The 144,179-nt window shown below is 45.2% G+C and overlaps 1 protein-coding gene across 1 annotated transcript; it reads left to right on the forward strand.

Moving 5' to 3' along the window:
• Nucleotides 1-54,712: 54,712 nt before the first annotated feature.
• MB (myoglobin) lies at nucleotides 54,713-103,582 on the forward strand. Its single transcript, XM_029590382.1, has 3 exons — nucleotides 54,713-54,884; nucleotides 97,189-97,408; nucleotides 102,421-103,582. The coding sequence occupies exons 1-3, from the start codon at nucleotides 54,790-54,792 to the stop codon at nucleotides 102,565-102,567; spliced, it is 462 nt and encodes a 153-aa protein (XP_029446242.1). The 5' UTR covers nucleotides 54,713-54,789; the 3' UTR covers nucleotides 102,568-103,582.
• Nucleotides 103,583-144,179: the final 40,597 nt, after the last annotated feature.

Raw genomic sequence — 144,179 nt, forward strand, 5'->3', positions numbered from 1 at the left:
AACCTCTCTTCACTAAATCTCTCTGTACCTCCCCTGCTAGATATTCTGGTAAGGAAACCAAGGGTTCCTTACACACATCTGCTCCATGTAATAATTATAATCGGTCTGTTGTTTCTTGGAATCAAAGCTCTCAGAATGATAAAATATATTACAACTCAAGGTAGGAGCTCAGGAACTGCAGGCTCTTTACACAGTAAGAACAGTGTAACTGGTACATAGACAGTGGTGGTATGTACCCTCTCTGATTACACAGGCAATGGTAAATATGGCCTTCCACATGGTGGCAAGATACCACAAGGGTTTGCCATTGTCTTCTGCAATGCACAGCACCTGGGCCTTCCTCAATGGTCTCCCATTCAAATACTAGCCAGGTCCAGCCCTGCTTAGCTAAACCTGACTCTGGTTGGTGGGGTTAGGGGCACAGATACTACAGAGACACAATAAATGATTGCTACAACTCATGCATGTACAATGGGAAAGAAGATTGCTCTCCAAAGGCAGAACGACCACTCGTCTCCACATCATGTTATCAGTCTTGTTTCTCAGTTCCTCTGTTTCACTTGTATTATGGGTGTAATAATTGTTTGTTCAATATGGCTGTGTGTAGATTAGTGCTCTGTGTAATGCAGAGTGCAGAACAAGGGCTGCAGTATAGACAGCAGCAAGTCGTAGTGTAGGGCCCCATTGGGGTCCCTAGGAAGTTGTGCCCTTGAAGAAAGCCTATGCATTTAGAGAAGGAGAGAGGAACAAGCCACCTGTGCCACTGCGCCCCCAAGTAAGGCTGTTGCAATGGTTGTGTCTTGTGTCTATGTAAGAGAGAGACCCCTAGAGGAGTTGTAGATTTTTGTGTTGAAAGTCTGAAGGAGTGTTTTTCAGTTTACCTTTTCCAGGAGAAATCCTAGGCCCAATTCAGAGGGACATGGATTTGTGGAGATTTAAGCGACTTTCTGGTTGATTTTATCTTTTGAGGTGAGAGAAGAATCTTTATTTTGGATCTTCAGTTGAAAGGACGTTTTTCCACCCTTCCTTTTTGTTTTGCAGCCTGTTTTATTTCCCATCTGATTCCCTTGCACAAGAGTCAGTGCTCACATGGCAAAAAAGCTTGGAGAGTGTAAGGATACTCATCCAGGAGCAAGCAGAAGCAGAGGAAACAGGAGAGAGGAGAAGTAGTGGCATCCACAAGGTGTTTACTCACAGCCTTTACCCATCCAGTAAATACCAGCGAGTCAAGGAGGTACCTAATCAGTGCAAAGGAAAGGATCCAACAAGAGCTACAGCATTCAGATATCATTTCCTGGGAACTCTAAATTGGAGGGAGTGTCTATTGTTCAGAGTCTGGATAGTCCCTAAATTCCAGTGGGAATAGCTAACGGAGCCTTAATTTTCAGAAAGGAATAGGAAGGTGTGAGGGAGTCTATAAGAAAATCCCTTAAAGGACCAGCCACAGGTATCTGGACCAACACTGCAAGAGGTTCTGGTCCAGGGTAGTTCCCTTTTAGCCTGGGTTAAACTGGCAGGGCTCAGAGAGGTGAGGGAATCTCCGGGGAGCAGAGAGAGAGCCACAGTATGTAAAGACTGCTATGTCTAAAAGACTGTGCCATCCCTGAAGTAAAGTGAGCTGTATTATTTATTTTGACTCAAGTGAAGATGTGCTGCCATATATGTTTTTGAGTTTATTTTTACTGTAAATAGAGTGCACTTAAGGAACAGCCAGAGTCTGCCTCCGGTTTCCTCTGGCTGTTATCAAACTGCCTACTGCTCAAGCTAACATAGAAGGACTCCAGTAAGAGAAAGGAGGGATCACACACTTGCTGATTCAAGTATTTATTTCTGGATTGTGAATTTATCAAAGGAAAAGTGTCTTCTGTGACAGATTTCTATCATTTCACAAGTGCTTCAGTAAAGACTTTGTTGAAACAAACTCTATGTTGTCCGTCTGGTTCTTTGAAATCCAGTTGGTGCTTGACACATTAATGTCTTGGACCCTGGAGCATATGCTCCTCCCAATGAAGAGTCCACTGTATGAGGCTTGAAGAGAGTGGATTGTGACTTAAGCTCCAATATCTTTCATGACCAATCCTGTGAATATTAAAGTATTCCCCAAGTTCAGGTTACAGTAGGTTCCTGAGCTGTCTTATTGGCCTGACTCAGATTGAGCACGGATGTTCCTTCAATAACTGTTTTTTAAATATAAGAATATCAAGAGCAACCTAATATAACTTAGTAACGACTGCAGTCTGACACAGTGAAGACCCCTCGTGGCATTCATCCTTCTACTTGCATGCTCCGTTCTCTGGAGATCTTTACAAGGCAGTGCGATTTCGAGAGGCCTGAGAATCCCATGAAACTAGTCTTATAAGACTGTGCTGCCTTATTAGCAGTACAGCTGCACTAGTGTGCCTGAATCAGTCAGCTGTATTTATCACAATGGGAGTTCCTGGCTACAGATGAAACACCTTGGAACTGGAATTCAGTGACATGGTGTGACCCAGTCCCTGGAGAGAGCTCTAGGCCAGTCTTGGCTTCTTGGCATCCCTCTCCTGATACATTTGGATACAGAACAGATTGCAGATGGAAGAAAAGGGGGCTGCAAATGTCACCATTTTAAAGTTCAAATCCAAGGACAGACCGAAAGTCTTCCTCCAGAACCTGGATCATACTCGCACCCCAGGGAATTTTATAACTAGGTCTGACTCACTTATTCCTTAAGGGCCTAGAGTCAGAGAAACTGGAGAGCCGACTAAGGGCAAAAAAGGCTAAACATAAGAGAATCACAAATGCAGCTGCTGGGAAAGAGAAATAAAATGAAAAGCAGGCAGAAAAAAAATTGACAGAACTGAGATCAAAACAGGGACATCTACTACAAAGGGTGTTGCTGCCCTCAAGTGCACAGTAGAGGTATTGCACCTTTTATCTGCTAGGCTTATTATCTCCTTTGTCCTCAGGGCTTTTGGGACCAGAGCTTTCATGGCTCCAAAGATCCATGACATTTATTTTTTAAATTTATTTATTTAGATGTATATTCTACTTTTTGCAGTGCTTCAAAGTGGATTACATTCAGGTACTGGAGGTATTCCCCTATCCCCAGAGGGCTTACAATCTAGGGGGTAGATTTTCAAAAAGCGCGCCTTAGCGTACTTTTGTTGGCGCATCAGGCGCAAACAAAAGTACGCTGGATTTTAGTAGATACGTGCGTAGCCGCTAAAATCCTGGATCGGAGCGCGCAAGGCTGCCGATTTCGTGTAGCCAGCGCGCGCCGAGCCGCGCAGCCTGCCGCCATTCCCTCCGAGGCCGCTCCGAAATCGAAGCGGCCTCGGAGGGAACTTGCTTTCGCCCTCCCCTCACCTTCCCCTCCCTGCCTCTATCTAACCCACCCCCCCGGCCCTACCTAGACCCCCCCCTACCTTGGGCGGGGGATTTACGCCTCCCGGAGGGAGAAGTAAATCCCCGCGCGCCAGCGGGCCTCTAGCGCGCCAAGACGGGACCTGTGGGCGGTTCCGGAGGGCGCGGCCACGCCCCCGGACCGCCCCGTGCCAAAACCACGCCCCCGGGCCCGCCCCCGAAACGCCACGTCCCGCCCCGAAAACGCTGTGCCGATCGGCCCCGCCCACGACACGCCCCCCTCGAAAAACCCCGGGACTTACGCGAGTCCCGGGGCTCTGCGCGCGCCAGTGCGCCTATGAAACATAGGCCTACCGGCGCACAAGGCCCTGCTCGCATAAAGTGACTTGCCCAAGGTCACAAGGAGCGACAGAAGGACTCAAACCCTGGTCTCCTGGTTCGTAGCCCACTGCTCTAACCACTAGGCTACAAAATACCATTTGTTTAACCCTCCCTAGGATTTATCATCCTTCTTGTGTTTCTCCACAATTACCAAATGACAAGTCATCTTTTCCAGTTCTGCATTTCTGGATGATTTTTATGTATCTATTTATTTTCAGGCTGATGAAATATTGGCGCACGTTAAACAGGCGCTCTTGATTGAACCCCCATTCTCTTAACGTGCACCAATCCACCTCTCCCAGGGGCCAAATTATATATTTCTATGGGCTGTCACTGTAAAAAGGAGGTGCTAGGGAAAGTTTTGGGTTTTACTAATGCCTCCTTGGCATCGGGCGCCCAGGAGAGGAGGCTGTCAGCGGGTTAGGAAAACGGACGCTCAATATATCCGAAAGGACGGGCTCCACCTTAACCAGGGTGGAACGAGGCTGCTGGCACTAACTTTCAAAAAGGAGATAGAGCAGCTTTTAAACTAAAACAAGGGGGAAAGCCGACAGTCACTCAGCAGTGCATGGTTCGGAAGGGTTGAAGGATACTAATGAAACAGGAGAGTTAGGGTATCCCAACAGAGAGGTTCCATATGTAAAAAATCACCTGAGCTAATGATTACCGAATTATCCCAAACAACTGAAAAGCAGGTTGTTAAAACAAGCAAAAACCACACTTTGAAATGTCTGTATGCCAATGTTAGAAGTCTTAAGAAGTAAGATGGGAGAGTTAGAGTGTATAGCAGCAAATGATGAGATTGACATAATTGCCATCACAGAGACTTGGTGAAAGGAAAATAACCAATGGGACAGTGCTATATCAGGTACAAATTATATCGCAATGATAGGGAGGATCAACTTGGTGGGGGTGTGGCACTTTATGTCCGGGAGGGTATAGAGTCCAACAGGATAAAGTTCATACAAGAGACTAAATGCTCAGCAGAATCTAATATTGGTAGAAATCCCATGTGTGTTCGGTAAGAGTATAGTGATAGGAGTATACTACCGTCCACCTGGCCAAAATGGTCAGACAGATGATGAAATGCTAAGAGAAATCAGGGAAGCAAACCAATTTGGCAGTGCAATAATAATGGGAGATTTCAATTACCAAATGAAGAAGAAGCAAGACCTTGTACATAAGCAAGTACCACAATACACTGGTGCAGGATAAATGTTTTAACCACCACAAACTTTTATGGTGTGTTTTAATGGTGAAGACGGCTACAAAGTGAACTCCATAATGGAGTTCACTTTGTAGCCGTCTTCACCATTCTGTATTTTGATTTATATTTGTTTTATACCCTAGATTTAAGTATACCTTTGGTCCCTCCCGATGCAGCCTAGCGAAAAACGGGACCGTGTCAGGGGACCAGCTTAAAGTGTCATATCTGAATACATGGAGTTGCCAGTGTAAACATCGATATTCTTTGATATTTGGAACCATTAAAACACACGATAAAAGTTTGTGGTGGTTAAAACATTTATCCTGCACCAGATTTCAATTACCCCAATATTGACTGGGTAAATGTAACATCAGGACTTGCTAGAGACATAAAGTTCCTGGATGTAATAAATGATTGCTTCATGGAGCAATTGGTTCAGGAACCAACAAGAGAGGGAGCTATTTAATTCTTAGTGAAAGAAGTAACTGTGGTGGGGCCACTTGGCAACAGTGATCATAACATGATCAAATTTAAACTAATAACTGGAAGGGGGACAATAAGTAAATCTGCAGCTCTAACACTAAATTTTAAAAAGGGAAACTTTGATAAAATGAGAAAAATAGTTAGAAAAAAACTGAAAGGTGCAGCTGCAAAGGTTAAAAGTGTTCAACAGGCATGGACATTGTTTAAAAATACAATCCTAGAGGCGCAGTCCATATGTATTCCGCGCATTAAGAAAGGTGGAAGGAAGGCAAAACGATTACCGTCATGGTTAAAAGGTGAGGTGAAAGAGGCTATTTTAGCCAAAAAAAATCCTTCAAAAATTGGAAGAAGGATCCATCTGAAGAAAATAGGATAAAACATAAGCATTGTCAAGCTAAGTGTAAAACATTGTTAAGACAGGCGAAGAGAGAATTTGAAATGAAACTGGCCATAGAGGCAAAAACTCATAATAAAAACTTTTTTAAATATATCCAAAGCAAGAAACCTGTGAGGGAGTCGGTTGGAACATTAGATGACAGAAGGGTTAAAGGGGCTCTTAGGGAAGATAAGGCCATTGCAGAAAGACTAAATGAATTCTTTGCCTCTGTGTTTACTAATGAGGATGTTGGGGAGATACCAGTTCCGGAGATGGTTTTCAGGGGTGATGAGTCAGACGAACTGAACGAAATCACTGTGAACCTGGAAGATGTAGTAGGCCAGATTGACAAACTAAAGAGTAGCAAATCACCTGGACCAGATGGTATGCATCCTAGGGTTCTGAAGGAACTCAAAAATGAAATTTCTGATCTATTAGTTAAAATTTGTAACCTATCATTAAAATCATCCATTGTACCTGAAGACTGGAGGGTGGCCTATGTAACCCCAATATTTAAAAAAGGCTCCAGGGGCGATCCGGGTAACTATAGACCAGTGAGCCTGACTTCAGTGCCGGGAAAAATAGTGGAAACTATTCTCAAGAACAAAATTGTAAAGCATATAGAAAGACATGATTTAATGGAACACAGTCAACATGGATTTACCCAAGGGAAGTCTTGCCTAACAAATCTGCTTCATTTTTTTGAGGGGTTAATAAACAAGGGATAAAGGTGAACCAGTAGATGTAGTGTATTTGGATTTTCAGAAGGCGTTTGACAAAGTCCCTCATGAGAGGCTTCTACGAAAACTAAAAAGTCATGGGATAGGAGGCAATGTCCTTTCGTGGATTACAAGCTGGTTAAAAGACAGGAAACAGAGAGTAGGATTAAATGGTCAATTTTCTCAGTGGAAAAGGGTAAACAGTAGAGTGCCTCAGGGATCTGTACTTGGACCGGTGCTTTTCAAGATATATATATAAATGATCTGGAAAGGAATACGACGAGTGAGGTTATCAAATTTGCAGATGATACAAAATTATTCAGAATAGTTAAATCACAAGCAGACTGTGATACATTGCAGGAGGACCTTGCAAGACTTGAAGATTGGGCATCCAAATGGCAGATGAAATTTAATGTGGACAAGTGCAAGGTGTTGCATATAGGGAAAAATAACCGTTGCTGTAGTTACACGATGTTAGGTTCCATATTAGGAGCTACCACCCAGGAAAAAGATCTAGGCATTATAGTGGAAAATACTTTAAAATCGTCAGCTCAGTCTGCTGCAGCAGTCAAAACAGCAAATAGAATGTTAGGAATTATTAGGAAGGGAATGGTTAATAGAACGGAAAATGTCATAATGCCTCTATATCGCTCCATGGTGAGACCACACCTTGAATACTGTGTACAATTCTGGTCGCCGCATCTCAAAAAAGATATAGTTGCGATGGAGAAGGTACAGAGAAGGGCAACCAAAATGATAAAGGGGATGGAACAGCTTCCCTATGAGGAAAGGCTGAAGAGGTTAGGGCTGTTCAGCTTGGAGAAGAGACGGCTGAGGGGTGATATGATAGAGGTCTTTAAGATCATGAGAGGTCTTGAACGAGTAGATGTGACTCGGTTATTTTCACTTACTAATAATAGAAGGACTAGGGGGCATTCCATGAAGTTAGCAAGTAGCACATTTAAGACTAATCGGAGAAAATTCTTTTTCACTCAACGCACAATAAAGCTCTGGAATTTGTTGCCAGAGGATGTGGTTAGTGCAGTTAGTGTAGCTGGGTTCAAAAAAGGTTTGGATAAGTTCTTGGAGGAGAAGTCCATTAATGGCTATTAATCAATTTTACTTAGGGAATAGCCACTGCTATTAATTGCATCAGTAGCATGGGATCTTCTTAGTGTTTGGGTAATTGCCAGGTTCTTGTGGCCTGGTTTTGGCCTCTGTTGGAAACAGGATGCTGGGCTTGATGGGCCCTTGGTCTGACCCAGCATGGCAATTTCTTATGTTCTTATTATTTTTCTCTTCATATCCTGAAGAAAATAATTGAAGGAGCTCTCCTTTTAGGAAGAGTTATGTTTGTTTGAACAGAGGACTACTGTAAGGTGTTTGAAGGTATAAATGTAACAGATGGAGTGAGTGGTGCATGGTAATGCATAAAAAAGACTAAAATTAGAGTTGTTTAATTAAACAGTTTATATAAAAGAAAATGCTTACATATAATAGCAGAGCTAGATGACAGTCATTTCATCTAGTTATAGTAAATTTTATTATAGTTTGGTAATAAGATTCTACTGATTTTTACCTACTAGCATTTCAGCAAAAATGTATAAATACTACAACATTTATCAGTATACAAATTTATATTATACTGTATGGTATTTATGATTGACATTTTGGAATGATTCATCTCTTATGATTTTTAATAATAGCCACTTTAATAACAATGACTCTTTCCAAGATTGAAATACATTTGAAATTACTAATTTATTGATACAAATAATTATTGATATGTGCTTCCATTTAAAAGTGATACAAATTCAAATTGGCTTTAATATTTTTCAAATGGTTATAGAATTTTGGAAAGTGACCAAACACTGAATTTTATTATGATTTCGGTAAACTATGGAAAACTGGATTATCCCAATATATCATTCTTATAATATATGGCCAATCTATGGACTGTATGAATATAGTAAAGTTTCAGCCCTGGTTATATTGTTTTACAATAGACAGAAACCTATATTAAGGGGACCCAATGCAATATCAAAACAAAAACTTTACTGAGTAACTGGAAGTTAAACTAAATTGGCATAGACTGATTAAAAGATATTGAAACAAAATTGTTATGGAAGTCTCAGTTTAGTGGACCCTTGGACCAACCTGCAGGAGACTGGGAAAGGTGGTCAATGTCTCTAGTATGTGGCAGGCTGGGAGACAGATGTTCAGGCAGGACGTAGATGTTCTTCACCCTGGAAGCTGGTACTCCCCCGGGAGGAGCCCGTAGGGGCCCGACCACTGGGACTTAGGCGAGTTGTTGATCAGGACTGGGAACTGGAACCAGACTAGGACAGTAGATCAGTACTGTAACAAGGCTCGGGTTCTGGAACCAGGCAGGAAGTGTAGCAGGGCTCGGGTACTGGAACCAGGCAAGGACTGTAGCAGGACTCGGGTAGTGGAATCAGGCAGGAACTGTAGCAGGACTCAGGTACTGGAACCAGGCAGGAACTGTAGCAAGACTCGGGTAATGGAACCAGGCAGGAACTGTAGCAGGCAAGCAGGAATGGAGCGAATAGCAGGGCAGGTCACTCCGGGCACAACGCAACAGGGAACCGGGAGGTAAACCCGTTGCAAGGTAAAGACTGAATGTCCGCAGCGGCTTATCAAGGCCGCGGCGTCTGACTTCAGGAACTGGGCGGAGTCACCGCTGGCGGGAAACGGCCCTAAGAGTCCAAGTGGCACGAGCGTGTGTCTAGAAGCAGGGCGTCCATGGGAAGCTTCCCGGCGGCGCAGCCCCCGCGGGGACACCGCCAAACAGGGCCCAAACCAGGCCTCCAGAAGCAGGAGTAGGTCCAGGAGTACGGAGGTAAGGGTCTGGTCGCGGCGCGAACCGCAACACAAAATTACACTGCTCTGCTAGCAATATTAATAAATATTGGACACCCATGCTAATACCTAACACCCAAGCTTTAAACTTGAACTTGATTGAATATGCTTTGTTTTAATCAACAGACTTAATGTTTTTATATTACAAAAGTATTTTTCAGTAGATAGGTGTTGCTTTGCCTAAAACCAAACGCTGACATTAAGAATGATTCGCCACATCTGATGCTGCCAAAGAAATCAAGTAAAAAAGCCAAGATCAGCATCTTACTCATTATCTCAATGTAGGCCAAGAAGCAAATGGCTGTTAACTTCAGAAGTCTGTTCAATTGTTCCTGCAATAATACTATAATTTACATCCTTGCATTTAGCTTTACAGATATAGAGACTTCACCATTGGATTCACGCCAGCCAAAGACATTTGCTCTGCTAACAGAAGAGGCCTGTGAATAGGCTGTGGACTGTTTCTTCTGCTTGCAACCTTGGAGCAAGCAAATCTGCAGTCTTCTTTGACCTTGCAATAGATGAAGCATGCCTAAACCCTAGCCCACAGTGTTTATCCCATGCCCTTTTGAATTTGTTTACTGTTTTCTTCCTCACCACCTCTTCCGGGAGGGCATTCCAGGCATCCACCACCTTCTCCATGAAGAAATATTTCCTGATGTTGGTTCTGATTTGTCCCCCCTGGAGTTTCATTTTGTAACCCCCTAGTCTACAGTTTCCTTTCTAACAGAAAAGGTTAAAAGTTTGTGCATCATTAAAATCTTTCAAGTATCTGAAAGTCTGTATCATATCTCCCCTGCACCTCCCCTGCCTTAGTGGATCTATTGGAAGCCTACCATCTGGGACATTAAACTGTATGTCATCTGCGCAAATGTAGTAGAAAACACCTAATGTGGCAAGAATCTTTCCTAGTGGTTGAAGATGGATGTTAAATAAAATATAGTGTGCAAATCCATGAGGGAAGCTCAACTTCAAAGTCCTCCAGGAAGAGCACTGATCTCCCACTCAAACTTGCTGCTTCAAATTGGATAAAAATGATGTAAACCATGCCAATATGTAGGGACTTTCACTTTCACTTTCAGTTTTTATTTTACTTTTCCCAGAATTTATCAGTGTTTATTGCAACAAGAACCAAAGGAGAAATTACTACTTACCTGATAATTTCCTTTCCTCTACTAAGAACCAGGTCAATCCCAATGAGTGGGTTATGCACCTCTGCCAGCAGATGGCGACATCATGACCATATAGTCCAGCCCCAACATCAGCCCATCAGTATTCTCTGGAAAAGCCAAACTGTGGACAAAACTAATTATACTTGAACATTATTATCAACAATCAACCACTCATGCTTCCAAACCAACAGGAACACTGAACTCAGCCAAATGAAGGAACATATCTAGTAAACTAAGGTTTAGAGAAGCCACTTACCAGTATTCCACGAAGCTCAGGAATCACATTCTTCATAGCTCGCCCGAAGAAGGCTAACCACAAATTTAAACATCTGCAACCAAGGGTGCATCTGTGATTGACCTGCCCTTAACTAGAGGAAAGGAAATTATCAGGTAAGTAGTAATTTCTCCTTCCTCAGCATTTGGACAGGTCTACCTCAATGAGTGGGATGTACCAAAGCTAATCTTGAAAAGGGTGGGAGGCTGCCAGCAGTCCAATCAAACCAGTCGTGCAAATGTGGCACCCTCCCTAGCCTTAACATCCAAGCAGTAATGCTTGGAGAAAGTATGCAAAGACAACCACGTCACCACTCAGCAAATTTCAGCAGGTGACAATAAATGAAGTTCTACCCTCAATACCACCCAAGTCCTCATGGAGTGTGGACTCACCTGCTTCGGCAAGGCTACCTCAGCAGTCACATAGGCTGCCAAAATGATTTCCTTAACCCAGCGGGCTATCATTGCCCTTGTTGCTGGAACTCCCTGTTTACCACCACCATGGAGCACAAACAAGCGATCAAACTTCTGAACTGCTTTAGTCATCTCCAGGTACTTCAGTAAATGATGCTTGACATCCAAGGAGTGCAAAAGAAGGTACTCTGCTTTATCTCTGTCACTGTCCAGGGAAATGTACTGATTCAAATGAAACTCCGAAACCGCTTTTGGCAAAAAGGAGGGCACAGTCTGAAGTTGAACCACACCTGGAGTCATACAGAGAAAAGGCTCATGGCAGGATATAGCCTGAAGCTCAGAGACCTGATGTGCTAAACAGATTGCTACCAGAAAAACTGTCTTCAAGGTAAGCAGTTGCACAGTGGCCAAAAATTCAAACCTGCTAAGAACTCGAGGACCAAATTAAGGTCCCACAGAGGTACGGGAAGCTGCAACAGGGAACGAAGATGCTTAACTCCCTGCAAGAAATGGGACACGTCCGGATGGGAAGACAAAGGCCCTTCATTGACTCTCCCCCTATAACAAGCCAGGGCTGCACTTGAACCTTCAATGTGTTAAGTGCCATACCCTTAAAGAAGCCGACCTGTAAAAATTCTGAAATCAAAAGATTATCCACCTTGTGCAGTTGAAAACCTCACTCAGAACACCAGGCCTCAAAGACTCTCCAAATTCTAATGTAGGCTAGAAAAGTAGAAAACTTCCAGGCCCAAAGTAGAGTGGAAATTACAACAGGCGAATAATCCTGCTTCCACAACCGATCTCTTTCAATGGCCAAACTGCAAAACAAAATCAACCTGGATCCTCATGCAGAATGGGCCCCTGACACAACAAATCCATCTGTGACAGCAGCCTGAGGGGACTGTCCACCAGAAGTCTCTGGAGATTGGCATACTACAGCCTTCAAGCCCTGCAATCTAATAGTAATGCACCAGATAAAGGTATAATAACTTCTGATATAGAAGAGAGTTGAGAAGGGATTTAGGAACATGGGCCCTCGTGGAGCGAGTACCGGTTCCTATCTGCAATTTATAATAATGACTCACGATCTCCGTACCTGCGATAACGTTTTAGACAGAAGGGAGTCTTCGGAGATTAGGAGCATAGGCCATCATGGAGCGAGTACCAGTTCCTATCTGTAATAGAATTCACTGTGTTCACGTCTGCGATCACTTCCAGGTAGTAAGGAGTCTTCTGAGCATTCAGGGACGTAGGCCCTCATGGAGCGAGTATCGGAATCCGTCCTAACAATCTGAAATCAAGAAGAGAGAGAGCGAGGCGCCAAGGAGCGGATATCCCTGGATAAGTTGGTGGAGGCAGAGCAGCGGAGAAAGATTCCCCTTGCTAACTCGATTCGAAGTAGCAAGCAAAGACCTTTTAAAGTGGAAGCGGATGACGTCACTACGGGGGACGACCCCCGAGGTTCATGCCCATGTCAGTACAAACTCTGGAGCACGCGCACGTGCCTTTACGTCTTCAGGAACATGGCGGATAAAAGCAGCTTCAGGCCAGCCCGGGGATTCCAGGAAGTACGGCGAGAAGAAGCCGCGTCAGCAACTGTCCGTCAGACCAGAAGGGAGTCACCACAAAGGTAGAGAGGGTGGAGCGAGGGCGAGAACAGGCACGAACGTAACAACTGGAAGCAATGGATTCTTCTGTTCTGGCCTCACTGTTGCCTGTTTTAACTTCTTGGGGACAAATGGTGGGTTCTTTTGGGGTTGGTATTTACCCTGTAGTCTGAATCACATAAGACAGACTAGAAAATAATAACACTGACTATGTCTTTTATGATGTAATGAAAAGCTATATTTTTCTGCAGAATATATGTACAAAACAGGTGCTTAAGAAAACACCTGAAACAAATAAAATATATATCAGAATAATAAGCAAAAGTAATTTCCCCAACTAATATGGTATAATTATATACAAAAGCCTAGCAGAAGTTGTCATATTTCCTGAAAAGGGTGTCTGCTTGCCCCCTAGATGACTGAATCAGCCAAGTGAGTTCTCGTTTGGAGACAGATCAGTGCTGGAAATCCCTATCATCAGTTCTCTGCAGGGAATCTGGCTATAGTTTGAGATGTTGGGGGCTTTATGACCTTAAGATAGAATATGTACTGTCTGGACTTCTTTGTGTAGCCTTTCTTGATAAAGTGACAAACTACTGATAAGAAAAACTTTCTGCGTATGTATTCTAAAATGGTGGACTTCTTGTCCTTTGTCCACCGCTTATAGTCACCATATTGTCTTTAAACCTAACCCATTTTGCCCTGGACAGTTGTCAAATGTTTCAGTGCTCAGCACTAGTTTGTGACCTTGAATTTAACAGGCTAGAGAAAGGGAGGGCTTCCGGAGGAATCTGTGTGTGAAGGAGGGCCATGATGGAATCTATAAGGGAGAGAAGGTGGGAGAATTGTGTGAAAGGGAGCTACGGGCTGCTTCTAGCAGAAGCAGGGGGAGAAGGGAAGGTGGCTGCCTATGTGCATGCTGACTTTATAAGCATGAAGCAAAACTCTTACTTAATGATACAAAACTATATATGAGAGTATGTTTTTCTCATAAAAGATATAATTATACACACTAATACAGGACACAGCCCGACTCCAGTGATTTATTTATGATTCTTGCTATGTGATGTCTTTCACCCCTTGTATAATCCTAAAGGTGCTTGTTTGATGTTTAGGTATGATTTCCATGCTGGTGTTTCATCTGCATCCCTGCAGGCCTTCTGCCTCCATTGCTACAAGTCTTCTGTGTCTTCTACCTGCAACTGCCAGGTCTTATGTGCTGTGAGTCAGTATTATATGTTCAAGCTCAAGGTTAAATAAGCAAGCTTTCTTGGCACATCCAGATACTTGACATTTTGTCTTTCATTGTTGCCCCAGGTTTAGTTTTTGAGGTTCACATGGGTTGCAATGGATTCCATTGTAACCATTCTGATAATGCAAATGATTGTATAGTCCTGGTCCAAATATGGAGGCCTCAAGTGTCCTTTAATTTTACTTAGCCTCTACTGCTCAATTTCTATCACTATTCTTTGTGGGTAGGAGGCTCAGAATGATGTGTTTTCTGTTCTTTCAAGTGAATGTGTTGGGAGAGGTAACCTCTGGAGGCAGTATAGCCCTGTATATATAAGTCTGAGTTCCTGAGTAGAATTGCATAGGGCAGCACACCCGGGGTGAATGGCAATAGCGGGCAGATTTTAGGCCTCCCAAGCCTCTTGAGTTGGTGTAGTGCCAAGTGGAGCAAAAGCTGTAAACTTGGAAAATGCACATTTGCAACTTTCTCCCTCCACTTATTCCTCTGCGGCTTTTCCTGATCACTCCCTGCTGCAATTAATGGTGGAGTGGAACCCCCCAAGCAGGTTTTTTTTTTCACCTGTAACCAGTTCCTATTCTGCACCAGTGTGGGCCCACCCCACAGCTGAATGATGAGAGTGGGCTATATTACATGGGGACTCAGGGAGGCAGAATTGCTTTCAGGCCAGAGACTCTCTAGAAGCGTTTGAGCTGTGTGGGGATGGCCTGAAGGGGAAACAAAAGAAGCAAGAGCAATAGCAGAAGTTCTGTGCAATGCAGGGAGCCCGGAAAGAAGAGTAGAAGCAGTGCTGTGCCAGTGTCCTAAATTATCCTGTGCAGGGTGTGTGTGTGTGTGTGTGTGTATTTGAATGGCAGCCAGGTGTGTGTGTGTGTGTGTGAGTATGCCAGCCTGCCAGCCTAGTGTGTCTGTGTCTGTGTGTCTGTGAGAATGGAAGCCTGCCAGCCTGGTGTGTGTGTGTGTGTGTGTGTGTCTGTGTGTGTGTCTGTGTGTGTGTGTGTGTGTAATGGCAGTCTGCTAGCTTAGGGGGGGGGGGTGTGTGAGAGAATGGTAGATTGTCAGCCTGGGGTGTGTGTGTGTGTGTGTGTATGTGTAAATGACACCCTGCCAGCCTGGGGGATGTGTATGAAGAAAGTTTATTAACAAAAACCAGAGTGAGAATAATAGCTATTTTTTGCTTGACTGTATCGGCAACTTATATAATATTTGAATTAGCCAACACACTTCCAACTTGCTCCAAAATTATAGACGCGTCTATAATTTTGGAGCAGGCTGAAGAAAGTTTATGCCATTTCCACTAATCTATAACAAGCTCAGGATGACTAGAAATTTAAAGTTATCAGGAATGGGGAGAGGGTGATTTTTCCTTCCTTATTAGTTTTAATTACTGGGTATTTGTGTCTGCTATTTGAAAATATTTTATTGCTGATGGAAAATTTTTTATATGTGTCCTTAGTTATTGAATGTTATTCTATTCATCAGCTCTTTGACAATATTATTTTTATTAATATGGTTTATTGCGATTGATTATATTTCTTGATTTTATTGTTTGATTTATGAGGACTGGTAATGTTTCTGCTTTTCCATTGCTGCATTGCATACAGAGTCTGGCTTGTTGTAGTTTCTAGTTCGGTTTCTATCTATACGTGTCTGTTATTCTTTATTCTATATTTGGTTAGGTCTGTCTGTGTTCTGCATGTGTTACCAAAGTGGGGTATTCTGCTAGTATGTAGTTTCTATGTAGAGATTTATAGCAGACTGATTTGTTCTTCTTTCCTAATAGGAGGAGTAGTATTGGTGTTTTAGGGCTTGATGTAATATTTGTAGTGTTGCCTTTTCAAATATAGGGTTGTTCCACTTTGAGTGTTGACAGTTAGTACTGTTTTGGTATGGAATGTTTACTATATCATTATTAATATCATTATTGTCATTTACTTTACTCAAGGCTTTCTGAGGGCCAAACTCACATCTAACATACATTACAATAGGCTTAATATTTTATGGGTTCCAAGTGTCTTTTTTTTGTAGGGTTTTCTGGATGGCACCATAGCGGTGCATGTTTTTCTGTATAAATGGTGCTTGCTACAGAGCCCAACCTGTGCCATTTTTAAGTACTGGTAGATGGGGCAAGAGCACCTGGGGATCACTCCTACACAATTTAGGAATTTTGGACCTGTGAATATGGTAAGATATGTTCAGGGTGTGTGTCAGTTTTGAAAATCTGGACTGCTGGAGGGAGGACTTTTTAAGGCTTGGAAAGGAGGTCTGGGACAGAGCGTGAGACTGACAGTTTCTATTGTGTGTTGGTTATTTGGAAAACAAAACCTCTGTGTAATAAAGATGGAGGGGGGGGGGATGCAGCACAGTAACTGTTCACACAGGGCAGCTAAAGTGCTAGCATGGGCCCTGAGTAGATTGGAACCACAAAGCCATTGTGTGAGAGTTCCTTTGTGAATCCCAGGTGGGTTCAATGAGTCAAAGGTGATCAAAGGAAGGTCTGAAGAGGAAGGCAAGAGTTCCAGTATAAAGGGGCAGCTAGACAGTAACAGAGGGAAAAGGAGACCTTTTCCCTGTCCAGAGGGTATCCCTACTCCTAATATGGATTGCAAAATGGTTAAAAGATGGGAAACAGAGAGAAGAAATAAATGGGCAGTTTTCTCAGTGGAAAAAGGTAAACAGTGGAGTGCCTCAGGGGTCTGTACTTGGACCGCTGTTTTTTTTTACTTATTTATGAATGATCTGATAAGGGGAACAATGAGTGAAGTGATCAAACTTTCACATGACATAAAATTATTCAGTGCAGTGAAATCACAAGCAGATTGTGCGAAATTGCAGGAAGAACTTTCAGGACTGGGAGACTGGGCATCCAAATGGCAGATAAAAATTAATTTGGGCAAGTACAAAGGGATGCACATAGGGAAAAGTAACCCACGCTGTAGTTACACCCAGGAAAAAGAGCTGAGTGTCATAGTGGACAATACTTTGAAATCGTTGGCGCAGTGTGCAGAGGCAGTCAAAGAAACAAACAGAATGTTAGGAATTATAAGGAAGGGAATGGTGAATAAAACGGAGAATTTCATAATGCCTCTGTATCGCTCCATGATGAGACCACACCTTGAGTACTGTGTGCAATTCTGGTCGCCGCATCTCAAAAATGATATAGTTGACCTGGAAAAGGTACAGAGAAGGGTGACCCAAATGATAAAGAGGATGGAACGGCTCCCCTATGAGGAAAGGCTAAAGAGTTAGGATTGTTAAGCTTGGAGCAGATATGGCTGAGGAGGATATAATAGAGGTTTATAAAATCATGAATGGGATAGAATGGGTAAATGTGAATCGGTTATTCACTTTAAAAAAAAATACAAAAACTAGGGACCGCTCCATGAAATTAGTAAGTAGCACTTGTAAAACAAATTGGAGAAAATTCTTTTTCACTCATTGCACAATTAAGTCCTGGAATTTATTGCTGGAGGATGTAGGCTAAGTTGGTTCAAAAAAGGTTTGGACAAGTTCTTGGAGATGTCCATAAACTGTTATTAACTATGTAGACTTGGGAAAAGTCACTACTTATCTCTGGGCATTAGCAGCATAGGATGTCTCTACTGTTTCAGGTCCTGCAGGTACTTGCAATCTGGATTGGCCACTGTTGGAAACAGAATGCTGGGCTTGGTCTGACCCAATATGGCTACTTTTATGTTCTTAACTTCAGAGCCTGATACAATCCGACATTGTACCCAGCCATTTCCTTGAACCCACTCACCAGTGCCGAAGAAGAAAAGAAACTCCTCTGGACATGGTTTTATTATATATTCCCCTAGGAGAGGTTACGGTTGTAGATGTTGTGAGTTTACTTGCTTGTCATTTAAAGCAAGTGCATAACCGGATGCAGACAGAAATACTCAAAGGAGGATGTGAGAGTGAGAATGAAAGTTGGGATAAATGGAAAACCAAACTAGGTATCCAGTATACCTGAAGAAACCCCAATAGTCTAATTTCTGTTTGATCTGAAGGGCTAAAGAAGATGGCAAGCTGATGAGAAGGAGTAAGGTAAAGCCTTGCAGGAAACACGAAAAAGTGAAATTCTGTTTGTAACATTCAATAAGTTTGCAATGCACTGGGGTTCATTACATTGTAAAATTTCACAGCAGTAAATTTAGATCTGAACTTTACTGCTGGCAGATTATCATTTGTGCCCAACAACTGTGTGTGGCTCCAATAACTGTCAGAACCTGACATCCATGTGTGTGCTGGAAACAAAGGTCTGCATAATTACACTCACAGTCTGATAAAATCTGTGCAAGAGCTCATCCTAACATTATCCTTGCATATTATTTTAAGGTTCATTTTCTTGAAATGCTTTAAGGCAGACAGGCTGACCTTGCTGTAGCTGTTGCTTTTGGCACAGTTAGCTCTGGTAGGACATGTATAAGGCAGCTGGGGGAATTGTGCTATTCTACATTTTAAGCTATGAGCTCAGTGTCATGCCACTGGCACTCAAGTTAAGAATGCCCTTTGCATCTGATAGGAGGGCACCAAGGCCAATCAAATTAATAAAAAAACACATTACTCATCATATAAATGTGATGCAATGAGACCAGACACAAAAATAGCTCTTCTGAGAAAGAAAGAAAAGGAGCACATAAGAGAGGAAGTGAGACAATGTAATAACCTTAATGTGAAAAAGTAGCTCTCCAGCCATCTTACAGGGCACTTTTGGGCCCATGGTCTGGCTGCATCCATTCTCTTTCCCCTTCAGGTCAGTCTCTAAAGCATAGGCCATCTCTTTTTCTTTGCCTTGGGTTCTTTGTTCCTCTGGGTCACTTCCTTCTGCCTTCTGTCACCAGTCCTTCCCTCTTTTTCTATCGTAAGTTCTTCACGTGACACGGGGAGTGTGGCCCAAGGCAGACAAAAGGGGCGGGGCTCCCATCCCTCCCCCTCTCTAAAGTTCTGCCCAGGGTTCTCCCTTCAGTGTTCATTTCCTTTTCTTCCTGCCAGACTTTATTGACATGGACTCGTTTGCATCTCTGCTCTGTCTTGCTACTCCTCTCATATGATTTGTTGACATTGTCACATACTTCTCCATTTAATTTTGAGCTCCTCGGCACTCTCAGCAAGAATCATACTTCCCCACTTCCTCAGACAGGAAGTCAGCATTCGAGTTCTCTTTTCTTGATTGATGCTGGATTTCAAACTTGTACTGCTGGAATGCCAGGTACCAGCACATGATTCAGAGATTCAATTACTTCATCTGCTGTAGCCACTTAAGTGTGTGGGATGTATCAATAACTTGAAGGTTCTCCCTTAGAGGTGGGTTCTGGCGGAGCAGGTTGGTGACCGAAAACAATTTGAAATGGAGAGGCCCCAGTCGAGGTACAGGAATGAAAATTATGGGAAAATTCTGCCCAGGGCAGCAAAGTCGCCCAATCATCCTGTCAGGCATTGACGTAGGAGCGCAAGAATTGTTTCAGAGCCCGATTAGTTCTCTCTGCCTGCCCGTTGGCCTGAGGGTGAAAGGCAGTGGTGAAGTCTAGCGCAATGTGAAACTTGGTACAGAGGTTTCGCCAATATCGAGCCGTGAATTGTGACCCACGATCAGACGTGATGTGCTGGGGTATTCCGTGGAGACGAAAGACATGAGACATAAATAATTGCGCCAATCGGGGAGCGGAGGGAAGGGCGGGTAGTGGTGTAAAGAGAGCCATCTTAGAGAATCGATCAACCACTACCCATATTACCGTATGTCCTTCGGAGGCTGGAAGATCGACAATAAAGTCGGTGGAGATTTGTGTCTATGGTCTTGTTGGCGCTGGAAGTGGTTGTAACTGACCCCAAGGCTTCCCTGTAGGGTTCTTGTGCTGCGCACAAACAGGGCAAGAGTCAACATACGCACGAATGTCCTTGCGCATCCCAGGCCACCAGTAGTGTTGTTGAAGCAGATCCTACGTTCGTCTACGTCCAGGGTGACCGGCCAACTGAGAATCATGCCCCCATTTCAATACTTTATTGCGGAGTCTCTTGGGTACCACTGTCTTGCCGATTGGAACTGTGAAAGTCGCAGAAAGAATGATGCGGGCAGGGTCAATAATGTTCTGTAAAGGTTCTTCCCCGTCTTCAGTGATAAATGATCGCAATAATGCATCAGCTTTGATATTCTTGCTTGCTGGTCGATACCTTAGCTCAAAGTCGAAACGCGTAAAAAATAACGCCCAACGGGCTTGACGTGGGTTCAGGCGGGTGAGCTTGTTGTAAATATATCAAGTTTTTATGGTCCGTAAAAACTGTGATCCAATGTTGGGCCCCCTCTAACCACTGGCGCCTCTCTTCAAATGCAAGTTTGATGGCTAACAGTTCTTTATCGCCAATGGAATAGTTACGTTCCGCAGGTGAAAATTTCTTTGAAAAATAGGAGCAAGGATGGGATTTTCCTGCTGCATCGTTCTGACTCAGAACTGCTCCAACCCCTCTGTAAGAAGCGTCAACCTCCACCGTGAACGGACGTCTAGGATCCGGGTGGCGGAGACAGGGTTGCCGTAGGAAAGCGTCCTTGAGAGCTTGGAATGCTTCCAATGCTTCTACTGGCCAGATTTTGATATTAACTTCCCTTTCGTGTAAGTGCGGATAGCGGTGCGGCCCAGTTTGGAAAAATTCTTGATAAATGACCGGTAATAGCAAATCCTAGAAAACGTTGCAGTGCTCATAGACCTTTGGGTTGAGGCCATTCTTGTATACATTTCACTTTGATCAGATCCATTTGGAAACCTTGTTTGGAGATAATAATCCTAAAAAAAGGTAAGGACTCAGCTTCGAAGATGCATTTTCTCCAGCTTGGCATATAATTGATGTTCCCTTAAGCGCTGCAAAACTTGCGTAACATGTTGGCGATGCATCTGTAGATCCTTGGAAAAGATCAAAATATTCATCGAGATAAACAATCCCACAGATATATAATAAGTCTCTAAAAATCTTGTTTAATAAAGTGTTGAAAGACAGCAGGAGCATTAGTTAATCCAAAGGGCATAACTTGATATTCATAGTGTCCATCTCTGGTGTTGAATGCCATCTTCCACTCGTCTCCCTCCCGAATCCGAACTAGGTTATCAGGCCCCTCGCAGGTCCAATTTGGAGAATATTCGGGCTCCTTGCAGACGATCAAACAGCTCCGCAATAAGAGGTAGGGGATAACGATCCTTGATGGTGATAGCGTTGAGTCCACGAAAATCAATGCAAGGGCGTAAAGTCCCATCTTTCTTTTCAACAAAGAAAAATCCGGCCCCCTGCAGGAGAGGTGGATTGTTGGATAAACCCCTTCTGTAGATTGTCCTGGATGTATTCCAGACATCGCCCGCATCTCTGCGGCAGATAGATAAGGATACACTCTCCCTCGAGGTGGTGTTGGATCCTGGAACCAATCAAAAAGCGCAGTCAAAGTCTCGATGTGGGGGGTATGTATCCGCGGCCTCCTTGGAGAAAACGTCCGCGAATTGTCGTATTGAGAGGGTAAATTCGCAGAACAGAGGTGCAGACGAAACCGGAAGTGGGAGTAGGTCTCCTCCGTAAGCAAGTCCCAATGGCATCCTGGTCCCCATTGAGTAAGTCTTAAAGATGTCCAGTCAAATTGTGGATTGTGGCGTTGCAACCAGGGAATACCGAGAAACTACTGAGTGAATGGCTTTGCTGAGGACGTAGAAGGTGATTTGTTTCTGTATGATCCGGCGCAATATGGCAGTTTCAGTTAGTGGTTCCGTGTGATGCGTTATTTTTCCTGGTAACTGTTCACCATGGATAGAAGAGATGATCAAAGGTGTGGAACAGAGACGAGTTGGAATCTGGAGTTGAATCCACTAGTTTCTTGTAATATGAACTCTCCACCCGCACCAGAATCTATTAAGGCCAAAGTGTTTAAACTCATATCCTTTAATGTCGAGAGTGACTTGTACGGTGAGTGGGGGAGATGGGGATACGAGACCTAGGGTGACTCCCCCCGAGAACCCTAGGCTTTGGAGTTTCCCGGCCGAATTGGGCAGGTGGCTATACGATGGCTGGATCCTCCGCAATAGAGACAAAGGCCTGCCTTGCGGCATCTCAGATGTTCTTTGGGAGATAGAGGTCCTCGGCCTAATTGCATAGGTTCTGTTACGGGTCCCTCGGAAAACGGAAGACTCTCGTGAGTTAGTGGAGGTGGGAGGCGGGACATAAGGAATAGCCAGGCGCCTCTGTGATCCTAGCGCCTCCCGGGGCCCTTTCTTGTAGCCGTCTGTCAATTCTGGTTGCCAATTCTATTATAGAATTTAAGGAGGATGGAAGTTCATGAGCAGCTAGCTCATCTTTATTTCTGGCAGATAGTCCTTCCAGGTAAATTGTTCGCAGGACATGTTCCTCCCAATGGAGTTCCATGGCCAGAGTCCGAAACTCAATGTTATAATCCGTAAGGGATCGCCCTCCTTGACAGAGAGAAGAAGGTCAGAACCGGCAGCTGCTTGCTTTCCATGGTTCCTCAAAACGCTGTTCGAAATAATTCGAGAAATTGTGGTAGATCTTGCAATATTGGATCCGAGCGCTGCCAAAGCGGAGAAGTCCAGGCCAGAGCTTTACCTTCAAGTAAAGATAGAATATAGGTGGTCTTGGTTATATCGTCCAGAAACAGGGTTCTTTGCAGACGGAAATGCATGCTGCACTGATCCAGAAATCCTAAGCACAGGCGAGGATCCCCGGCATATCGAGGGTGGAGCAGGGTAGTGGAAGAACTGGCGGTGTGTAGCCTTGTGTAACAGGCAGAACTGATACCGGCGGAGGAGTGGGAGCCGGAGGGCTGGAATGTGTTAACAACTACAGCGGTCTAGCCGAGCATTGAGTCGTTCTATGGAGGCTGCCATGGATTCTAACATACTCTGTTGCTCCATGAGCTTCTGAGCCAAACCAGGAATTGCTCTTAGTACGGAGGCCTCTGCCAGGTCCATGGCCTTGGCTTACTGTTCTGACTTGGAAGGTGGACCCTTGGTCCGGCGATGAACGTAAGTCCTACCGTCAGAAGGCGAGGCCAATCTCGAGGGTCACTGGGAGTGATCAATGAAGATCTGGATGCAGGCGCCTCCTGCAGATCGTGTAATCCAGACAGCTGGCGCCTCCAGCAGGTTGTGAAAGCAGAAGCTGGCGCCTCCAGCAGGTCGTGAGAACAGGAGCTGGCGCCTCCAGCAGGTCGGGAGAAACAGAAGGTACCACAGCCAGTCCAGGGAACAAGAGCCGGAATACTTCGCAGCCAGTCCAGGGAACAAGAGCCAGAAAACTCCGCAGCCAGTCCAGGGGTCGAGAGCCAGAGGATACTGCAGCCAGTCCAGGGATCAAGAGCCAGAATACTCCACAGCCAGTCCAGGGGTCGAGAGCCAGAAGGTACCACAGCCAGTCCAGGGATCAAGAGCCAGAATATTCCGCAACCAGTCCAGGAGTCGAGAGCCAGGGCAGGAACGGCAGCCAATCCAGGAATCACACACGGAGGAACAAATCAGGAACCACGAACAGGAACAACCACTAGAGCCACGAAGCCAAGGCAAGGTCTGAAGGCTCAGACCTTGCCTTAAATAGTTCCCCGAAGATGGAGCCTGCAGGAAGGAACCCCCCCTATTTCCTGTAGGGGTTCCTTTAAATCTTGGTTACTGCTGCCCGCGCGGCCCTAGGGAACTTCAGGGGGCGGGGCTTAGCCGCACTGAGAGGACGCCGCGGCCATCTTGGAGACAGCAGCACTGCCGCGGAGAAGGCCTGCCGACGCCGGCCTCAGTGTCGGCGATTGGCCCCGCTGCTTCGGTGAGTGACCGGCCCCGGTCGCGGTCTGCTGTGGCCGGCGGCCATAACAACAGGCTCTTCAGGATATTCTAGAATTCTCTAGGATTCCCCTTCAGGTAAGTTTAAACAGTTTTCTCTTCTTTTTTTTTTTTTAACTCCTCAATGACTAACATCTCGGTATTTATGTTGCACTAACTTACTAATGCAATTAACCAAATTTGTCACAGTTCATTGGTGTGCACTTATCTTAATTTTATTCCTGGGAAATACATTTTGAGAGCAAGCTTGTGAACACTGGATAGAGAATGCTGATCCAGGAATAAAGTGAAGATTGGTAGCTTGTTATCGGAAATAGAGTGCACTGTTTGATAGCACCAACTGGACCTGAACTGCTACTCTTGATTGCAAAGTTTCAGGATACAATGCTTTACCTACTACATTAACTCAAATCAAATCAATAACAAATACTGACTTCCTCATACCGCCAATCTTCTACAGTCTATAATGTTGCAGATGTTATGTACAGGCAATTTCTTTGTGAAAACTTATAGAGTTTTAATGATAATAATAATGATAATATAATGATAATGATAATAATAATAATAGAGTAATAATGATAAATGATGATTATAGAAGATAGCTTCTTTCTTCCAATATATTTATGTTGTTTTTAAACATCTAATGATGGATTCAGTTGGTTAATGAATATGAATTATGGTACAGAGTACTGATAGATGTCTTTATTACCATTCTTCTGTTGAAGTGTAATGGTATGTTTATTATTTGTAATGTATTTTATCATATGTTTGTTTGTGTATGTTTGTTTCTGTAAATCGCCTAGACCTATTTGTGACAGGCGATCAACAAATTTTAATAAAATGAAAATGAAGTGAAAAAAAAATTCCATACTTATAAATTTTGCCAGAAATTCTACATGGGATTTCTACATTCCAAACTATTCCAAATGTTTTGCCTCTAAGAAACAACACATAAGTACCTTTAACTACAGCTATTGTATATTCAAAACTGCAGTACCTTTACGTACAAGTATAGTGACTACAATTTGAATTCTATGGGACCCTGTGAAATAGTTTTTTCTGAGGTAGAATGTACTTCAGTTAAATACATTCAGAATCAGATCACCAATCACCCACATTTTCTCACATTCACTTAGCTCTCACAGCTAATAAACACTGTGAATCAGTTATGAAATTAAATTTACTTTAACTAACTTCTTACCTCTGTCAGCATTAAATTTACAAACTCACTTTCACACAATAACCCAGTGTTTCTAAGTGTTCTGGATGCTCTTCCATATAAACTAAGCCCCTGTGACAGGAATCTGTGACCCAGTCTCACTCTCTGTCTCCAGTTTAGCTCTGCCTGCAGTTTCAGAACGTGCTCAGTGAAAATCCTCAGCAGAGATCCGTACTCTTCTGAAGTCATTTTAGGAAACAGTACTCATCTACTTCAGGAAACCTATTTACTTATTCTCTAAGGAATCACTTAAAATAGAAACATAGAAATGATGGCAGAAAAGGACCAGATAGTCCATCCAATCCGCCAGCAAGCTTAGGGTAGTATCTGCTTCGCCATGCAGGTTACCCCCCATGCTTCTCAGTTTCCCAGACCATAAACATCAAGGCTCTCATTGGTTGCTGTTTGAATCCAATTCTCCATTACTCCTTGCTGTTGAAGCAGAGAGCCATGATGGAGTTGCATCAACAGTGTGAAGGCTTATTGGTTAAGGGTAGTAACCACCCGCACCAGCAAGTTACCCCCCATGCATTCTTCATTTCTATTCTCTAGCCTTTATGGATCCACACTGTTTATCCACACTCCTTTTAATTCTTTCACTGTTTTCATCTTCACTACCTCCTTCCAGAAGGGCAATCCAGGCATCTACCCACCCTCTCTGTGAAAAAATATTTACTGACGTTGGTTCTGAGTCGTCCCTCCCTGGAATTTTTCGTGACCCCTAGTTCTACTGATTTCTTTCCAATGGAAATGGTTTGTCGAATGTATATCATTAAAACCTTTCAGGTATCTGAAGGTCAGTATCATATCTCCCCTGCACCTCCTCTCTTCCAGGCTGTACATATTCAGATCCTTCAGCCTTTTTCTCATAGGTCTTCTCATACAGTCTCCACACCATTTTTGATCGCTCTTCTCTGGACCCGCCTCCACCCTGCCTTTGTCCCTTTTGAGATACAGACTCCAGAACTGAAAACAGTACTTCAAGTGATGCCTCACCAAGGACCTGTTCAAGGGCAATTATCACCTCCTTTTTCTTACTGGTTATTCCTCTCTCTATGCAGCCCAGCATTCTTCTGGCTTCAGCTATTGCCTTGTCACATTGCTTTGCCATCTTCAGATCTCCAGACACTATTACCCCAAGATCCCTCTCTAGGTCCGTGCATATCAGTCTTTCAATCCCCATCACATACAGCTCTTTTGGATTACCATATCTTGGATGTATAACTCTGTACTTCTTGGCACTGAATTCCAGCTGCCAAATCTTCAACCACTCTTCCAGCTTTCTTAAATCTCTTTTCATTCTCTCTACTCCTTCTGGTGTGCCCACTCTAATGCAGATCTCAGTGTCATCTGCAACTAGACAAATTATACCTTCTATCCCTTCTGCAATGTTGCTCACAAAGATATTGAACAGAACCGGTCCCAAAACTAAACCCTGTAGCACGCCACTTAATATGGGGTTTTTTCAGAGTAGATTCCATTTACCATTACACTCTGTCTCCTATCAGTCAACCAGTTTGTAGTCTACACTACCCCTTGGCTAAGGAAAACATCCTAAAAAATAATTTGTAATAAGCTCAAAATATTCTGTTTAGGTAATTTATTTCTGTTGCGCTGCCTGCTCGTGGGTCCCGACTGCGAGAAGCCTCATTCACCCTCTGGCCCGACACCGCCGGTCCCCTGCTCCTGATGCAGCTCAGACGCCAACGCCACTACTGCTGCTGCTTTTGGCTGCTCCAGTGCAGTCCGGATGCTGCCGATGCCCCGGGGTCCTCTTCTGCGGCCCGGCGCCACTGCTGCCTGCCGGCCCTAGTTTCCTGTGCAGCAGGAATGCCACTGCTGATGCCGTGCTTCACAGCAGGGAGGGCCTCTGCCGACTCAGTCTTTCTGTGCAGCAGGGGAGCTCTGCCGCCACTGTTGTCTTCTCCTCCATGGTGGGGAGGGCCACCACAGGTTCCACTTCTTTGCGGCAGGAACACCGCCGATGCTGCTGCTCCTCTCCAGTTCTGGATCGGGCTCCTTAGGCTCATGCCTCTTGCCTCTTTGTACTTTATTTAAGGGCCAGCGGTGGGAAAAGCCCCGCAGCCCCAATAGATGATGTCATCAGCCTGTGCCATGTTCGGTCCTATAAAAGAGCTCTTCTTCCATTCCTCGGGGGCCTTCACATGGATCCTCACGGTCGTCTGTGATTTCATCTCCTTGCAAGGTTTTCAATTGTCTTTGCCTGTCTTGATGGTCTTCTTGTTCCATGTTAGATGTTCCTAAATGTTCCTGGTCTCTTGTGGATGTTCCTGGTCTTGTTCCTTGTCAGAGATCCTTCGTCGCCTGCTCCACCTTCCTGATGTTCCACGTTCCTGATGTTCTAGCCTCCGGCTCTCCATCCTGTTTCCAAGTTTCCTTCTTGTCCATATTTCTTGGAGTGCCACCATCTTGGTCCGTGACCAGTCCATGGGGGGCTGTGTAGGATACTTCGTGGCACAAGGCCTTTCTTCATGTCTGCAGTGCAAGTCTCTGGAAAGCCCTTGTTTTAACGCCAAGGTCTGTTCCTGAATCCCACTTCTGATTCCTGATTCTTGAATCCTTGAATCCTGTTCCTGGTCTTTGGAGTTCCTTGTTGGTCCAAACACAGGATCTCCGTCCATGCCCAAGACTCAGGCCAGAGCCTGCTCCACTTCAGTGTGGTCCACAACCAGTCATTGGCGGCTGTGGAGGATGCGCCATGGTGCAGGCCTCTTCTGAATCTTCATCATGTTTCCAGCTTCAAGTCTTCATCTTCTTGCCTGGAGTCTGCTTCACTTTTGGCGTGGTCTGCAATCAGCCACAGGCGGCTGTGTAGGGCACACTGTGGTGCAGTACTCACCCCATACTAGTTCCTGAATCTGAACCTGAGTTTTCCAAGTTCCTTGAGTCCCCATCTGAGTCTTCCAAGTTTGAGTCTTGTTCAGTTCCATGTCTTGTCATGTTCCAGCCCTCAGCTTTCATCTGGCCTCATGCACTCGTCATTCCCAAGCGGCGGTTCCGGAAGGGCTACCGAGTGGCTGGAGGGCTACTCTTGAGACCAGCATTGCGTTGCTGGGTCTCACTTGTGCGTGTTGGTCCAGTGGAGGTCTGAGCCTGCCTTATACCAGCTCCTGTTATGTTCCACATCCAGCCTTGTTCCAGCTCACGCCTGTGCTTGGAGACTCTCACCTCCCATGGTGTGTGCCTTGGGCTCCTCCCTGGGCCGCACTGTGGTCCAAGGGCTCACATTTCTCCAGAGCAAGCAACCATACCCCCGCATTCACAACAGGATGCGAAGGCCATGAACTCGGTGTGTTCCTGTGGCGGGTTCAAGTTTTCCTGGAATTTTTGATATCTTGTCCCATGTCAACAATGTTTTTCAAGTTTTTCTGGATTTTTCATTTCTGATTTTTGCCAAGAATTTTTTCCCAAGTTTTGGTGTCTGAACCCTTTATTTTATATGACCCGCAAGAGGCACCTGCATCTGTTTAGAATAACAAACTACTCCTTTTCAGAGCACCTGTATTGTGCCTGGGTTTATTTTTTCCCACGACCTGAAGGAGGCTCCTGCACCCAGGTCTTTTATGTCCTTCAGTCTGTTTCTGGAGCCTCCTTCAATCCATCGAAGGTGTTTTCATTAAGGACTCATTTTTGATCTTAGCCAGTTTTCAGATTTTTTCCCTGGGTTTATTTTTTCTCGACCTGCAAGTGGCGCCTGCACCCAGAGCTCAACTTTTTGTTTCTAGTTTGCTGGCTTTTCTTCAGCAGTCCTCGACCCACAGGGGGCGCGCCTGCATCCAATTCCCAATATCTCAGCTGTTCCAGGCTCATTGGGTTTTTTCACACCGGCAGGAGGCGCCTGCACCCAAGGCCTGGGGTCGCTCCATCAGCTTCTACTCCGTCTCAGCCTCACACTTCTGCTGCAGTCCTCAGTACACCTACAATGGTAAATCTTGTGGTGCCCTCCACTGGGTCACCTTTGACAGATGTTGCCTTGACCCAGTCTTCTCTTCCTAGTTTGAGGATTTTTTCCAGTGGTGTCTCTGGATTTCAACTTTGAACAGTGATTCCGTTTCTGGGATTACAGCAAGTATCCTCTACCCGCTCATGTTTGTATGGAGAGGCTCATTCTAAAATCCTCAAGAACTTCCACCTCCACTCTAGAAGCTATTGCTGACATCAGTCTGTACCTTTCTCAATGCAGTGACACTAAAGAGATTTGGTTAACTGACTTCAGTTTGTTCTCCACTTATTCCACCGATAGGTTAATGGATGGAAAGAAGCATTTTTCCGTCCCGAAATTGCTTTGGACATTCTCTTGCATAATGCATAAATGGAGTTGCTTGCGGTGAAGCCATGCCTTCCATCTACTCTAACTCTTTACCAGTAGAGGCTGTACAATCAGCCATGTAGCCATGCTAATCAACATATGAGACTCTATTCTTGCCAGTCCTTTTTGTGGAGATGACTTCTAAATTCAAGATCAATGCTGTTACATTACAATAACCAAGAGTACAACTAGCCTTTATCTGGTGAACATTAAAAACCAAGGCAGATCCAATTTCAGCCCATGTGTTGATGCCTCAATGAGATCAAGATCTGCTCCCTGTCATCATGGACTGCAGTTTACACCTTTCTAAAACTCTCTCTTCATTGGAGCCTCTCTTGTTTCTAAAGACCAACATCATGCCTTGTTCATCTTTTAAGTAAAGTCCAATTCCGGGATTTCATCTTTGATAAATGTTCTGTTCAGAAGAGTGTTGATTACAACACTCTTACTTCTGGTTTAACTTCACACTCCATCTGTCGCCAAAGGATGTAATGCTACTCCTTCAAAATCAAGCAAAGATGCTCGATCTAATTAGGATAAACTTTAATATGCCATACTACACTTACGATCAAGTAAGAGCTTAAGAATTGAAATGATTCTCCAAGCTGCTACTCTTCCTTCAGTGCCTTCTGTAAAGTTGGGTCCTGTTTTTGTCAAATCTAATTATAATTGTCTTCGTCATGTCTTCAGGATCTTTCAATGCCTCATTGCTTCAGCTCCTTCCAAGCATCTTGACATCCTGTGTTTGGACCTTCAAGTTCCCAGCTGGTATAGAAGATATGCTTTCTTGTCTTCAGCCGAAGAGAAGAGGGTTGAAGAGGGGGGCTTTGAGGAGGGGGGTGCAGTTGCGTTCACCGCCAACTCCGTCTTCCTGTGCAGCAGGGGAGCTCTGCCGCCGCTGTCTCCTCCTCTGTGGTGGGGAGGGGCAACCACAGGTTCCACTTCTTTGCGGCAGGAATGCCGCCAACATTGCTACTTCTCTCCTGTCCTGCATTGGGCTCCTTAGGTGTGCGCCCCTTCACCTCTGTACTTAATTTAAAGGGCCAGCGGCAGGAAAAACCCCATGGCCCCAATGGATGATTTCATCAGCCTGTGCCATGTTCGGCCCTATAAAAGGGTTCTGCTTCCACTCCTCAGGGACTTCACATGGATCCTCATGGTTGTCTGTAGTATCATCTCCTTGTAAGGTTTTCCATAGTCTTCACCTCTCTTGATGGTTTTCTTGTTCCATGTCAGATGTTCCTAGTCTCCTGTGGATGTTCTTGGTCTTGCTCCTCATCGTAGCTCCTTCGTCGCCTGTTCCACGTTCCTGATGTTCCAGCCTCCGGCTCTTCGTCCTGGTTCCAGGTTTCCTTTTTGTCCACCTTTCCTGGCATGCCACCGTCGTGGTCCATGATCAGCCTATGGGGGGCTGTGTAGGGCGCTTCGAGGCACTAAGCCTGTCTGTATGTCTACATTGCAAGTCTACGAAAGGCTTTTGTTTAACGCCGAGGTCTGTTCCTGAATCCTAGTTCTGAATCCTGAGTCTTGAATCCTGAGCCTAGAATCCTTGAATCCTGATCCTTGTCTTTGGAGTTCCTTGTTCCTGCTTCCATCCATGCCCAAGACTCAAGCTAGAGTCTGCTCCACTTCAGCATGGTCCGTGACCAGTCACGGGCGGCTGTGTAGGGCGTGCCATGGTGCAGGCCTCTTCTGAATCTTAGTCATGTTTCCAGCTTCAAGTCTTCATCTTCTCACCTGGAGTCTGCTTCGCTTTCCAGCTTGGTCCGCGACTAGTCATGGGTGGCTGTGTAGGGCACACTGTTGTGCAGTATTCATCCTGTACTAGTGCCTGAATCCTGAATCCAAACCTGAGTCTTCTAAGTTCCTCGAGCCTTCATCTGAGTCTTCCAAGTTCTTTGAGTCTTCATTCAGTTTCACGTCTTGTCATGTTCCTGTCCTTAGCCATCGTCTAACCTCACGCACTCATCGTTCCCAAGCGACGGGTCTGGAACGGCTACCGAGTGGCAGGAGGGCTACTCGAGACTGACATTGTGTTGCTGGGTCTCACTTGTACATGTAGGTCCAGTGGAGGTCTGAGCCTGCCTTGTACCAGTTCCTGTGATGTTCCACATCCAGCTTTGTTCCAACTCCAGCCTGTGCTTGGACAATCTCACCTCACATGGTGTGTGCCTTGGGGGCTCCTCCATGGGCCATGCCGTGGTCCAAGGGCACACATTTCTCCAGAAGCAAGCGACTGCACTCCCACGTTTGCAACAATTTCTTAAATCTTCCTCTGTTTTGGCTTAATTTAGTATTGTTAAACAAACCTGATCAGTTAACTACTTTGCATAAACATAAGAGGTGGTCTAGCATTGCCTAAGACAGTGATTCTCAACCAGTGTGTTGTGACACACCAGTGTGTCACCAAGCACCGGCATGTGTGTCGCGGCTCCCGGTGTCCCACTGCCCCACTTGTACTTCCCTTCTCCCCAGGGGTGGACTGGCCAATGTAGTTGATAGGGGAGTGCCACCACCGGAGGCCGGGCCGGTGAGGCCGAAGAGTGGAGAGACGCTGAGCGCTGCTGTTGGAGGCCAGGCCAGTGGTGGCAGAAGAGCAGAGGGCAGGCTTATTGGGCCAAGCAATAAGAAGAGGCTCCACATGAGCGTATGTGTGTGTGTGTGTGAGTGGCAGCTTTGTGTGCCTGAGGTAGAATGATTGCCTGGGTGCATGAGTGGCAGCTTTGTGTGTGTGTGTGTGGTAGAATGGGTGCATGAGTGGCAGCTTTGTGTGTGTGTGTGGTAGAATGGGTGCGTGAGTGGCAGCTTTGTGTGTGTATGTGTGGTAGAATGGGTGCGTGAGTGGCAGCTTTGTATGTGTGTGTGTGGTAGAATGGGTGCGTAAGTGGCAGCTTTGTGTGTGTGTGTGGTAGAATGGGTGCGTGAATGAGAGCTTTGTGTGTGTGTGTGTGGTAGAATGGGGTGCGTGAGTGGCAGCTTTGGTGTGTTGTGTGTGTGGTAGAATGGGTGCGTGAGTGAGAGCTTTTGTGTGTGTGTGTGGTAGAAATGGGTGCGGGAGTGAGAGCTTGTGTGTATGTGGTAGAATGGGTGGGGGAGTGAGAGCTTGTGTGTGTGTAGTAGAATGAATGCCTGAATGCATGAGTGGCAGCTTTGTGTGTGTGTGGTAGAATAAGTGCCTGAATACGTGAGTAATAGCAGCTTTATGGTGTGTGTGGTAGATTGGGTGCAAGAGCATGTGGTGTGTGATTAGGAGCTTGTATGTAAGTGAGAGAGCAGTGTGTTGTTGATGAGAGAGACCCATGGTCAGAGGGGATGTGTTTCTGTGAGACAGAGACAGACTGGTCAGGAAGGTGACTGGTGTGTGTGTGTGTGTATGTGAGACAGAGACTGGTCAAGGAGGTGACTGGTGTGTGTGTGTGTGTGTGTGTGAGACAGAGACTGGTCAGGGAGGTGACTGGTGGGTGTGTGTATGTGAGACAGAGACTGGTCAGGGAGGTGACTGGTGTGTGTGTACGTGTGAGAAGAGGACTGGTCAGGGAGGTGACTTGTGTGTGTGTGTGTGTGACAGAGACTGGTCAGGGAGGTGACTGGTGTGTGTGTATGTGAGACAGAGACTGGTCAGGGAGGTGACTGGTGTGTATGTATGTGAGACAGAGACTGGTCAAGGAGGTAACTGGTGTGTGTGTGTTTGTGTGTGTGTGACACAAACACTGGTCAGGGAGGGGACTGGTGTGTGTGTGTATGTGTTTGTGTGTGTGAGATAGAGACTGGTCAGGGAGGTGACTGGTGTGTGTGTGTGTGTGTGTGTAGTGTGTAGATAGAGACTGGTCAGGGAGGTGATTGGTTTGTGTGTGTGACAGAGACTGGTCAGGGAGGTGACTGGTGTGTGTATGTGAGACAGAGACTGGTCAGGGAGGTGACTGGTGTGTGTATGTGAGACAGAGATTGGTCAGGGAGGTGACTGGTGTGTGTGTGTGTGTGTGTGTGTGTGTGTGTGTGTGTGTGAGAGAGACAGAGACTGGTCAGGGAGGTGACAGGTGGGTGTGTGTATGTGAGACAGAGACTTGTCAGGGAGGTGACTGGTGTGTGTGTGTATGTGAGACAGACTGGTCAGGGAGGTGACTGTTGTGTGTGTGTATGTGAGACAGAGACTGGTCAGGGAGGTGACTGGTGTGTGTGTGTGTGTGTGTGTGTGTGTATGTGAGACAGAGACTGGTCAGGGAGGTGACTGGTATGTGTGTATGTGAGACAGAGACTGGTCAGGGAGGTGACTGGTGTGTGTGTGTGTGTGTGTGTGTGTATGTGAGACAGACTGGTCAGGGAGGTGACTGTTGTGTGTGTGTATGTGAGACAGAGACTGGTCAGGGAGTGTGACTGTGTGTATGTGAGACAGAGACTGGTCAGGGGGAGGTGACTGGTGTGTGTGTGTGTGTTGTGTGAGACAGAGACTGCTATCAGGGAGGTGACTGGTGTGTGTGTGTGTGTGTGTGTATGTGTGAGATAGAGACTGGTCAGGGAGGTGATTGGTTTGTGGTGTGTGTGTGTGTGTGACAGAGACTGGTCAGGGAGGTGACTGATGTGTGGTGGGGTGTGTGTGGGGTGTATGTGTGAGATAGAGACTGGTCAGGGATGTGTTTGGTTTGTGTGTGTGACAGAGACGGGTCAGGGAGGTGACTGGTGTGTGTGTGTGTGTGTGTGTGTGGTAGTGGTGAGATAGAGACTGGTCAGGGAGGTGTTTGGTTTGTGTATGTGACAGAGACTGGTCAGGGAGGTGACTGGGTTTGTGTGTGAGAGAGAGAGGAGATTGGTCAGGGAGGTGACTGGTGTGTGCGCATGTGTGTGAGGCAGAGACTGGTCAGTGAGGTGACTGGTGTGTGCGCATGTGTGTGAGGCAGAGACTGGTCAGTGAGGTGACTGGTGTGTGCGTGAAGAATAGAGACTGGTTAGGGAGGTTACTGGTCTGTGTGAGACAGAGACTGTCTATGAGTGACTGGTTGTGGGCCCTAAGGAAGAGGACCTTGAGGACAGAGCTTCAGCAGCCACTGCTGCTTCTGGTGCGTGCTATTGGCTTGCAAGGGAAAGGAGTAGGAGAGTTGCTGGAGAGTTGCTGGAGAGGGTAAGTAAAGGTGGCTTTTTTAAGTTTATTTTTCTTGATTGACTGCCATTTTAATTATTGGATATTGTGTGATGTGTCTGCTGTTTTGAAATATTTTATTGATATTTGCACAATTTTAATACTTTTTATGAGTTTCTAATTGGTGGATGTTATTCTGTTCATCAGCTGTTTTGTAACATTTATTAGTATAGTTTACAATTATTTCTGTGTGGTGATCCATAGCAGCTTGGCTTGTTCTATTTTCCTAATAGGAGGTGTATTAGTGTTTAGGGCCTGGCTTAATAATTTGTCGTGTTGCCTTTTCATAGGTAGGGTTATTACTATTGAGTGTGTGGTGCCCATAATACAGGTTTAACTCTGTGCAGATTAGTTTGGTGTGCATTACTGCAGATCCTGGGACTGTGTTAGGTGCTATATTTCTCTTTCCATTTCTCCAGGTTTGCACTGCATGCAGAGTGGCTGTTTGTTGGTTTTTCCATTCCAGTTTATCTCCATATTTATATTGTGTGGTGAAGGTCAGTTCTGGGTGTGTGACTAAGGTGAGGTATTTTACTAAGATGAGGGGGGGGGGGCACAAGGCCCTTTTGTATCAATCTTATTTGTTTGTGTTTTTCTCAAAAGGAACATGCATTAGTGGTAAATTACTGTCTTTTCATAAGGAGGGGTATTTGTGCCTGCCAGTAAAGGAATTTGTTTTGCTTTTACTGAAATGTCCTCAGAAACCAGAATATCTTTTTTTTGTATGGCGAGTTGTACAGGGTAATGCCCCTAGTTCTGCTCTGCACTCATTGCTGGGAGTTGAGGGGGATTTCCGTGGATGCAGAGTGCATGTTTACATTTAGCCCCGTGACGGTCACATGTTCAGTGTGTCACGCATGTGAGAACCATCTGTCAGGTGTGTCCTGGCCAAAAAAAGGTTGAGAACCACTGGCCTAGGGCATGGCTTAAGGAGCTTTGTTTTTCCTTCTCTGAGAGTTGAACGGATCTTATTCTTAACCACCCTTAACATTGCCCATTAAAATGAACAGGGAAAACCAGTTAAATAAGACCAATAAAAACCCCATTCACACAATTTCAAACCACATCAAATTCTCAGTTTAGCTTCCAAATAAATTCTACAGGTGAAATGTATCTTTTCATCACCATAGTAGTTATTTTAAGCAGTCTTAAATCTAATTATATTTATATTTGGTAAATTAAACATTTTCCCCAAACCAAAGGTGACCACCCTTCACCAAATCCCTCTTTCTGAGGTGTTTTTATCATTTGTTAATCTCAGGGGACCCCCTGGGTAAAAACAGATTCAATAACTCTCAAAATTCACTTCTGACCTCTAATTCTAATGTGGTCAGGTTACTGTAACCCTTAAACAAGACCAACACTGGCAAAAAAATGAACTTTATTAAATTTAAGAAGTTTATTAAACTTATTAGCACCAGGTTCACCAGGGTGCTGAATTAAAGTGGGAGCCTCCCTCCCCTGCTCCCAACAAAAACACTTTGGGGTAGATTTTAAAAAGCCCTGCGCACCTAAATCCCGGGGTTTGATGCGCGTGGAGGTCCTTATGCGCATCGGGCCAATTTTTCAACGGGCCTGGCTTACTTGCATAAACCCCAGGATGCTTGTAAGTGCTGGGGCTTTAAAAGGGGGCGGTCCAGGGGGCGGGGCTAGATGCGCCTGGTACAGCGTCCATTTTGCATTCGGCAGGAGCAAAAGATAAAATAAAACAATTTGGGATAGCTAGGATAGGGAAGGGGAAAGGAGGTTAGGGTAGGGGGTTGGGAAGTTGGAGCGGGACTGGGAGGGAACTGAGGAAGGCCCTGATGCGTTGGTGGTGTGTATGTGCAAAATTATACCCCCCCTTGTGCGCGCCGACCTGAAATTTTATAACATGCACGCACCAGTGCACATGTTTATAAACTCACGCGTCCATTTTGAAGCCTTTAAAATTGTTAATTTTATTTTAATTTACTCTTTAAAAATGTCAAATTGATTCTCTGGCACTTCTTGAAGCAGCCTCTCGTAGATGTCATCGTTGAACATCAGCGAGGACCCATGGCCTGTACTCACAATGCGCCAGGGATTTGTTTACAGCTCCAACAACTGTCTGACTCATCAATATCGAGCGGTTAGCATCCCCCACAACTGCCGCTGCTCTGGACCCCAGCCGCACTCAGCGGCACTGATTTATAAATTTTAAAAATGATGCCACAGCCATTTCCCAGCTGAGCAGGAGACTAGGAGCAGTGAGCTACAGCTCCTCTCCTGCTCAGTTTCTGCCTCTCCTTAATGCCCCCGGGAGCGCCCCAGCTCCCGCGGTCCCTCCTGCTTCTGTCACGGGGAACCGCCAGATCGGGGGAATCCCTGAAGTGACGCTGACAGCACTATCAACTGCTCGCTCCGGGATTCCCCAGCGCACGGCCGGTTCCTCCTTGATCGCACCTCCGTGCTGTTTTCATTTTCAATTGTGGCTCTCAACTGTAAGCAGCAGGAGGCTGCCTCTCCTCCTGGGCCCCTATAAAATATTTTTAAAACCATCGGGGCACTCCTCCCACAGGCTCTTAAGCTTTTTGCCTGCCATCAGGGACCCCCTCAGTTTTCAAGCCACTTCCACCAGCCTACCAGACCACCAGACAACGGGACCCCAGTTAAAACAGTTCAGGGCAGGCAATAACTGAGAGATGCAAGACTCACTTGAGCTTGTTCAGTCCAATTCCCCCCCCCATTCCTTTTTTCTTCCCTTCCCCAAAAATTAACAGACATCTTTTGTTTGGTAAAATAAAGGCCGCAGTTTATTATCAAGACCCGAGCCCTCAAAATTTTAATACAATACTAAAATCCCCCCCCCCCTTTTGTAACATTTCAAACTGTGCCCCCCACCTCTTCCAGTGGTAGAGCTCCACCTGAACATCGCCTCTGAGCATCGGCCCCCCTCCTGCATTGGCAATCTCGTGCAGCAGCCCCCCCCCCCGTGTGCTACACAAGATTCCCCCCCCCTTTTGCAACTTTTAACAATACAATAAAATCAACAACATTAGGGCTCGGGTTTACTGCCCCACTGCGACAAATTCACATAACACATCCATCTGAACATACAATATCAAAATGCTGGGCGGGAGGGCGGGAAAGCTTCTGCCGGCTGCCTCAGCCGTTCCTCACCAACTGAGGCGCGAAACCGCTTCCCCTTCAGCACTTCCCTCAGTTAACCAACCCTGTTCACCTCCTCCACCCTACCCCCCTCTTTCTCCCCCTACTTTAACTAATCTGCTAACTATACATCTTGCTCGCTTGTCTCCAGTTATCTACGCAGAGTGAGACAAGCTCGCTCTGCTTCAACTTATAATTTATATTTTTACCATTTTCTTTACCTTATTTACACATGCTAAACACTTGCTTTGTGGTAATTACCCACATTTTTGTTCCAGGCACTGCTGAAGTAAGTAGCCCTTTTTGCTTATTGTGCTTTGTAAATAAAAAGTTTTGTGCAAGAAGAACAGCAGAAGTCCAGATTCCTCTGTCCTTCAGTACTTGTCCCAAGCCATGGCCGCTTCCCCAAGCATTAAAGGTATATCTAAGGAAATATTCTTTCTCTTTACAGAAAGTATGGTGGGAGCGTGGACACAGCCTTATTGCTGAGGTGGTTAGAGACCAAGGACCAGTATTAGAATCTGAGGGCATGGGATAGGCACAGAGGATCTCTGAGGGAAGAGGAAGGGACTATAAAAGTCTGAGCAGAAGATGTGGATGGGCAGATTGGTCTTTATCTGCCATCATAAATAATAAAAAAAAAGTTCTACAGATCGTTAAAACAAAAAAAAAGACACCTGAAGTTACAACAGCCGCAGAAACAAGAGCAACAGAGTCAGTTCCAAGCTGAAATCAAAACCAAGGATTCAGCCTGAGATATGGCAGAGCAGGCCAGAGAACCTGGGCAAGCACACGGAAGAGGAGAAGGTCCAAGCAAGCAAGCAACAAGAAACAGAAGAAAAATCTGAGCAGGCAGGAACAAGTAATGGGAGCAGGAGAAGAAGAGAGCAGGCAGGGGAGCAGGAAGAAACAGCAGAAACAGATTAGAACTGAGATTAAGGAAGCATCCCAGAAGTCTGTTGTACCACCAGGAGCCTATGCAGCAAAGGGGGTTTAAATATTTCAGCCAATCAGGACTGGCCCCTGCTAGGCCAATGAGGCAACTGCTGCGCAGGAGCCATCAGAAACAGAGGGGAGGTGAACACCATGGGAGGAGGATCTTGGAGACCCTTGAGGCTCCCTGCTGCTTGATCCAAAGGCTTGCCGATACAGAGGTCCATCTATCTGCTGATATCAAAATATCTTCTTCAGTGCTGCATTCCCTCCTGACAGCATTAAAGGCAAGCTTGTTGTCATAACAACCAAAAGTATGTACATACACTAGCCCGGTCCTCTCTAGCTCATTGATGGTTAGAGTGGGTACTTTTATTTTGCTACAAAAATATTTGTTAAGGGAACTTCAGGATGTCTCCTATGGCTGTTCTCGCTGTGATCACCAGGTGCAATCCACATCAATAAAAAGCAGCGTGTCTGGAATGACGTCCAAAACTCTTTTATTGTTTTAATTTAAAGAACACTTTTGAACTTCGCAGCCAGCTGCAGGGAGAATGAATCTTAACTAAATTCTTATGAACGTTAAGACATTACTCTGCAAGGGTGCTTAATTCCTTCAGTGTTCACTTATACTCACAAAAAAAAAACAAATTATACAGTTGCTTTCTTTCATAACCAATACACATCAGATACAGGCCACGGTACTCCACACATCAGTAATGGAGCTGCCATGAACCTCCCTCAGGAGCTTTGCAGCGCTCACCTAAGGAGCCGTGTTGTAGGTGACATAATCAGCAGCACTTTGATTGTAATTGAGCAAAATCTCTTCAGGAGCTGTTGAGGTCTGACCAAAGCCTCTCAATCAGCCAGGTCCCAAAATCATTTTGTCTGTTTTCACTTCCTCGGCCAGCTGCTCACACACCCTCACACACACACACCCCACACACACCCCTCAAACACACCATTACCTAGCGACGTGGCTCAAAGCAAGCTCGGATCATTCAGAACCTACCAAATAAAAAACTGTGGGCAGGATGACCAGAACATACCCAACTTAGTAACTTCTGGTTATGTACAGATGGCATAAAGATATCCAAATATTTATCTAACAAACATATCTAAACCATTTGTTTCATATAAAACCAGAGGGCAATTTTCAAAGGTATTTGTAGGGGAAAAAACAATGGTTTACGTGCAACAAAAGGGGTCTCTGAACATTGCCTGCCCTCCCTGGCACCTACAAGAAAACCTTCAGATCTAATGGTTTCAATCAAACTTCTCCTAAATTCTTTGAAATCTAATAATCAATTTCGACAAACTGAAATTATTCTTATGGACCAAAAAACAGAATCCAGGCACCACCACCCCTGACAATTCCAGACAAACATATTATCTCTATAACCCCCTACCACCCACACCAGGAACCTTGGAGTCATCATTGATAATAAAGATCTCTCTTTTAAGAACCACATATCAAATAAAACCAAAGAAGGATACCACAGACTCTTACCTAAGACATCTGAAACCATTTCTCAACCCTGACAATTTTAGAACAGTCCTGCAACTACTCATTTTCTCCACATTCGACTATTGCAACTCCCTACTAATAGGATTACCCTTTTCAACCCTTAGACCTCTGCAAATACTGCAGAACTCAGCTGCCAGAGTCCTGACAGGAACAAAAGAAATGACCACATAACTCCCATATTAAACCTCCCTCACTGGCTTCCTATTACTGCACGTATTGCCTACAAATCAATGACCATCATTCACAAATCTCCTAAACTATGATAATCAAGGTCTAAACACGCTTAACATAACTCCTCAAAACCCCTCAAGAAACCTACGCTCCAATAACCTCAAGCTACTTAAAACATCCCCACCATCAAAGATGCCTCACCTGGCAACAACAAGAGAAAGAGCCTTCTCCATCGCTCCCCCCAAACTCTGGAACTCACTCCCTGAAGACCTGAGAACCCAGCAACAACATAAAGACATTCAAAAAAGACCCTAAAAACTTTTTTTTCTCCGCAAATTCTTCCACTGACCCTCTGTCTTCTGGCCATACCAGCCATCAAATAAACTCTCAACTATAATCTCCAACCAATCTTACTTACCCTCCTCATCCAATCAAAGAATTAATTATTGGATTTGACTTGTTTATTTCTGTTATGCTATTCTGCTATAATGTTTCATTACTGTTAAAAAATGTTCACTTTGTAAACCGTTATGATGGCTCTACCGAATAACAGTATATAAAACTCATCAAATAAATAATAAATAAATGTGCGCACCCAGTGCACGCAGAAAGAGGGGCATTCCTGGGGGGCCGGAGCCAGGGAAGGGTTAAAAAGGTCCTGCACAAACAGCAGGCGCATGCTTGAGAGCAACTCGTTTCACAACCCAGGTTTCAAGGGGAATCTTTTCCTTTTGAAAACTACATACAAATCAATCTCTGGGTATTCTTATTCAAAATCAAATGCTAACTATTTTTTAATGAAAGAGGAAAGGACCTCGGCTCTGAGTAGAAAAGCCTATCGACTGGATCTTATCTTAGCCATTCCAGTCATGGATCCTGAAAACCTCTATTTTTTTTTTCATTTTTAATTTCTTCTGATTTATATATTGAAGTAATTAACAGTTGTACTTGCCTGCTGTTCCAGTATATTCCAAATTATTTTATGTGCAAAATCTCTTGTCAATTCATTTTCTTATTGTCTAATATTTCTAATAGCAAGAGAAACACTTATCTTAGGCTGTAATGCTTAAGTCAACACCTGATGGTTTTAATTCCGATGTCATTCAAAACGCCAACGTTGCCAATGTTTTACCTTAACTGTTGCATCAGGGCTTAATGTTTTATGCAAAAGCAATAGTAATGATCATCTTAAGATATCTTGTCTTTAACTTTTTTTTACAAATCTAACACTTTTTGTCATCCAGATGAGAAACAAGTTTGCATGCATATTCCTTATGGCTATACCAGCATTTAAAATGGTGGCTCTTCTTAGCATATTTTAAACTCTTGTGCGATTTTTGAATTCGCCAGTCAAATTAATTCCCCAATTTTACATCAATGATGATTGGTTGACAAATAATCTACAATTTCAAATCAATGTACTCCATTCTATATTGATGTGAAGTCCTAGTGGTTCTTCTATCTGCAAACTGAAAATCCATTTTTGCTCTAATATATACATTTTTGTTTCTGATGCCTCCTCTTGAATGTTGGGAGACGTGATCAATCACAAACCATCTAAGATCTCGAAAGGAATTATTTTGAATACATTGTTGCACAATCGGTGCATTCTCTTTCCGTTTGCGTACACAGCTCCTGTACTCATTTAATCATGTTCTTAAAGCATGTGTGTGGGGGTGTGTGTATGTGTGTATGTCAGTGGATGCGAGGGAACAAGTGTGTGTGAGGGAAGAAAGTTTATGCCCTCCCTCACCCCCACAAATCCAAAACAATCTCAGGGTTACTGGAAAGTATAGAAAGTGGGGATTTATTTAATTCTTACTGTTTTTAATTATTGGGTGTTATCTGATGTGTTGCGCCCGGCGGTCGCAGACGGTTGCGCCCTCTCTGTCTCACCTCTTTTCTTTCTCTTTCCTCCCTCTGGGCAAGATGGCTGCCTCCGCCTCTCCTCGCCAACCTCTCCAGCGTCCCCGGACCGGCATGGGCGATTGCGTTCACCATTCTTACACTGAGGTCACTTAGGGCGCGCGCACGCCGCCCTCTCTTTTGAATACGTCATGGTGGGAACCTCGGGGGCGTCCCCACCGCATGATGTCACTACCTCCGGGTTCTTAGCCTCCAATCTCCAATCCAGCTACGAGTTAGCAAGGATTCCGCTCCAGTTAATATAGACTTCCTTCAGTGGCGTTCCGCTCTGAGTTCTCGCTTCCACAAATCCTCCGGGGTTACGCTGGCTACACCAGGGCATTCTAGGTAACCACTCCTCGGGGCTTATTCGCTTCTACTTACCCTCCGTGGTTACGCTGTTCCAGCAAGGACCCTCAAGGCACCCGCTCCTTGGGGGTCTTGCTTCGCTCCTGTCTTCTCTCCAGGTTTCCCAGCTCCATCAGGACCATAATTACCCGCTCCCCGGGGGCCTTGCTCTCGCCTGTCTTCTTCCTGGGTTAAACCTGCTTCTACAGAGGACATCTTAGCTACGGCGCTCCAGGCCTTGCATCATCTCTACCTCCGCACTGCGGAGGTCACCTCTCCTACAGCTACCAGCCTTCGTGAGTACCTTCTCTCTTCAGTCTCTCTGCCTTGTCTCACCACAGAATAGATTCTCGGTGTACTCTGCTCCGCGGACCACTACTGGATCTACCATCGCTGACCTCATCAACTGTGACTGGGTTCTCGGCCTAATCCGCTTCACAGACCACTACCGGACCCTTCACTTCCAGCTTCTGGTGAGACCTTCTCTGCACTTGATACAACACAGTGCCTGGGCTGAACTTTATTCATCTAAGACCTACTCCACTGGCTGAGGAACGCAGCCTGCTCCTCGGGCATTGCCTACTGCCGTATAATAAAGCTTCCATTCTCTCTGTGATCATTTACTGTAGAGGCAGCCTATAGTAGTATTTTCCCCATGGGAGGAGTCATCAATACCAAGGGTCCACAAACATGTCAAACCCACAACAGATTGCTAACTCCATGTACCCGGCTCAGCTCTCAGCCTTACAGGTCATTCCTGGTCTGGCCCAACGGATCAACGAGCAACAAAAGACTCTTGAGTCATTAACCATTGCCTTCAACCAGTTGAACGCCCGAGTGAATACCACGAAGGTTCCAGCTGAAGGATCCTCATCTCAGGTAGTTACTGTCAAGACTACCGTACCTCTATCAGCTTCTACACGTTTTTCTGGAGGTACACGGATGTGTAGGGGCTTCATTGACCAATGCAGTATGCATTTCTCTTTGCAACCCAACTACTTCCCTACTGCTATAGCCAAGACCACCTACATCCTTTTGTTACTTGAAGGAAGAGCCCTGGCCTGGGCTTCACTACTCTAGGAACGAGGTGATCCTATTTTGAATGATTTGACCGGCTTTCTAACCCTTTTCAAGTCAGTATTTGATGATCCCTCTCATCAGTCCATTGCAGGATCTAATCTGCTGCATCTTCAGCAAGGGAACAAGCCTCTACCGGACAATGTGACTGAATTTAAGACTTTAGCGTCCAAACTCTATTGGGACCTGGGATGCTTGCATGCCATTTTCTTAGAGGGTCTCAACTCTCGACTGAAGGACGAATTAGTGATTCGTGAATTGCCTGATACCCTGGAATCTCTCATCGATTTAGCCAGAAGGATTGATCGCCGCATTTGAGATCGTACTCAGGAAGCTAAGGGTCCCAAGAAGCACGTCTCGGGAGGTATCCATCCTAAGCCTTTGCACACAGCTCCTATCCCACAATTGTCTCCTAGTGAGGAGGATGAGCCTATGCAGTTAGGCCGCAGCCATTTAACTTCTAAGGAGAGACGCTTCCGTAAACGCATGGGCCACTGCATGTACTGCAGTCACTCTGGACATGCTGTCCACTCTTGCCCTATCTGTCCGGGAAACATGCAGACCTAGGATCCACTGGAGGACTCTTCCTAGGTCTAACTACACCTACTCCTCCATTATTACTTCCTGTCTCGCTTATCTGTGGAAGTCTGGAGTTTCAGACACTTGCTCTCATAGACTCTGGGGCTGGAGGGAATTTTATTTTAAAACAGCTGGTGGAACATCTGCGAATTCCTACGACGCCCACGGCTCCGCCTTTGCTGCTATCTTCTATACACGGAGAACCACTTCCAGGAGAAGTCTCTCTTACCACTCAGCCCATTTGCCTTTGCACCGGGGCCTTACACTCAGAGACCATCTCCTTTCTTGTTCTTGAGAAAGCCATCCACGCAGTGGTGCTCGGCCTACCCTGGCTACAGGATTACATGCCTCAGTTTAACTGGGCTACTCTGGAATTGTCACAATGGGGCCCTGACTGCTATGATTGATGCCTGTCTAAAGTGACCCCTGTGCCATGTATGCCCACCATACCATCATTACCCGGTCTACCACCACAATACTCATCTTTCCAGAATGTTTTCTCCAAACAAGCGGCAGACGAATTACCTCCTCATCAGATTTTTGATTGTGCTATCAATCTGAAGTCCAATACAGAGCCTCCCAAGGGAAAGGTGTACCCCCTTTCAGCAGCAGAGATTAAAGCTATGTCAGCCTACATCCAAGAGAACCAGCAAAAAAGGTTCATCAGGCCCTCTAAATCCCCGGCTGGTATGGGGTTTTTCTTCATGGGAAAAAATGATGGCTCCATTCGTCCTTGTATTGATTACAGAGGTCTCAACGAGATCACCATCAAGGATCATTATCCTCTGCCACTAATAACGGAACTATTTGATAGACTTCAGGGGGCTAAAATCTTCTCCAAATTGGACCTCAAAGGGGCCTACAACTTGGTCCGAATCCGTCATGGGGACAAGTGGAAAACAGCCTTTAACACCCATGATGGACACTTCGAATATCTAGTCATGCCTTTCGGCTTGTGCAATGCACCAGCGGTGTTTCAAAATATGATGAATGACATTCTGCGAGACCTCCTGTACCAGTGTGTAGTGGTGTATTTAGATGACATCTTGATCTTCTCACAGGATCTACAGACACACCAAGAGGACATGAAGAAAGTACTGCAGAGGTTGCGAGAGAACCAGCTGTACGCAAATCTTGAGAAGTGCGCTTTTCATCGAGTCCGTACCCTTCATAGGCTACATCATCTCCAAGAAGGGTTTTCAAATGGATCCCCAAAAGATGAGAAGCATCCAAGAGTGTCCTCAACCCACAGGGTTGAAGGCATTATGCCGCTTCCTTGGCTTCATGAACTACTACCGTTCATTTATCAAGAATTACTCCACCTTGACGGTTCCACTCACGCCCATGACTAAAAAGGGGGATAATCCTTCCAAATGGTCTCCTAAGGCTGTGGCGGCTTTTCAAACTCTCAAAGAAGCCTTCCAAAAAAACCTTGCCTTTGCCACCTCAATCCCCATCGCCCATTCGTCATTGAGGTAGATGCCTCGGACGTTGGCTTATTAAGCCAATACAGCGACTCCAATGTTCTCCATCCTTGCTCATTCTTCTCAAGATGCTTTTCGCCTGCTGAAAAAAATTATGGAATTGGAGACAAAGAATTACTTGCTATTAAATTGGCCTTTGAAAAATGGCGCCTATGGCTAAAGGGCGCTCAACACCAAATCCTAGTATACACTGATCATAAAAACGTGGAGTATCTTCGACATGCACAACTACTTAACCACCGACAGGCCCGGTGGTCACTCTTCTTCAATAGATTTGATTTCCTACTCAAATATCGTCCAGCAGAAAAAAATGTCCGGGCAGATGCCCTTTCACGCTCATTTTCTCCAGATGATGTACCCAATGAACCTCGCCACATTATCAGCCCAGAGAAAGTGGCTCTGGCAATCACGCATGCAGTTACTGCCGGTAAAACAGTTGTGGCTCAGAGTATGAGGAAATTATGGAATTGGAGACAAAGAATTACTTGCTATTAAATTGGCCTTTGAAAATGGCGCCCATGGCTAAAGGGCGCTCAACACCAAATCCTAGTATACACTGATCATAAAAACGTGGAGTATCTTCGACATGCACAACTACTTAACCACCGACAGGCCCGATGGTCACTCTTCTTCAATAGATTTGATTTCCTACTCAAATATCGTCCAGCAGAAAAAAATGTCCGGGCAGATGCCCTTTCACGCTCATTTTCTCCAGATGATGTACCCAATGAACCTCGCCACATTATCAGCCCAGAGAAAGTGGCTCTGGCAATCACGCACGCAGTTACTGCCGGTAAACAGTTGTGGCTCAGAGTATGAGGAAAAAGCTATTAAAATGGGCACATGATTCCCGTCTGGCCGGCCATCCTGGGCAAAGCCGTACACTAGCCGTGCTCCAACGTTTTTATTGGTGGCCTACAATGAAGGAGGACGTACAAGCTTACGTATCTTCCTGTGCAACCTGTGCAGGACAGAAACCCCTGCCGGATGCCTCTGGGGTCTCCTACAACCTCTGCTGGTTCCTGAGGAGCCCTGGACACATATTGCAACCAACTTCGTAGTGGATCTACCATCCTCCGGCGGAAACAATACAATATGGATAACTGTCGATCGCTTTTCAAAAATGGCACATTTTGTGACACTAGCAGGTTTACCATCTGCTGCTGAACTTGCAAAGCTATTTGTCAAACACATTTTTCACCTCCATGGGATGCCCAAGCACATCTTATCTGACAGGGGTGTACAATTTACCGCTAAATTCTGGAGAGTGTTTGTCAAAAGTTTGACATTTCACTGGACCTAACGTCTGCCTATCACCCACAATCCAATGGGCAAACTGAAAGAATAAACAGGACACTAAAACAGTTTCTATGAGCTTATGTGAACACAAGACAAAGCGACTGGGCAGAATTACTATCTTGGGCAGAGTTTGCCTTAAACTCACATCCTGCCACTGCTACAGGGTCCTCCTCTTTCAAGTCGTATATGGTCATCAACCACTACCTCCTCTACCATTACCACTGACTGTGGCCTCACCTGCAGCTCAATCCACGGCAGCAGAATTACAACAGCTCTGGAGACAAACTAAGGAATGCTACTCAAGGCAGGCCAAAGAGCCAAGAACCTACGATGCCCATCATAGAAAGGCACCTCAGTTTCAACCCAGAGACAAGGTCTGGCTGAGTACAAAATGTCTTTGCCTAAAGCTACCTTCGGCACGCTTTGCCATCCTCCGACGACTGGGAAATTTGAAGTACAGCCTAAAACTACCTCCATCCATGAAGATACACAATGCCTTTCATGTGGCTGTGCTAAAACCGCTTGTTCTTGCTGAGTTCTCTAACAAGACTCCCGAACCTGCGACTCCGGAACTGAGGAGGACATTGAATACAAGATTGATGACATCTTAGATGTTCGTAAGAAGGCAAGACTTGGGAGTATCTTATCTCCTGGGAGGGATAGTCCTGAGGAGAATTCATGGGAACCATTTGTCAACATCATCGACAAAGACATGATCCGTCAGTTCCATCAGACGCATCCTCGGAAACCCAAACCCCCTGGAAGGGGTCCTGGAAGGGACCCTGTGAAGGGGGGTACTGTTGCGCCTGTCGGTCACAGATGGCTGTGCCCTCTCGTCTCACCTCTTTTCTTTCTCTTTCCTCTCCTCTGGGCAAGATGGCTGCCTCCACCTCTTCTCGCCAACCTCTCCAGCGTCCCCCGACTGGCATGGGCGATTGCGTTCACCATTCTTACACTGAGGTCACTTAGGGCACGCGTGCGCCGCCCTCTCTTTTGAATACGTCATGGCGGGAACATCAGGGACGTCACTACCTCTGGGTACTTAGCCTCCGATCTCCAATCCAGCTATGAGTTAGCAAGGATTTCCCTCCAGCTAATTTCGACTTCCTTCAGAGGTGTTCCGCTCTGAGTTCTCGCTCCTACTAACCCTCCGGGGTTACGCTGGCTACAACAAGGTGTTCTAGGTACCCGCTCCTTAGGGGCCTTATTCACTCCTACTTACCCTCCGTGGTTACACTGTTCCAGCAAGGACGCTCAAGGCACCCACTCCTCGGGGGTCTTGCTTCGCTCCTGTTTACTCTCCAGGTTTCCCAGCTCCATCAGGACCATAGGTACCCGCTTCCCGGGGGCCTTGCTCTCACCTGTCTTCTTCCTGGGTTAAACCTGCTTCTACAGAGGACATCTTGGCTCCGGGACTCTGGGCCTTGCATCATCTCTCCCTCCGTGCTGCGGAGATCACCTCTCCTACAGCTACCAGCCTTCATGAGTACCTTCTCTCTTCAGTCTCTCTGCCTTGTCTCACCACAGAATAGATTCTCGGCATACTCCACTCCGCGGACTACTACCGGATCTACCATCGCTGACTACATCAACTGTGACTGGGTTCTCGGCCTGCCCCGCTCACCACTACCGGACCCTTCACTTCCAGCTTCTGGTGGAGACCTTCTCTGTACTTAATACAACACAGTGCCTGGACTGAACTTTATAATCTAAGACCTACTCCACTGGCTGAGGAACGCAGCCCGCTCCTCGGGCATTGCCTACTGCCATATAAGAAAGCTTCCATTCTCTCTGTGGTCATTTACTGTAGAGGCAGCCTATTGTTCTATTTTCCCCATGGGAGGAGTCATCAATACAGCAATCAAGGGTCACAAACATGTCAAACCCACAATATGATGTCTGTTGTTTTAAAATATTTATTTAGTTTGGGAAATTTTACAAGTTTTATATGACTTTAATTATTGGATGTTCAGCTGTTTTGTAATATCTTTTTTATTTATATGGCTTTACTATTTCTGATTTATATTTCTTGATTTAATTGTTTGATTTTTTATGAGGAATGGTAATATTTCTCTTTTTACATTGTTGCCACTGCATATGGGATCTAGTTATTGAGGTTTCCAATTCAGTTTTTGTCCGCACTTTCTATTTAAACTTTATGTTCCTCTTTATTCTGCATTTGGTGAGGGTCGATCTGTGTTCTGCATGTGTGACCAGGTAAGGGTATTCTGATAGCAAGTAGTTCCTGTGGGCTGGTTTGAAAAAAATCCCCCGGGCTGATATTTTCCTGCAATCCACCCCTTGATCTCATGCATATTCATTAGGGATATCCTAAAAACCCAACTGGCTGGGGAGGCCCATAGGACCAGTTTGAGCACCCATGCACTAAACGGCCTACCTGAATATTGGCCTCAGAGTGAGTAGCATCACCTCCAACAAAAAACAGAAAATTTAACAGAAAGCAACTAAATCAATCCCCTAAACAAAACAGTGCCATCTAGTGGTCGTACATATTCATTTCATATACTTACTGACCCCTTCCCTACAGCCCACATCACCCCAAGCAGTGTACATGACTGAACCGGAGACATTTAAAAAAAAGAACAAAACCTCATATAAAAACATTGCATCTTCAATATTGTAGGCTTTACTATATGGATGCGTATATCAGGGAACTGCTCAGGGGTCTGACAAACATAGCAGTAAATTGCAGCTCCACTCCTCTTTCCTTTTCCTAAAAGCTACTTTGAACATTTAATTCAAGCAGAGCGATTTAACCCTCAGACGTAAATGTGTTTGGCAGAACCTGGCACACATTTACCTCTTTTCTACCCATCTTATTCACTGGAGACTGAAGAATCTCCTCCTCTCTCGGGCTCTGCAGCTCTGCATTTAGTCACCACGCCCCCCCAGCAGGACTCCCAGAGTGCTCACAGGCAGGACTGTCGCCAGCCTGAATGGTGCCCTGGGTGGTTTTCCTTCCATTGTCGATGCCAAGGGTCCTCCTGCCCCAGCATGGCCGCAGCTATGGCCAGAAATGTATTTCCAGCGGTGCTGCTAATCCAGCGGTTCCTATTGCTCTTTCCCTATACCCTTCTTTTGCAGCCCCTGCCTCCCCTGAGGCCCTGCTTTCAGATGCAGGATTTGTTTTTACTTGTCATTTGAACAAGAAGCCACCACCAACCTCGGTGATGAAAGCACAAAATACATACAAAGTCAAGGCTAACAGCGTTAGATGCGGCAAACAAGACAGATGTGCCGCTCACACGCAGGTAGCCCATAAGCTGAGCATAAACGTTCAAGACAAATAGGTCATCCACAGTTCCCCCAGTATTGCCAGATGGTATCGTATTTCTCTATCTTCCTCCGAAGAAAATGTTAGCCTTTCCAGTATGGCAATTTCCATCAGCAGTCTTTTCCAATACAAAAGGCAAGGAGTAGTTTTCCAGAGTACAGTTATGTTATGTCTGGCAGCCGACAGACATTCCATAATCAGGATCGTTGCAGGGCCTTTAACCTGTGATGGCTCATCCCTCCATAATCCCAGGAGACCTGCCATGGAGGGACAGTAAAATCGCATTGGCAAATGGTTTTAATCTCATTCTCCACCTCCACACCCAGAATGAAGAAACCCAGGGACAAGTCCACCAAACATAGAAATAGGTGCCTGCATGCACACAACCCCTCCAACAAAAAGGGGAAGCCAACCTTGAAATGCCTGCAGTATACAGAATAGGGGGCGTCGATGAGTACAATGGAGAAGTTTCACCATAAACTCAACAATCCCAGCACACATCGACACTGAGTGAGCTAACTGCCATATTCCATTCCAGACAGTCTCCCAGAGAGAAATATGCAGAGCCTCATTCCAACACCTGATCAAAGAGAGCATTCTATCGGGGAGATTATCAGAGGGAGGAATACTGTTATAAATACGTGGGATGACCTTACCACGAATTTTGGGGTCACTGAGGAACTGCTCAAGAGGGCACAGAGTGCAAGAGGATTCCCCCATAGCCTATTTCAATAAGGCCCGCCTGATTGGCAGATTAACACAGTGTGTGTACGCTGCGCTATGTGATACTTGTCCTGTAGATCTTTAAAGGAAGCGATTTCATAACCCTTCCAACATCTGCCAACAGAATCTCAGCCCATGTTCCTGCCAGTTCCCCATTTCTGGAAAAAAAAAAAAAAAAAAAGTACTGTGGGAAAGCCTGGGGTTTTTAGCCGATACTGTGAGCGGCGAAAACTCCTGTGCTGATAAGACAAGAAAGGCAGACCTTCCTCCAAATGCGAATTGAATGTGCTATAATAGGACCGCTGCATAGAATCCATCTCACCGTGGGGGTATACGTCTGAAGTGTCGGCAACCATGGAGGTTCAATACCCCCAGCCCGAGCCCTCTCAAGCTGAGTCCATGAGCAAACATTGCCAGGGTTAAACCAATCCCGCAAGCACGAGAACTGTGCCACCCAGCAGTAGCTGCGCAAATCCGGTACCCCCACACCCACCACCATCACTTGGGTCAGCACTACGCAGCCAAGTTAATATGAGCAATTTTACCAGATGAAACCCCCAATCTAGCCATTCAGATTCAGGAAACGTTATGACAGTTTGTGCAGGTTTCGGCCCAAGTGGTACACGGGGAGGGCAATTTCCAGCATGTTTTTTTTTTCCTTGTGCAAATCTGGCTGCCCTCCGGGCCGATGCAGTAAAATGCAAGCTGAAAACGGGCGCTAGTATTGCGCGCCTGTTGTCTTAAACGTGCACGCAGCCACATCCCCTGGGCGCCCGATGCAATATTTAAATGAGAGGCCGCGTTAAAAAGGGCACGCTACAGGAAAATTGTGCCTCCGTGGCGCTCAATAGTTTATTGCTTCAGGCGCCCAACTGCAACGGGCGCTCAATGCGAGCGTCCATTTTCAGCCCGCTTTTTTTATTTTTTGTTATAATTCACTTCAGCAACCTCAGCAAAATATTCTTCGGCATCCCTTACTAGGGACGTCTAAATCGTGTGGCCATAAGAAAAAAAATGTGTTTCTTTTAACGAAGTCAAAATATATAATTATGTTTCCACACAAAAACAGTAAAGTGTCACAATGATGCTAAGGGGGGGAGGACACACATCACAATACAGAGAACCTATTTTCCAATGTTTTTCATCAGCCCTTGATGGAAAGTTGACTTTACTCCACCTCTGAGGCTGGTACAGAGTGTGCGTTGGGCGCCCGGTGCATCAGAGGGTGAAAGCGAATGTCCTCATCTATGTGCAAGTTACGTCTGACAGGCGCTATTGGGTACACATTTGTTGGGGGCGCACGTTTTGGATGTGCTAATCTCCTTATTGCATCAGGCGCCAGTCTGGCACGCTCAAAAAGCGTGCCCAGTCTCACGTAAACCCGTGCGCTAGGGTGAGTGCACATTATTGCATCAGCCCCAGAGTGTGCGCAGAGTTCTACCACATGTGCACTTTTACAGCAGAGGCAGGCGCACTTTTGTATGTTCAAAAGGTACACACGTTGTTTCAGTTCCAATAAACACCCTCGGGGGGAGGAGGTGTCAGTGGGGGGGTTTCTTTTACCCTTAATAATTTTCAAAGGGAAAACATGTGCAAACTTGCACTTTGAAAATTGGTGCAAAGTGCAGAGGTAAAAAGCACCTGCAGACTTCGTTTCTAAACCGTCAGTAGGAAATTTGCTCCCAGAAAGGGCGATTCTCAACAGCCAGCAGCAGCTTCGGGGTCGGTGCAAGAGTATTTGGCACCCTAGGGAAACCTTCGGTCATGCACCCCCCCCCCCCCCCCTTCAACTTACCTATTGGTGGCAGCTCCAGCACAGCGCTCCCTCCTAGCAGTGGCAGTGGCTCCAGCACAGCCCTCCCTCCTAGCAGTGGCTCCAGCACAGCCCTCCCTTTTTTTAGCAGTATTAGATCTGGCACAGTGCCCTTCTATGCCTTGCACTGGCATGATTTTGCCGCCCCCAAAACTTTGGCACCCTAGGCGACCACCTAGTTTGCCTTATGGAAGCACCGGCCCTGAGCAGCTTGCAGATTTGCCGGTACCGATGGGTCTGCAAGCCAATACTGAAAGGGGAAACTCCTCTGAAACTCCACCAGCAGGCCCGTGCCACGGGGACTGTTAAACAGCCCCCCCCCATGTGCAAGTTAATTCAGTGAGAAACCGTCGTGGAGATTTGAAAATGAACTTCCCCGCACTTGCTTTTCCAGGCCTGCCCGATCCCTGCCCACAAAGCCTCCCTCTTTTCCCCACCGAGGGCACCGGTGCAATTTTTAAGAGGGTCTTTTCCACAGAAAAACGCCTGCTTACCCACGGCATTCCTTGTGAAAACTGCACCCAAAGTAATTCAAAAGAGAAAAGAATTAAAAAAAAAATCTAAAGTAAAAGAAAGTTGCAAAGACAGAAAGGACATTATCAAAGGCAATCCCAGGCGTCTGGTCAGATGTTCAGCATTGTCTCTGGTCAGATTACATTTCTGGATTGGTGACAGGACGGTTCCGATTGAGCTGGAAGGCCAGAGGAGCAGGAGGAAGCCGCAGGGCCAAGAAAACTTGCTATGGGCGATTCGTTCATGACATTTTTATATCATTTATTTAGGCTGTTTTGGTGGATTTGTTCGTTCTTGTCTGGCTTTGGGAGATGGTGCTCACTCTGGTGACTAGAAAACCCTTTGTATCTGTAAAGGTGTTATCCCGGGTGATTGTTTAATTTCAGAACTCAGATGCTAGATTTAAAACTAGTAAAGTGAGTTAAGTTTTGCTCGTCATTAACCCATTATGTCCCACATTTTTATAGAGGCTGTCCTCTAAATAGGACACTGGGACATACTGGGTTAAGGGGAGTGCTTGGTGCTTTCTTTACATGTATTATCTGAAGGCACCCCCACACACATACACACACTCCTTTTGGCATGTGGTTATTATATGTAAGAGTGTCATGAGCAGATTTCACCTCCTTTGGATCCAGATCATAATGAACAGCTGAGTAGGTCCTGGTTTGTTTGTTTTTTTTCCTTTACAGCCTAATTCTAAACACACATAGAGATGCGATGAAAGGAAAGGACGGGGAGAGAAACCCCCTGAGAAAAATGTGATGGAGACAAATGGACAGCGAGAGAGGAGAGGAGAAAGAACAGACAATCACAGATAGAAGGATGGGAGGGGACAGGCAGCGGGAGGAAAGGAGAGAGAGACGTTAAAGAGAAAAGCTGTCAAGAATCAGGGAAGGAAGAGAGTGCAACAGAAACTGTAGAGATGGCCACAGAGAATAGAAAAAGAGAGAAAGGTGCAGGAGAGAAGAGGGAAAACCATAAAAAGAAACAGGCAGAATGGACAGTTTGGGAGGGAGAGGAGACAAGAAGAGAAAAGTAGTACTTTGGCAACTCAGGTAGAAACTGTCATGCCACTAAAATGTCAGAAAAGAAGGGAGAGTGGAAAGAGAGACAAGCAAGGAGAGGGAGAGTCAGAGAGAATGGGGTGGAGGAGCGAGAGCCAGAGGAGGGAGGGTGTCCACGAAGGACAGAGAGGCAGGCACAGGGAGAAAGGGTGGGCCATGGAGTTCAGCCCATAGGTGTGCATGTGGCTTGCTGCTTGCTGACTGACAGACGCCAGGTCAGGGGAAGGCTATAAAACCAGAGCGAGCTGGGGCTGCAGGATTCCTGGGGAAAGGGTCGTCTCTTCCTGCGCGTGCCGGCCGACTTTGCTAAGCAACTCTCTCGCCATGGTGCTCAGTGACCAGGAGTGGCAACAGGTCCTGCATGTCTGGGGGAAGGTGGAGCCGGATCTCCCAGGCCACGGACAAGCTGCTCTCCTCAGGTAAAGCAAAACGATGTTTCCGATGTGCCCAGCCTGACAGAGGATGAACAGGAGGAGTTAGAATTGTGCAGTCCGGGGAGGGGGGGGAGGGGCGGGGAGAGAAAAGGGATTCATTGAAAACTCAAGGGGCAATAAGTGCAGGTAGATGGTTTAACAAAAAATAGCAAACAAGCCAATGCAGGTCAGATTAATACAGAAAACCAGTTCTTTAAAACAAAAAAAGAAAAGAGAAGACAAAATGGATTTCTTTTCTGTAGAAAGTTTTTTTTTTTTCTTTTTGCAACAAACACCCATGCGAGAGAAAATCTCATATATTACCCCGAATCAAGACTAGAACTGTGACGTGCACAGCAATGAACTGACTTGGTAAGGAAAGCGAAGGCAAGAGATTCGGGGTTTAATAGCGGTCAGGATGCCCGAGTCCGATCTGGGCTCCCCTGGCCCGGTTTGCCCAGCTGTCACTGGGTAATGCAGCCATTAACCAGCTGTGACTCCTAAGACTGGGGCGTCCCACGGTTACATAATTCCCTAGGCTGACAGAAGGCCAGAGGGCCATCGGGTCCAGAGCTCTGCCAATTGGCTAAGACACCTTGCACCTGTAGCCTCTTTTACAAACGTGAAAAAGCAGTTCCTTCTGCACCACAAACAGCTGGAAATTGCTGCATTAGTGCACCTACCAATAAGTTTTCCTTAAAAAAAAAACAAAAAAAAAAAACTAGTTCCAGTTTACTTTATAATTTAGTATTGTAGCCATAACTACTTCTGCTGACAAAATGCTGCAGAATTATACCGTCCCAGGAGTAAAAAATCTTTTTCCTCAAAGGTGATGAAATGCACTTCCCCTTGATCCTAGAGGATGAAAAGACTGCCGGCTCCATTCCCCGGTTTGTTTAGGGCCAGAGGTTGTGACCCGGTCGCTGGCGCCCCCAGGGGGAGACTCGGGCTGTGGGGGAAGGGAGGACTGCGCCGGTCACTCCCAGTAAGTTAAGTTTTGCTGAGAATTGGCTTGAAAGACGATCACCACCGGCGTCTGTAAATGTGTCCACTTCCAGAGAAGGAGCCTTTAGGTACAGTAAGCTGGAATCTGGGTCGGCATTGCTCCTCTTCCCCACTGATGAGATATATATATATATATATAATCTTTTTTTTTTTTTTTTTAAAGCAAGTCTTGCATGTTTGGGCATGCACAGTGCCCTGTCTCCCCCTGCACCCACTTTTTCAGCAGCACATCATGCAATGGGAAACAATTAGGTCAGAAGCAGGACGCTGATGAGAAAGAGGAAAACAGATCTTCCCTCCCTCCTCCAAAGACACAATGCAGGGAGCGGATTCCTGCAAAAGCAGAGAAATGATGATGCTTCTCTGGGGCTTAAATGCAGGGGGCGGGCGCAGCAAGGGACCCTGGTACCTGGTAACATTTGATCGCAGAAGTGGTCCCCGCAAACTAAAGCACCCCCTCACCTTTGCATCACTGCTGACCGAGGACTTGATTTACTAAAGCTTATTCCCCACTCTCTGTTTCTGGGGGGGGGGAAGGGGGGAACTTTGTTGTGGTCAGAGAAAGTGGAATAATCTATCAGTGCAGCACCGCATAATGCAAGGGTGACTGGAGAGGGAGGCCTTAGACTTGGAGTCTAATTTGGGGAGGTGGGGGAAACTTACTAACAAAAAGTTGGGAATGCCAGGTATAATGTAAAGAGAACGCCCCTTAAACGCCTTTTTTTCCTCTTATAAATAACCCCAGTTTGTATACTTTTTTTTTTTTTTTTTTACCATTTGCAAGCCCCCGTGCCTCCATTGTTAGCTGTGGGTCCTGTGCACTAAACATGGTCCCCAAAGTCCCCAAATTGCCCCTTCCTTTTACCTTGATATGTGCTTTGAAGTCTTGCTCTGATTTTAATTTATTATCAGGATTTATTAGCTCCTCCAGGGCCTAAGCACCTTAATATTGAAATTCTGATCTCTTGTCATTTTTTTTTTTTTAGAATAATTAATAGTAAGGGATACGGAGAATGTGAAATGTGTGGGTGCCATTACTTTTTGCTCGGCAGTGTTCAAATGTAGTGGCACATCCTGCAGCAGTTCACAGACACCACCCGTTCTGGACAAGAAAATGTTGGTTAAATGTAAATGATGACATTTCAGTGAGTTCTCCAAAGTGGGGCTTGTGCTTGTCAGCAGTGTTCAGCTCAGAATAAAGGAAGCAGGGCAATATTAAGTAGGAGGGACAGCGCCTGGAGTTTGTACAATTGTCATGTAACATTCAGGTTACAGTGCTTCTGTGTGCCAGTGTACTGGGTTAAATTACACCTGCTGTGCACAGTCTCCTGTATTCAGGACGTGACCTCTGCAGAGCAGGAGGGTGCCAGGGATTTTATGGGCTTCATGACATCAGCTCAGAAAACAGCCATCTGTGTGACTGGGCCGGATCCCCTAACTCGGCTCTCTGAACCTAATTAGACATTGTCTGGAGGAAACTCTGGGTTTAGAAGGATTTGAGCCTGCCCTGCTATTTAAAGAGCTGGAAGGTCAGATTTTCAGTCTTTGTGCCAGAAGTGGCACCATCATCAATGAAATCTTTCCAAGAGGTATGCAGACTTCACTGACCTCTTTGGGAAGACAGGGCAAATGTTATTGAGTACAATAAATAATAATAATATTTTCTGTATCATAAGTGTTAAGGTTCATGGTGCTGCCAGCATCACACAGGTCTATCAAAGCACCTCAATCGCACCTGCTACTATTTTCATACTGAGACCTATACACAGATCTGCTAATGCATCTCAGTCTTAACGTGCAACACACCCCATGATATTCCAGTACTAAGACCCACACACAGCTCTGACAATGCACCTCAATCCTGCTCTGCAGCACCCACTGTTATTGCAGTAGTAGGACCTCCACACATGTCTGTTAATGCACCTCGATCTTGACCCGAAGCACCCACTACTATTCCAGCACTGAGTCCCATAAATAGCTCTGCCAATGCACCTCAATCCTGACCTGCAGCACCCCCTGCTATGAAGTTAAGGTTTTTGTTGATTTTGTGATAATGGTTCAATATCCTCTAGGAAGTGAGCTGAAATTTAGGAAACTTATTTCATAGGCAACCTACTACCTGAGTAGTTTATTTTGAAAATTATACAGGGTAAGAGGAACATACATGTACTCTGCATCTCCATGGGCCACTCAGAATCACCCCCCCAATGACCACTCTTCAACCAAGTCAGTCTCAAAAAAATCTTTTTTTTTTTTTTTTTTTTTTAAATTCACCATTTCCCATCCACGATCAGCAACAAATCAAATAGCACATCTTATCCTCATGGAACTGGAGCAATGCTTCACAGACGGCATTGTCCGTGTATCATCAAAGAATCCTACAAAGAAACAAATGCCAGACATGTCCAATGCCGTTGAATCGTAGGATGCCTTCCGAATGCACGCACGGCTCTTTAAATATATTCACAAGTTAACATTCAAAGTTGGGGGGGGGGGGGGGGGGTTTGGTTTGTTTCAGAGAGGCCTGGCTGAATTTATTCCTACAGCATGCACACTTCTTCCTCTTGGACCAGAAGAGGCTCCTGCTGCGGCTCTTGGAAATAAAAGGACTTTTACACATGTGAGAACATGAGCCAGACGGGAAAAAATAAAATGGCATATGGGGCAATTCAAACTGCCCACAGCGCTGCTCGGTTGCGGGTGCTTTTTAGCCCGCTGTCTCTGCACCAGCTTTCAAAGGGGGGGGAAAAAAAAACCACACAGTCTTTCCCTTTGACAACTGCCCCGGGGCAACGCAACCTCTTTTTCCCCAACTGATACTTTTTCTGACCAAACACTACAGGCTTATAGATTTAAAAAATGCAAAACAGTGTGTAACCCTTTTTCCATGACTGTCTCTATTTCCCAGGGCGCACGAGAGAATTTATGCAATGCAGCTAGCTGCTCTGCCTTTTCCCTAGCTCTTCTGATCCCAAGGGGTGAGTCCTTTCTGTGGGGGGTGAAGGCTAACCTTCATGGCCCTGTGTGTGTGTGTGTGTGTGTGTGTGTCTGTTACCCTTGCTCTTCAGTGCAGGTACCTGAACAGACCACAGGCTAAGTGAGCAAATAATATTTTGCTGTCAATTGCAGTAACATAATCAAGATAAATAACTCAAAGTCCATTTACATCCAGGTTTGGTAGAAACTTTAGAGCACAAGATATTTAATGTTCCTCTCCTGTGTAATTGTCCCTCAGTCTGGGAAGTTGAGATATTTGTATCCTCCATTTGGGAAGAATGGGTATCCCAAGGTGTCCGGGGTGTCTCAACTGTGTGTAGGGTCCCTGGTGCCCACAGAATCTGAGGTCCACATCGCATTTCCCGAACTCCCAAACCTGTCCTTGGTCCTGCATCTCGGAGCAGAGACTCTGGGGGTCTCCTGGTGTTTTTTTCTTCTTCTCTCATGGGCCCTCTCTGGGGGAAAGGCCTACTCTGGAAGCAGACCTTAACTTCCAGTCCTGGACAAGGAAGGGGGCAGAAACAAATACTTCCTTCCCAAAACATGGGACAATCCTAACAAACAGGAATCTTACTGTGGGCTCTGCAACCTCCTCTTGGCTGGGCGAGAAAAGCATGCAGATCCCACCTTCACTCCTCGAGAGGGGATTTCTGCCTCCCAGAAGCTGCAGGTCTGGACAAAAGCAGTCAAAAACCTTCTCTGATCCATCTTCCCGCCAGTCTTTAGTACAAAGCACTGGCTAGACTTTGCTAGACTGAGGCCTAACTGAGACAGCACACAGCACCCCTTCCTTCATAAAAGCAAAACGACACTGCCCTCACTACTCCTAGGCTCACCCTTCCATACCAGAAAAGGAATCAACCACCTAGGTACACCTCAATAGGAGGAACCTTAGCAAATTGTATGCTCCTCCTAGCCGCTAACTAACGGGCCGATTCAGTAAAGTACGCGGGAGAGCGGATGAACGCCCGCTCTCCCAACGCACGCACAGGCCACTTGCCCGTGCGCACGATACAGTATTTAAATTAGGTGGTGCGGTAGAAACAGGCAAAAGGAGGCGCTAGGGACACTAGCGCGTCCCTAGCGCCTCCTTTTTGACAGGAGTGGCGGCTGTCAGCAGGTTTGACAGCCGACGCTCAATTTTGCTGGCGTTGGTTCTCGAGCCCGCTGACAGGTGGGCTCGGAAACCGGACGCCGGCAAAATTGAGAGTCCGGTTTTCGACCCGACAGTCGCCGGCCCATTTAAATTTATTTTTTTTTAACTTTTTTTACTCTTCGGGACCTCCGACTTAATATCGCCATGTTATTAAGTCGGAGGGTGCACAGAAAAGCAGTTTTTACTGCTTTTCTGTGCACTTTGCCGGGGCCGGCGGAAACTTAGGCGCTAATTTCTGAAAGTAAAATGTGCGGCTTGGCTGCACATTTTACTTTCTGTATCCCACGCAATTACCTAATAGGGCTGTCAACATGCATTTGCATGTTGAGGGTGCTATTAGGTGCCGCGGGTTGGACGCGCGTTTTCCTCCCCTTACTGAATAAGGGGTAAGGGAAAACGCACGTCCAAGAGCAGGCTAACAGTGCGTTCCGTCGAAGCGCACTGTACTGTATTGGCCTGTAAGATAGGGACCAAGATATCTCTACATATGAGGGCAGTTTTCTAACAGCCTAGCTTAGAAAATACACATGGGCTTCAGATATTCAAAGTGGATGGACACGCGGAAGCTCGCTTTGAAAACGAGCAGGTGTACTCGGCATTTCCCATCTGCGTGAAGCCGGTATAAATGTGCACTAATGCAATTTACATGCCTACTCTCGAAAAACAAAACAAGCATGCACGCAAAATGGTTTCCATCGCCTCAGCTCCATCCCAGGGAATGCCTCTTTCAAGTACGCTTGAAGGAACACATGAAATCGTTTCCACATGTGCTTTTACATGTACAACCCCCAGGGTGATTTCTAGGAAGCCCTTTCTACATGCGTAAATACGTTTTAAAATTATCCCTTAAGTGTATAGATTTCTCCTCTAGCCTAACTCCATCCCAGGAAGGCTGCCACAAAAATGTGGGTACAAGTACCCGTGGTATTTTTACTTGAGGGGCAAATACTGCAGGATTTACTGAGCTGTGGGACGCACTACCCCACAGGTTACTGAATCCAGGGCCAGTGCTTCCACTATGCAAACACGACAGTGGCTTAGGGCACCAAAGCTTGCAGGAGGCGGCAATATCCTGCCGGCCACTGGTCACTGGCAGAGCCCACTCTGCTGCTGGTGGGAAGAAAAAGAAAGCCGGGGCCACCAGCGGAGCCTATCCCCACCAGCAGCCTAAGAGGAAGGAGGCTTGGCCTTAGCAAGGGATAGAAAGAAAGAGAGGGTCCTGAGCAGGTAGGGGGTAGAGAAAGAGAAAGAGGGGTACTGAATGCATCAGGGTGGGGCAGAGAGAGAGGATGCTGGCACTACGTAAGAGGGCAAAACGATTGGGGTGATGCCGGTGAACTCAACAATATTGTTAACTATCGACTTTGATTAGAAGTGGAAGGTGAGTATACCTGAACCAAATTGTAATAGCTCTCTCTATTTTTATTTTTTTTTTTTTCAACCCAGCATTTGCCTTTTGCTCCTTTTGGGCTTTCAGATTATTCAGAACCAACTTGCATTAAGCTATGGTACCAAGAGCCTTCATTTGCAACTACCCGAGGCGGGAGAGGAGTTCTCCTGTTTTATTTATTTATTTTTTTTTATATTTAAAGTTTATTAGAGTTTTTACAAATTATAAAAAATGCAAAAAATCAAAGAAATACAATTGCATATATCACAATTAAATCAAGAACTAAATTTACAAAGACATTCACTTTCTATATGTCAAAATTATAGTCCACTAGTTGGGAGGATGCTACCAAGAAATAGTTAAACACAAAAAGAAATTGTAATTTAATAATTACATTAGCTGGATCTATATATATCTATACAACTACTTATATCTCAACCAGCTTCTTTATCAGCCAAGAACGTTTCCAGGTGTGTCGGATCCTGAAAGATAAATCTATTCTTTTGGTAAACAATAAGGCATTTACAGGGGAAGCGCAAAAAATAAGTAGCCCCTAAGGACAATACTCTAGGTTTTAATAATAGGAATTGCTTCCTCCTGTATTGTGTGGATCGGGAGACATCTGGAAACACTTGAACCTTGTAACCACAAAATAGATGTTCCCTATTTCTAAAAAATTTCTGAAGAATATTAATTTTATCTTTCTCTCTGCAGAAAGTGACTAGTAACGTAGCTCTCTGCGGAATATCATCAACTGATGACTCTAGGAAGGAGGTTAAATTAGGGGACGCTTGCTGGACACTGTCCATACCTTCCATACATAATAAATTTTTTATATGGATTGGTCATCAACATTTAATATAGACAAATTTTCAATTAAATATTTTTTCAACAATTCAGTAGCAGAAAGAAGCCTAGTCATGGGAAAGTTCAAAAACCTCAGGTTTTTGGCCCTATTCTCATTCTCTAGGCTCTCTAACTGTCTAAGATTTACTAGGCTATCCTTAATAAAAGATGCATTTACTGCCTGTAATGATGTTATCTGTACAGAATTAGCCTTTCCCACTTCTTCCACTTGTTTTAACCGATTCTCATATGTCTGCAATACATTTTTCATTTCCACATTTCCTTTATTTGTTTGATCCATGAAACCAGTCATCATTTTCTGCAGGTCATTGATAGCTTTCCAAACATCAACTAGAGTCACTGACTGGGGGTCTATGATTGCTGGACTAATACCCTGTAGTCCAGCCACATCAACAGTTCTCCCCAAATACTCTTCCCCCTCCATTGAGGGTTGTACATTTACATTATTTATGTCTACCACCTCCAGTTGTGCTTCAATAGGTACATTCAACTCCGAGAATGATTGAGGTAGTAGTTGTTGGCTCGGGCTGTCTGAAGCACCCGAAGAAAAAGAAATGTCTGGAATTATACTGCGGGCTGTTTGACTTACCCGCCTTACATGCTGAACCATCGGGCCTCTCGCCTCTGTAAACGCCGGGGAAGATGACCAGACTTTTGGCTTCCTCTTCCTACCCATAAAGTAGGAAAATGTCACCAGATACTCGTAAAGAAAATTTTCCCCAGGGGTGCGCCCCTTTGGCGTGCGGCTTCGGCAGCGCGCCGGTGGCTGCGCGCCGCTGCTCGGCCCTCCTTGATGTCGTCACTTCGGGGGCGTGGCTTCGGGGCAATCTGCGAGATCAGCTCACCAGGTGGAATCGGCGCTCCTGACTCGACCCTCCTCTGCCAACCTCTCGGTCGAGAGGTCTCCAGCTGTAAGTCCTCCGGGATACCACCACTGCTCTCTCTCTTTTATCCCGGCGTTTGGGCCCTCCTTGATGTCGTCACTTCGGGGGCGTGGCTTCGGGGCAATCCGCGAGATCAGCTCACCAGGTGGAATCGGCGCTCCTGACTCGACCCTCCTCTGCCAACCTCTCGGTCGAGAGGTCTCCAGCTGTAAGTCCTCCCCTCCTGTTTTATAATCACCCTCCCCATCTCGCCCAGACATTGCAGTGATAGATTTTTGCCAAGGGCTTCAGACCATGACTCACTCTGGAATCCAGTACATGTGTACCCTAAATCTGGCCAGCAGGTGTCATCCCTGAGCAATTGCCAAGACTCCCTCTCCCCTCCAGGGGCTGCCTCCTCAGCAACCCTAACCAGCCCAGCTAAGAAGCCAGACCTTGGAATCGAACCCGAGCCCTATGCTGAGCCACCAGGCCTGCAGTCTCTATAGGTCTTTGGGTTTTGCATCCCTGGAACCCTTTGCTCCCTTCTTGGCTCTTCTCTCCACCATGCTTGACTGCCTGAGGGCCACTGTACTCTGTTAGCTAATCTTATGATGGGGCCCAGGTCAATCACAAGCTAAGGAGCTTGTACATGTCTCCAAAAATATGCAGAAACTAGATCTTTAAAAAGTTGTGTTTACTTCCAAAACATGCATTGTGCTATAGAACAGTACTGTACCGTTTAACATACCCATATTTGACTGGCTCTGTTGAAATGAATTAACAAAAGTGTGATTTCTAGAGGTATCTGGGACTTGACTATGACATACAGAGAAATGTATAAACCTTCCCTTTGGAAAATCATAAAATGCATCTGGGTAGGAATTCAAAAATGTAAGGTGATCTGGATCCATAGAGGAGTCCCAGGCCTTACAGGCACCCAAACTGTGATTTGGTTCATCCATTGCACACTAAGGGGTAAATTTTAAGACATGTGCGCACGCTACCCGGCGCGTGCAAGTTATAAAATCAAGGGTTGGCGCGCACAAGGGGGAGCACAATTGTGCACCTTGTGCGCGCGCCAAGCCACTTTGCCTTCCCCCTAGCCTGACCTTCCCACCCCTTCTCCTAACCTTTCCCGCCCCTAGCCCTACTCTAACACCCCCTGACCTTTGTCTTACCTTTTGTGCCTGCCTCTGGACCGCCCCTTTAGTAAAGCCCCGGGACTTACACGCGTTGCCGGGCCTTTTTAAAATAGGCCCAGCGCGTAGGGCTTTTAAAATCTGGCCCTAATATTTCTGTCTGAAAAAAAATTCTGCTCTTCGTTATCAGCTGAAACAAGTTAGATATGAAGACCTTTGTTCAAATGAAATTTGCCATTCTCTAATGAAAGACAGAATACTATAAGGAGTAGATCAATAGTTCTCGGCCCAGTCATCAGACACACCCAGCCAGTTGGTTTTTCAGAGCTTGAATGGAGAATGTACATGAGACAGATTTTCATGCAATAGAGACTGTGCATGCAGGTCTGTCTCATGCATGGTCATTATGAGTGTCTTGGTTGGGGGTGAGGGGGTGTCAACTGGCTAGGTGTGTCCTGGGAAGTGGGTTGAGACCCACTGGCTAGATAAACTATCTGAGGTCTGAAAAGCCCTGTTAGTAGTTTTTATCCATAGAGTTTGCTACATTAATCAAAGCAAAACTACACAAGTTGAGAGGATCTGGCAATTAAAAGCCAAAATCCTGCTGTCCTGTTTTACTATGTGATCTCAGGCAAGTCAGATTATTCACCTTGTTGGATGATGATGTTTGTACTCTTCTCCATGGACAAGCAGGGCAATAATCAGCCACACACAAGTGGAGTGATGCCATCCAATGACTCCAGCATGGAAAAGCTCTCTAGAGTAGGTTTTCTGAGTATACGTGGGTATTCCCACACAGCCACCACCACTCCTCAGTCTTTTTTTCTTCCCCTAGTGCAAATAATGGTTTTATTGTTATAATTATTGTACGTGCATGTTTGTGATTTTACTGTGAATGTTAATGACGTAATCTGCATTGGACATCCATGGTGGAAGACTAGCAGAAAATAAGTCATGTCATATAAATAAATAAATAAATAAATAAAATGAATGAATATTTGGGGAGAAGAGGCGATGTTGGGCAGGGAGAGAGAGGGGAAGCTGGGCAGTCTGGAAAGGGGGAAAGAGTGAAGGAACAGCTTAAGGGGGAAAGCTCTGCCAGAGAAGGGAGCACTGTGCTGGAGCTGCCACCAGTAAGTCAGTCTTGGGGGGGAAAGGGTGAGGAGGGGCACAAGACCAGGGGTTCGTCTAGGGTATCTAAAACCCCTACACTGGCAGCAAAAACACTGTGGGGAAAAATCCCACAGTTTGGGTGCTGCCAGTTCAGATTGTACGATAGAGGCCCCAATACCACAGACTGGTTTGAAAGTGGCTTCCCAAGTCATCGCTAAATTGCCAATATTTATATTTTATCCTCCAGCCACAAGCGCCTTGCCGGAGGGTAAAATGTAACTGGTAACGGAACCGACATGGGAGGGCGCGATACTGAACCTGGTGCTCACCAATGGGGACAGTAATTCTGATGTTGTACTGGATGATCAATGGGAACCAGTAACCACCAGATGGTGAAGTTCAATGTTAGGACACAAGAAACTGAAGGTTCATTTTAAGGCGAGGGTCCTAGACTTCAGGAAATCTAACCTTCTCAAAATGGGGGAGTACCTCATGGAGTCATTAGCTGGATGGGAAAATCTAGGGGAAGTAGAAGGGCAGTGGGCAAAACTAAAAGGAGATATAAGGGCAACTAATCCTTTTTGTTAGGAAAGTAAATAAAGGGAATAGGAGAGAGAGACAGTTATGGTTTTCTAAAGAAGTAGCTGAACAGGTAAGGGAGAAAAGGTTAGCGTTCCTAAACTACAAGAGATCGCAGAAAGTGGAAGGCAGGCGACAAGATCTGGAAAAATTAAGAAGCTGGGAAAGTAGTCAGGAATGTGAAAATTCAAATAGAAGAAAAAATAGCAAATACAGTAAATTGGAGGGACGAGACCTTTTTTTTTTTTTAAAGATATGTTAATGATAGCAGGAAGTGCAAAAGTGGCATTGTGAGACTCAAAGGTAAAGGGGAGGAATATGTAGAGGCTGACGAGGGAAAAGCAGAATTGCTAACAAATATTTCTATTTGGTGCTCACTGTGGAAGGATCTGGAGCCAGGACCACATAAAACAAACTCAAATAAGATTGGCAGTGAGGTAAACCTCAATCGATTTTCAGAACAGTGTGTTCATGAGGCGCTAACTAAAGTTAAAGTACATAAGGCGATGGGGCTGGATGGGATACATCCGAGGGTACTAAGGGAACTTAGGGATATCCTGGCACTCTGCTGGCTGACCTTTAATGCTTCTTTAGAGTCTGGAGTAGTTCAGGAGGATTGGAAAAAAAAGGGCGGAGGTGGTTGCTATTCATAAAAGTGGAAGCAAGGAGGAGGCTGGGAACTACAGGCCAGTTAGTTTGACCTTTGTGGTGAGAAAACTAATGAAATCACTGCTAAAGCAGAGGATCGTGCAATTTTTGGAATCCAATGGATTGCAAGATCCAAAGGCAGCTTGGTTTTACCAGAGGTAAATCCTGTCAGACGAATCTAATCAATTTCTTTGATTGGGTGACCAGAGAGTTGGATCAAAGGAGAGCACTAGACATAGTTACTTGGATTCAGCAACGCCTTTGACTTGATTCCGCACAGAAGACTTATAACAAGGTAAACAGCCAGGAAGAAATAGAAAACATGAGGAGGGATCTAGTGAAGCTCAAGGAAGGGTCTAAGGTCTGACTGCTAAGATTTAATGCTAAAAAATGCAGAGTAATGCATTTAGGGTGCAAAAACTCAAGGGAAAGTTACAGTATTGGAGGTGAAATTCTTCTAAGCACAAAGGAAGAGCGGGATCTGGGTAATTGGTGTTTTGCCACCTTAGCATCTGATGTTAAGGTGGCAAAACAGGTGGATAAAGCTACGGTAAAAGCCAGAAAGATGCTTGGCTGCATAGGGAGGGAAATGGTCAGCAGAAAAAGGGAGGAGATCTTGCCCCTGTATAGGTCCCTGGTGAGGCCTCACTTGGAATACGGAGTACAATTCCGGAGACCGCACCTATGGTCAGTGGTCTTTGTTCTAAAACACATGAGGATAGACTTAAAGATAGTTGGATACCTTAGAGAGGAAAGGCAAGATAGAGTTGATATGACAGAGACATTCAAATATTTCAAAGTTTTCCATGCACAGGAGGTGAGCCTTTTTCAATAGAAAGAAGGCTCTAGTACAAGGGGTCATGGGATGAGGTGGAAAGGGGGTAGACTCAGGAGTAATCTTAGGAAATATTTCTTTACAGAGAGGATGGTAGATGCGTGGAACAGACTTCCAGTAGAAGCGGTGGAGACAAAAGCAGCATCTGAATTCAAGAAAGCATGAGAGAAATACAGGGGATCTCTAGGGAAATGATGAGAATTATAATGCTAAATTAATCGGATGGATGGGCAGACTGGATGGGCCAGATGCTCTTTTTCTGCCGTCGTGTTTCTATGATCCTGCTGGATGGCTCCCATCGTTTCTTCACATGATTCTTTATTAGACATTCAGCCCCCTACAGAGGGCAAATTTCAGAGGGATTTCCAGGAGTAAAAAGCATTTTACCAGCATAAATCAAAATCATCTCTTTGAAATCCACTCACTGTGTAACATGTGCGGTTTAAAGTTACCCACATAGTTGCACAGCCTGCACACTCATCCTCATTGTAGCAGGGGGTGCTCCTGGGGCAGAAAAAACGCTATGCACGTGGTTTGGGATTTTCAAAACTATCTGCAAGAAAAGCAGATGAACACGTCTGCAGGTACTTTTTCTTTTGGCAATTTTCATAGTGAAAGCATGCGCGTATTTTTTTTTTTTTCTTTTCAAACTTGATGCGAAGAATACAGGTAAAAAAAAAACCACACACACTTACACCTGCAAACTGTGCAGCAACAAATGCAATTTGAAAATTCTCCCCATGGTGATTATTTTTTTAAAACCTTTCATCCTAGAGTTGTCTTCTAATAATTCCTAACTTGTCAGATTTCATTTTGAAGACGCAAACTTTATATTTTGTTGGTGATAAATTACTTTTTTTATTGCCTAGATATCAAATCCTTATAAGAAAACATGCATCAGGAAGCAGCGTTACCAATGATCTCTGATACTTTAAATAAAACCTCCTAAACCTTGCGTTCCTTGACTGCTTTTGTGTGCAAGTTGGCTGAAATAGCATTAGAGTAAGAGATTTTTTTTTTTTATATTCCAAGGCAAATATCAGCAGGTTTGTGGGATAGCTACAGGGGGGCCACGATGGCCCCAGATATAGATTCGGCACTTTGAAGATCTGTAGGTCACAGAATACATTTAACTGAAAGCTGTTTTTCTGGTGAAGAGATACAGATGGTCACCTCAGACTAAATAATCAGACTAATTACCAGGGATAGCAAATGACAAATAATAATAGGATGATAGCACACAGAGCAAGGCCAGAAGGGAAATTGCAGTCGCATATATAAAGGGAGCATTAAACAGATGTTTTTCTTTGCAATAGTAAAAATTCACTTGCTGACAATCATAATCTTTCCTCCAGTATCATAAGAAGCCTTCTTTATAAGAGAATTGGTTTGGGTTTTTTTTAAGCATCCCAATTTCACTTTATTACACTGATTTTGGGTTATGCTATGCTTGTTATGTATTTATGACCTGCTGTGAACATCACTTTTTGAAAAATTTAAAAACTCTTTAGGGGAAAAAAAAAAAAAAAGAGAACCATGGTTAAAATGACCAGGTTAACTTCGATGCTCAGAGGCTCTTTGAAATCTCCCATGCAACTGCAGATTGTTTACCGAGAATGCCACGAGGACCCACTGAACTGATTAACAAGAGTCACATTTTGTTTGGAGTATGATAATTATTGATTGGGCAGTGACGGCATCTGTGAATTTAAGCACCAGCAGTCTCCTATTTATGTGTCTTCTGTCGGTATACAAACGGGTGGATGGACATGACAGGTCATTTTCTTGTCATGCGTCTATTATAACTTCTCATCTCAGAGATTTGCCTGGCAGAATATAGTGAAAAAAAAAAAAAAGAGGTCAATAATAGCTTAAGATCAGGACAGGCGATTAAAGTATTTATTAATAATCTCTGCTTAGTTGGTATATATTAAAACAGTTGCGATGCGGCTCCTTTATAGCCAGCAAGCCAGTTTATATACGAGAGGAGCTGTCCCTCACGGTGCCTGGTCCAACATGGATAAGGCTTTTATCTATTAAACTAACAAAAGAGACAAGGAAATCGACATTTAATATTTCTTCCTTGGAACAGGCCTTTGCTGAAGCTTGATCCGGTCAGGGATTTTCTAGAGTGCGAGCGTTTCCCAAGAGAAGTTATTTGATCAAGCATACCCAATGTTGTAAGCACAGATAAGAGGCAAGATCACAATCTCTTGGGCGCTTCACTCGACTCCTTTGTGATCAATTGCTGTTAACTTAATATTTTAATGGATTAATAGACGTGAATGCAGCGATCTTTTTTTTTTTTTTAAACAGATTTATTTTTCGCATAGAGCCATATTTACTAAGGCTTTTCTCCCATTCTGTGTCTGGGGTAGAGGGATCTTCATCAGCCGGGGCCTTTAGGTTTCTCTTTTAGGTATCTATGTGGTTTACAGGTCCACATAGTGCATTCAAACAAATTTCGCCACACCCACCTCCAACTGAGGATGCAGCGCCAGGGCCGGCATGACCTATTAGAAAACCCAGAATGGCGCCACGGCTGGCAGCAAAACAAAAAAAAAGATCCCCATCAGGTCTCCACCCGAACCTCTATAGGTGCCCCAGGTCCCAGAGACTGTAAGCCAACGCGTACACTCAAGTACAGTCCCCATGGGGACTTTCACTCCTCTGCCGTGTGGGCTTCTGTTTCAGCAGGACAGCCTCACAGTTTCCCCAACACAAACTGGAGAACTGAAATGCCATTTGATTCTTTCAGCCTAACACTGTGCCTCTCAGGATGAGCCTTCTTGATGGGGTTTTGTTTTGGTTTTTTTTCCTTTTGCTTTGCATGCTCCTGTGGTTAGCTCCGTGATTGTTCTTTCCTTTATCTTACTTCTACATTACCGTTTTTGAGAGCTTATAGTATCGAGCTTCGGTTACATTAAGACACTTCTTGTTTGTTTAGTTTTACTCTGATTCCCACATGTCTTATATTGTCCAGTTAGGCTTTCTCTTTTTAATCCCATCTTGATCTTTTTGTTCAGACATAAAGAAGCAACTGTTTTGTGCTGTTTCATCCGCTTCTTGTCTGTAGTCCTGAATTTCAGGTCTCCGGTTTCTTCTCCCTGTTGTAGTAAACCGGATAAAATGCAAGTAGAGTATTAAATATCTGCACTAATTAATGAGCCGAGAGAGTTCAGTTTTGTGATCAGTATCTCAAGCAGGCCCACCTTTGAAGGGGTGGGGGGGAGGGGAGAAACAGAAGCTGTGCCAGTGTAGTCTATGGGGCTCCCAGAGCAACAAAGGGGGCTTTGTCTCCGAGGCAGGGAAAAGAGATGTCTAAACTGGCAGTGGTGAAAGTAGCAAACACATTGACAAAGAAGAAGGCCATAATCACAGAACTAAAACAAGGTCAAATGCAAGGTTTTAGAAGGAAAAGATAAGGCAGGTGTGATGGCACGTTTGAATTCTGGAGAAAAGTGTTGATTTTGAAGCTCAGGAAGGAATTTTTTTTTCACTGCTTGCAAAAGGTAGTGTAGATGCTTGCTCTACATTCCCCTACATAACCGTCCATGGAAAGAAGCTAGGTGAAAAAAAGCCCAGAGGCTCATCGAATCCAAACATCTTTTAACTGGCTAACAGACTGTGTAGTTTTAGCAGAGTCTGAGAGGCGTGCACCAGTGAGGAGCAGGGCCTATGTTTCTATGCACAGTATATGGGATTTCAATTTGTATAGAAGCAGAGGGCAGAGTGGTGTGGAAAGCCTGGTCATCATAACAACCAGGAAGCTCAGAAGCATAAGAAATACAATACTGGGCCAGACCAAAGCCCAGCATCCTTATTTATTTGATTTATATTCTGCCTTTCAGGCACTTCAAAGCAGATTACATACAGGTATGGGTACTTTTGACCTGGATTGGCCACTGTCTTTGATAGTGGCCAATCCAGGTTACAAGTACCCGGTAGGATCCCAAGGAACAGATCCAATCCCTCTTGCTCACAACCAGGGATAAGCAGTGGTTTTCCCATGTTTACATGGCTAATATTGTTTTTTGGCCTTTTCCTCCAGGAACTTGTCTAAACCCTATTTAAAATCAGATACACTAACTGCTTTCACCACATCTTCTGACAACAAATTCCACAATTTACTTATCAGATGAGTGAAAAAATACTTTTTTTCCTATTTGCTTTAAATGTGCTACCTTTTAGCTTCATGGAGTGTTCCCTAGTGCTATGTTATGAATCTGCTAAGGAGTTAGCAATCTGTTGTGAATCTGCTACTCGAATTAGCAATCTGATGTAAATCTGATGCCTGGTGGGCAGAGCAATCAGATAGGAGTAGCAATCTGTTATGGACTTGCTAAGGAGTTAGCAGTCTGATGTGGAACTCCTCCAGTAGGAGGGAGGAGTTAGCAATCTGTAGTGGAGCGACTCCTGTCGAAGGGAGGAGTAATTGCAGTCTGTTAGGAACTCCATGATGAGTTAGCAATCTTGTATGAACTAGCTCCTGTGGAAGGAGGAGGTAGCAGTCTGATATGTTCAACTCCTGTAGAGGGAGTAGTAAACAATCTGTTAGGGTTAAGACTGCGGAGCAGCAATCTATTATGAATCTGTTGCTGAATACTCCTGATGGAGAGAGTAGCAATCTGTTACCAGCGGAGTGCTTGGAGAGGGCACTCAGCTATAGAAGAATGTAGATAGGTGGGTCCTTGGGCCAATAGCAGATGACTGCGCCCCCAGGAGGATATCCTGAGAGGGACCACCGGCTAGGCTGGTGTATGGAGACAGACACAAATAGTTCTTTTATTAGACAGGTTAGTAGAACCACCAGAGGTGGCAGTAGTGAGCTGATATGCCCGGCAGGGCTGAAGTCCCTCAGGTACTGGAACAGCGATCCCAGGGTTGCTGAGCTGTAGAGAAACTATAGATAGCGAGTAGACAGGGTATGTTGTGTTCATAGCCAGAACTAGATGACAAAACTCACATAAGGTCTTTAGAAAGCTCAGTAGCTGGAAAGGGTTAGGCCCTCAAGGAGCGAGTACCTGGTTCCAGGGAAAGCTCTGAGAGAGTGATGGTAACTCACAAATGTCTGTATCTGCGATAGCTTCCAGGCAGTAGAGAATCTTCAGAGTGTTCAGGAACATGGGCCCTTGAGGAGCGAGTACAGGGTCCTATCTACAATCTGAAATAAAGAAAAGAGAGCGAGGCCCCCGAGGAGCAGGTACCCCTGGTAAGTTCGAGGAGGCAGAGTAGCTTGAACGAATACTTGCTAATTCGATATGTTAGCAAATACTGAGACATTTTATATTGGAAGCGGATGACGTCATCTCAGGGACGCCCCCGAGGTTCGCGCCCTTGCTGGTACATCAATTGGAGTGAGTGCACGCGCACGCCCTAAGTCATCAGGAACATGGCGGATCCACAGCATCGTGCTGGTCTGGGGACGCCGGAGAGAGATGGCAAGAAGAGGCCGCGGCAGCTAACCGTCCATCAGACCCGGAGGGAGTCGCCACAGTGGTAAAGAGGGCGGTGTGAGAGCATCGAGCAGCGACTGACGCAACATGCTAGTACTACGAGTGAGGTAATCAAATTTGCAGATGATACAAAATTGTTCAGTTATTAATTCCTTCTCAAAAAATACCTTTAATAGAAAAAATCTTCTATATTGTAACAAAAAAAAGAGGGAATGTCAATGATTCTAATCAATCTTTACAGCTAGGAAATCTTACTAATTTCCTAGAAGAGTCGATGGGAGAGCAAGTAGAGTCTAGAGAAACCTTATGTGTGAGATTCCAGAAAGCTGAGGATAGAGATCATATTTTAAAGCTCTTCTTGAGAAATCGAGAAAAGCTTTACCTTACTGAGAGAATGTGGATGTAAGAAGGAAAGGTTTTCTGCAGATGGGCCCAGATGTAAAACAGCTGGGGGCCCAAATGGTAGTTTACTTTCCCTGTAAATGTGTTAAACATGTGAAAAATAGGCATGTGTTCCTGGAACCTACAGAACTTAGAAAATTCCTGGATTCGAAGTTGCCAAGATTATTGAGCCCTGATTGGTCTTGAGTAATTAGAATGTAGCATTTAATATACATCTATTTTACTATGAAAATGTTTTCTTTATATTGCTCCAGCTAGAAATATCTAGGATCATCAGATTCTTTATAATTTGGCATATAAATATTAGATTATATTGTTTTTCCTTTTTTTTTGGATTGCCTTATAAAAGATGGTTCATTTCTAATATTGCCATATCATTGACAAGTATGATTACTGTCTATAATTATGTTTAAAATGGATAAATTAAAAAAAAAATTGTTCAGAGTAGTTAAATCACAAGCAGATAAATTGCAGGAAGACCTTGTCAGACTGGAAAATTGGGCATCGAAATGGAAGATGAAATTTCATGTGGATAAGTGCAAGGTGATGCATATAGGGAAAAATAACCCTTGCTGTAGTTACACAATGTTAGGTTCCATATTAGGAGCTACCAAACAAGAAAGATCTAGGCATCATAGTGGATAACACATTGAAATCGTCGATTCAGTGTGCTGCGGCAGTCAAAAAAGCAAACAGAATGTTGGGAATTATTAGAAAAGGAATGATGAATAAAACGGAAAATGTCAAAATGCCTCTGTATCGCTCCATGGTGAGACCGCACCTTGAATACTGTGTACAATTCTGGTCACCGCATCTCAAAAAAGATATAATTGTGATGGAGAAGGTACAGAGAAGGGCTACCAAAATGATAAGGGGAATGGAACAGCTCCCCTATGAGGAAAGGCTGAAGAGGTTAGGGCTTTTCAGCTTGGAGAAGAGACGACTGAGGGGGGATATGATAGAGGTCTTTAAAATCATGAGAGGTCTAGAACGGGTAGATGTGAATCGGTTATTTACTCTTTCGGATAATAGAAGGACTAGGGGGCACTCCATGAAGTTAGCATGGGGCACATTTAAAACTAATCGGAGAAAGTTCTTTTTCACTCAACGCACAATTAAACTCTGGAATTTGTTGCCAGAGGATGTGGTTAGTGCTGTTAGTGTAGCCGTGGAAGCACAGTGGCACAGCCCGCCGTGCAGAAGGACGTGGGTGGCCTCCTGGCTGCAAAGGCCTGATCGGTGGCGGCTCGTGCTGCGTGGAGGCGACTGTGTCAGCAGCAGCAGGCCCACTGCAAACAGCGGCGGCAGCAGCGGTGATGTCAGCAGTCTCCAGGAAGCAATCAGGAGAGTCAGAGAACAAGCTGAAGTCGAACCAGGAAGTCAAGCAAACAGGAACAAGGGTAGAGAAAGCAGGAAGAAGTGACACGCACTGAGGAGCAGATCACTCAGGAGACCTGTTGCCGAGGCAAGGAGTGTAGTGCAGTGCTGGTTTAAAAGCCTAGAAGCCAGTGACATCATCCAAGAGTGACTCCTGCATTTTCCCGCCTTGGCGCACGTACTTGGGCACACGTGCGCCGAAGGTGTCCACTGTCGGGTCCCCGCTGTGTGCACATAATGGCTGCATTCTGCCATGAAGATGAAGCGGGATGTGCTGGTAAGACACTCAGGTGGGAGAGAGCAGCTGGGAACTATGGGTTCTAGCAATTTGTTTGAAGCAACTGCCAGAGTCCAGATGCCTCCATTCTCTAGCACAACCCAAGCCACGGGCTGCTCCCAGGGCTTTACGTATGCTGTCATTTCAGGGATTTCTGCTCTAAGCATCTGCACAGGCAGAAACCCATGCCTGGGAAAAAGAAAGAAGGAAAATTTATTTGGGGATGGTCTCACTGCAGCAGCAACAGCCTAGGAGTTTTGTATTGTTTTGCTAAAAGGGGGTAACTCTGCCTGGATAGTCAGGGGACTGAGTTAGAGCCAAACAGATTGAGGTTATAATTTTTTCTGTAGAAAAAAAAAAGAAGAAAACTTGTTTCTACACACTGCATAGATCAGTGTGGAGCAGGTGATTTAGGCCCTAGCTAAGGGACAGAAGCAGTTTAGAGGCTGCTCTGTAGACCCAGGGGACTCAACAACAATGCTTGCTAGAGAATTTGACCACCTTGCAGACTTCCCTGGTTGTCCTACAAAAAAATATGATTGTTCCATAGGAAAATGCAACCAAGCAACATGCTTCCTTTACAGAAGCTTTACAAGCTTGGATTGCTCTGCGTACCCTGGCTGTTCCTGTGATACCAAAGATAGGTCTGGGGAAGATCCAGAATCTTTTCTGAAACTTTGAGTAGGCTACCAGATTTTCAGAATGGCTAGAGTCCACCTGGACCACTTATCTGAGAAACTTGCTAACAGGCAGCAGCCAGGCAGCTTTTCAGGTGGCAAACCTGGATGGAAGGGCTAGCTATGCAGATGTTATAGCTGCCATCTTGAAGAGAGCAGGCTATACCCTGGAGGCATACCAGTTATGCTGCTGGCAGGGGAATCTCCACCCTGGGGAAAGTTCCCGCAATCTCTCTCACACATTAAGGGACATAGAGTGGAAGTGGCTATAGCCTGAAGGCAAGACGGGCCCAGAAGTGACCAACATCGTTTTTCTCGAAAAATTTGTAGATGGGTTGCCCCCTCCCACATAACGATGGGTGCACCAGCATTCAGACTCTGGAGTCCACCATGGAATATGTGGACAAATTCTATCAAGCACAGCTAGCAGAACATTCTGTTGTATAGGAGAAGCAATTCCTGATGGATTCCAAAGGCTGCACTGGAGAAGCTAAGTGTCCAGAGAAGGTCGAGTGATGAATCTAGACCACCCAGGCATATTTTCATTATGAACAGTGAGGCCATTTCACAAAAGTCTGTCTTTACAAAGAGAATGAGTCCATGGATGTCAATCTAGTAGCATGGCCATCACCAGGGCCTAAAGATCACAATAACATAATAAAATGTTATTGGGGAAGAAAGGCCCTGAAGTTGATCCTATATACATGCTCCTATTGTGGGAAGAAAGCTTACATTATCCAAGACTGCCCTTGGCATGAAGGAGTGGGAGTGTAGGCAAAAGGAGTTTTCCAGTTGTAAACTGGTGGAAGGTTCACAGCCTAAGTGGAGGAACTTTGTAGTCCCAGTGGAGCTAAAAAAAAAAGTCCCCACTCAAGCCCTGGTGGACTCAGGAAGTATTAGGACTCTTGTCCGGAGTCTTAGTCAAGGGATTACTACTGAACTATATGAAAAAGGCCTTACCTGTGTTCATGGGGGCCAACAACAGTATCCCCCCAGGCCCAGTGCTGCTGATAACACCAGTTGGTCAGGCCAGTATGGATGCCAGGATGCTTCCTCAACTCCCATATCCTGTCAGAAGAGGATAGGACTACCTACAATTTGAGACACTCTGGAGCCACCTCCTGACTAGCCTGAATAGCTCAGACTGTAAGGAGTCACATCTTCGGGGATGGGGTTCCCTCAGAAAGAGACAAGGAGGCTTGCTTGGGTAACTAGAGAAGCCTTGGGTGATAAGTCAACTGTCCCCCTCTTTCTGATGGGAAGAGTTGTTTCCCATTCCAAGAGTGTAGCCCTGGTACAAGCAGGTGCACAACCTAGGAAGGTTGAGCTGAGGGGGAGGATATGTGACAGAGTATATAGAAAAGGAACCCAGAACACTTTAAAGGACTGGCTCTGGATATCTGGCTCGGACCACCTTAAGGAACAACCTAGTTGAGGACTGTCATCCCAGGGCATGGCCCTGCACCTGGGGGTAAGAAGTCAGGCCCAGCGTGAACAGGGAGGTACCCAGAGAAACATATGGAAGAGAGACTACTCTAAGACTGTATGATTGTTATCGCTTGTTTTTCTTCAACTGAGGTAAGAAGCATTTTTGACTGTCTTTTGTTGCTTGAATAATAAAAGTTTGTTTAAAGCAACTGCCGAGGTCCAGACACCTCTATTCTCCAGCAGGACCCAGGCCTCAGGCCGCTCCCAGGCATTTACACTGGTACTGGAAGCTAGTTTCTGAGAGCGGTTTGACTTTTTCCTTTTTTTCTTCCATCCTGTTTTGATCATTTTGTTCAGAAATAAAGACGCAATTGTTTTTGTGCCTTTTTGTCCTCTTCTTGTCTTCAGTCCTGAATTTTCAGGTCTCCAGTTTCTTCTCCGTGTTGCAGAGATGCAGATAAAATGCAAGTACAGAATTTTAAGTTCCAGCTATAAGTAGTGGACTGAGAATTCATTTTTTTTTCTGATTAGTAATTCAAGTAGACACAGTGGCAAGGGAGGGAGAGGATAGCTTGTCACTCCCCCATAAAAACCCTACCAGCCCCTCAAACCAGGAGAGAGGCATTGAAGGCTCTCCTTTGGGCTACATGATTCTCTTTAGTAACCTGAGTTGTTCTCACAGTGCTGACCCAAGCACTCCTGGCACCAGACTTAATGTGAGGAGCATTCAGAAAAAAAGACCCTGAAAGTCCCTCCCCCATGTGCTTTCATTACGATTGAATTTATTGCAATCCCTGAAATGGCAAAACTAGAATCTGTAAGAGGAGAAACTGCCTGCTGGACAATGATTTTTACAGGCATCATTAGACTGCTTTTAAAACAAACATAGAACCTCATTTACTAAACATTTTTCCCATAGACACAGAATGGGAAAAAATAACCTTGGTAAATCAGGTCTTAGCCCCTAACATATTGTGAGTAGGAGGAAAGAAATCCTCAACTTTTCAAGTGCAGTTGAACTCTTAACCAGATGTTTCTTATGGGACCATAGAGTGCTCCTCGAGCTAGGCAGAGTTCAGCCTTTCTGTCCCGTGAAGGATCAGTGAGACCAATGCTTCCCGAAAGAAGATCAGTGTGATGGAGAAAGCCAATCTTTCCTTCCGCCCTGAACTGGGAGATAAAGAGAGAGGTCAGCCAGCCAGGACTGGCGCTTCGCCCGGCTCAGATTCTCTAGAAGATCTGTTCTAAGGGCCAGATTTCAGTAGCAGTTGTAGTGCTGAGTGACTGCTTGGGTAGGAGCCACGTTTGAGTAGGAGAGGGACAAAGAGGACCGGGGAGGGAGTGCCGTGCAGGACAGCGCAGAGCCACAACCAGGAGGAATCCTTGACAGTCGCAGCAAAGATAAACCACTGAGGCCGGTTCCCCCCTCCCGATTTATGGAAAGGTTCCTGTTTTTCGGGCAGTAAAGCCCAAGAGACAAAAAGCGGACTACACCAGATTGGAGGAAACAGGAGAGAGGGAGGAAATTGCTCCCAGCAGTACTGGGGTTTCACAACCCCCTAGCTGTTGGCACCCTCCCTGCCTAGTGATTTGCTACATGGACAGTTTATTTTCATCCTGAGCTTGGCCGGGTTTCAGCAAGACTAAAGAGTGGCGTTAAGTGATAAAATTGCCCTGTAGGGAAGAGCTAAAATGTAAGTGTCCCCAGCCGTTTCTGAACACAGACGAGGCAAGAAAAGACTTGCAAAGTCACTCAGCTCTGGGATGCAGCTGGGGATTTCAGTCACTCAGCACTACAAGGATTAGTCTGAATCCTGAGGGAAATCCCTGGCATCAATGTTTAAAATTTGACTTGGTACCCACTTCATAATTGGATTGCAGGCCTGAATATTAAGAGATAAATTGAGCAAGACTGCTGGGGATATTTTTTCCTTGTAGTTGTTAGAGGTGACCGTTCCCTGTCTTTCTCCTTAGCTAGATCTTGCTTACCCTGTGATATTCTTTAGTGACTTTTATTCTATGGTTTTATGTTATGCTTTTCCTTTGTCTAAATGTTTCTTTAAGTAAATGTTTTTTATTCTTATATTCAGACTGTGGTTTTTCTGATTACAGTGGGGCCTGGGAAATCACATGGGTGGCGTCCAGGGACAAAAAAGGGGTGCCCCAGGTTGGTGGAGAGTGGATGCAGCAGCACTGTTTATCCCCAGGTAATTACAACCCACAAACCACTGGGTCTCTAATTAATTTCTAGTGGGGCCCAGTGGGTTCTTGTGTGCCAGGTCACCCTCCCTTTGCACTGTTCAGTTCCACTGTATTACGTGAGGGGGCACTACACTTACTAAACAGGGGCATCCAGTCAGAGGACAGGGATTAACAGGGAAAATAATGCTAACATTGTCTTGTTTCACAAAGACCAAGAAAATGTCGCTGAAAATTATAGAATTAGCCCCAGTTGAACTGGGTGACACCACCCTGATAAAAAAAAAAAAAGAACTTCCAAGCATACCTTGATGTATTGCCTGTATATATTATGAGATCCAGAAAGAAGTTCTCTTTGGCACAATGCAGGTATTAAGAAGAGCACTAGCATTACATTTGATCATTAGGAATGACGGTAGCTGAGAGGATCACTGGTAACTTGCTTACCTGGTGCAAAGATAGAGGACTTCATGCATCACCTAGATGGGAAAGAGCAGCTGTTGTGGTACATGGGGTACCAATGACATAGGAAGGTGCGGGGAGGTTCTGAAAGCCAAATGTAAGCTTTTAGGTAGGAAGGTGAAATCTAGAACCTTCAGGGCTGCGTTCTCAGAAATGCTCCCCGTTCCATACACAGAATCCCAGAGACACACCGAATTCCAGAGTCTCAATGTGTGGATGAAACATTGGGTGCAAGGAAGGCTGTAGATTTATTAGGAACTAGGGAACGGGGAAGTCTGCTCTGATGGGATGGGTTCTACCTTAACCCAGATGGAACCCAGCTGTGGGCATTAACATTTAAAACTGAGATATTGCAGCTTTTAAATTAAACCATGGGGGGGGGAAGCTGACAGTCACTCAGAAGCACATGGTTCTGAGAGAGGCATATTCAAAAGGATACTAATATAACAGGGAGGTTAGTATATCCCAGTAATGAATTCACGGTAAAGCCTGAAGTAGCCCAGATAAAATTAAATAATGAGCAGACAAATATGAAGGATTCCAAATTACCTGTATCAACTACTAATAAGCAAGTTATACATAAAGTTAAATATTAAAAACATACTTTAAACTGTCTGTATGCAAATGCCAGAGTCTAAAAAATAAGATTGGAAAGTTGGATTATATGGCACTTCATAACGATATAGGCATAATAGGTATCTCAGAGACCTGGTGCAAGGAGGTGCAACGGGATATTATAATACCAGGATATAAATTATATCAGCAAGACCAGGCAGATCAAATTGGTAGAGGGTGCTACATGTCAAAGAAAGACTAGAGTCAATCAGGAAAAAAGTCCTGCAGGAAAAAAAAAATGTGCTGTGGAATCTTTATGGATAGGCATTCTGTGTGTAAAGGGGAACGGTACAGCAGTGGTGGTAGCTAGGAGGAAGAATCAAACAGCGGAATGCTAACAGAAATTAGAAAGGTAATGCTAACAGGTAATGCTAACAGAAATTAGAAAGGTTTTCCCAGTCAATTACCTGATTGACTGGGAAAACATTTCATCAGGACATGCCACGGAGGTAAAGTTCCTTGCTGCCATAAATGAATGCTTCATGGAGAGGCTGGTCCTCGAGCCAACCTCCATAGTCCTCAATGGAACTCAAGACTTGGTGCAAAGGGTTACAGCGGTGAAGTCACTTCACAATACGGATCATAATGCAGTCAAATTTGACATAACCACTAGAGCAGGGGTCAGGAACCTTTTTGGCTGAGAGAGCCATAAACGCCACATATTTTAAAATGTAATTCCATGAGAGCCATACAATATGTTTAAAACTAAATACAAGTAAATGTGTGCATTTTATGTAAGATCACACTTTTAAAGTACAATAAGTCTCTGAAAATATTACACCAGGCCTTAAGACACCAATACATCTCCTATTAGGAAAACGGACCAAGTCAGGCTGCTATAGAGTCCTACAAAGAAACTACACGCCAGCAGAAAACCTCACCTGAATCACGTGCTGTCCCTCACCTAACATAGAATAAAGAGATAGCCAGATATATTCAATGGTGCAGCTGCACCACTGAATAAATGGGCTAAGTTAACTGTATATATCAAAAAAAGGAAATGTTGTATCAAATCAAACTCATATTGTGATGCCACTTCCCAAAGAATTTTCTTTTTAAATATATGGCCGCATCATCAAGCCTGACAGCGTGATCTCTGTGTATTCAAAAGAGAGCCGCCCGGACCTCTAATCATCCGCGGCAATCAGTCTTTTGTTCTCCCTTTCTCTTTTTTTCTTATTTTCAATTTTTCAATGATATTTTATATCACAATCTTTTCCAAAAGGTAATGTAAAAAAAGCTCAACATACGGCCAAAGTTTCGCAGCACCAGCTGCTTCATCAGGAGCTAAATGTACAGTCACAGTGTTCATTCAAATTGAACGCATTCTCTGAATATATCCCTCATAACCGGACGGAAGCCGTCTCAAAACATCTCTAATCAAGAGGAACTGATTAGAGATGTTTTGAGACGGCTTCCGTCCGGTTATGAGGGATATATTCAGAGAATGCGTTCAATTTGAATGAACACTGTGACTGTACATTTAGCTCCTGATGAAGCAGCTGGTGCTGCGAAACTTCGGCCGTATGTTGAGCTTTTTTTACATTACCTTTTGGAAAAGATTGTGATATAAAATATCATTGAAAAATTGAAAATAAGAAAAAAAGAGAAAGGGAGAACAAAAGACTGATTGCCGCGGATGATTAGAGGTCCGGGCGGCTCTCTTTTGAATACACAGAGATCACGCTGTCAGGCTTGATGATGCGGCCATATATTTAAAAAGAAAATTCTTTGGGAAGTGGCATCACAATATGAGTTTGATTTGATACAACATTTCCTTTTTTTGATATATTCACGTATTTTGTGGAAATCGTTCCGGTTCTTTTTTTGTGTGTCTAAGTTAACTGTATACATTTATCTGGCTAACTAGCCAAGCAGCTCAATATCTACCTCAGCATAGTGAATGCCCAGATTAAATGTATTCCACACATTAAAAAAAATTGAAGGAAGCCCAAACAACTGCCAAAATGATTTAATGGTGAAGTGAGAGAGACAGTTAAAGCCAAAAGAACTTCTTTCGGGAAAACGGAAAGCTGATCTAGCTGAAGAAAATAAGAAAGAGCATAAGCATTGGCAAGTTAGATATTAAACCTTAAACCAGGCGAAGAGAGAATTTGAGAAGGAAATAGCCATAGAGGCAAAAACTGTGAAGGAGTCCATTAGAGCACTAGATTATCAAGGGATAAAATGTGTATTCAGGTATGACAAGGCCATAGCAGAAAAACTAAATGAATTCTTTAGTTTGGTCTTTACCAAGGAGAATGTTGAGAAAATACTCACACCAGATGCATTCTTTGGTGGTGATTTAGAGGAACTGAAGCATATCACTTTGAAAATGGAAGAAATAATAGAGCAACTTGACAATTTAAAGAGTAACAAATCACTTCCACCAGATGGTATTCAACCCAGAGTTCTGATAATGCTCTTGTAAAGGGCCTTGGTGAGGCCACACTTGAAGTACTGTGTTCAGTTCTGGAGTCCATATCTCAAAAGGGACAAAGTCAGAATAGAGGCAGTCCAGAGAAGAGAGACCAAAATGATGTGGGGTCCGTATGAGAAGACCTATGAGGAGAGACTGAAGGATCTGAATATGTATACCCTGGAACAGAGGAGATGCAGGGAAGATATGATACAGACCTTCAGATACCTGAAAGGTTTTAATGATGCACATTCAACAATCCTTTTCCTTTGGAAAGAAATCAGTAGAACCAGGGGTCATGAAATGAAACTTCAGGCAGGACGACTCAGAACCAACATCAGGAAATATTTCTTCACGGAGAGGGTGGTGGATGCCTGGAATGCCTTTCCAGAAAAAGTGGTGAAGACGAAAACAGTGAAAGAATTCAAAGGGGCATGGGATAAACACTGTGGAACCTTAAAGGCTAGAGGATGGGAATGAAGAAAAGAGTGCATGGGGGTAACTTGCTGGTGCGGCAGTTACTACCCTTAACCAATAAGCTTTCCTTCTCTTGATGAAACTCCAGCATGGCTCTCTGCTTCAACGGCGGGGGAAAGGGGGAATTAGATTCAAACAGCAACCAATGAGGGCCCCAACCTTTACGGTCTGGGGAAACAAATAAATATGGGGGTAACTTGCTGATGCAGTGGTTACTATACTTAACTAATAAGCCTGATATTGAATCAACTCCAACATTGCTCTCTGCTTCAACGGCAAGGTGTAATGAGGAATTTGATTCAAGCAGCATCCAACAAGGGTCCTGACCTTTACAGTCTGGGAAACTGATAAGCATGGGGGGTAACCTGCATGGCACATGGTAATCTACTATCATAAGCTTGCTGGGCAGACTGGATGGACCATTTGGTCCTTTTCTGCTGTCATGTCTATGTTTCTATGCTGCTAGTAATCTATCATTAAAAACAGCCACAATACCTGAAGGTGGCCTCAGGGAATTGAAAAGTTATGGGGTAGGAGATGATGTCCTATTTTGGCTTGGTAACTGGTTAAAAAACAGGAAGCAAAGAATATGACTAAATAGTTTTCCCAATGGAAAAAGACAAAGTAGACTGCCCAAGGGATCTATACTGAGACAGTGCAGTTCAACATATTCATAAATAATCTAGAAAAAGGTGCAAAAAGTGAGATGATTAGATTTGCAAATGATACACAATTATTCAAAGCTGTTAAAACACAAGCGGACTATGAGTAACGGCAGAAGGTTCTTATAAGACTAGGGGACTAGATATCTAAATGACAGATGACATTGAATGTGGACAACTGTAAAGTGATGTACACAGGGGAAAAAAATCCAAGGTATAGGTACTCCATGTTAGGAGTCACTATCCAGGAAAAGGGTCTTGCTATCACTGTGGACAATGCATTGAAATCCTCAGCTAAATATGTGGCAGTGGTCACTAAAGCAAATGGAATGTTAGGAATATTTTGGAAAAAAATGATAAAGCTGAGAACATCATAATGCCTCTCCGCTGATCCATGGTGTCTACACCTTGAGCACTGTGTGCCGTTCTAGTTACTCCAGAGGCATTTCCATCATTAGGAAAGGCGAGGAGGCCACCTCAGCAGGACAAATTTTTGGGTTGCTCCCTCCCCCTGAAAAAACACCTCTGTGCGGCTGCCTCACCTTGCCATAGGATTCTGAAGAAAGGTTGTGGCAGATCCCTTCCCCCCATGACCCTAACAGAAAGGTCTGGCAGAGCCATGATGAACTCAATCAAGAGAGTTGGAGGCCCTGTGTGTGTGTGTGAGAGAGAGAGAGCATGTATTTTATTTATTTTAAATATTTATGACTCGATCTAATATCCTAAGCGAGTTACAATCAAACATACATAAGCTAAAAACGTACAAAATTAACTTAAAACAAACATAAAACATTTAAAATGATTAAAGATACCAGTTATACCATACTATACATACACTAATCTGACAGACAATATTAGAAACTTGCTCTCACTTTTATACTCTAGCATTGAATTGTAGTGTGACGGACCCTACAGTCATGTCACCAGTAAAACCTGGTAACCCTTTTCGTGTGGTTAGTAAAGTGCAGGTTAGTGTGAGGAGAAGGTACCATTCAAATTCAGCCCCTCCCTTTGTGGAGTCTAGAATGGCCGTCCCTCTGAAATTCTATTTAGCAATTCTCCAGAGAGTTCGGGAGGCAGTCCCTTTAGGTTTGCAAAGAGTTCAGAGGTAGAAATGAGGTTTTCTTGAGTCACTTTTTTTTAGGCCCAGTCAGAGGAGCCAGGTAAACCCTGCTTAGTGGTCCTGACCAGGGTCAGGAGGGTTTCCCTTCCAGTCTACTCACTAGCTGGTTGGGATATCTCTCTGAGTTGTCTTCAGGCATTTGAGAGTTTTCTTGGTAGGAGCCTTGTTGAGACATCTGGGTCTTCTTGGGCACAGCGATTGGGGACCCCTGTGTCTAGGATGCCCAGGGATAGGGAGGATCTGCCACTGAAGTGGTGGTGACCTGCTGCAAGGATCAGCTCCGATGTTACTATCATTTTGGGGACAAGAAATCCTTTTGTTAGAAGAGCCAGGAAGAAGTTTTGACTGCCCTTCCTTCCTGACTAAAGCAAGAGAGCTACTTCTTTCAAGGGGATCCTTCCCATCAAAGAGACTGAGTAAGAACCATAGAGATCCTGAAGATCTGCTAACTGTGAGTAAAGGAAAGCATGCATCACTGGGGACACCCATCCAGGGATTCACCACCCTGGGGAGAGAAAAAGAAGACTTAATTGCTGCGCCATATGCTCTTGTCAGTATTATCAGTTTTGGAAGGGATTTTGGCCATCCTAAAAGACCCTGCCCATCTGGGAGCTCCATTTTGCTAAACTCAAGAGAGTGGATGTTTCCCTGGCCCTATTAGTTAGAAGTAAGCCCTGTAAGTAATTCAGAAGAGAATTCTGTGGTGCTGCCGTTTGAGTTTTGTGCCATCCATCACCAGTGTTAAACAGTAAAGACTTTAATTTTGGACACTAAACCAGTGACTCTTAACGTATTTATTTTGCTCTCACTGCACCCACTTTAGGGACAAGTATCCTGCCCCAGGGAACTCAAAAGTCAATAAAGGAATGTGTAAAAAGGTCACCCGGTTCATACTGGGCTCTAGAAGTATCTCTTCCCCCCCCCCCTCCCCCCACACACACCTACAAAGGATCTGGCTTTGGGAGTAAGAGGGAATGTGAAAGTGGTAGCCAGTGAGAAGTTCCAGCCTCAAAAAGTAACAAACTATTTTATGGCCCCAACCGTGCAGGATAGGCACACATGGGTGGGGTTATAGTAGATTGCTGCTGCATAGCAGATTATCAGGCCGATTCAGTACGGTGCACTCAGGCCGAGCGCACAGTTAGCTCCCGTTTGGACGCACGTTTTCCACGCGCTATTATTACCCCTTACTGTATAAGGGGGTAATAATAGTCCAACCCCCCCCGAAACTAATAGTGCCCGCAACATGCAAATGCATGTTGATGAGCCTATTAATTAGTCTCGCGCAATACATAAAGTAAAATGTGCAGCCAAGCCGTACATTTTATTCTCAGAAATTAATGCCTGCCCAAAGGCAGGAGTTAATTTCAGCCGGCACCGGGCAAGTGTACAGAAAAGCAGAAAAAACTACTTTTCTGTACACCCTCCAACTTAATATCATAGCGATAATAAGTCGGAGGCCCCAAAAATAAAAAAATCTGCCCGCGGGTTGGAAAACGGACGCTCAATTTTGCCGGCATCTGTTTTCCGAACCCGTAGCTGTCAGCGGGTTCGACAACCGACGCTGGTAAAATTAAGCATGGGCTGTCAAATCCATTGACAGCTGCCGCTTCTGCCAATAAGGAGGCACTAGGGACGTGCTAGTGTCCCTAGCGCCTCCTTATTACCGCAGGCCCTCATTTGCATACTGAATCGCGCACCCAGGAGAATGGCCTGGGCGCGCGTCGGGAGAGCGGGCGGTCGCCTCGGAGCGCGGGTTCTCCCGTGCATTTTACTGAATCGGCCCATATGTTATTTCTGAGTAAGACATAAAAGCTTCAGTAAACAATTACGCCTTTACATTTTTTCTGAAGATTTAAAGATCTGTCACAGCTCTGTTTCTCTGACAGTGCATTCCACAACTTAGACCCTGCTACAGAGAACATTCTCTCCCTAGTTTCGCAGAGACATATCATCCTTAAAGATGATAATTCTAATAAGTTCTTACCATATGAACACAACTCTAGGTTTAGGGTATGATCTCCAGTAAAGCATTAATATTGTAAGGTGCCTTAGACTTCAATACCTTGAAAAATCATTGTGATGACTTTAAACGTGACCCTCCTCGTGACTGGGAGCCAATGCGACCTGTAAAGAACAGGTATGAGTCTCACTGAAACTAAAGTGAGCACCTGGCTAGAAAAATGCAGTCCATAACAAGACCAGACAGTCTTCTTTTCAATTAAAAGGCATCCAGAATATTGTATCACATATTACTAGAACCAGCAGTCTTATCTGTGATAAAGAAGTATCCTTCATCTGCCTTCCAATTGCACAAGTTTTAATGAGCAGTGTGAATCATTTCAAAAGGATATAAACTGATTGGAGGTGGTCCAGAGGGTGGCTACTAAAATGGTCAGAGATCTTCATTCTACAACATAGGGGCATAGACTTAGAGATCTAAACATGTATATCCTAGAGGAAAGCAGAGGTAGGGGGAGATATGATAGAGACATTTAAATATCTCAAAGGTTTCAAAGGAAAGGAGGCTCTAGAACAAGGGGTCATGAAATGAGATTGAAAGGGTAGACTCAGGAGTAATCTTAGGAAATATTTCTTTACAGAGATGGTGGGGGATGCATGGAACAACCTCCCAGTGGATGTGGGAAAGACAAAAACAGTATCTGAATTCAAGAAAGCATGGGATAAATACAGGGGACCTTTGAGGGAGTGATGGGCATTGTAAGGGCTACATAGATTGGACGGATGGACAGTCTAGATAGGCCATATGGCCGTTTTCTGCTGTCATGTTTCTATTTCCAGTGCTAACAAGGGTTGTTCTTTTGCTAACTCTCAGAGAAGGATTTCTCTGGCCTTACTAAGTTTTTTTTGCACTGCATTTAAATAACAAGAGCTGCCACAAATGCAAAGCCTAATTTGGGAGACCCACTGACCACCTAACCAGATGCCTACAGAAACATTAAAAAGACCAAGTTTTAAATATAGTCCTCCTTTAAACCTTCTTCAGCAACAGTGTATGAAACAACTTTAAATCAATGTACAAACTGGCTAGAATACATTTAAAATTGTGAGCAGAGTTTAACAAGGATCACTTCCACAGTGAAGCACCAACCACAAAGATGTTACAATTGACACCACAGTTAACACTAGTGACAATGGTACCCGTCAGCCAAGCAGTGGTGCAGCGCAACAACCCTGACTGTATTTATTTATCATCATTTATATTCCGCCAATCCAAGATGAGATCTCAGCAGAATACAACACATTAAAACAATCAACATAATGAAAAGTAAATACGTAAGGCTGCTTAAGGGATGAATGTCAACAAGTTACTCAATGAACAGCGGTGAAATGCCCCACGAGGAAGACAATGGTTTCCCAATGTGGTTCTGCGTCAGGGCTTTGGAGCTTTTTGCTGAAGTTTGAAACTCTGAAGTCTTGTTAGAGCTTGTGATGTTGCAGAGAATCGCAACCTCTTCATAGCAGGTTAAGTGAACATTTTTCTGTTTGATCACGTTTTTGTTGATGCACTGGTCTACTACAACCTGTGTAACAAGGGCACATGAGAATACTGAAAGTAAGGCACTAAAAATAGATTGGTGATGTTATTAGGCATTACCGGGTATAAGGTCCTCATGTTTCATGAATTAAGTGATTTTCAAAGTGTATATTCTGGATTGAATGGGGGAAAATTGACTTGTAGAGAGCCTCTACAATTTGGACTTTTGAGCGTTGCTTAAATTGAATCTGCCAGGATCCAGGCAGTCAGTGCAAGGTGAACAAGATGGGAGTAATGTGTTCAGCATGTGGAGTCCCACTTCTTAGTCTAGCAGCAGCACTCTCTATTAGCTGCAGTACACAGAGCAAACAAGCAGGCAGACCTAAATAAAGCATATTTCAAAAACCTAGATGTGAAAAAACAATTGCTTGAATGACACTACAAAAATTAGTTGGTGAAAAATAAAAAACTTAACCGGACGAACTAGTGTTAACTTAAAGCCATTTTTGTAAATGCCTTAATCTGAGGTTTCAGGGTTAAATGAGTATCAGTAATAACCCCTAAAGAAGGCTTGACTGAACCCATGAGATGAGTGAAACAAAGAGAAGAGGACTAGGGATCAAGCTGCAGACAGGCAGGACTTATCCAGGGATCAAGCTGGGTGGAGGTGGAGAGAAGAAGGGATCCCGAACCAGGATCAAGCTGGGGAAGGCAGGAAGGAAAGAGGAAAGGTTCAAGAGCGAGCAGGAGGGTGGAAGGAAGAGGCAGGGGTGGGAGAGAACAGGGAGAGAAAAAGAGGTAGCAGGGCAGAGAGAATGAAGAGCAAAGAAAGATCGGGGGCAGGGAAACCTCTCTCACTTCTCAGCTGAGGCTCTGCAGGTGAAGAGAGGTAGTTACAGGGTAGAGGGCTGAAACAAACAAAAAAATAACCTTAATCAGCAACCTCCTCACTTTCACCAGGGTTCCTCAAGATGGAATTCTGGCTGCAAATGTTTGTGCTTTGGAGCAGGAAAACAAATCCATCTCCATAGATCAATCAATCAATCTCCTACATGCTTGCTACTTCTGAGCATGCAGTCATTAGGACACTCAGTAACAATACAACATTCAACACAATAAAGAAATTGAACAAATGAGTTTTTTACGGAGGCAATCAGATAAAAAAAGTGTGATCTTCACACTAGTATAAATATGCATGGATTAACTCAGCTAGTATTTCCACCAAATACAATGTAGAACACTCTGCTAGGATTGGATTATTTATTTATTTTATTTATTTAACTTCTTTTACTATACCGAATCTCAAGACCAGGTCTTATCGTACCGGTTTACATTAGAACATGGGGAAACCAATTAACGTCTAAGTAGAAATGATAAGTTACATTAAAACAGGGAGCGTAAAACATGGATGTCGGAAGATAGGGCAGAATTAAACTATAACATTAATGAGTGATAGATATAATCAGCAAAAAACAATAAATTAACAAAAACAATAAATTAGTAATATTTAAACTTGCAATTCTATAATGTTGCTGAGCTCAGTTCTTGATGTGGCAGGTGAATACTGGTTCAGTTTGATTTTGTGTGTGTGCATAGGTTTTGTAAATGCAGTCCTACTGTCTCTGCATGGACTTACTTCCTGCAGGGCTGAAACTTCAAACGGCAGTGGGGCTGAGCAGTTGTTCAGCCTTGCAGCTTCTTTCTCGGCAAACTGTCAATTCTTTATTGATATTAGCCTGCATTGCTCTATGGCAGAAAAATATGACTTGAAATGCAGAATGTGTTATATTGCAGTATAAACTAGTTTAATCTGCATAGTTACTATAGCAGACAAACAGAAGACTGCAGTGGAAGCCATTTCCAAAACTAATCGAGGTCTGAATTAAAACTGTGGAAGGATCTTAATAATATTATTTGTTTGAGAAAAAAAAAAGGTAGCCTGGAGTTTCAAACTACAGTTTAACAACACATTCAAGTTACTGGAATGAAAAACACAGCACTGAAAAGGAATGCTTTTCCACTGAAACCTAGTCACAGTAAATGCACTTATATCATTGGTTAAGCAAGTACCATCAACTTTTGATCTACACTCAAGCATATAAAGCACTCACCTCTTTTTCAAACAAGCAATAGTACTGAGAACCCTCCATAGCTTTTATTCAGAGCTCATTCTGATCATGATTTCCAATGCAGTCCTCTGCTTGTCTGCTGAAGTAACTAACTCACTAGAGACTAGACGAACAGGTTAAACTTTTTTTTACACTGTAATATAACACACAATGTATTTGAGTCATATTTCTTACATAAAACAATGCAAGATAATATCAATAAAGAATTGACAAACTTTCAAACTACAGTTTAACAACAATTCACGTTACTTCAGTGAAAAACACAATACTGAAATGAACTTTTTACCAATGAAACCTCCTCATAATTGTGCAGCCTCCCTTCCACCAGGGGACCCCGGCAAGCTCCGCTTAGGACTGTTTTCCACCAGTGGGTCCCTGGTCTCATGCCTCAGTCTTACAGCTCAACTCTACCAGGGAACCTCTATGAGCACACTCTCCAGGATGGCCAAGCTCCTCCTCCCTGCCTGCACCACACCCAGACTCCAGCCCTACTAACTCTGTCTGTTCCTTGCCTCAATGCTTCTGCATCAAGTCTTTCTTGGCTCCCTGCCTTAACCTCTTTTGCCTTGCAGCCTTTTCAGGCCTATCTTTGCCTTGTCTTGAGGCCCGGGGGCCCTCCGCTCTTAGCCTTGTCTTGCCATTTGGCCATCCGGCCTTCCTGCACTCTGGCCTATCTAGGCCTTCCTTGCTCTGTGGCCTCTCGAAGCCTCTCCTTGCCTTGCCCCTCGGGGCCTACCTGCATTGTTGCCTTCCGGCTTTTTGTTCTGTGTTGTCCTTGGCTTGCCTTGACTTGTCCTGGAATTAATCTGTTCTAGTCCAGCCTTAGCCTTAAATTACCAGCGCTCTATTCCAGAGTTCCAGTTCCACTCTTACCTGGACTCTTTGTTCCAGAGTTCCAGTCTTATTTCCATGCCGCTCCAATCCAAGTCCTGGTTCCAGCATTACCTTCACTCCATGCCAGTCAAGCCCTGCTCCAGCCTCACCCATCATCCTGCACCACTCTGGAGGTGGTGTTCCCCACACTCTGCCTGAATCACAGCCACAACAATAATAAGTGCATGTTACTCATTAAGCAATTGCCATCAAAGTTGTATTTATAGTACAGCATATAGATAAACCACTCACCTTTTTTTCAATAAAATAATAATATTAGAGTCCATCCACAGGCTGTTATTCAGAACTTAATTAGCTCTGGGAGTAGCTTCCTCTGCTTGTCTGTTGTATCAACTAACTCACAAGCAAACAAGAGACCCCTAGTGATAACTGTAGGAGCTGCGGAAGTCTTAAAGGGACCTTGCTTTTATTAGTATGTCAGAGTGGAAATTCACAGTAAGGGTTACTCAAGGAAGGGGAGAAGAGGATAGGGAGAGACAGGCAGATGTTATCCATACAGGAAGTGGATTATGAAGGTGCCACAAAGGGGAGGAGGAGGGGAACCACTGCCCAGAAAGCTTATCTGCAGGGGGTAGGGAGAAGTAGGTGAGAAAAAGTCCACCCAGCCACCCCTCCTCACCATTCTACACTAAGCTCAGAAAAGCAGCTTAAGATAGTGGCTTTCCTCTGTATTTTCAGATCTTCAAATGGCACAAACATATAGCTTAGATAATGATGTTTTTTTAATTTCATTTTATTATTTACTTGTGATTATTTGATTGTTTTAAATTTGGTTGTAAATCGCTTTGGAAGATTTGATCTGGAAAGTGATTAATAAATTATTTTAAATAAATAAATCAAAAAGCAGAACTCAAGTTCACAGGCGTGCTGAATCCAGGCCAGGGTGTCCCACTCTCAGGCTGAAGCTTTCAGCCTTTAGGCATGTAAACACATATTTGTGATACATCTTATTATTTATATTATACATAAGGGCATCCTGCTCATTACTGATAGAGTTGCTGTGGTTGAATTGTTTGGAGCGTGGAAAATCAATGTACATACTGTAGTCCATCTTTATGGGAGACGTTTTTTCGAGTCTATAAAGTGGCAGCTGCATGGGGAGCTGTGGGAGTCTTGGAACCGTTTTCTGGGAACCCCCTGTCCTGGGAGCTGCTTTTAGGGGGGGGACAGTGAATTCGCTGGCCTTCTCTTTCCAGTAGGAAGCTCACTTGGCTTTCCATGCAGATGTAATGGGCCTATTCTTGTGGGTTTTCCTACTGTTTTGTGAGCGGGAGAGCGCTTCTCCTCTTTTCTCATAAAAGGACAAAGGCTTTACCCTCAGCAACTCACTTCATGACTGAGGATCTCACAGCTGGGTGGCTGCAATTTGTTTTGCTTAAAGAAAGAAAATCAGTGACTGCCACCTCTGGACGGTATCCATCTCAATAGGCCCGATACAGTAAAAACGCGGGAGAGCAGGCGAACGCCCACTCTCCTGTGTGCGCGATTCAGTATCTTAATTTATTTAAATTAGGCCCGGCGGTAAAAAGAGGCGCTAGGGACACTAGCTTAACCCCAGTGGTTTAGGAACATAAGAAGAGCCATGCTAGCTCAAAAACAAGGTAGTGCCGGTGGAAGGGTGTCCAGCTGCCCTAGGCGGTGATTGTCGTCACGTGATCTCTCTCTCTCTTTCTCTCTCTCTCTCTCTCTCGCATGACGAAACAACCCCAGCTCCATTAAACCCAGCATTCTGTTTCCAACAGTGGCCAGTCTGGGTCAGAAGTACCCACTAGATCCCCGATAGTTGATGTATTTCTTGTTTCTCACTCCCAGGGACAAACACTGGCTTTCCTAAGTCTGTCCTGCGAATAACTGTTTATGGATTTTTCCTTCAGGAACTTGTCCAACCCTCTTTTGAACCCCCACTAAGTTATTGCCTTGACCACATCCTCCAGCAACAGATTCAATAGCTTGATTGTGCGCCGAGTGAAAAAAACATTTCCTATGAGCTGAATTGACAAAAGTTACTACTTCCAGAATTCCAGTCCTTCTTCAACTCAAATGCAAATTCATGGAATCCCTTTAGCCTCCCTGACCTCCAAGAGTTCCCTAAGAGCAGATGAAGTATTTTCTGCTGGTCCTACCGACTTTGCCTTTTATACCTGCAGTCTTTGCAGCCCCTCAGGATCTCTCTTCTCTCCTCTGGTGGGGAAGGCAAGCACTCCAGTGATTGCAGTTGTTGATTCTCAGTAAATTTATGTTATCAGACACTTTTTCCTCCTGGGTCACTTAAACCCTTTTTCTGCTCCTCTTGGACCTGAAAAGAACCTCCCTTCTCTCCAGTTCCCCCCTCATTCCAGAGAGCAGGTCAGTCTGAAACTCTCTCCCACACAGCTCCTCTCCCACTCTCCCTCTCTCCCTCTCAAGATTCTATTTTGGACAACTTAGATAACATTGAAAACGACTCCCACATAAGGTGGGCCATATGGGTCTTCTTCACTCACTGAGGGTAAGATTTATTGTCTTAACATTTATACTCGGTGCAGCGGTTCTCACCTGGGGGCACGTGTATCCCTGGGAGTGCCTGGAAGCCTGTCAGAGGGTACACAAACAGACCACCATCACCACCCAAACTGCAGAAAACAGTCACCCCCACCTCACCTCCTCTCCACTCCCCTACTCCGGCCGACCCCGGCGGGGCCGCCGGGCCCTGACCTGGTGAAGAAAAATGGAGATATTATGTGGCAGCAACACTGCTGCTACTCAGGAGAGGGGTGACCGAGGCTGCCAACACTAGGACAAGAAGAGCAGAGTAAAGGCAGCTGGGTCTGTAACTAAAGCAGAGAGAGCAGGCACTTCAGTGGACAGTGAAAATATTATTTTTCCTGTTCCCACAGCTCTGACTCTCCTTTCTCCTGTCTCCCCTCTTGCATGGGGGTTCCTAACTGGAAGAAGAGGAAGGAGCTGTGGAGACAGGGAACGCAGCACTTTCACGGTCCCCTGCATGAGGTGCCCGCTGTCTCTGCTTTGGCGCTGCGGCTTCTCCCGAGTCCCCTCGCTCCTGTGCACGTGGTGCTGGTTCTGATGCTGCTCTCCAGTTGCTGTGGGAGGGAGAGGCCCAAGAGCAGGAGATGAGGAGAGCAGAGAGTGGAGATGGGCTGGCAGCTGGAGAGAGCCTGACGGGTAGAAGAGAAGGGATGGGGAGGGTTGGCTGACGGGGAGGGGGGGAGATTTAATCGAGGGAGGTGAAAGACTAATAGGGGATAGAAGAGAGGGAGAAATGGGGGAAAGAGGTAGGGTGACAGGGAAATGGAGGAATGGAAGGTATAGGGGAAAGAGAGAGGAAGATTGAGGGCTGGGAGATACAGAGATAAAGCCAGATACAAGGAGATGAGGGCTTAGGAAGTTTAGGAAAAGGGTCAGGGAGAGGGAGATGAAGAGCACGAAGATAGGGAGCAGGAGAGGGAGGGTCAGCCAGAAAGAAGAGAGAGTGCTCAGAGGAGTCAGTAGGGAAAGAGAAAAATGGGAGGGCGAGAGGTAAACCAGAGAGAAATAGTTGAAAAAAGATGGAGAGAAATGAGATTAAAGAAAGATCCGATAGATGTATGAAAGAGTTTGAAGAAAGGAGGCAAGGATAGAAGGAAAGAAAAAATGAAAAGGGGAAACAGAAAAAAAGAGATCTTCATTTTCTAAATATTTTTCACAGACTTAGAATGGGAGAAAAGCTTTAGTAAACCAGGCCCAAAGTTAGAAGGGGAGGGGAGAACCCTTATACAGAGAAATAAAATGAAAAACATAAGTATAATTATGCATTTTTCCAAACTAGGGTGTACATTTATTTATTTAAAATTATTTATATTCTGCCAACCTAGTACTTCTTGGTAAGTAACATTAACATATATATAAAACATTTAGAGGGTCGTTTTCAAAAGGATTTACATGTGTAAATGCACTTTACCCATGAAAGTGGGCTTTTGAAAATTGCTACCACATATGCCATTGAATTGTCCCATAAGATAATCACGAGTGAGTGCACTTTATGCAGTTAAATGTCTTTTAAAGATTGCTACAACAGTAGTTACGTTTACACGTGTAAATCCTTTTGAAGATTAGCCCCAAAATACCACTAGGAGCAGCAGATACACATTCCCACACAGTCTATTAATCAGAGAAAGCAAAAGGAAATGAATCAGCTTTCAGTTTTGGTTTTTTGTTTTTTTTTTATGGAGCATAAGACAGCATCCTTCACCCCATAAATATTGTGAAAGTGCTTGCCAGGGAATGGGAGCGGCTATTGCAAAAGCCCTGGTGAGAGTTTCAACTAGACGAAGCAGCTTAAGGGAAGGAACCGCCAGCAGCCATGCGCCTTTGAGCGCAGTGAACACGCCGGCGTGCAAAATATTCTGCTGCTAAGATTTAAAAAGCGCTTTAAAAGTTAATGTGAGAATGTTAACATTGTACTCTCGACCGGTAGCCAATGCAACCCCCGCAAAGCCGGAGCGATGTGATCATGACCTGCATCTCCAGCTATAAGCCTTGCAGGGCATATCTCAGGTACTTAAAAAGGGGTACAGAAGTCAGGAAAGGTGGAGAACCACTGCCTTGGGGTGGGAGGGGGAGGTCCTTACATCCGTGCAGACTTTGGCTTAGATTCATCATTCTGCTTATATTTATATTTAGAGCGGAATGGTGAGCTGCGCTATAAAAAGGGGAAACTGTGCAGCCGGCATCACAGTAGGGCATTTTTGCCTGCCACATGTGCGGCCGGGCCGCCCACTTTCGCATCCATAGCGCCACGGGAAAAGGTGTGTAGTTATTTCCCGCGGTGCTGTGTAAAACATTATTGCCCGCAGCGCTGCCGGGACACAACCCCGCCCTCACTCCTCCCCCTTCCACTAATTTGAACTTGTACTGCCGCGATGCGGCTGGAACCATGTGCGGCAGGGCGTTATCGCGTGCCATAAGGCCCTAACACAAGCAATAAGGCCAGAGCGCGGCTTGATGAATGACCCTGTTAGTTGCCAAAGTTAATAAGCTGCTTTAAGAGTCGTTTTTCTGTTGTTGTGAAAGCATTTCCTTTTGTTTCTTTTTTTTTTTATATTTATTAACTTTAATTATCCCACTTTCAATTTAAAGAGATATCAAGGAGAGTTACAAAAAAAATTAATATAATTATGGTAAAACTGGCAAATATAAGAAATTAAAACATACACCTACCCCAATTAAAAACCCAACCCTGAAAAACATGTTTATGGATTGTAAATGTAGGTGTTTATTTTCCAGCTAATTAGGGGAGTTTTTGCAGCACAAGTGCTACTGTTAGGTCCCTTTTCCTCTTGAAGCAAATACATACATTTGGGCAGCTAAGGAATCGTTAAGCATGCAAAAGGCACAAATACAAAAAAAACCACGTGCCTATAAAACCCTGCCCCCTCGCCACCTGCCTTCTCCACATTCCAAGGAACCTCAGCCGAAGATGTCAGCACCCCAATCAGTCCCTCAGGAAAACAATAAGGAGGCTTTTGGGTCTGGAAGGGCCAAAATAAACACTGCCTTGAACTCTTTGCTGCTGCTGCTGCAATTGAACCCTGGCTGTTGCCGTGCTGACGTTTACCATACCCCTCTGGCTCCCCCCCGCAGGCTCTTCCATAAGCACCCCGAGACCCTGGAGCTCTTTGACAGGTTCAAGCACCTGAAGCCAGACGAGCTGTCACACTCAGAGGACCTGAAGAAACATGGCAACACCGTTCTGACCGCTCTAGGCAAAATCCTGAAGAAGAAGGGGCACCACGAGGCGGAGCTGAAGCCTCTGGCACAGAGCCACGCCTTGACGCACAAGATCCCTGTGAAGTTCCTGGAGGTACGTGTAGCCACAGTGGGTTTGGGGGGGGAGGGGGACAAGCAGGGAAACTACCTGGGGCCCCCAGTGCCAGAAAGGGGCCTTCCCCCTTGGCCAACCTGAGTGAAGTTACGGCGGCAGAGCTTCAGGGAGCTTGGCCTTGGCCGGGCCCAGTTCTTACTTTCTGGGCCCAAATGTGTCTAACGTCAGCCTTGTGCAGAGCCATAAGCACGTGTACAGCACACTGTTGTCACCTGACTAGCAACAAGACCTAGGCTCTTGGATGCTGACGAGAAGTGTTTAAGCCATTCAATAATAACAAAACACTTGATCAGTGTCCGGCTGGTGCTGAAGGGATAAAAGGAGTCCCTTCCAAAGAAAGATAAGTTCTTTTATTTGCAGACTCAAAATGTACTAAAAAGTAGTTGATGTGACCTGTGATTATAACTCAGCTGCATTCTCAGAGCATACGTCAATCACTCTAATAATGAGTGAGGTCAGTGTGCAAAGTCTATGAAGGTCACAGCACTTCTCATATAATAGGTGAGATGTGTATTTGATGTTCAGCATTTGTGGAGAGCGATTTTTATTTTTTTTTTTGTGTTGCAACTGCTCTGTGACTTCCAGCTCACACCATACATCTGGCCACAGCTATGATATGGGATCATGCAGAGCTCCAGATGTGTACTCTGCTAAGCAACGGGTTTCTCACTGTCTTGTGATTTCATGAATTTAAAAAAAAAACAAATCTCAGAACCCATAAGGCAAACAGATGTTACCAGACTATCACAAAGCAATTTCTGAAACACTTCTAAGATAGAGGAATTTTTTGTTTTTTTACTGTACTATGTTAATATATATAGAAAGAGATCTATTTTTGCTGTGTTTATACTTTCTATGATGTGTGCAAGCGCCAGGGGCGGACTGCAGGAAAATATCAGCCTGAGGAATTTTTTTCAAAACCGGCCCATGGGGAAACTGACGCACTCATGTACTTTCCCTGCAGCACGTATCAACGGCTCCCAAAAGCACACCAAGTTAACCCTGGAATCCGGCAGAATTAAGCCTAAATATCTCCAAAATAAAATTCATCTTTCCTAAATAACTAAGAAGTTGAGCACATTCTAGACCAAGGGTGAACAGAGCTGCAGCCCCCATTTCATCCATTCAAATTGGTTGGGCCCTCTACACATCTGCTTATATCTCTTATAGAAATAAAACCTGGATTTTGGCTCTTGAACCAGTTGCAAGTAATGACACTGCCAGCCAGTGTCAGACACACACACGCTCAGTCACAGATTTTTAGATTGCAGAAACTTTATTGGCACATACACGCTGACACACACAAAGACACATACTCTTTCTTAAACTAAGGTGGTTATTTTCCAAGCCGCGATAGACCCTTATCTCGTGTGCATTAGGGCCTTATCGCGGCAGTAAGATTTAAATTAGGGGGAGGGGGAGGAGTCAGGGCGGGGTTAGGGAGGGAAATATACCAAGCGGCGGTGGCACCGCTGCCGGCGATAATGTTTCGAACATTATTGCTATTGTTGTTAATAAATCTTTGTGTGTGGAATTTTTTTTAAAACTCCCAATTGAATTATCGAAAACAAATTTTGCTGATACTTCTTCTCCAAGTGTAACCCGACCATCCCGTCAGGTTACCAGTAAGTAAGCCCTGGGACAAGTGATGGAAGTGCAGTGAGTGAGGGAATAATTAGGGGAGGATTCAGTCATGTGCAGCCTCTCCTCTTGAGGGAGCTGGAATGGACATCCCACTTCAGAGGTTTGCTGGCAGCGCTCTGCCAAGAGCTCTGGGGGCAGTACAAGTTTGCAGTTCAGGAGGAAGGTTGGAGATTTTTACCTAGGTTGATTTTGGGCCTACTCTTAGGACTCTGGCCCTCCTGGCTGGTAGTTTCCGAGTGAGGGGATTTCCCTGCCTATCCACTCCCTGCTGGGTAAGGGTTTCTTTAATGGAATTTTTTTGGATTTTTAGACCTTTATGTGGTAGGAGTCTTGCTGGACCTGGGCCTTTCCTGGATTTGGGGCTTGGGAACCTTGTGTTTGGGACACTCAGGGACAGGGAAGAGCTGCCCTGCAAGGTAGTGACCCCGTTGCAAGGGGCAACTCCAGTGTTCTTTCCTTTTTGGGGACCAAAAGCGATTGTTTTGTGATGACCTGGGAGGCAGTGTTTTTCAGCCCCTCTTCCTAACCATCTGTAAGGACCTGGGAAGAAACATTTCCAGCCGAATCCCTCTCAAAAGGGATCCCATCGTCTTAAATAGAAGAGATCTACTAACTGTAAGAGACTTTTGAAAATCAATAAGGACACCCATCAGGAGTCTTCACCTCATGGAGAGAGAGAGAGAGGATTTACTCTCTGAGCATGGCCAGGATTTTGGCTGTCTTTGGAAGCGGTTTTCCCCAACCATCTTAGGGTTACCCTGCCCACTAGGACCTTCACTTTGCCTAATCCAGGAAAGGGGGGGGGGGGGGGCTGGATCCCTTGCCTGAATAAAAACTGTAACGAAAGAAAGAAGACTTGTGGTGCTGGATTCATATTTATTGTGCCATTATTCGCCCAGTTCTGAACTGTTAAAGTTTTTTATTTTGGACACTTGCCCAGTGGGTCCTGCCTGGTTTTTACTACATAGCACACAATGAAGAGATCACCCCTCTTCCAGGGAAATCTCAGTAAGGAGGAAGTCACCCCTGCACTGGGCCCTGAAAGTAAATCTTTCCCCCCCCCCCCCCCCAACAAAAAGGATCCACACTTTGGGGAAAGGGGCACAAAGAGGAGCGAGCCAGGGTCCCTTCCCCAAAGAACTTACAAATACTTTTATGGCCCCCACCTGTGCAGGACACACACACTGGTTACACAAGTATATCCCCATATTCTTCTATGACCTTTTGCTTTTCAGATAGAAGTCTAATATATCAGCAGCCAGCTCCTGTGACAGGCAAGTTGGCAACAGCTTGAGAACAATTACTAGTGCCACTCTGGGTCTTCCACTCTAAGCACGTTTGGCATTCTCTCGCTGGACCCAACTTCAACTGCACTGCTGGTCACAACAACCCAGATAGCAGGAGCATAAGCAGGAAATGGGACCCAGAACGCGGTGGGGGGGGCTGGGCCTGTGGCTCGGAGCACCACAGTGTGGAGCATCCAGGCTCAAACACCCCATCTGATGGAGCTGCTCAGGCTTGGGTACACCTCAAAAGTGATACACTTGGGGCTTCAGGGCTATGGTCCCTGTTGGCCAACTGGTGACGAGTCGCCTTCCAGCCCTGGAGCCGGCAGATGGTTTCTGTGCCACCTAGGCAAACCCGTGTGGGGAGGGACAGGGTCAGAAGAGACTGCTGAGGGCACAAGTGGCTATTAAAAAAAAAAATACTGTAAGTGTGCTAGCGAAATTTGATTCTCTAGACCAGCTTCAGAAACTACTGCAGAGACAGCTTTCACGCTCCCAAGAGAGAGGAAGCTCAAAAGCCACCCAGCCTTAGGGTGCACATGTACCAGGGTCCCACGAGAGTCACAGGCAGCGGGCCGACCCTGGCTCTGGATTATCACTGCAATGGTTGGGTTCAATGGGAGGGGCTCAAAAACTGAGAAGGAAATTGCAGATGACTGCAACTGAAGACTTCTGGCTCCTTACCCCCAGCGGGGGCGCCATGTCCGATTGAACTGTTAGGCCAAATGAGCTGCCTGGTACAAAGGAAAGGTGTAACAGGGTGCCAACCACCAGCCTACTGGTCCCATCAGTTCTAGAGTTTGTTTTAAAATGGAAATGCTAATTTCAGCATGGTCTGCCTTGCCACTGTGACATGAAGGTAGCCATGTTTTCAGAACTGACAGAGCATGGGCTGCTGCTGCCCAGGACTGGGAATGCATGCATTCACATTTTTCCATTGATTCTTGCCTGATCTCCAGCAGCTGCAGGAGTGCTGCTCACAAGCCTGCACAGCACAGAGGCCTGGGTGCCCCCCCCCCCCCCCCAAACCTCATTTGGCTCTCCAGCTGTCAAAGTCAAAATGTGAATTCTTCTTCTGTTAGCATGCCTAGAATACTCTAAAAGAGGCAGAGCATTACCACAAATCGCATGCAGAGAGCTTTTAATCTAAGCAGGTATCTGAAGCAATGGGAAATAAAGTCACTTAGCACAAGGAGGGTCTGTGGCAGGTCTAGTGGTTCCCAGTCTAGTACTCTTAACCACTCAGCCACCCACTTCTCCCCTGCATAGCATAATTACATAATTCATATAGCTTAACTTTACATTAGCTTTGTTGTTTAGGAAAAAACACTTATGCAATCACTGAGAACAAGCGTAGGGAGGCGGAGGGCACGGCCATCCATGTTTATTCTGCAGCGAAGGCCCGCAGACATTGCTCAAAGACAGATGCAGAGGGAAAGGCTGAGGGGAGAGAGCAGTGGCAGCAGATGAGAAGGAAACGTGGCAGCGTGCCTGCACCTAGAGTCCCCGACCACATCCTAAACAAACACTCATAGTACATGCAGAAACATAAGCACCCCCACACACACCGAGACCCCTATGCTAACCCTATTTGAAATGAATGAGAAATAATTAGCAGCATGGATTTCGCTTCTGAAGTGAAGCCCGCTTACAGCCTGCTTCAACAGGAGAGGGTGACTGGAGGCTTTCAGGCTGTAGCAGAATGGCTACTGCTGAATTATCAGTTTAGATCCATCCCATGTTTCACAAGACCTAGTCAGCAGTCGCGAGAAAGATGCTCAGAATCGAGCAGTCACAGCCCCTTCCCCCAGCAGGTCCGAGGTACCCGCTGGCAGGGCTATAGGAAAGCTTGAACAGCCTTTCCCAGATGTACCAGATAAGCTGGATAAATGGAAGACTTGAGCTTCTAACACTCTCAAAGTGCTATCTCCTGCCAGCACATGAATGTGGTAAACAAAAATCCAGGAAAATAAAATAATATTTTGTGACTGAGAAAAGCCAGCAGGAGATAGCGGTACATTAAATCTGTCCTCTCTCTTTTTTTTTTTTGCTGCTCTTTAGTACCTTTGTGACGAACTGGTCCACGTGTTGCAGGAACGGCACCATGCAGACTTTGGCGCAGATGTCCAGGCTGCCATGAAGAAGGCTCTGGAGATGTTCTGCCATGACATGGCCGCCGGCTACCAGCAGCACGGCTTCCACGGTTAGAGACGGAGAGAAGGGTGAAAGAGCTGGGAGACTGGCACTGTCATTGCATCGCTTTGTGCCGGCTTGCCTCTCCCCCACCTTGGATCATTAGCAATACCCATAAAAGCTCACAAAGCGTGCTAGACATAAAGTAGAATTTAGTACATTTAAAGTATTGTATTTGATTTGGGAAATAGCTGCCAATTCATGTTAGCAAGGTGTGAGACTTTGTAGTCACTTTCTCTCTTATCCAAAGACAAATAGAACTACAAATACATTGGATTTGAATTTAATTACTCACCTTTCCAGCCCTGTGCTCAAAGTGAATTACAGTCCGGTACAGTACATATTTTCTTTCCCCCAAAGGTTTACACTCTAAGGCCCTTATTAACTAAGCATTTTTCCCATAGACTCAGACTGGGAGAAAAGCTTTAGTGGATCAGGCCCTAAGCTTATCCCTGAGGGGGGCATGACTTACCCAAGGTCCCAAGGAGCATCAGTGGGATTTGAATCCTGGCTTCCCTGGACCTCAGTCCACTGCTTTAGCCGCTAGGCCACCCTTCCAGCTGAAAGCCAGAATAGCTCACCCTGTCAACTAATTAGGTCATGAACTCCTTGATCTTGCAATCTTGAAAGTTCCTTCTTAGTACTGCTGGAATTCAGCTGGTAAGATATGTATTACCCAGCAGCTGCTACACAGATTCTTCTACTCCATTGTTAGTTACTGAAATCCTCTATGGCCATCTAATGAATTGCCTGTTATAAGCACACTCATGATAAGCAGAGTCTTCCATGATAAGCAGAGTGTTCCATATCATTGTTTGTTGGCCAGTGTAACTCTGCCCACTAGAAGCAGAATTCGCTGGATAGCCATTTGTCTATTATAAGCAGAGCATGCAATATAAAGTTACCACCTGACATTCATCAAGATGACCAATTGTCCAGAGTAAAATGAACTTTGTAACACTGAATTTCAGCGTGTGTATGAATTAGTTTGTTTTCTCCATGAATCAATAAAATCTGTTTGCATACTGTTTGCAAAATGCATTCCTCATTCTCGTTGGGGTCTGAGCCGAGTCAGGAAGAGCTTTCCACCACTCTGGACTGTGGTTGGAAAAAGGGGAAGAAATGAGCTGGTTTGGCTTTAGAGGGGGCGAGTAGTCGCGATGTTAGTTCATTTAGATACGTACAAATAAAGATCAAACAAGTTGAGAGCAATAGTAACTTTAATACATTTGTGACGCTTTCAAGAGCTATTCTCCCTTCATCAGGTCAACATTCAGAATAATCGTAGACACCAAGCCACTTGGGTTTTCAGTGCAAGAGACAGATTTGCATTCAGTCGAAGCAGTACACATGTAAAACTATCTCATGCATATTGCAACAAGGATGCTGGTTACTCCGGTCTCTAGTTCCACTGCATGGACTTCTCCAGGCTGATTTCCCTCTGCAAGATCCTGGGGAAAGGCAAGACCCAGCCAGCGCTCCAATCCACAGATACAGGCTACAAAAACCTATGTTCCAAGGTTGCTCCTTTCCAACAAAACAGGTCTTGCTTCCCAAGGTTTTAAAACACAGTCCAATAAACCTTGCCTTTCCTTAAATACAGCTGTTCCTTCAAACACAGCGGTTGTCTGGAGGGGACTGCCACCTCCCTCTTATAGGAAAAAGAACGGGGGGGGGGGAGTCTTTACACTTGGTTTAAGCACCCCGGCTTACCTTACAGCAATCCCTCTTCTTTTGCTCTAATAATTCCTGAAGCAAAGCACTATTACCCACAAGCTGTTTATTCACAGTTCTTTATCCCAGGATTCCTCTGGTTCCATGGGCTCTAAAACCAGCAACTGTTCCTCTTGGACTCCCTGGATTCTACCTGCTTTTCTTCCCGTAGCTCCGCCTCTCGCCTCAATTCCCACCTGGCTTCAGGACCTTGGAAACCCATCCCTCCCCACTCTTAAGGACCTCACCCTCTAGAGCCCCTTGGACTTCTGGGATATGTAGTTTTCTCTTTTCTACCCTTTCTGCTCTTGCTCTGGAGGATTCCTCACTATACTCAAACAGACCCTAGCTGTCCACTAGGCAAGGTAATGGGACATATAGTATTTCCCCTTACAATATTCATTAGGGATATCCTGAAACCTGAGCAGATAGGTAACCTCCAGTCTCCCTGGACACCAATCTCCAAGAATGATTTAAGGATGATGATATCTGACTACAGCAGGGGTTTTCAAATAAGTCCTCGGGGCTATACCCTACTCAGATTTTCAGAATGTCCACAATAAATATACATGAGATAGATTTGCATACAATAGAGGCATTGCATACAGATCTTTCTCATGCAAATTATTTGTGGATCTCCTGAAAACATGACTAGTTGAATGTGTCCCAAGGACTTAGTTGAGAAACACTTGTTTAGAGAGGGGTGAGAAATGTCAAGGGAAATAAACAGCTGAGTTTTATAAGGCCTAGTTCTACAAATTAACATTTCTATAGTGCTACTAAATGCTTACATGCAGCACTGTACAGTTACATAAAATAGAGACAGCCCCTGCTCCATGGAACTTACAATCTAATTGAGACACACCAATAAGGCAAATACTTTCTAGTAATCACTTCAGTGTACAAAAAACCTTTGTGAAAAGGTCAAAATCAGAAAGAACCAAGGTTTTTGGGTTTAAAAGCAATCTCAAAGAGCTGGATCTTTACATGAGACTTGAAAAGGCCTGATCCAAGCCCATAGTCATTCTGTAGCTGCCAATTCTGCTTTGTCTGCCTCAGCTTTCTCACCTTTTAACACCCATTCAAATCCCTCTGCCCCCATTCTTTTATTTGACAACTCTTTAGAGCTACTCCTACCCACCCACACTACCCTATCCTCTCCTGCACCCAAAACCACCTCCTCAAAATTACATTATTCATGTCTGCTTCTGGAACCTAACTCTGGCCACAAGATGTTGCCATTGATCAACAGCCAAGACTTTCTTTGCCAAGGGGCTGTGAACGTTACCTCTGCAACCTCCCCAGCTAGCCCAGGGAGCAGAAGGCAGGCCTGGGAATTAAAACCAGATCTTCCACATGGCAGTGCACAACACTTGCCTCTGGGCCACTGAACCAAGTACGCAGCAGTACTTGCCCTGTATCAATTAGAAATGATACCATTATTAGTTTTAACATTCTGCAAAAGGTTGCCTGAGGAAAGGTGGTTACCACTGGTATGCTGCACAGATCGGTCCTCGATCCATTTCTGCTCAACATTTTCAAAAGTGGTATTGAGGAAGGGCTATCAGATAAAGTTTGCCTTTTGTGAACGATACCAAAAATCTGCAAAAGGATAGACACTCAGGAAGGTATGAAAAACATGAGGAGAATTTGGTATCATCTGCAAAAGACAACTCTTTTTTGATAGTCCTTCTCCAATATCACTTATGAAAATGTTGAAAAGAACCAATCCAAGGCCCAATCCCTGTGGCACACTACTAGTAACACCTCTCTCTTAGGAGTGAGCTCCATTTATCACTTTCTCTTGTTAGCTCCCTATGAACCAGTCTCTAATCCAATCAGTCACTTTAGGGCTCAGTTTATTTATAAATCACCTAGGCAGAACCATGCCAGAGGCCTTACTGAAATACAAGTACAACTTCCTCTAGCACTCTCCCTGATCATTGGTGTTGCTACAGGGTGCCAAGGGTTGGCAAGTGCCACCCCAAAACAATGGCTTGCTACTTCTTTACCAGTGCAGTTTCAGATAGGGTTGCTAACACTGTTCCCTCTATGGTGCATGAGCATGCAGCCACACAAACTGTAGCTCCTCATGCTGCTGTGCACGCTGCACCTCAGCTTGCGTGGACCCAGACTGGACATACGGCAGAAGTGGGAACCATTCCGCCATTCCTCCTTGTTTGCTGGCCTGCGAGTGTATTCAAATCTCTCAGGGTTGGCATGGTGTATATGCTGATCTGTCAATGAACAAGATCAATATTTAGGAAATACCGGCCCTGCAAGTTTTAAATACACTCCAGGGGCCAGCAAACAAGGAGCAATGGCTGAAGGGGTGCCTGCTTCTTCCCCCAAAGTTGTAGTGGCAGATGATGGAGAGATTCTGGTGGAGCTACCGATGGATCCCAACACATTGGAGACTAAATTAAGAAAAGGGGGAGGTACATGGAGCCGCTGACAGATTCCAGTGCTATTGGTAGCTGAAGAAAAAAGAGGGAGTGACCCGGCCTGTGTGTGTGAGAGAGGGAGCCTTCCTGCATGCCTATGTGTGTGAGAGAGGGAGCCTGCCTCCCTGCATGTGTGTATGAGTGAGAAAGGGAGGGAACCTGGATGTGTGTGTGAATGAGAGAGAGAGCCTGCCTGTCTGCATGTGTATGTGTGTGCATGAATGTGTGTGAGAAGGGGAACCTGCCTGTGTGTGTGTGTGTGAAGGAGGCTGCCTGCTTGTATGCATATGTTTGTGAGAAAGGGAGCCTACCTGCTTGCTTGCATGTGTGGGTGTGGGGGTGTGTGTGTATATATATGAGTGTGAGGGAAAGAAAGGAAACCTGCCTGCATGTGTATGTATGTGAGAGAGAGGGAGCCTCCATGTATGTGTCTATGTGAGTGAGAGAGAGAGGGAACCTACCTGCATGTGTATGAGAAAGGGAGTCTGACTGCCTGTGTGTGTTTGAGAGACGAAGCCTGTCTGCATGTGTGCATGTGTGAAAGGGTGCCCGCCTGTGTGTGTGTGTGTGTATGAGGAAGAGAGAACCAGAAAGTGAACATGTGTGAGTATGTGTCTGGGAGAGAATAAAACATGTGTGTTAGGTTACTTTTATTCTCTTTCTTTCTCATATACACACTATCATTAAAATCATCCATTGTACCTGAAAACTGGAGGGTGGAATATTTAAAAAGGGCTCCAGGGGAAATCTGGGAAACTATAGACCAGTGAGCCTGACTTCAGTGCCGGGAAAAATAGTGGAAACTATTCTAAAGATCAAAATCACAGAGCATATAGAAAGACATGGTTTAATGGAACGCAGCATGGATTTACCCAAGGGAAGTCTTGCCTAACAAATCTGCTTCATTTTTTTGAAAGGGTTAATAAACATGTGGATAAAGGTGAATCGGTAGATGTAGTGTATTTGGATTTTCAGAATGTGTTTGACAAAGTCCCTCATGAGAGGCTTCTAAGAAAACTAAAAAGTCATGGGATAGGAGGCGATGTCCTTTCGTGGATTACAAACTGGTTAAAAGACAGGAAACAGAGAGTAGGATAAAATGATCAGTTTTCTCAGTGGAAAAGGGTAAACAGTGGAGTGCCTCAGAGATCTGTACTTGGACCGGTGCTTTTCAATATATTTATAAATGATTTGGAAAGGAATACGATGAGTGAGGTTATCAAATTTGCGGATGATACAAATTATTCAGAGTAGTTAAATCACAAGTGGATTGTGATACATTACAGGAGGACCTTGCAAGGCTGGAAGATTGGGCATCCAAATGGCAGATGAAATTTAATGTGGATAAGTGCAAGGTGATGCATATAGGGAAAAATAGACCTTGCTGTAGTTACACGATGTTAGGTTCCATATTAGAAGCTACCACCCAGGAAAAAGATCTAGGCATCATAGTGGATAATACTTTAAAACTGTCAGCTCAGTGTGCTGCAGCAGTCAAAAAAGCAAACAGAATGTTAGGAATTATTAGAAAGGAAATGTTTAATAAAACAGAAAATGTCATAATGCCTCTGTATCACTACATGGTGAGACCGCACCTTGAATACTGTGTACAATTCTGGTCACCGCATCTCAAAAAAGATATAGTTGCGATGGAGAAGGTACAGAGAAGAGCAACCAAAATGATAAGGGGGATGGAACAGCTCCCCTATGAGGAAAGGCTGAGAGGTTAGGGCTGTACAGCATGGAGAAGAGACGGCTGAGGCGGGATATGATAGAGGTCTTTAAACTCATGAGAGGTCTTGAACGAGTAGATGTGAAACAGTTATTTACACTTTCAGATAATAGAAGGACTAGGGGGCACTCCATGAAGTTAGCAAGTAGCACAATTAAGACTAATCAGAGAAAATTCTTTTTCACTCAACGCACAATTAAGCTCTGGAATTCATTGCCGGATGATATGGTTAGGGCAGTTAGTGTAGCTGGGTTTAAAAAAGGTTTGGATAAGTTCTTGGAGGAGAAGTCCATTAACTGCTATTAATCATGATGACTTAGGGAATGGCCTCTGCTATTACTGGCATCAGTAGCCTGGGATCTTCTTGCTGTTTGGGTACTTGCCAGGTTCTTGTGGCCTGGTTTGGCCTCTGTTGAAAACAGGAAGCAAAGAATTCATTTAGTCTTTCTGCAATGGTCTTATGTTCCCTAAGATCCCCTTCAACCCCTCGGTCATCTAATGGTCCAACCAACTCCCTCACGGGTTTCTTGCTTCGGATATATTTTAAAAAGTTTTTATTATGAGTTTTTGCCTCTATGGCACTTCATTTCAAATTCTCTCTTTGCCTGTCTTATCAATGTTTTACACTTAACTTGACAATACTTATGTTTTATCCTGTTTTCTTCAAATGGATCCTTCTTCCAATTTTTTGAAGGATTTTTTTTGGCTAAAATAGCCTCTTTCACCTCACCTTTTAACCAGGATGGTAATCGTTTTGCCTTCTTTCCACCTTTCTTAATGTGTGGAATACATATGGACTGCACCTCTAGGATTGTATTTTTAAACAATGTCCAAGCCTGTTGAACACTTTTAACCTTTGCAGCTGCACCTTTCAATTTTTTTCTAACTATTTTCCTCATTTTATCAAAGTTTCCCTTTTGAAAGTTTAGTGTTAGAGCTGCAGATTTACTTATTGTCCCCCTTCCAGTTATTAGTTTAAATTTGATCATGTTATGATCACTGTTGCCAAGTGGCCCCATCACCGTTACCTCTCTCACCAAATCCTGTGTTCCACTAAGAATTAAATCTAAAATAGCTCCCTCTTTTTTTGGTTCCTGAACCAATTGCTCCATGAAGTAGTCATTTATTACATCCAGGAACTTTATGTCTCTAGCAAGTCCTGATGTTACATTTACCCAGTCAATATTGGGGTAATTGAAATCTCCCATTATTATTGCACTGCCAAATTGGTTAGCTTCCCTGATTTCATCATCTGTCTGACCATTTTGTCCAGGTGGACGGTAGTATACTCCTATCACTATACTCTTACCCAACACACATGGGATTTCTACCCATATAGATTCTACTGAGCATTTACTCTCTTGTATGATCTTTATCCTGTTGGACTCTATACCCTCCCGGACATAAAGTGCCACACCCCCACCAAGTTGATCCTCCCTATCATTGCGATATAATTTGTACCCTGATATAGCACTGTCCCATTGGTTATTCTCCTTCCACCAAGTCTCTGTGATGGTTGAATGAAACTATCAAATAATTTTAATGGTTGTTTTACCGTGAATATGAAACTGGATGGATTTATTTGTTTAATTGCACAGAAGGGACCTTGGGACAATTTCTTATTATATATTTTTAGCCAATTTAATAGCAGGGGTATGTGATGTGTATAAATGTCATTTTGGCTTGCCTCCCTGTCTCCTCCCCAAATACTTCTGTCTAGAGACGCCACTGCCCCTGATCCAGCTCTGTGGTCATCCAATCAAAGAAATTGATCAGATTCATCTGGTAAGACAGCACAGTCCTCCAACTCTCCTCACATGAATATAAAATATATCCCACCTCACTGTCAAATATATTTACTCAAAGATAATGCTTTTCCAGTTCTTTGCTAATGAGGACAGGAAGCATACAGCCTTGGGAAATAAAGTCCTCATTTGCAGAGTGACACTCCAAGTTTTTAGAGCAATTTCCCAGGCCATTTAGGAAGGTAAATGGGCTAACCTAAAAACTGCCCTCCCTCAACGCAGCTAAAAGTGCCTACATTATCCCACGACGAGAAGGCGTTTCCGGAGACATGTTGAGGTCAGGGGAGGGAAATAACACACAAAGAGGACATTAAATCACATCTACGTGCATTACTTTCGGGGGGGGGGGGGGGCAGAACTACCCACACAGAGAAAGCACCTGCAGATGTACAAGCTTCAAAGTGTGCACTGTCACTTGGGGGCCATTGCAAAAAAGTGCGCCCGGCCTAGCACACAGGGTTACGCACTTTTGGAAGCGCTAGACTAGCACCCAATGCAATAAGGAGATTAGCGTGTCCAAAATGCGCGTCCAAACAAACGCATAGCCCATAGTACTCATCACATAAAATGAGACGATTAGCTATTACACTCCCCCCCCCCCCACCCCCACCCCCCAATGTAGAAAAATCACTTTTTAACATGGCAAATTTAACTCCATCCCCAGAGCTGGCATTAAGTCACTCCGCGAGTCAAGAGCTCATGAGAAAGGAAAAATGACTCTCCTCTGTGGTTCCTCCTAATTAGTATCATTGCGATACAATCTTAGATATTTAAAAATATATGTTTAACATAATGGCTTAATGTAAAATACGACATTTCTGGACGCACCCTGTACACCCACATTATACACGCACAACATGCACGAAAAATAAGAAGCGGTGAAATCGGCATGAAGCGGAATGAAACAGACGCACGCCCGTTGCAATTCTGGGCGCTCGATGCATTGGAGTTGCTAGAGAGGCACAATTTTTCCCTAGCGCATCCTGTTTAACGCAGCAACTCATTTTAATATTGCATTAGGCACCCAGGGGATGCAGCTGGGCACGCGTTAGGAAAACGGATGCTCAATACAAACGCCCTTTTTTACATGCGTCTCATTGCATCAGCCCCTTGGGAAATTGAGGCAAAGTACAAGGGGTTAAAAAAGTGCCCAGCATGGTCACTTTGAGAATCCTCTCCCTTTCATGCTTTGCTCCCTGAGAAGCAGTAGATGCGCGTCACCATCTCTATCCCCCATTACAAAAGCCAGTCGAGAGTCCCTCAGAGCCAATGACATCTTTGAGTTTTTCACTGCAGCTAACTAATGTGACCCTGAGCACTGGCAGCAGAGCATTATTTTTAAAGGACTGCGGGGGGGGGGGAGGCAATTTTTAAAACTGTAACTATTTTGGAAAGAGGTTTACACCTGAGGGAATTCTATGCAACAAAATTTTAAATTCTGAAAATTCTGCATACTGTATATTGGTCAAAATAACACAATATACATCACAGTCTTTGAGTAATTAATTAAAAATGTAATACAGAAAAGTTGTTACTCAAAGATGCAGAGTTTTAAATATTTTGAGCAGGGAGATCACTAGGGGGCATTGTAGAGAGAAGATGTGATTCCTTCTCTCTCTGCGCCAGGCCTCTAAATCGGACCCCATCCATCCTCGGATTGGCGTATAAGAGCCCCTCTTTCGCAGAATTGCTATTGCGGACACCGAGTACAACTTTGCTGGTATGTCAAGTCGCGTCATCCGCAAAGATAAAGATAAAGGTAAAGAGAAACAGAAGCCTGCTTCCTCTCCTGACATGGCCTCGGCAAGTGAGAACTTAAACCCTCCGGTGGCTCCCCTGGCAGATATAAAGTGTGCAGTGCTGGAGGCGCTGGGGCCCGAATTGCATAATCTCAGTTCTAAAATCACTGAGCTGTCAGCTAATCTGGGAAGATTTGAGAGCAGATTTGTGGAAATTGAGTCCCGAGTTTCTGAAACGCAAGATGGCCTCCACGTGGCCCAGGCGGAACTCGGAACGCTTAAAAAAACGGTGGCCACTCAGGCAGCGCGGCTGGAAGACCTGGAAAATAGATCGCGCAGGTCGAACTTGCGGTTCATCGGAGTGCCGGAGTCTATTGATGAAAGAACATTGGCCCCGCGGTTAGAGGACTGGTTGGTTAAAGATTTGGGGATCACGACAACGCATGGCAGGCTGCGGATCGAGCGGGCACACAGGCTAGGCCAGAGGAATACCAACGCGACAAGACCCCGGATTGTACTCGCCAAAATCCTAAATTATGCTCACAAGCACGAAATATTGCAGGCAGTTAGGGGCAAGAAAGATCTTACCTTTGATAACGCAAAGATCATGATTTTCCAGGATTTCTCCGCGGCGGTGTCCGCACAGAGACGGCAAATGGCGCCGTTTTGCACAAAGCTCATATCGCAAGGACTCCGGGCCACCTTAGTGTACCCGGCGAGATTGAGAGTGGTCCTGGCATCGGGAGTGCGTTGGTGCGATACGGCTGAGGAGGCGCGTCTGCTGATGGCGGAGGAAGGAGTGCTGGTAGCCACGACTTAAATTGGCTGCGCATCAATTAGTGTTAATTGCCCACGTGGTTTCGGGACGGAGCAATTACAGCCGCATGGAGTGAGATGAGCGACCCTTTTCGTTGCAGGATTGGAGGAAGACTTAATTACTGAACACATTTGGTTGCGAACCTGGACTGGGGGACATTGGGAGTTGCAGTAATATAAAGGTTAATGTTATGTTAATATACTGAGCGATTAAGCCTCGCGACAGGTAGAGGGTGGGAGGAGGGGGGAGGTGGAAATGGCGGACGTGGGGGAATTGTGCCGGTCTTGCATCGGTTGATTTTGGTTATGTAAAATGAGTTGGGGACATATGGAGAGGACAGGGGGGAGATCTGTATTATTTGTGTTTGTTGGTACAGTTTCATTAGTTATTGGTTACTTACAATTTAAGGAATATGGTGCATGAATTCGGCATAGGCCGTGAGGGTGGGGAGTCGGGGAGAAGGCGGGAACCCTGACATAGGGCTCTGTGTCCAGGCGGCGCTAGGGAACGAACGGTATTGGCAAAATAGGCTTGCCGGAGTTTGTATGCGCAGTTGCGTTGGAGCAAAGGTTGGGATTAGGGATCCTTAGGTACAATGCTAATAATGCGGGGCTTGTAAGCTCTGGGGAATGGGGAGTGTTTAGAATTTAATATGTGGGGTGTTAAAGCCAGCTTGTCTTTATTTTTGGGTGGTACTAGGACGGGAGGGGAGGTGTTTGGGGGTAGTAAAAGACGCTTTATAGTGGCGGGTTTCCCCACCTGACTTGGCCGGGTTAGAGTTGCAGTTGCCGCTCAGTTGTAATATTTCAAACAGGGATGTTGTGGGGACATTCTCAATTTATCGAGGGATGGATGGGGTTCAGAGGTGGGGTAAGGGGGTTATTTAGAGGTCAGTGATCTTGATCTTAGCTAAGATCAATAGGGCATGAAGGGAGTTGGGGTAAAAGGAAATGGGGGGGTGGGAGGGGAGGGGGATCTAAGGGGGGCATTCTCTTTGTCATATTTGGGACTTTGATTTTGATAATAGAGACCAGGGAGGCGAGGAAATTGGGAATCCTTTGGCAGACAGTAGGAGATCTTGGCTGGGAGGGTCTCCACTGTGGTATTCTAAAATATTGGTTTTGCATAGTGGTTCATCTCTCAGTTACTCTCTAATTCAGTCACTAATATAGTAACATGGAATGTTTGTGGAATCAATTCGCCTATTAAAAGGAAGAAGATTTTATCTCTGTTAAAAAGACGACAAGCTCACGTGGCTTTTCTGCAAGAGACACATTTGACGGACTTGGAGCACGTCAAATTGGGCCGTCTGTGGGGGGGAGACATTTACTATGCGTCGGCTTCAACAAAGTCGGCAGGGGTGGCCATTCTTCTTCAGAGATCACTAGCCTACACTGTCTGTAAAGAAATTAAAGATCCTATGGGAAGGTACCTCATCCTGATAGTTGAAATTGCAAATACAAAAGTAGTTTTTTGTAATGTATATGCTCATAACAACTATACACCTAGTTTTTATAAGGACTTACATAATCACTTACTCCCTTATCTGGGGGAGTTTATGATAGTGGGCGGAGATTTTAACGCAGTTAGGGATCCGATCTTGGATCGGTCACCGCCATTAAAGCCGCCGCTAGATCTGGGTCGGGGCCCTTCGTTCTTGGAATCCTCCCTGCAATTGATGGATGCATGGAGAGTTTTTCATCCTGGTGAAAAAGACTTTACTCACGTCTCGAGAGCGCATGGGACTTTAACCAGGATTGATTACTTTTTGACAAGCATTCAAGGGTGTGCGAAGATTCGAGGCATTGAGATAGCTGACATAGTGATCTCGGATCATGCTCTGGTGAAGTTAGAGGTAGAATTAAATCCCCTTTCTCAGACTTTACCTCAGTGGAAATTTCCTTATTTTTTGGAAGCGGATGAGAAATTTCGAGAACTTTTGTTCAAAAGTTGGACAGACTATGCGGCATTTAATGAGAAACAAACCTCTTCTCCAGTATTATACTGGTATGCTGCTAAGGCAGTAATAAGAGGGGACATCATCTCTTATATGGCGCACAGAAAAAAAGCCATGACACATAAATTACTGGCCTTGACTGCGCAACTTACATTGGCCCGCACTCGTTTATTACGACACACAGCGGAGAATAGAGCGTATTATCATACAGTCCAGGGGGAACTAAACACCTTATTGCATCAAAAAGCCCGTAAAAGTATTTTGTTTTATCAATATAAACTGTATCAGCACAGTAATAAATCTGGGCGGTTAATGGCTAATTTGGTGAAGTCAGCTCGGGGTTCGAGACACATACCCGCTATTCGGTCACACGCGGGGCCTATATTGACAGAACGCAAGGCTATACTGCAGCATTTTCGGGATTTTTTTAGTGATTTGTATACCACTGAGGGTTGGAGTGAGGAGGCTTGTGAACAATTTTGTTCTAACTTCCAGCTCCCACAGTTAACCTTGGAACAAAAATCTTTTTTGAATAGGAGTATTTCAGAGGCGGAGGTACGAGGGGCAATTCAGCATGCGAAAAAGTTTAAGGCGCCGGGACCGGATGGATATGGGGCAGAGTTTTATAAATGTCTGCTAGACCAGGTAGTCGCTCCGCTGACACATGCATTCGCTGCCATGTTGGAATCGGGTTCGTTCCCAAAAAATGAAAACCGTGCCCATATTTCCCTGATTCCTAAGTTGGGAAAGGACCCCTATGATCCTGAATCTTATAGGCCAATTTCCCTGTTAAATTTTGATCATAAGATCTTTACGAAGATCATGGCAGATCGGCTGGCAAATGTGCTTCCCTTTTTGATTGGAGAAGATCAAGTGGGTTTTGTGCGGAAGCGATATGCGCTTGCTAATGTTCGGAAAATATTGACGGCTATGTCCATGTGTCAATGGTCGGACCCACCCTTTTTGGCGGTCAGCTTTGATGCAGAAAAGGCCTTTGATCGGGTGGAATGGCCTTATTTATTTCATGTGCTGCAATTGATGGGATTTGAGGGCTTATTCGTACACGCGATACAGCTATTATATTCAAGCCCAGATGCGGTCATTTTGGCGAATGGGTCACAATCAGACGTGTTTTCGGTGTCTCGAGGCACGCGACAGGGATGTCCGCTGTCCCCGATGTTGTTTATACTGCAGTTAGAGCCGTTATTGATAGCCATACAGCTTACTAAGGAGGTACGAGGGGTACGTTTTCAATCGTCCCTGTTTAAGTATGCAGCATTTGCTGATGACATGTTGGTTTTCTTAACGGATCCGCGGGAATCCTTGCGGAGGCTTTTACAAATTATCCGGACGTTCGGGACATTCTCTGGTTTGCGCTTGAATATGAGCAAATCTAAAGCACTGGCCAGCGAGGCATCAGTGCAACAGGATTGGGTAGGAGACTTTCCTTTGCAATGGGCGGTGGATTCTTTTAAATACCTCGGTATTCATATTCCCCGGGATCTAAAGAAGCTGTATACATTAAATGTACTTCCGCTGATGCAGAATACTCGTGAAAAGCTGAAAGTTTGGATGGACCTTCCCCTTTCACTAGGGGGAAGAGTTCAATTGTTTAAGATGGTGATTTTGCCCAAATGGCTATACCTGCTCCAAAATTTGCCTCTTAATTTGCGCAGGGCGGAGCTGACTCAGTTGGATACGTTACAGAGACGTTTTTATTGGCGGGGGGGGGAAGGCGCGTATTCCATTGGAGTGGATGCGTGGCCCCTGGGGGAAGGGAGGACTGGGAGTCCCAGATCTGGCATCATATAATTTAGCAGCGAATCTCCGCCTTATCAAAGACTGGATACTGGGTACGTCCACGTATTCACATATACAGGTGGATCAGGCCTGGGCGCATCCGTATGGGTTGATGTTTGTATTACAAGCATCTCCCGCAAGCTTGAATACTTTTTTAGTTTCCAATACACTGGTAAAGCCCCTTCGCCAAACATGGGTTAAATTCATGCGTTTGCTAAAGATAGACAAGATCAGCCCCTTTTTGTTACCTGTTCAGGGCAATCCAGATTTCCTCCCGGGACTAAATACAGCTCCTTTTCAAAGGTGGGGAAAACTAGGAATAACCTATGTGGGGCATGTGGTGAAACCAGAGGGTGCACTTTTCTCGATGCAAGAGCTGCAGGAAACTTATGGAATCTCCCCTAAGGAGGTATTCCCGTATTTGCAACTGAAGCATTATGTTGCTTCGTTACCTCAGGGTGGGGATCAGGTGGCCTCTCTCGGGAAGATCAAGGACCACTTACTGTTAGGCCAGGTAAAGCCTACGTCATTGTCTCAGCATTATCGACTGCTTAAGCAATTACGACTAAAAGATAATTGCGCCATTTTGGTGGAACGTTGGAATAGAGATGGGATATTCGTATTAAATACTGCCATTATTAATATGTGTTTTCGTCGAATCCCGAAGCTTTCAACCAACATGTATTACCGCGAAATGCAGTATAAATTTCTTCGACGCAGCTATGTGGCAGCCCAGGAGGCGTTTTATTGTAAACTCGCACCTTCGCCTCAATGTCTGCGTTGTGGCGCAGCGGGGGGATCGTTATCTCATGCGTTTTGGGCTTGCCCGCAGGTCAAATTATTTTGGCAGAAAGTGGTGCAGTATCTGGAATGTGTGCTAGAGTTATCTATTCCTTTTTCCTATTATTGGCTGCTTTTCGGCTGCATTCCGCATTTGAAAGTGAAAGCTTTGGGAGTTCGTCTGTTCATACAGAAGGCATGTCTAGTTGCGAAAAAGACAATACTTCTTTTTTGGAGGGAGCCTGCTAGGCTTTCATATTGGGCGTGGCGAAATAATTTGCATCATATGTTACAGATGGAAACCGCTATAACGCGATTTGATCCACGGCAGAGGAAACTCTTCTTGGAAATTTGGGGGCCGTATTTACAAAGACTTCCACATCGAGTACGCAGTTTAATTGTAAATCAGTGATTGGACTTTGGTGATTCCCACAAGTAATATCCAAGAACTGAATAAGGACCTGGAGAATTGATGGCAAAGAGATTGGGGGGGTGGGGGGCTGAGGGAGATAGGGAAGGGTTGGGGGTATTATTATAACTTGTATACTTTGTCTTCTTTTCAATTTGTTGTTGTTATAGAATGAAAATTCAATAAAATTGTTTATAAACAAATAAATATTTTGAGCAGAATTTCCCTGGAAGTACACTGTAAGTGTCCCTTCCACCCCTCTCCTCACTCTCCTGGCCAGATCTCTTTCACTCTGCCCTCTCAAGACCCAATTCCTCTGCTTTCCACTGTTTCTCCCCTTCCCCTTCAGGCTTAACTCTTTTCACTCTATCTTCACTCCCCAGCCCTCCACTCCCAGAGATTGACCCCCTCTCTCATATTTCCCCTCACACAGGCTCCATCCCTCCCTCTCTCATACACTCACCCCCCCATACAGGATTGCTCTCTCTCTTGCAGACACTCCCTCACACAGACTCCCTTTCTGTCTTGCACACCCACCCAAAAAGGTTCCCTCTCTCTTTCACAAACACATCCTCATACAGGCTGCCTTTCTCCTTCTTGCACATTCATCCACACTACCCTGACACAGGCTCCTTCTATCACAAGCAAACAAGCACCATCACTCCCCTCATACACACACACCAGCGCCCAATCTCTCAATCATATACACAATTCCTCCCAATCTCTCCACATTCACACACACCCTTGCCCCCTCAACAGGCTCCCTCTCTCTCTCGCACACACACCCATGTATCTTCACACTGGCTCCCTCTCTCACACACACACACACCCTTGCACATTGGCTCCCTCTCTCTCATCAGGCCTGTCAGATCTTCCTTTACTCATCTTCCCCAACTCCCTCCCCCAAAATGCTTTCTTCACTTTCCCTCTTCACATATACCTATGCTGTTTCTCCTCTTCTGGCAAAAGCAGCTCTTCAGGGATGGGGTCCGCTCATGGCTGCCGGACCTCACTCATCTTCACTTTGAGCTTGATTGGCTCTGCTCGTGGCCACCGGGCCTCAGTCATCTTCACTGCGAGTGCGATGCGCTCTGCTCCTGGCCACCGAGCTTGTGAAATCTTCGTCGCGAGCGGGAGAGGCTCCGCTCACAACCCACTGTGCATCTCTTCAAATTATGCGCCAAAGATTGAAATTCTGCACAGGAGGGGAATTAGAGTAAAGGTCTCTGGGGGGCTTCTGAAAGGGAAAGCCCAAGCGTGCTTCCCTTTGAACATCTCCCCAGCAGAAAGCACTGTGTTTTCCCTTCAAAACAACCTGTGCAGTTTTGAAAATGCAAAACTCTGTGTCATTGTCTCTCGCAACCTAACCTGGCCCCCTAGCACACCTATGACTTTTCCCCAGGTTAGATGTGCACAGGTGGTGGATCCCCCACGTATACTTTTAGATGCCGAAAGGGCAGGAAATATTCAGAGAGACAATTTACCTGGGTAAAAGTCTTTGGGAAAAGTCCCCTCTGTGTGCACAGAGTCAGCAAAGAATATTTATCAGTGAATTCTCCTGGTGTAGCCGGTGCTGTAGCGTGGGAGTGACGTCAGTGGTATGTATACTCTGTCTCCTGTGATCTGAAGGGGAGAAGAAAAACACAAGGTAACTTCTAGTAACTCCTGAATTTGTTTAAAGAGAGAGCACTCATTTACGGCAGAGGCTCTCTGCATTGCATTATTGGTCTACGCCAAGTGGCAGGAGGTTGGGTTTTTTTCCCCCTATCCAGCACAGACACTGCTAACGAGGGTATAGAGTGACACAGAGACCTTCCATGTGCTTGATCCTGAAAAGCATAAATAGTCTGCTAATGACATGTTACTGAAGAAACTGATCCCTGTCAGGATTTCAACTCTGAAAATACTGCTTTAATTTTATGGATGTCTGCTCGTCTGGGAACTGGCTTGGATATTGACACCAGCATGCCCAAAAGCTCATAAACACCTCAGCAACAGACATTTGGAAGTTTCCAGATAGAAGCCCAATCCATCATAGTTCCCCCGCCCCATTCATTTCCCCCCCCCCCCAATCCAATATACATACAGGCTTTGGCTGCTGTGGAACGCTACCCTATCATGTGTAGTTGGCCTAACAACAACAACAACAACAAAAGAAAACCTTATTCAATGAACATTGCACACTACTGAAAGAAAAAGGGCATATGCTACTCACTCTGATTATTTTTGGTCCTACATTCTGAATCTAGACTTCATCTGATTGCCTGCACTCAGACTTGCCCTGCCCCTGGACTGGGCCTAACCTGCCTGTGGGCTCTATTGCACCTTAGTTTGGGACTGGAACTATTGGCTCCTTATTGCCAATGTGGAGCTCTCTTGGGGCAGCCACTAGATGGTCCTAGGTCCCTGTTTAGAATCTTCATCTCTGTGAGCCTTCCATTCTTTACAGCCCCTCCCACCATGGAGGGCTGGGATTGGTTGCCTTATCCTATTTAGTGAAGCCATTTTAATGTGCAGAGTGCTGGTCATTTTGAATCAACGTCAGAACAGTGAGGATGCAGTTTTTATACTCATTGGTGAGGCCTCCCAGCCTTATCATGAACGTTATTTTTGAAGAGATACCTCTCTGTGCACACCCTGCCAGAGGGTTGTCCCCTAATTATTTGCAGTGAGGTACATTTTTGCCAGATCCCCTTTTGGGACTCCTGTGGAGGGGCTGAAGTGTGAGCCTCACTCTGCTCCCTAGGTGAGGCAAGTACCAGTGAAAGTTCCCACAGTGTGAGATTTTTGATGGCCAAGATGTATCCTGATTTTTCCAGAAGGAACAGCTGCCTCAACCTTGCACCCTTTGGAGAAAGCTCCTCCCCAGACACAAAGGACAAGAGCTAAAGAAGACCTGTGAGCCCTAATCTACTCCATAGATGGGGCAAGCACCAGTGACAGTGAAGCAGCAATCACTGAGAGATTTTTTACAGAAAGCTAAGAATTCATATATTGTTAGGTGGCAAGGATTTTTGACTCACTCCTCCCTACAAGGGTTCCAGGGCTGGGATAGCCTGGTTCCCATGACTTTTTCTGCAAGAGAAGTCACCGACACCAAGAGTAAGCAAAGGATCAAGATCCTGGAGTTTCCCAACCGCATCTCCACCCTGTGGGACCAGGACAGGCTGGGTGACCGTGAATAAACTGGACTCAGGTAGGACATTTTGTGTTTGAGGGGACTCCTCCAAAAGGATTCCCGTTTAGCCCACTGGGAAAGCTTTTGTGCACTTTAAAATCACCATGGGAAGCTTTACGCAGATACCTGAGAGATAAAGGACACCTACCCAGAAGAAAAAAATTAGCTTTGTACATCAGTCAGTTGTAACTTCACATTTATGGAAAAATGGACTTTAATTTAATTGTTAAAGGATCAGTAAACATTTAATTTAACACCCAGTGCTCTGCCCTGTCTGGTTTGCCCCAGCATGTCACTCCTTAGGATGCAAATGAAATGAGACCCAAAAAAAGCAGAAATCAAGAACTCAACGCTGAAATAAATATTCTGCTAGAAAGTAAGGCTCTTATCACATCTCTTAATGGAAGTATAAGATGACCATCATATGGTGTCTCTTTGTGCGATGGCTTATAGGTGCAGCCTTTAAGGTACAAGGACTGATTTAATCATCGGTCACTTATACTGAGTCCATATATTCTCCTGGCTGAAGCTGTGAGTAATTCAGAGTAATGCACAATTACCAAAAGTATGAAGTGCACTTATCTCCAAGACTGGCCGTCTTTAATGTGGTCCTGAATTCTGTAGGAGATGGCCTTCCGGACAACCGGTTGTAAAAACATATCGATGAATTTGGCTAATGGTTCAAATATAGATCCATGGGAAAACTATGGGTCGGCAAGGAGGATTTAATAAAGTTTTATGAATTTTGAGGACTCCATAGATTACCGGTGTGCGAGGAGAGGAGACGTGTAAGTAATTGTATTCTTTTGTAGTGATGAATCCTTCTATTAGTGCGTCTTGTAAAATTTGATGAATTTCCAGGAGAAATGCTGTTGTGGGATCACTTTGTAATGGTTTATAATATGATTGATCCCCTAATTGACGTAATATTTCTGAACGGTAGTCGCTATTGTTCATGATAACTATGGCTCCTCCTTTGTCTGCTGGCTTAATGACAATCTCTGTATTTGATGCTAGTGATTTCAATGCTTGATTCTCTGCTGTGGATAAATTGTAAATTTATGGTATGATCTTGATTCAATCTCGGCGACTTCCTGTAAGACGAGAGTCTGAAAGGCTTTAATTTGATTATCTACTGTCCCTGGAGGGAGCCATCGGGATTTCTTTTTCACCATGGATGTGTCTGGAAAGGTTTCAGGATGTGAAGAGAAAAAAAGCTTTATCATCAAAAGTCAGAAAAACCTATGCAATGCTATACAACATTGGCTGTTTGATGATATGTTTTTCTGCCGTAAGATCGAGGTGGGTGGACTGGGTGTCAACGTTTGTCTAAAAAAGGTTGCTTTTGTGAATGGGTGTCCTGTTGTTCGTCCGAGCCACTGGATGAGTCATCTGATGTGGCGAATGTGATTTTTTTGGGTTTGGGAGCATCATCATCTTTTTTGTTGAGCCATGTGTATACATTGGCATTAGCATAATCTGTTTTATCTCTTTTAAATTTCGCGCTTTTTTTGTATTAAATATCTGCTTTAAATTTATCGATGGATTGATGTAACTCTTCCATAGAATTTTGAACACTCTCAATATCTGTATTGTCTTCAATAACCACTATTTCTGCTTTGATTTCATCCGTGACCAGTTTGGTGTATTCTATGATGAGAAGCATCAAATCTAGGGAACATTTATTGAGATTTGCTGCCTATTTTGAAAGAAAATCAGGTCTTTCAGTGAACATAAATAGTGCTTTGTTGACCTGTAAACCTCGAGGTATGATTTGTTGCTTAATATTTGTTGCTATTGATAAAAGATGTTCCATGGACAGCGTTTTTTGTAAAAAAAAAAAAAAAAATGGCCACAGGACTTCCCTCCGGAGTCTGTTGACGTCATTTCCCATATTAGGACCTTTAGTAAAATGGCCGTAAGATTGCTGACGTCATTTTCCTTATATAGCACTCTCCATATTTGGATATACCCCGGCACACGTCATTTCCTGCTGTCAACTATACGGTCGATGGATTTCCCTTAAATACGGCGTTTTAGAAGCGGTATAACTGTCAGCCGCGGACAAGAGAAATCGAAGCAGGCAGCATGCAGCTCAGCGTATGTAAGTCTGATAAAGGGATTTGCTTTTTGGCAATATGCCCTGCCCAAATGATTTTAAGAATCCTTTCTTTTTTGTAGTTGTAGCGAGGATAACTTTCATAACCAGCGCGTATAGCTGACTATACCAGAGTGACTTTGTAAGTGTCTCTCTTCCAAGCTTTAGCCATACCTTAAATTGAAAGCGATTATGCAGCATTAATGGGCTCGTCTTCATTTCCATTCTCTTTTGCATAGCACTTACAGGCAAGCTGTCCTCACCAGAGTAACCTTTACTTATAGGCAGCATCACTTTCCTGAAGCTCCCTGAAGAAGGAGTTGCACACTCCGAAACCTTGCAGTGTTGGAGGACAGAATTCAGGACCACATTAAAGACTGCCAGTCTTGGAGATAAGTGCACTTCATACTTTTGCTAATTGTACATTACTCTGAGTTACTCACAGCTTCAGCCAGGAGAATATATTGACTCAGTATAAGTGTCTGATGATTAAATCAGTCCTTGTACCTTAAAGGCTGCACCTATAAGCCATCGCACAAAGAGACACTGTTCGTCCGTCGCTGCTCAACGCCCTCACTCCGCCTTCCTTACCATTGTGGTGCCTCCTCCGGGCCTGATGGACGGTTTACTGCCGTGGCGTCTTCTTGCCGTCTTCCTCCGGCGTCCCTGGAGCAGCATGACGCTATGGATCTGCTGTTTACCTGATTTAGAACACAGTGGGAGAACAACTCACGCCAGACCAACAGCAACTGTAAATGCAGGTGTAACTAACCAGTTGCATAGAGTCACAAAATACTATCTACTCCAGGGCCTTTCTATTAGGGGAACAGACTTCACGGTTAGGCCCTCCCAGTGAAAGTGTAGTCTTTTTACCTCTTTTGAAATCATCACACTGAATACCAAAATTTGTGGTTCCCAAATAAAAGTCCTTTTAGTTAATAAACTTGACAAGACAAGAAAAAAAATCACAGTCCAGTTGGAAACAAAATTACTTTCCAGACAGTGCAATAATCAAATACAAATAAGTTTTACTCTTTATGCCAGGCCAGGCCCTTACCTCCAGGCTCCTGGACCTGCTCCCGCTTCCAGAGGCCTGGGTTGCGGCCTGTTTGGTGGCGTCCCCTCTGGGGCTGCGCCACTGCGAGGTCTCCCTTGGACGCCCGGCTCCTAGGCGTGCGCGCGCGCCACTTGGGCGCTTTTCTAGGCCGTTTCCCGCCAGTGGTGACTCTGCCCAACTCCTGACGTCAGACGTCGCGGCCTTCATAAGCCGGCCGTAGCCATCCGGTCTTCACCTTGCAACGGGTTAGCCTCCAGGTTTCCTGTTGCGCTGTGCCCCGGAGTGACTCGCTTTGCTTCATCGCTCCGTTCCTGCTACAGTTCCTGCCTGGTTCCTGCCTGCCTGCTGCAGTTCCTGCCTGGTTCCAGAACCCGAGCCCAGTTACAGTATTGCTACTGTCCTAGTCTGGTTCCAGGTACCTGTCCTGATCCACAACCCGCCTAAGTCCCAGCCGAGGCTCCCGGGGGGGCCTGGGCTTCCAAGGGTGAAGCCACCTAAGTCCCAGCGGTTGGGATCCTACGGGCTCCTCCCGGGGGAGCACCAGCTTCCAGGGTGAAGAGCATCTACGTCCTGCCTGAACATCTGCCTCCCGGCCTGCTATTCATTAGAGACATTGACCACCTTTCCCAGTTTCCAGCAGGTCAGCCCAAGGGTCCACTAAACAGAGACTCCCATAACAGCAAGTACACTCTTTAGGTTTGAAAAAGGAAAAGAAGAGCTGGTCCCACTGGATATCTTGCTCTGCTGCCTAGGCCCTCACTGATACCACTTGCATACTGAAGGGTCGTTAGTGTTGCTGCAAGACGCACATGACAATAATATTGAAGTTTGGGAAATAAGGTAAGAGTGACGTAGGTAGGGTTCATTAGTCCTAATGGGCGTCAATGACGCACCGAAATGCATGTCGCCGTGATAGCATTAGGGAGTGACAGAGGTGTGGGCCATTACAGGTACAATTGTTGTAAGGTGTTAGCAAATCTGGGGAGGTGTGTGAGTGTGTTGTGTCTCACGAGGACAAGTGTGTACAGTAGCGTCATCCTTGGTGGGATGTCAGTATGTAGCAAGTGCTTTAATCCAATGGCACTGAATAAGTAACACACATAGAGCACCTCAGCAGTGCCTTGAGCCAGCCCTTAGCCACCCTATTATGGGCTATACCGTCAGATGTAGGGAACCACCCCCAAACAGTTGTTGGGTGGACAGACTTAGTAGGTGAGGCACGTAGCAGACTGAAAAAGAGGTCTGCACATTAAACTATGTCCTAACCCATCAGTGGCCAAACTGCCCTGCTGGGGCATGGTTCTGTCCCATGTCTACCTTAATAGTGTGCCTGTATAAGGTGTTGGCAAAGCTGCCTGCCACTGACTGTGTTTTCATGCAGTCGTGCACGCGCACATGGGGGATCAGGTCTGAGGTAAGTCCTCCCTACTTTACATTCGCCCCGCCCCAACTCCGCCCCCTAAATACTTAATTCAAAATTTGCATTTGCAAACCGCGATAACTGCTGTTAGCGCAGTTTGTGAACTTTTCGCACGCGATACAGCGCGCAAAAAGTGCTTAGAAAATAAGGCCCTTAGTGCTGTTTTGGCATGGGAGGTTTACTATATTGTAATTGAGTTTACTCATGGCTTTCTGAGGTCCAAGCCCGATACCACATGGTTCTGGTATCTTTTCTGCAAGTTTTTTTTGCTTGGTATCACAGCAGTGTATGTAAATACAATACACATGTGGTAAGTGATGTTTTTATTTCAAAAAACTATATTTTGAATGTATCTTTTCATGTATATTTTACTTTTCTGGGTCAGGGAAGTTAATATGAAATTGTAAAGTAAGTGCATAATTTTTAATTGAGTGTGGGAGGGCTGGGGTGGGGGGAGTTGGCTCAAGACTGTAAGATTTGCCTTGGGCACCTAATACCCTTGCACTGACCAGAAAGAGTACACTGTACACAGACCCCCACCATTCACCCTGGGGCAGGGTGGGAAGCAGGTGGAAGGGTTCCCAGGAGATTAACAGAATTGTCAACTTCCTAGGAAATTTTATCACTGATGCTCTATCTGCTACTTCTCTGGGAACTCTGACCTCCTCATCTCCCCTTCCCAACATTTCATATCACTGAAAGGGCAAAAGACCAAGTAAGAACCCTCCACATTGACCTTTTCAGTGTTTTGACCTATGCTGTACCTTGAGTGGTGGTGGTAGGGGGGGGGGGGGGTTACTCTCTCCTCCCTTGCCTCAGGCAGCAGATTGACTTGAACCACCCCTAGGCTCAGCGATTTGCTGACAGGTCCACTGAAAGGCCTGTTCTATAGATCCCTGGAAATGGGAGTGGTCCACGGAACTGGAGAAGAGTGGTGGTGATTCCACTTCACAAAAGTGATTGCAGAGAGAACATAAGAACATAAGAACATAAGAAAATGCCATACTGGGTCAGACCAAGGGTCCATCAAGCCCAGCATCCTGTTTCCAACAGTGGCCAATCCAGGCCACAAGAACCTGGCAAGTACCTAAAAACTAAGTCTATTCCATGTAACCATTGCTAATGGCAGTGGCTATTCTCTAAGTGAACTTAATAGCAGGTAATGGACTTCTCCTCCAAGAACTTATCCAATCCTTTTTTAAACACAGCTATACTAACTGCACGAACCACATTCTCTGGCAACAAATTCCAGAGTTTAATTGTGCGTTGAGTAAAAAAGAACTTTCGCCGATTAGTTTTAAATGTGCCCCATGCTAACTTCATGGAGTGCCCCCTAGTCTTTCTACTATCCGAAAGAGTAAATAACCGATTCACATCTACCCGTTCTAGACCTCTCATGATTTTAAACACCTCTATCATATCCCCCCTCAGTCGTCTCTTCTCCAAGCTGAAAAGTCCTAACCTCTTTAGTCTTTCCTCATAGGGGAGTTGTTCCATTCCCTTTATCATTTTGGTAGCCCTTCTCTGTACCTTCTCCATCGCAATTATATCTTTTTTGAGATGCGGCGACCAGAATTGTACACAGTATTCAAGGTGCGGTCTCACCATGGAGCGATACAGAGGCATTATGACATTTTCCGTTTTATTCACCATTCCCTTTCTAATAATTCCCAATATTCTGTTTGCTTTTTTGACTGCCGCAGCACACTGCACTGACGATTTCAATGTGTTATCCACTATGACACCTAGATCTCTTTCTTGGGTTGTAGCACCTAATATGGAACCCAACATTGTGTAATTATAGCATGGGTTATTTTTCCCTATATGCATCACCTTGCACTTATCCACATTAAATTTCATCTGCCATTTGGATGCCCAATTTTCCAGTCTCACAAGGTCTTCCTGCAATTTATCACAATCTGCTTGTGATTTAACTACTCTGAACAATTTTGTGTCATCTGCAAATTTGATTATCTCACTCGTCGTATTTCTTTCCAGATCATTTATAAATATATTGAACAGTAAGGGTCCCAATACAGATCCCTGAGGCACTCCACTGTCCACTCCCTTCCACTGAGAAAATTGTCCATTTAATCCTACTCTCTGTTTCCTGTCTTTTAGCCAGTTTGCAATCCATGAAAGTACATCGCCACCTATCCCATGACTTTTTACTTTTCCTAGAAGCCTCTCATGAGGAACTTTGTCAAACGCCTTCTGAAAATCCAAGTATACTATATCTACCAGTTCACCTTTATCCACATGTTTATTAACTCCTTCAAAAAAGTGAAGCAGATTTGTGAGGCAAGACTTGCCCTGGGTAAAGCCATGCTGACTTTGTTCCATTAAACCATGTCTTTCTATATGTTCTGTGATTTTGATGTTTAGAACACTTTCCACTATTTTTCCTGGCACTGAAGTCAGGCTAACCGGTCTGTAGTTTCCCGGATCGCCCCTGGAGCCCTTTTTAAATATTGGGGTTACATTTGCTATCCTCCAGTCTTCAGGTACAATGGATGATTTTAATGATAAGAGAGAAGGCTGGAAACTGCAGGCCGGTTAGCCTCACCTCGGAGGTGGGAAAATTAATAGAGGCACTGCTGAAGGAAAGGATAGTGAACTATCTACAAACTGTTGAGTTGCTGGACCCAAAGCAGAATGGATGCTCCAGGGGTAAATCCTGTATGACACATATGTTGATTTGTTTGATTGGGTGACTAAAGAATTGGATCAAGGAAGATTACTCGATGTGATCTACTTGGATTTCAGCAAAATGTTCAATACGGTCCCACATAGGAGGCTCGTGAATAAAATAAGAAGCTTGGGAATCGGCGACAAGATGGTGGAGTGGATTACAAACTGGGTGACTGACAGAAGACAGCATATTATGGTAAACAGAATCTTCTCTGAAGAGAAAACCATGTTAAGTGGAATGCCAGAGGGATCAGTGTTGGGACCGGTTCTGTTCAATATTTTTATGAGCGACATTGCAAAAAGCATAGAAGGTAAAGTTTGTCTATTTGCAGATGATATTAAGATCTGCAACACTTCTCTAAAAAACACAGCCTTTAACTTTTTCCTAATAATCTTAATATCTCTTTGCTCTCGTACATCTACAGGCAAGCCATTCCATAATTTAGAGGCGGCATATGAAAACATATGCTCATAAATTGACTGTAATCTCGCAGTTTGCAAAGGAGGCACTGTTAACAAGCCTTTTCCTTCAGAGCGCAATATCCTTTTAGGAACGTAAGGAATAAGATTGTTTGTTAAAATGCATTTTGTCTCTCCATACAATAGTTTTTGAGTTATGACAAGTAATTTAAAACATGCTCTCCATTTAACTGGTAGCCAGTGAAGAGACACAATAATTGGTGTAATATGCTCAAACGGTGGGATTCTCAGCAACACTCTAGCAATAGACTTTTGTTAACAGTTGCAATGCCCGAACATATGTGTTGGGTAATCCCACGAATAAACTATTGCAAAAATCAATTTGTGAAAACACCAAAGTTTGTACTAGCTTTCTAAATGATGGGAAGAAATCTCTAACAGCCTTTATCATTTTTAACTTATAGAATGCTTTTTTTAAAATTACATTTCGTAAGCAAGGTCTTATTGTTAAATTGCTGTCTAACATAACCCCTAGATTTTAGATTCAAAGGCTACTTGCAAAGACTTTTTTTGAAACACCATCGGACCAAACATTGCTGTTGACACAGTTTTCCCTACCCATAGCAAAATGGTCTTGGCTATATTAAGTGATAATTTATTATCACGTAGCCAATCATGTATTTCCTGCATTATCTTATGAAAATTTTCATCAGGAAAGCATCCCATCTTATCACATGGTACAAAAAAAATAGTATGTTATCAGCATACATGAAATGTATCGTGCCCATCCCCACTGATTTCTTTGCCAATGGGCTTATATATATATATTGAACATTACTGCAAATAATGCGGACCCTTGTGGTACATTGGACTCAATTTTAACTCTAGAGGAGTAGCTTTACTCAGAATATACCTGCTGATATCTCCCAGACAAAAATGAGTCAAATCACCTTAATATAGTCCTCAAAAGTCCTATTTCTTGAAGGCAAAAAAGGATCAAGTTGTGGACTATAGTATCAAAGGCAGAACTTATATCCAACTGGACTAGCACCCCAGCCTCACCACGATCAAGAGTAGCATACAATACATTTAATAAGGAAAGCAATAGTAATTCCACACTGTGAACCTTCCTAAAACCATATTGATACTTAGCCAAGACATCCTTTCTATCTAGACTCTCATCCAACTGTACTAAAACACATTTCTCAATGATTTTGCTCAGTGTTTTTAAGTTGGAAACTGGATGATAATTAGTGTTATCACCTACCCGACATGTATGATTTTTCTGAGTCGATGTACTACTGCTTCTTTCAAAGATTCAGTCAGGTACCATACATTCTGACAAAGGTTTGTTTGCTATAAGCTGAATAACCTTATAAATAGGTTCTTCCAGTCCCTTAACTGCTACAAACAGACATGGGTCTAGCATATAATTTGTGTTACACAGCTTCCTTATTACTGAAGTTATCTCAGGTAGGGAAACATAAGAAAACTCTGCCCACCCAGAAATACCAGTAGCATCCTGCAAGTCCCAAATTATTTTATCACAGCTTTTAAACTGAAATTGAATATTTCTTACTTTATTCTCAAAATAGACAGCAAAATCATTACTGCTTGGTAAACCATGTGAATCGACTTTTGTTGTCAATCTCTTCACAATCGAGAAACGTTCTCGCGGGTGATTCAAATAATTTTTTATCTTATTACAATATAAGCCTTCTTCCTCTCTAAGCAATCTTTTCTGTAACTTTTGAGAATATCTGAGTAAATACCTTTAAAAATATCTGATTTCTCTCTCCTCCAAGCTCTTTCAGCTCTACGTACCTCTTTTCTCTTAATCCTAAACTCATTAGTGTATCACGAAGCACAATTACAAGGGCATCTAACTTTTATATCCTTTGCCGATGCCAACTTATATGGTTTGTGAAAAGGTAGAATCCCAAATATTAGTCAGCATTATCTACATTCATAAGGTCGCTATCTCCCTCAATTAAAACCTCATCAATCATTGATTGCATATCCTTTTTAAATAAATCCATGTTCAAAGACAATCTTACTGTTTTAAAATTATTTTTCAAACAGAGCATCTTATCTTCAGGAAGTTTTACACCATATAGTACTAAAAAGTAGTCAGACTATAAAACATCAAATACCTTTTGAATTTCCACATTTATTTTCCTCTTTTCATGAACAAATAATACATCCAGTATATGACCTGCTTTATGTGTTGGAACTGAAATAAGATGCACAATATTCATTGAAGACGACCAGCATGTTTGAAAGGTGAGGTGAGAGAGGCTAATAATATCTAAAAGAACATCTTTCAAAAAATGGAAAAGGGATGCGAATAAAGAAAACAGGAAACAGCATAAGCACTGGCAAGTCAGATGCAAAGCACTGATAAGGAAGGCAAAGAGAGTGTTGCGGCCTCGGGTCGGCTCCGGCCGTGCCGCCTACCTTCGCGGTCCTGCGGGCCTTCCCTGTCCCCCTCCGGCCTCCGGGGACCCTTGCCGCGCCTCCCCCGACGCTCTGCCGCTGCGGCTGGGCCTGCCCCTGCTTCTACCGCCGCGCCTCCGCTCCGACGGAGCAGCCGGCGTCTGGCCGCGGCTGACTCCGCCCCCTAGGCGCGCGCGCGCGCGGCTGGGGCTCTCATTTAAAGGGGCAGCGCAGGAAACCGGCAGGCCAGCCTTGGATGACGTCAGACGCCCTCAGGGTATTTATACCCTGCATCCGGACTCCCTCAGGGCCTTGCAACGAGGTTCCCAGGTGCTTCTGCTTCCTGCTCCCAGTTGCTACGTTCCTGCTCGTCTCCTGATTCTCTGGCTCTGACTCGGATTGGCTTCGGTGATTCTCTGGCTCTGACTCGGATTGGCTGACGGTTATTCTCTGACTTCTGACCCGGACTGGCTGACGGCATCCCTCTGGTATTCGACCCTGGCCTGGTGAGCGACGACCCCTTCTCCGAGGATCCTCCTAAGTCCCAGCGGCCGGGTCCCTACGGGCTCCTCCTGGGGGGACGCCGGCTTCCAGGGTGAATCGCCTAAGTCCCAGCGGCCGGACTCTTACGAGCTCCTCTCGGGGGAGTATCGGCTTCCAGGGTGAAGATCTCCTTCCACCAGGTCAGTCTTCTCTTCTCTTCTCTTCATTTCTCTCTCAAGCCCTTGGTCGCATAGGGCCCTCCGTGCCTTCTTCTCCAAGTCATCCACGAGTCAGCTTCTGCCGCCTCCCGGTCGGGCCGCTGCTGCGAATCCTCACAGCGCTCCACTCTCCGGTTCCGATCGGCCCAAGGGTCCACGAAGCTAACAGATTGCAAGGCCATGGACCCGGCGGACCTCGCCGGCCTGAAGGCTATTCCGGGCATTGCCCAAAAACTACAGCAGCAACAGATGTGCCTTGACACCCTGATGTCCACAGTCCAACGCCTAGCAGACCACGTGGAAGGGCCCTCGGCAGCCAGGACTGGGGCATCCTCTTCCCAGGCTAGTGCCGGTCCCTCCGCCCCAGTACAGATGCCAGCTCCCTCCAGGTATTCCGGGGATCCGAAAGCGTGCCGTGGTTTCCTCAACCAGTGTTACATTCGCTTCGATCTCCTGCCGGCACAGTTCCCGTCCGATCGAGTCAAGACGACATACATAATCTCTCTCCTGGATGGGAGACCGTTGTCGTGGGCGTCGGCTCTCTGGGAACGCCAGGATTCCCGGCTCAACAACTTGGTGCAGTTCGTCCAGGCCTTTCGCCGAGTCTTTGATGAACCCTCCCGGTCCGCTACCGCCGCTTCGGAACTACTCCAGCTGAGGCAAGGGAGCCGGCCACTTGAAGAGTTCGCCATGGAATTCCAGACTCTGGCCACGGAACTGGCGTGGGGGGCGGACAGCCTGCACGGCATTTTCCTGGAGGGGCTCTCCCCACGTCTCCAGGACGAGCTCACAGGTCGTAACCTGCCCGATGACCTACAAGAGCTCATTGAACTAGCCGGACGAGTAGACCGCCGAATTCAACGCAGATTCCGAGAGCGACGGCCTACTCAGGGACAAACTATCCGCAGGATTACTCCGCCTCGAGTTCGATCTTCACCGCCTACAGCCTCAGCCTCTCCTACAGAGGAGCCCATGCAGTTGGGTCGGGGTCCTCTGTCTTCCAAGGAACGAAGGCGCCGGCGTGCACAAGGACTCTGTCTTTACTGCGGGGGCAAGGGCCACTTCCTGGCTCGCTGTACCGAGCGTTCGGGAAACGCCCAAACCTAGAGCTCAGCGGGGAGTTGACTCTAGGCAACATTTCGCCCAGCTCCCCATGTACCGTCCCGGTACGACTCTGTCTTCCAGGGGGAGACTTTGATACACTTGCCCTACTCGACTCGGGGTCCGGGGGGAATTTCGTCCTCAAGGAATTGGTACAACAGCTTCTGCTCGATGTTCGTCCTCAAGAACCGCCTGTGCGGGTTTCCTCCATTCAAGGGAACCCACTTCCTGGTGTAATATCCACTCGCACCAGTCCCCTGAAGCTCCAGGTTGGGGCCCTCCACCAGGAGGAAATCTCGTTTCTTATTCTTGAAAAATCTATCCACCCAGTCATCCTGGGCCTACCCTGGCTTCGAGAACATTCTCTGGTGATCGATTGGAGAACCCTTCAGATTACCTCCTGGAGCTCTGCGTGCCACCGTCATTGCCTTCCCGCACGCCCGCTGCAAACCATCTCGCTCCTCACCACCCCTTTAACGGTACCACCACAGTACCATGCCTTTCAGGATGTCTTCTCCAAGGAAAAGGCGGAACTGCTCCCGGAGCACCGACCCTTTGATTGCGCGATCAACTTGCTGCCAGGATCCACGCCGCCCCGTGGGAGAGTCTACCCCCTGTCTTTACCCGAAACCCAGGCTATGTCAGCGTATATCAAGGAGAACCTGGATCGGGGTTTCATTAGACCCTCCAAATCTCCAGCCGGGGCCGGGTTTTTTTTCGTGGGGAAGAAAAACGGATCGCTTCGTCCCTGTATTGATTATCGGGGTTTGAATCAGATCACCCGCCGGGACCGTTACCCGTTGCCCCTGATTCCCGAACTTCTGGACCGCCTCCAAGGGGCCCGTGTGTTCACCAAATTGGACCTCCGGGGGGCTTACAATCTCGTTCGCATACGCCCAGGGGACGAGTGGAAGACCGCGTTTAACACCAGGGACGGCCATTACGAGTACCTGGTCATGCCGTTCGGTCTCTGTAACGCCCCAGCCGTGTTCCAGAATTTGATGAACGAGGTTCTCCGCAACTTCCTATACACTTTCGTCATCGTATACCTAGACGACGTATTGATATATTCCCAGGATCTCGAGACACATCGGCAACACGTGCGGCAGGTTCTACGGAAACTCAGGGAGAACCGTCTGTACGCTAAACTAGAGAAGTGCCAGTTCGAGCAAGAATCACTGCCCTTCCTCGGATATATTGTCTCCTCTACAGGCTTCCGCATGGATCCGGACAAGGTGAGCGCCATCAAGGGCTGGCCGCAACCATCGGGGGTGAAAGCGATTCAGCGGTTCTTAGGATTCGCGAATTTCTACCGCCAGTTTATCCCACATTACTCCAGCTTGGTAGCCCCCCTGACGGCCCTCACAAGGAAGGGTGCGGATGCACGAAACTGGTCTCCCGCTGCCACTCAGGCCTTCAGGGATCTCAAAGAGGCTTTCCTACAGGACACCTGTCTCCGGCACCCTGATCCTCAACGCCAATTTATAGTAGAGGTGGATGCTTCTGATGTCGCGGTAGGGGCGGTGTTGCTCCAAACCTCCCCAACCGGCAAGACCTGGCCCTGCTCATACTTCTCCCGCAAGTTTTCGCCCGCCGAGAAGAATTACGGGATTGGCAACAAGGAGCTGCTGGCCATAAAACTAGCTTTCGAGGAGTGGCGTCAGTGGTTGGAGGGAGCCCAACATCCCATCATCGTATATACCGACCACAAGAATCTGCAGTATTTGTCTCACGCCCAGAGGCTCAACCCCCGACAGGCCCGCTGGTCCCTCTTTTTTAGTCGGTTCGACTTCTCGCTTCACTACCGACCCGCAGCCAAGAATGTTCGGGCGGATGCCCTCTCCCGCACCACTGAGGTTGACGATGCAAAGGAGGTGCCCCAGTACATTTTGGATCCAGCTAAAGTGCTACTGGCAGCCACAGACGTAAGACCCGAGGGGAGGACGGTGGTTCCAGTTCGTTCACGGAAGAAGGTGCTGGCCTGGGCTCACGACTCCCTGACGGCTGGCCATCCTGGGATTTCTCGAACCCTTGAGTTACTCCCAGAGTACTATTGGTGGCCCCGAGTGAAGGAGGATGTCCGGCATTACGTTCAGTCCTGCCCCACGTGTGCTCAGCAAAAACCGCCACCAGGCCGCCCCTGGGGGCTGCTCCAGCCGCTTCCTATTCCCACGGAGCCATGGTCCCACCTTTCCACAGACTTTGTAGTAGAGTTGCCCCCCTCTGAGGGGAAAACCGTAATTTGGGTCACCGTTGACCGGTTTTCAAAGATGGCTCATTTCGTTCCTCTCCCCAAGCTACCCACGGCCCCTGAGCTGGCCGATTTATTTGTCCAACATATCTTCCGATTACACGGGCTGCCCTCGCATATCGCTTCCGACCGAGGCCCTCAATTCACGGCCAAGTACTGGAGGGCATTATGCAAAAAATTTGGGATACAATTGGACTTTACCACGGCCTTCCACCCCCAGGGTAACGGACAGGTGGAGCGGGCCAACCGCTCTCTGAAAACCTTTCTTCGGGCCTTTGTAGGCGAACGCCAAGACAACTGGGTCTCTCTCATTCCCTGGGCGGAGTTTTCTTATAATCGCCACAAGCACTCCGCCACGCTACAGTCTCCCTTTCAGCTAGTTTATGGGAGGGTCCCTAGACCTCCGCTGCCATTACCTGTGCCGGTCACCTCACCGGCGGCGCAACTAACGGCCAGCCAACTCCATCGCCTTTGGCTCACCACTCAAGAGAAACTTCACAAAACCGCAGCCCGTTTCAAGGCATATGCAGATCGGTCCCGACGGCCTGCCCCGGTCCTCTTACCCGGGACGAGAGTATGGTTAAGTACTAAGCACATTCAACTACGGACGCCGTCCATGCGGTTGGCACCTCTTTACATTGGACCCTTTCCGGTGGCCGAACGCATAGGGGCTGTATCCTATAGACTCCGTCTGCCCTCTACTCTCAAGATCCATGATGTCTTCCACATGTCCCTCCTCAAGCCGCTGGTACACTCTCGATTCCGGACGTCCCCGCCGGAGCCCTCCAATGTTTCCTCGGAGCCCGAGGGTACCTACACGGTAAAAGACGTATTGGATGTCCGGTGCCGGCGCCACCGCTGGGAGTACCTACTCTCCTGGGAGGGATATGGGCTGGAGGAGAATTCTTGGGAGCCTTCGTCCCACATCCTTGATAAGGACCTCCTTAGGCAGTTTCATCTCCAGCACCCGGCCGACCACGGCCCCCCGGGAGGGGGCGTAGGAGGGGGGGTACTGTTGCGGCCTCGGGTTGGCTCCGGCCGTGCCGCCTACCTTCGCGGTCCTGTGGGCCTTCCCTGTCCCCCTCCGGCCTCCGGGGACCCTTGCCGCGCCTCCCCCGACGCTCTGCCGCTGCGGCTGGGCCTGCCCCTGCTTCTACCGCCGCGCCTCCGCTCCGACGGAGCAGCCGGCGTCTGGCCGTGGCTGACTCCGCCCCCTAGGCGCGCGCGCGGCTGGGGCTCTCATTTAAAGGGGCAGCGCAGGAAACCGGCAGGCCAGCCTTGGATGACGTCAGACGCCCTCAGGGTATTTATACCCTGCATCCGGACTCCCTCAGGGCCTTGCAACGAGGTTCCCAGGTGCTTCTGCTTCCTGCTCCCAGTTGCTACGTTCCTGCTCGTCTCCTGATTCTCTGGCTCTGACTCGGATTGGCTTCGGTGATTCTCTGGCTCTGACTCGGATTGGCTGACGGTTATTCTCTGACTTCTGACCCGGACTGGCTGACGGCATCCCTCTGGTATTCAACCCTGGCCTGGTGAGCGACGACCCCTTCTCCGAGGATCCTCCTAAGTCCCAGCGGCCGGGTCCCTATGGGCTCCTCCTGGAGGGACGCCGGCTTCCAGGGTGAATCGCCTAAGTCCCAGCGGCCGGACTCTTACGAGCTCCTCTCGGGGGAGTACCGGCTTCCAGGGTGAAGATCTCCTTCCACCAGGTCAGTCTTCTCTTCTCTTCTCTTCATTTCTCTCTCGAGCCCTTGGTCGCATAGGGCCCTCCGTGCCTTCTTCTCCAAGTCATCCACGAGTCAGCTTCTGCCGCCTCCCGGTCGGGCCACTGCTGCAAATCCTCACAGCGCTCCACTCTCCGGTTCCGATCGGTCCAAGGGTCCACGAAGCTAACAGAGAGAATTTGAAAAGAAGCTTGCCATGGAAGCAAAAACTCATAATAAAAACTTTTTCAGGTACATTCAAGGTAAAAAGCTTGTGAGGCAGTCAGTTGGACCATTAAATGATCAAGGGGTAAAAGGAACATTTAGGGATGACAAAGCCATAGCAGAAAGACTAAATGAATTCTTTGCTTCAGTATTCACCGAAACAAATCTCAGTGAATCTGGAAGATGTACTAGGGCAAATTGACAAAATAAAGAGTAGAAAATACCTGGACTAGATGGTATACATCCCAGAGTGCTGAAAGAAATGAGAAATGAAATTGCAGGAAATTTATTGGAAATTTGTAAACTATCAATAACATCATCTATGGTACCCTAAGATTGGAAGGTTGCTCATGCAATGCCAATTTTTAAAAAGGGATCAAAGGGTGATCCAGGAAATTACAGACCAGTGAGTCTGATATCTGTGCCAGACAAAATGGTAGAAAGTATCAAAAAGAACAAAATTCCATAACATATAGATAAGCATAGTTTAATGGGACAAAGCCAACATGGATATAGCTAAGGGAAGTCTTGCCTCACAAATTTGCTACATTTTTGAAGGCGTAAATAAACTGTGGATAAAGGTAAACCAGCTGATATCGTGTATCTGAACATCTAGAAAGCATTTGACAAAGTCCCTCATGAGAGACTGCTTAGGAAATTAGAAAGTCATGGGATAGGTGGAAGTGTCCTATTGTGGATTGCCAACTGGTTAAAAGATAGAAAACAAAGAGTAGGGCTAAATGGTACATTTTCTCAATGTAATAAGGTGAATAGTGGAATGCCCCAGGGATCTGTTCTGGGACAGATTCTGTTTAATATATTTATAAATGACCTGGAAAGGGGAACAACAATTGAGGTGATCAAATTTGCCAATGACACAAAATTATTCAAAGTTGTGAAATCACAAGAGGATTGTGAGAAATTGCAAGGGGACATTGTAAAACTAGGAGACTGGGCATGCAAATGAAAAATGAAATATAATGTAGACAAGTGCAAAGTGTTGCACTTAGGGAACAGAAACCCAAATTATAGCTACAAAATGCAAGGTTCCACATTAAGAGTCACCACTCAGGAAAAGGGTCTAGGTGTCATCTTGGAAAATACATTGAAATCTTTTGCTCAGTGTGCAGCAGCAGCCAAGAAAGCAAATAGAATACTAGGGATTATTAGGAAAGGACTGGAGAATAAAACAGAGATGGCAGATGAAATTTAATGTGGACAAGTGCAAGGTGTTGCATATAGGGAAAAATAACCCTTGCTGGACTATTTACACAATGTTAGGTTCCATATTAGGAGCTACCACCCAGGAAAAAGATTTAGGCATCATAGTGGATAATACTTTAAAATCGTCAGCTCAGTGTGCTGCAGCAGTCAAAGATGCAAACAGAATATTAGGAATTACTAGGAAGGGAATGGTTAAGAAAATGGAAAATGTCATAAGGCCTCTGAATCGCTCCATGGTGAGACCGCACCTTGAATACTGTGTACAATTCTGGTCACCGCATCTCAAGAAAGATATAGTTGCACCGGAGAAGGTACAGAGAAGGGCGACTAAAATGATAAAGGGATGGAACAGCTCCCCTATGAGGAAAGGCTGAAGAGGTTAGGGCTGTTCAGCTTGGAGAAGAGACGGCTAAGGGGGAATATGATAGAGGTCTTTAAGATCATGAGAGGTCTTGAACGAGTAGATGTGAATCGATTATTTACACTTTCGGATAATGGAAGGACTAGGGGCATTCCATGAAGTTAGCAAGTAGCACATTTAAGACTAATCGGAGAATATTCTTTTTCACTCAACGCACGAGTAAGCTCTGGAATTTGTTGCCAGAGAATGTGGTTAGTGCAGTTAGTGTAGCTGTGTTAAAAAAAAAGGGTTTGGATAAGTTCTTGGAGGAGAAGTCCATTAACTGCTATTAATCAATTTTACTTAGGGAATAGCCACTGCTATTAATTGCCATCAAACCCTAACATTGTGCTGGGCTTGATGGACCCTTCGTCTGACCCAGCTTGGCAATTTCTTATGTTCTTATCATATGCCTCTGTATTGCTCCATGGTGCAACCTCATCTTGAGTATTGTGTTCAGTTCTGGTCACCACATCTCAAGAAAGATATAGCAGAATTAGAAAAGATACAGAGAAGGGCGAACAAGATGATAAAAGGGCTGGAACAATTTCCCTATGAAGAAAAGCTAAAAAGGTTAGGACTCTTCAGCTTGGAGAAGAGATAGCTGAAGGGAGATATGATAGAGGTCTATAAAATAATGAGTGGAATGGAACGAGTAAACTTTAATCAGTTGTTTATTCTTTTGAAAAGTACAAAGTTGAGGGGGGACACACAATGAAGTTACTTGGTAATACAATTAAAACTAATACAAGACATTTTTTTTTTACTCAATGCATAATTAAACTCTGGAATTTGTTACCAGAGGATGTGGGGAAAGCTGTTAATATAGCTGAATTTAAAAAAGGTTTGGACAAGTTCCTGGAGGAAAAGTCCATTAACAAGTATTAAGGTAGCGTTGCAGAAATCCACTGCTTATTCTTGGGATAAGCAGTTTGGAATCTATCTACCCCTTGGGATCCTGCCAGGTACCTGTGACCTGGCTTGGCCACTGTTGGAAACAGGATACTGGGTTTGATGGACCCTTGATCTGACTCAGTATGGCAGGCCTTATGTTCACCATCAACAGTAATTTAAGAAAACTTGAAGAGTGGGTGAAGATTTGGCAGCTGGGATTCAACACCAAGAAGTGCAGAGTCATGCATCTGGGGGTGTGGTAATCCAAAAGAGTTGCATGTGATGGGAGGTGAAAGACTAATATGCACAGTCTGGGAAAGGGACCTTGGGGTGATAGTGACTGGCAATCTGAAGGTGGCGAAGCAATGTGACAAAGTGATACCTAAAGCCAGACGAATGCTGGGTTGCATAGAGAGAGAAAAAACCAGTAAGAAAAAAAAGGTGATAATGCCCTTGTACATGTCCTTGGTGAGGCCTCACCTGGAGTACTGTATTCAGTTCTAGAGACCGTATCTCAAAAAGGATAGAGACTGGATAGAGGCAGTCCAGAGAAGGGTGACCCAAATGGTATGGGGGTCTGTATTGAAGACTTATGAGGAGAGACTGAAGGATCTGAATATGTATACCCTGGAAGAGAGGAGGTACAGGGGAGATATGATATTGACCTTCAGATACCTGAAAGTTTCAGTGATGCACAATCCTTGAACCTTTTCCATTGGTAAGCAAGTAGTAGAACTAGGGGTCCTGAAAGGAAACTTTAGGGGAGATTACTTAGAATCAACACCAGGAAATATTTCTTCACAGAGAGGGTGGTGGATGCTTGGAAATCCCTTCTGGAAGAGATGGTGAAGACAAAAGCAGTAAACAAATTAAAAAAAGGCATGGGATAAATAAATACTATGGATCCCTAAAGGCTAGAGGTGGAAATGAAGAAAAGGGTGCATGGGATAACTTGCATGGAGAAGCAATTACTACCCTAAACAGAAGGCATAGGGATTACTATGCTTAACCAATTAGCTTTCATGATTTTGACACAACTGCAACATCGCTCTATGCTTCAACAGTGGGAGGGGAATCAGGTCCCTGACTTTTAGGCTCTGGGGTACTGATACTCAGTCATTAGGGAAAAAGTGCAGGACTGCTTCTACGGTCAAGTCCAAAAGCAAAGCACAGTCAAGCGCAGTATTGTCTGAATTATTAAGAAGGATGTTCACACTGTAAAAATGTTGATAGCAGTAATTTTGCTATGGGTTTGACTGTGCTTGGTTTTGATTGCATATATTAACTAGGATTGGGGGTAACCTGCACGGAGCGGCAGATACTTCCATAAGAAACTTTCTGGGCAGACTGAATGGACCATTTGGTCTTTTTCTCCATCAATACTATGTTACTGTATGTTACTATGTTAGTATAGTGTCTGACTATTCCTTTAAGATCCCATATTTACTGTGCAAGTCGGCATCATCAAACTCTGATATCTTCCCCAATTGATGCATCTTAATTGCTGTGTTTCACCTGCGGCTTGGCCCCCTCACTTCTTTCAAAGTGATCCAGCATCTGGTCCCTCGTCTCTGGCAGCTGTGGGCCACCGGCTCCATCCTCGGGCCACCCCTGGGGCCTCCAGCTCTGTTGCAGTTCCTGATGTTCAGCGTCGGGCCTCGCTGCGTGGCCCGCGGAGAGACGCCATCCTGACCAGCGCTGCGTCCCTCCCTAGGCACACTCGCACAGCTGGTGCTTACATAGGGCCTGCGGCAGGAACCTGGCCATGGCCCCAGATGATGACGTCGGCAGAGCTCCAGTATATAAGCCCGGACTCCGCTCTCTCAAATTGCCTTTGCAACAGGTCCCCTTGCTAGTTGAGTACTCATTGCCTCTTCAGTTCCTGGTTCCCAATCCTAATTACCTTCGTTCCTGTTTCCTTGTTCCTGTTCCTTCATCTCTCCTTTGGATTGCTAACCTGGTTTGACCTCTGCATTGCCTGACTACTCCGTTGCCTCTCTCCAGCCCCGGACCTCTGCATCGCCTGACCATGCCGTTGCTTCTCTCCAGCCCTGGACTTCTGCTTCGTCTAACCATTCTTTGACTCTCTCCTCTTCTAGACCTCAGCCTTGCTTGCCACTGCTTCCAGACTACTGCCAGCCCTGAACCCAGCTTGCTTAAAGATGCCTCTTCAGCCTTTGTCCTGGACGTGGTTCACTCAGGCTTTGGCCTGCTCTTGCTCGGGTGCCTTCTGTCAGACTGTGTTCCTATTGGCGCCCGGGTCTCCGGGACTCCGCCTCATCCAGTACAGACTGATACCTACACTAGTTGCTGCCTCTGGGCTGACCTCGATCCATCCATCGACGACCACTGACGGAGGCCACCTAAGTCCAGCCAGCCCTGGCACCCAAAGGCTCAACCCGCGGGGAACAAAGGCTGATATTGGTGAAGCGGCAGCCGGCCTCTGTCAGTCAGCTCTCTCTGCCTGCTGACGGTGGGGACCCGTAGGATCCCTCCTATGGGTAGCATCAACCACATCTCAGCCCAAGGGTCCACCTCCGGCACAACACTCACAGCCCACTGCACTTCAGAAACTCTCTACTTTAGATGTAGGGAAGTAATGCAGGTTCAAAAACTTCTGACACCATGTTCCGTATGTAGAAAAAGAGATATCTGAAAGCTGCCAGTGAACAGATGCCAAATTGTATTACCCAGCAAGCAATATACAAGGTCAAAGTATCAATGGAGACAGGAAGTAGAAAACAGTGAAATATAACAATCAGCTATAAAGTGACATCAACCTATAACATCTGTAACAATTTTCACTGGTTTTGCGGAGGCCTGCAACCCATGGGAAAAGTCGCTGAGATGATACCATGGACTTCTGTCCCAGGCCATAACCAACCTTCCTAGTGCTTTAGGGTGGCAAAAACCTAAATCCATCACTGTTCGTGAGCAGGTCTGTGAATGGCATAGAGAATAGTGATCAAATTTGATTTAATGACTGGAAGAGGAAAAGTGTGCAAATCCAAGGCTCTCGTGCTAAACTTTCAAAAGGGAAACTTTGATAAAATGAGAAAAATTGTTAGGAAAAAACTGAAAGGCGCAGCTACAAAAGTAAAAAATGTCCAAGAGGCATGGTCATTGTTAAAAAATACCATTCTAGAAGTACAGTCCAGATGTTTTCCACATATTAAGAAAGGTGGAAAGAAGGTAAAATGATTACCGGCATGGTTAAAAGGGGAGGTGAAAGAAGCTATTTTAGCCAAAAGATCTTCATTCAATAATTGGAAGAAGGATCCAACGGAAGAAAATAGGATAAAGCATAAACGTTGGCAAGTTAAATGTAAGATATTGATAAGACAGGCTAAGAGAGAATTTGAAAAGAAGTTGGCTGTAGAGGCAAAAACTCACAGTAAAAACCTTTTTTAAATATATCTGAAGCAGAAAGCCTGTGAGGGAGTCAGTTGGACCGTTAGATGATCGAGGGGTTAAAGGGGCACTTAAGAAGATAAGGCCATTGCGGAAAGATTAAATGATTTCTTTGCTTCGGTGTTTACTGAAGAGGATGTTGGGGAGGTACCCATAATGGAGAAGGTTTTCATGGGTAATGATTCAGATGGACTGAATCAAATCACCGTGAACCTAGAAGATGTGGTAGGCCTGATTGACAAACTGAAGAGTATTAAGTCACCTGGACCGGATGGTATACACCCCAGAGTTCTGAAGGAACTAAAAAATGAAATTTCAGACCTATTAGTAAAAATTTGTAACTTATCATTAAAATCATCCATTGTACCTGAAGACTGGAGGATAGCAATTGTAACCCCAATATTTAAAAAGGGCTCCAGGGGCGATCCGGGAAACTACAGACCAGTTAGCCTGACTTCAGTGCCAGGAAAAATAGTGGAAAGTGTTCTAAACATCAAAATCACAGAACATATAGAAAGACATGATTTAATGGAACAAAGTCAGCATGGCTTTACCAAGGTCAAGTCTTGCCTCACAAATCTGCTTCACTTTTTTGAAGGAGTTAATAAACATGTGGATAAAGGTGAACCGGTAGATGTAGTATACTTGGATTTTCAGAAGGTGTTTGACAAGGTTCCTCATGAGAGGCTTCTAGGAAAAGTAAAAAGTCATGAGATAGGTGGCGATGTCCTTTCGTGGATTGCAAACTGGCTAAAAGTCAGGAAACAGAGAGTAGGTTTAAATGGACAATTTTCTCAGTGGAAGGGAGTGGACAGTGGAGTGCCTCAGGGTTCCGTATTGGGACCCTTACTTTTCAATATATTTATAAATGATCTGGAAAGAAATACGACGAGTGAGATAATCAAATTTGCAGATGACACAAAATTGTTCAGAGTAGTTAAATCACAAACAGATTGTGATAAATTGCAGGAAGACCTTGTGAGACTGGAAAATTAGGCATCCAAATGGCAGATAAAATTTAATGTGGATAAGTGCAAGGTGATGCATATAGGGAAAAATAACCCATGCTATAATTACACAATATTGGGTTGGCTACAACCTAAAAAAGAGATCTAGGTGTCATAGTGGATAACACATTGAAATCGTCAGTTCAGTGTGCTGTGGCAGTCAAAAAAGCAAACAGAATGTTGGGAATTATTAGAAAGGGAATGGTGAATAAAA

Source organism: Rhinatrema bivittatum, chromosome 2 (genome assembly GCF_901001135.1).
Source record: "Rhinatrema bivittatum chromosome 2, aRhiBiv1.1, whole genome shotgun sequence".
NCBI classification, from domain to species: Eukaryota; Metazoa; Chordata; class Amphibia; order Gymnophiona; family Rhinatrematidae; genus Rhinatrema; species Rhinatrema bivittatum.

Bases quoted from the DNA above. Each gene is read 5' to 3' on its own strand.
- MB (XM_029590382.1), top strand. From the start codon at position 54,790: ATGGTGCTCAGTGACCAGGAGTGGCAACAGGTCCTGCATGTCTGGGGG. The intron at 54,885-97,188 runs GTAAAGCAAAAC...TCCCCCCCGCAG, and splicing joins GGACAAGCTGCTCTCCTCAG to GCTCTTCCATAAGCACCCCG. The intron at 97,409-102,420 runs GTACGTGTAGCC...GCTGCTCTTTAG, and splicing joins TCCCTGTGAAGTTCCTGGAG to TACCTTTGTGACGAACTGGT.